At 40.4% G+C, this 120435-nt stretch overlaps 7 protein-coding genes and 1 non-coding gene across 10 annotated transcripts; 4 read left to right on the top strand and 4 right to left on the bottom strand.

The window, feature by feature from the left end:
* Positions 1–42834: 42834 nt before the first annotated feature.
* On the bottom strand, positions 42835–46457 carry LOC124861884 (coiled-coil domain-containing protein 122-like). Its single transcript, XM_047355836.1, has 6 exons — positions 46320–46457; positions 45220–45335; positions 44361–44759; positions 44162–44278; positions 43356–43429; positions 42835–43237 (listed from the first exon to the last, which is right to left on the bottom strand). Exons 1-6 carry the CDS (start codon positions 46342–46344, stop codon positions 43153–43155), a joined length of 816 nt encoding a protein of 271 aa, XP_047211792.1. The 5' UTR covers positions 46345–46457; the 3' UTR covers positions 42835–43152.
* Positions 46458–46629: 172 nt separating this feature from the next.
* On the top strand, positions 46630–51946 carry mtrf1 (mitochondrial translational release factor 1). The gene is made up of 9 exons (XM_047355834.1): positions 46630–47020; positions 47116–47207; positions 47680–47761; positions 47962–48069; positions 49051–49223; positions 49297–49414; positions 49498–49634; positions 50167–50265; positions 51707–51946. The coding sequence occupies exons 1-9, from the start codon at positions 46630–46632 to the stop codon at positions 51830–51832; spliced, it is 1326 nt and encodes a 441-aa protein (XP_047211790.1). The 3' UTR covers positions 51833–51946.
* Positions 51947–52262: 316 nt separating this feature from the next.
* wbp4 (WW domain binding protein 4) lies at positions 52263–55922 on the bottom strand. The gene is made up of 10 exons (XM_047355835.1): positions 55774–55922; positions 55557–55629; positions 55417–55479; positions 53892–54018; positions 53633–53824; positions 53477–53547; positions 53331–53406; positions 53049–53248; positions 52729–52961; positions 52263–52642 (listed from the first exon to the last, which is right to left on the bottom strand). Coding segments are annotated over exons 1-10 (1239 nt in total). The 5' UTR covers positions 55776–55922; the 3' UTR covers positions 52263–52440.
* Positions 55923–56113: 191 nt separating this feature from the next.
* trnae-uuc lies at positions 56114–56185 on the top strand. Its single transcript has one exon. It is a non-coding gene; the product is annotated as a tRNA-Glu (tRNA).
* A 2689-nt stretch (positions 56186–58874) lies between these two features.
* On the top strand, positions 58875–72983 carry gk (glycerol kinase). 2 transcript variants are annotated; one of them, XM_047355685.1, is made up of 21 exons: positions 58875–59068; positions 63241–63314; positions 63389–63495; positions 64049–64126; positions 64353–64432; positions 64519–64656; positions 64748–64857; positions 65226–65292; positions 65463–65480; positions 66871–66906; positions 67006–67073; positions 67167–67209; positions 67286–67366; positions 68687–68765; positions 68871–68967; positions 69047–69131; positions 69205–69325; positions 70233–70376; positions 70495–70581; positions 71467–71553; positions 71993–72983. In XM_047355685.1, exons 1-21 carry the CDS (start codon positions 58976–58978, stop codon positions 72001–72003), a joined length of 1704 nt encoding a protein of 567 aa, XP_047211641.1. In that variant the 5' UTR covers positions 58875–58975; the 3' UTR covers positions 72004–72983. The 2 variants fall into 2 exon arrangements, with proteins under 2 accessions (XP_047211641.1, XP_047211642.1); XM_047355686.1 differs by lacking the exon at positions 65463–65480.
* A 484-nt stretch (positions 72984–73467) lies between these two features.
* Positions 73468–82881, top strand: nfkbiz (nuclear factor of kappa light polypeptide gene enhancer in B-cells inhibitor, zeta). 2 transcript variants are annotated; one of them, XM_047355776.1, is made up of 11 exons: positions 73468–73590; positions 74006–74146; positions 75985–76076; positions 76503–76834; positions 77402–77507; positions 77588–77734; positions 79243–79306; positions 79388–79557; positions 81010–81120; positions 81225–81392; positions 81819–82881. In XM_047355776.1, the coding sequence occupies exons 2-11, from the start codon at positions 74068–74070 to the stop codon at positions 81852–81854; spliced, it is 1305 nt and encodes a 434-aa protein (XP_047211732.1). In that variant the 5' UTR covers positions 73468–73590; positions 74006–74067; the 3' UTR covers positions 81855–82881. The 2 variants fall into 2 exon arrangements, with proteins under 2 accessions (XP_047211732.1, XP_047211731.1); XM_047355775.1 differs by lacking the exon at positions 73468–73590 and having other exon boundaries at positions 73597–74146.
* Positions 82882–82951: 70 nt separating this feature from the next.
* On the bottom strand, positions 82952–85072 carry jagn1b (jagunal homolog 1b). Its single transcript, XM_047355777.1, has 4 exons — positions 84770–85072; positions 83954–84051; positions 83615–83687; positions 82952–83533 (listed from the first exon to the last, which is right to left on the bottom strand). Exons 2-4 carry the CDS (start codon positions 84040–84042, stop codon positions 83144–83146), a joined length of 552 nt encoding a protein of 183 aa, XP_047211733.1. The 5' UTR covers positions 84043–84051; positions 84770–85072; the 3' UTR covers positions 82952–83143.
* A 9495-nt stretch (positions 85073–94567) lies between these two features.
* LOC124861972 (collagen alpha-1(VIII) chain-like) lies at positions 94568–115362 on the bottom strand. Its single transcript, XM_047355967.1, has 3 exons — positions 115166–115362; positions 99153–99447; positions 94568–97454 (listed from the first exon to the last, which is right to left on the bottom strand). The coding sequence occupies exons 2-3, from the start codon at positions 99442–99444 to the stop codon at positions 95509–95511; spliced, it is 2238 nt and encodes a 745-aa protein (XP_047211923.1). The 5' UTR covers positions 99445–99447; positions 115166–115362; the 3' UTR covers positions 94568–95508.
* Between the last annotated feature and the right edge of the window lie 5073 nt (positions 115363–120435).

Here is a 120435-nt window from a genome sequence, read left to right as displayed (position 1 = left end):
TTTCCCTTATTTCTGTGGAGTCAGACTTCCTTGCAGTATTTTAAGTAAAGACATTCCTCTAGATTGTGCTGTTTTCTTTCACCAATTTCTATAAACAGGTTGGCCAAACAACCAAAAAATTTCCAAGTAAAGTTAATAAATAGATGAATAAATAATACAAAAATACAAGATGCTTCTAAACCTTTGCAAAGAGATGCATGATCTGAAGTTGAGCTCATTGGGCAGCAAATAGATGAAAGGTTTAGAAAATCAGTTTTGTTCAAATATTTGGTAAGCTGTTAGCATGAATGCAGTAAAGACTGTGGTGTTTTTAAGATCTAATCATTTGACCTGGATTTAAGAAAATCAACTTTATGCCAGTTTTCTTTTTTGAAATGTAAGAATGTACAGACATAAATCCATGAGTAGAAAAACACTTTGATTGATACTAATATTTAAAAAGGTAATTTGTGTAGACGGGCCAACAGGGGCCAGTGCCCATGTAGAAGTGGTCCTGGCCCCCTGTCATGGCCCCTGTACTGAAGGCACAATACAAAATCATTTTCACAATTTCTTATGATGATATGCACTGGCACAGAAACCGTAACTGATTGGTCCCTTGGACCAATTTAATTTTTTACCTTTACAGTTTTAAAATTAAGGTGTTCTACTTTTAGCTGCAGCCGTATTAAGATAGGATCACAGTTTTTATCTGCTAGATAAGGGGTCTACAACCAGCTCTGGAGCCGCAATTGGCTCTGTGGCTCACTTAATATATGAAACGATGAAATAAAGCTGGGTTTTTTGGTTAATTCTTTTGTTCTGTGCCCCAATGAAATAACACTAGCCCCACCATGGACCCCTGGTAAATTTGGTCTAGAACTGCCACTGTGTAGATAAAAAACGCCACTTAATTTTTAAACTCAGAGTTGACATATTTTCTCTGAGGTTAAAAGCAACTTTTGTCAACTTAAAGAGCAGAAATTCTTACACGAGTTTTATTATTTTTTTTTTCTATCACTGAATGTCTTTATCCTTCACTTCAGCTACTAGCAAAAAATTAAAACCAAGTATTGTACACAATTTGTGTTTGATTTGCAATAATTCACATTCTTTCCAAACCCAGCTTAGGTCGAGTTCTGCTACTATATGTCCTATATTTAAAAAAAATTTAATTACCTATAAGCTGTGCTGCTCTCATATGAAACTTAAACTGCTACGCTCCCCATGTTTCAGATTCCTAATGACGCCTCCGCTAGGGAGAAGAAGAAACTGAGTTTTAGCAAAAACCAAAGTCATTCATACAACAGCAATGACAATAAACCATCCGGTCTCTGTACAAGCGGAGCAGGAGTTTGGTCCGCATTGCCGGCACTAAGTCATTCCTGTTCCCAGTCCATGTTGGACTCCAGCAGGGCTGCCCTTTTTCACCAGTCCTGTTCATAACTTTTATGGACAGGATTTCTAGGTGCAGCCAAGGGCTGGCGGGGGTCTGATTTGGGGACCAGTGGATTTCTTCTTTTCTTTTTGCAGATGACGTGGTCCTGCTGGCCCCCTCTAGCCAAGACCTACCAATGGGGCGGTTTGCAGCCGAGTGTGAAGCAGCTCAGATGAAAATCAGCTCCTACAAGTCCAAGGCCATGGGTCTTGACCGGAAAAGGGTGGCTTGTCCTCTTCAGGTTGGAGGGGAGTTCCTGTCTCAAGTGGAGGAGTTTTGATATCTTGGGGCCTTGTTCATGAGTGAGGGGAGAATGGAGCGGGAGATCGACAGACGGATCGGTGCGGCTGCCGCAGTAATGGGGACGCTGTGCCAGTCCATTGTGGTGAAGAGAGAGCTGAACCGAAAGGCGAAGCTCTCGATTTACCGGCCGGTTTACGTTCCAACCCTCACCTATGGCCATGAACTTTGGGTCATGACCGAAAGAACAAGATCCAGGATACAGGCGCTGAAATTAGTTTTCTCCGTAAGGTGGCCGGGCACTCCCTTAGAGATAGGGTGAGGAGCTCGGCCATCCGGGAGAAGTCAGTTGAGGGGGCTTGGGCATCTATACTGGATGCCTCTTGGACGGCTACCTCGGGAGGTGTTCCAGGCACGTCCCACTGGGAGGAGGCCCAGGGAAGGCCTAGGACACGCTGGAGGGACTATGTCTCTCGGCTGGCCCGGGAACACCTTGGGTTCCCCCCGGAGGAGCTGGAGGAGGTATCTAGGGAGAGGGAAGTCTGTGTGTCTCTACTGAGTCTGCTGCCCCGGTCCCAGATGAAGCGGAAGACGATGAGTACAAGTACAAGTACGAGTATGACAAAAAAAAACTTCAAAACAATTTTTCAGATTCCATGTTTATTTTTACACTTTCAGATTTCTTTTCTTCAGTTTCAAATTTCCAACCCTTGTTTGGCATGGGAGCGGAGCCTCAGATGACAGGGATATGGAATTATGACACAGGCCGGACAAAACATTCCCAGCTGTTGCATTCAGAAACTTTGGGAACTGGAAATGTCTTTGAAACATCGATATTCTATGTTTCTGTGAGTAGTTTTGAAAAATACCATGCTTCACAGATCTGAGCTGATTAAGTCAACACACGACACAAATCTCAGTGGAAAAACTATGATTTTGACGAATTTGCACAGCATTTTCAGTCTGTGTTCTTTGGCAGCTCTGGGACTTTTGACACTTTTGATTAACTTTTGTTGAGAAACAGGAACAGAAGAAAAACAAATTATCTACATTAAACATAATAATGTCGAGGCCAGAGAGATATGACTTCCCAGTCAGTAGTCAGAAGTTCAGTGTTAGCAGCCATGAGGGGGTTGGCAATGAAGAACTGTTTCTGTTCTGTGAGAAGAGAAGCCAGATTTGAATCGTTCATGCAGATTGTTTAAAGAGAAGGGATTATGAACCTGGGATGCACCCGTTACTTTTTTGGATTTTGGAAGTGAAAGGGAGATTAGAGATGGGATGAAGATTGTTAAAGTTTAGGGGGATCAACCCCAGTTTTTTTTTAAGAATCAGAGTTAATCTAGCTGTTTCGGCAGATGGGGGAACAATGCCACAGGTAAGAGAAGAATGGACAATGGTAGTTATTAGAGGTCAGAGAATGAATTGAACCTTTAATCAGAGAGGAAGGAGAGGATCTATATCAAGAGAAGAAAGTTTAAAACTAGCAAATCGATGGAAGAAAAGGGATTTGAAAAGCTGGAAAAGTTTGGGTGACAGATCTGAGGTCCTAGCTGTTGGTGACTGCTGTCAATTTTTGATATTTCAGCAGAGTAGAAATGGGAAGGGATACAGTCAAGTAGATGTGTTTTATTAACGAAGTATAACTGTTGTGCTGACAACTTTTATGCTTAACTGTTTCTGTATGCAGGGGTTTCCCACAGGGAGACAGTTTAACAATCAGTCATTTGGATGTCAACCACCAACACAATTAGAAGAAACAGTAGTAATAGAGAAGACGGACTTTGATTACCATTTGCTTCCTTTATGCAATGTTTAGCTCTCTTTTAAGTAATATTTAGGTCCCTGTGACATGCTTTTCCCACAAATGCAGAAATTAAAAGAAAACATCTTAATATTAAATGAACTGGGCAGTAATTGACATGATGTTAAGATTAAAGACGTGATAAAAGACTATTGTGACACAATAAAAGCATATTTCGATGTTAAGTCCAAAGTCGCCCAGAAATTACATCAAAGAGGAAGTCTCTGGTCATTGACTGTGTAAGCGTCAATGGTTTCGTCAACGGTTCAGGTAGAAGCCAAATTGCTTTACAAACTGCGTTAATATCGGTAAACCTGTGCATTGCTGGTGGTGGCAGCAATACCAGGACAGCAGCCATTAGTCTGCACTGTTTTCCTGAAGTGAAGAGGATCAAAGCCCGTTGAACCAGAGCAGGAAAACTGACGAAGGACAGATGGGCTGGTCCCACCAAGCACAGCCAGTTGTATTCAGAGTACGTTTTGGCAAACTGCTTGAACAAGAAACCTCTGAATTCACCAGAGAAATTATGTCAGAGGTCAGGATATCTTACAGACGAAGGATAATGTTAAAGCAGAATCTATAGCCACGCAGTTCAAAGCATCTGGTGGGAAAAGATCAGGAGAAGAAAAAGTTGTTGCTGCTGTTGCTAAATGGATCACGGCTCAGCAGGTAAGAATACTTCCTTGTTACAATACACATAAATATCGGCAGTTATTGTTACTAATTAAAAATCCGAAATTATTATTTCTATTATTAATACTAATCCAAAATTATTATTAATATTAAAATAACATCCATTACAGACACATACGTTATATTTAAAGAAATGTTTCACTCAAGATTCTAATATAAAGTTTAAAAAAAATTACACACCAAGTAGAGTCTTCAGATCTTGAGCAGCATGAGCTACTGCTCCATGTTGCTCAGCTTCACCTCTGGTTGTTTCACTCAGTGCCGTATTTACTGTAACCCTGGATTTACACTGTATTTGCTCCGGTCCGGTCCGCTGCGAAGCCCGGAGAAGCTCTAAGAACCATTCACAGGTCGTGCAATAAAAGCCAGTGATAAATGCGGTAGCAAGTCCAAAACAACTCATTCTGTGGAAACCAGTTAAACTGCTTCACTTTTCGTTTTATGCATCCAGATATTTCTATGTGTTTTGTGCTACAATGGGTGAGTTCACTGAGTGCAGCGAAGCTATATTTGTTGCTTAATTTGGTGCATTTAATGTTTAAATGCTCGGCATATATGACCTTAGTTAACCCAGTAACTGATCTAATTGATCTAATGTAAACAATATATACACATGTATGCATAAATACATGTGTTTATTTATTAATATAAAGAGATCTAGTCGGTCTTTAGTCAATTATTGTCAAAATCCTGATTTCGTGCTCGTTCTGTTTCCTGTTGGTGTGGTATGATTTACGCATATTGACTCCTCCACAGCATTTGTGCTCTGCCATCTGATGAAAGCTGACTTTCTTCTTCTGACTCTGCTTCGTCTCTCTCATATGGTGACAGAAATATATCTAAAGAAATATCGGCTTCTTTGCTGCTATCTGTGTTGCTGGCCATTGTAGCAGCAGTCAGTTTACATGCGGGGATTCCCCTTTGACGTCATAACAACTGTTCATTTCAGTGGCATCAATTTACTTTTTAAAATATTTGATCAATGTTTCCATTCCAAATTTGATGTCACAAGAACTTTAAAGGGTTGGGTTATTTTCATTAGTCTTTCCTTTAATGTCCTCTAAAGCATTTTGGATTGTCTTGTGTATGAATGGTGCTACATAAATAAACTTCCCTTGCCTTTTTCACATAGTGCTTTACATATGGGCCAGAAAGCAAGCTTAATCTTGCTCTCATCTGACCAGTCTGTGTTTTTTACATGACTTGTTGCTACCTGCAAAAAGGACTTATTGTGGCTTTCTTTCAGCTATGACTCTTGTTTGCCACTCTTCCATAAAAGCCAACATTGGGGAGCACAAAACTCATAAACATAAACTCAAAACAAAACAAAAGAGCAAAGTGTACCGGAGTCAAATTCCTTGTTTGTATGTACGAACTTGGCAATAAAGCTGATTCTGATTCTGATAACTGTCTCTTCCTGAGCTGTGGATCTCACCTTCTCTATTTCATAACGTCTGGATTTTCTTTAGGGCTATAAGAGGAAGTGGGATTTAATACAAAATTCATACACAAATGTCAACTTTTTAGATTTTTATACACAGGAAAAAATGAAAACTATGCATCATTTTCCTTCCAATAAACAATTATACACTACATGTTATTGGTCTATGACATAAAATCCCAATAAACTATAACATAATCTAGGAAAAGAGGTGAATGCTAAATAAGGTGCCAAATATTACTTGGCTTTGCTGTACCTGAATCACACAAATAAATATTTATTTTTTCCAGGACAGATAAGGAAATACAATCCATTACTGAGTTCAGAGTGGTGTCTGGAATCTGTTAACCATCACAGTGATAACACAACAGCAGCAGATATTTTATTTCAAGGCCAAATTATAACCTGAAGGTACAGCAGCTGGGATAATTTTAAACTTTTCTTCCTGTTTGGCTGAGGAGAGGACATTGTGTCTCACTTCAAGGAGTCCCAATATTCCAACTGTTAGGATTTCTTTTGACAATATTAAACTGCTTCCTGTGCTTCTTGGCGCTAATGCTGCTCTGTACTCCTCTAGTTGGTCAGCTCTGGTCCTGGATCCTGAAACGCTGTGGTCAGCTGGGTTCCCTCAGGGAGGATCTAACGCTCCTCCTGCTCCTGTGTCCAGATGGCACTTTCGCAAATCTAATTTCATTGACAAAAGGTGTTTTCCTCGAGCAGGCTAGAGTGGGCACAGGATGTTCTGAGAAGCAGAGGGATCACACATGGATTAACTGGATCTATTTGTGTCGCTGTTGATGTTTGGAGGCAGTGGCACGCTATTTATGTTGAGCAGAGATATCAGTAGGTGCTTTGGATCAGTGCAAGGAAGATAAGCAAATTTTGGTACTGTGTGTATTTTCATACCAGTGTTTCCAGACATGCAAAGAACATTCTGCCCCAAGGTTGACCCCAACAATCCTCTTTACAGCCGCATGAGTGGAACCCCCATTGTGTTGTTGATGTATTCCTTGCTGAGAAAGCAGGCAACCTGCTGGTTAAGTCCGGAATGTCCAGACTGGCAATAAGCAGGCGTCTACCTACTGTGAGAAATTCCACATGGGTATTAGCTCATACAGAGTCTGAGCCTGGAGGATGCGCTACATGTTTACACAGGGGTCTTCAGGATGCAAAATCCAAAACATGTAGACTCTTAAAACCAGATTTTGTAGTTTGGCTAAGTGATGGAAATCAAGAAAGCAGACAAAGACCTTAAAGCAACACATGCTACTCATTTACAGAGCAGGTTTAATCATGTAAATCTGAGCTGCAGCCACTGTAGAGCCTTGTCTGGCTTACATATTAATCTAATGTCCAATTCCCATAAACTAACCTCTTTAATACCTTTCCCACCAATCGGATCAGTTAAATTATATACCAGTGGAGTCTTGTTTCCAGCTACAAATTTCTTTACCAAGAAAAATAATTTGGAAAAAAAAAACTGTTTGTCTTTTTAGAGAATTGTAAAACACATTTGTTTTCTTCAAACATTTGTTTATCTTGTCTTGGTGGATACAAGTTATTCATCCATCCATTTTCTATACATGCTTCTTCTGTACAGGGTCAGAGGGGAGCTGGTGGCTATCTCCTTTTGGTCTATGGGGAGAGGCAGGGCACACCCTGGACCAGTTCCCAGTCCATCGCAGGGCAACACAGAGCCACACAGGACAAACAACCATGCGCACACAGGTGGGATAAATGGGCCTTTTTGACGTCTCCATCTGTTTTGTGAAAGCAGCAATGCAGCATGGGGGATAGAAGTTAGCCTACCTCTGTTATGCCTCTGACTCGCCAAGCGAGGTAGTCCAGGCCCTCATCAGGTGACTTATACAGGGGCAAGCTGGCTTTGTGGGTCAATAGAATGTATTTATGATGTCGTGTTTGTGCCATCAGCCAGCGGTAGGATTTAAGCATAAACAAAACTCAGAAATACTTTCGGACAAGAAGATCTAATAGTGTTTTTCCTCATCATGTAAACTTTTTTCTTTTCCCAATTTGGGGTGTTTTTAAATGGTAGTTAATGGTTTTTTTAAAAATTATTTTTCATTTGTTGGTTTAGCAACATGCTTTCTTTTTTCCCCTTGTGTTTTCATTAGTGCATTTGCCTTGACTTTGTTTTGTTTTGCTTCACCTAAAATAAAAATCCCTGCTGCTTCTGAAGAAGCATCTCATTTCTCATAAACCACAATCCAAGTGTGCCAGCAGCACAGTGCACAATAACAAACCCACTGACATGACTTCCTGTAAGTGGATCCAGAAAAAATAAACAATTCTGGGATGTTGTTCTTTGGTTCAGAATTTTAAATCAGTCCAATCTTTCCAGGTTCGACTGACCCAGGCTGGTTTCAGATGAAATCTGCCTGATACATCTGTCTCATACAGCTGCAGCCTGAAGATAAGGCTTCCTGCTTTAGAGGAGCAGATTATCTAGGACCAGACAGCGAATATGCACATTGTTCTACTTATAATAAGTATTGGCCCACTGAAATACAGCACACATAATAAGTGGCATCAATTGTCATGCAGTGTTATGGAAAAGTAATTTTTTCACATTTTGTCAAGTTAGTTGTATTTACCCCCTAAGTTAATACTTTGTAGAACTACACTTTTGAGCAATTACAGCTCCAAGTGTTTTGGAGTATGTCTGTATCAGCTTAGCACATCTACAGCCCATACATTACACAAGAGAAATGTTCAAGTCTCACCACATATTCTCAGTTGGAGTTATGTCAGGACTTTGACTCAGCCATTCTAACACATGAAAATGCTTGGATCGAATCCATTCCATTTTAGATCTGACTGTATGTTTAGGGTGGCTGTCCTGCTGGTGAAGCTATGCCCCACACTCCAAAGTCTTTTGCAGCATCTGACAGGTTTTTTGCAGATGAAAATCATTTCCTCAGCATGATGCTGCCTGCACTATGTTTTATAGTGGGAATGGTGTGTTTACGGTGATTTGCAGTGTTAGCTTTTTACATGTTGGGCACACACCGACATTTTGAGTTAAACTTCAAACTTTAACTTTCCTTGAACAAGGGTTTTCTTCTTGCCACTCTGCAGTTTATTTAGGGGTATCACAGTAAAGGGGTCTGATTTTCCATCTTTTATTTGTTAAAAACATTTTGACCGTGTATATTTTTTCTTTAGCCTTCTTTGTGTTTGTGTATCACTGACATGTACAGTACAGACAAAAAGTTTGGACACACCTCATTCAAAGAGTTTTCTTTATTTTCATGACCATGAATATTGTAGCTTCACACTGAAGGCATCAAAACTATGAATTAACAAATGTGGAATTATATACTGAACAAAAAAGTGTGAAACAACTGAAAAGATGTCTTATATTCTAGGTTCTTCAAAGTAACCACCTTTTGCTTTGATTACTGCTCCGCACACTCTTGGCATTCTGTTGATGAGCTTCAAGAGGTAGTCACCTGAAATGGTTTTCACTTCACAGGTGTGCCCTGTCAGGTTTAATAAGTGGGATTTCAAGCCTTATAAATGGGGTTGGGACCATCAGTTGTGTTGTGCAGGAGGTGGATACAGTACACAGCTGATAGTCCTACTGAATAGACTGTTAGAATTTGTATTATGGCAAGAAAAAAGCAGCTAAAAACGAGTGGCCATCATTACTTTAAGAAATGAAGGTCAGTCAGTCCGAACAATTGGGAAAACTTTGAAAGTGTCCCCAAGTGCAGTCGCAAAAACCATCAAGCACTACAAAGAAACTGGCTCACATGAGGACCGCCCCAGGAAAGGAGGACCAAGAGTCAACTCTGCTGCGGACAATAAGTTCATCCGAGTCACCAGCCTCAGAAATCGCAGGTTAACAGCAGCTCAGATTAGAGAACAGGTCAATGCCACACAGAGTTCTAGCAGCAGACACATCTCTAGAACAACTGTTAAGAGGAGACTGTGTGAATCAGACCTTCATGGTAAAATAGATGCTAGGAAACCACTGCTGAGGACAGGCAACAAGCAGAAGAGACTTGTTTGGGCTAAAGAACACAAGGAATGGACATTAGACCACTGGAAATCTGTGCTTTGGTCTGATGAGTCCAAGTTTGAGATCTTTGGTTCCAACCACCATGTCTTTGTGCGGCGTAGAAGAGGTGAACAGATGGACTCTACATGCCTGGTTCCCACCGTGAAGCATGGAGGAGGAGGTGTGATGTTGTGGGGGTGCTTGGCTGGTGACACTGTTGGGGATTTATTCAAAATTGAAGGCATACTGAACCAGCAAGGCTACCACAGCATCTTGCAGCGGCATGCTATTCCATCCGGTTTGCGTTTAGTTGGACCATCATTTATTATTCAACAGGACAATGACCCCAAACACACCTCCAGGCTCTGTAAGGGCTATTTGACCAAGAAGGAGAGTGATGGGGGGCTGCGCCAGATGACCTAGCCTCCACAGTCACCGGACCTGAACCCAATCGAGATGGTTTGGGGTGAGCTGGACCGCAGAGTGAAGGCAAAAGGGCCAACAAGTGCTAAGCATCTCTGGGAACTCCTTCAAGACTGTTGGAAAACCATTTCAGGTGACAACGTCTTGAAGCTCATCAACAGAATGTCAAGAGTGTGCAGAGCAGTAATCAAAGCAAAAGGTGGCTACTTTGAAGAACCTAGAATATAAGACATATTTTCAGTTGTTTCACACTTTTTTGTTCAGTATATAATTCCACATGTGTTAATTCATAGTTTTGATGCCTTCAGTGTTACAATATTCATAGTCATGAAAATAAAGAAAACTCTTTGAATGAGAAGGTGTGTCCAAACTTTTTGTCTTTACTGTATCTCATATTTTGGGTTTGTGAAAGAAGAAAAATCAAGGAATATAACGACTTTTGCAAGGCACTTTCTCATGTCGAGAAATAATGTTCATGTCAATCATATTAAACCCTCTCTAAGTGAAGAACGTGGCACGCCTTCAGGAGGTTAGTTTCATGACTTGCAGTGGGTCTCCGGTCATTTCCTGTCCTAGTTTATCAAAGTCACATTTCTCAGATTTCACTTCTTACCGCCGGGCCAGAGGCTTCGGAAGTTTCAAAACAAACCACAGACAGAAGCACGACGAGAGCAGCACGTAGCTCGCACCCCGCTGCTTAGAGGGGCGAGAAGTTAGGGGGTGGCGGGGGCGGGCGGGGGGATTATAGTGCATTAAATCCTTCTGTTATCCTCTACTTTTGCTCCCTTCGGCACCTTCCTCTCTCCTGGAAATATTTCCTAACCTCCTGAAAGCTGTCCTCACCACTTCAACTTGGCAATAATGCAGATGCTGTAATGGTTTTTCACTCAGTGCAGCATTGAAAATGTTATGGCTTGTGAGATATAGGACCCCAGAATGCAGACGAGCAGTGATGGTAAGTGAAAAAGGTTTAACAAAAACTCACTCACAGCAGGAGGCAGGAACAAAACAACAAACGGGCAGGCGAGACAGGCATGGCATGATCAAAAAACAAGACTTGGTTTGAGAACAAGACATGATATGAGAAATGTTTCCGCAATGAATGACAGAACAGGTGTGTATTTATGGAGTGTGACCAGGTGAAACAAGAAGACAGATTAATAGGTGCAGGTGATCCGAATTAACAGAACAAAACGTGGCTGGAGCAAAACAGAGACTCTTGAACACAAACTAACAGAAACTAGAAAAACATGAAGCAAAAGCATAACCAGATCCGAAAACCAAACTTGACAAAACATGAACAAGACGACAAACTAAAGCATGACCAGGAAAATAAACAGAAACATGATTCAAAACTTGAACTGTGAATAAGACCCACAAAAACCCAGAAACCAAAAACCAAACAACCCCAAATCATAACAGAAAAGTCAGTCTGGTGTAACTGGTTCTTTATTTTCCATCTGTGTCACTGTGAGAAAGGCTACTGCATTCCTGCCTTAATGAATGAAAAACATAGGCATGGCTGAGATATTTTAGTTTTTTGCAATTAATCACCTTGACCTGGAATTAAACCGAACATAGAGTCCCGGGCGCAGAGTGAAAGATTTTTAGTTTGCCTATTTGGTCTGATGTGTCCGGGCACTAAATGTAAATACAGGAAGCAAGTGGTTTGTTCCAAGCGAGTAGAAAACATGGAGAATTTAATAGAAAATGGTCTGATTTTATATAGAGCTTTTCCAGTTATACCAACCACTCAAAGCGCTGTACACTGGAGCCACATTCATCCAATCGCACTTACATTCATATACCAATATGCAGATTGGTAGGCTTAGTGCCTTGCCCAGAGGCACATTGACATGTTGCAGGAGGAAGCTGACAACTTTCTGATTGCAAGACAATTATTCTTCCCATTGAGCCACTGTCAGTGGAAACAAACCAGAGTTTGTTTCAAATGGACTGAACACCTAAGGTGTGAAAACACCCTAAAGGAAAGTTTGGAGGACAGAAAAAAAGAGGGAATTTAAACGGGAGGAAGGCTTTTGATGTTTGACAGGTTTTGAAGCCAGAAAATAGCTTTAGCTAAACTGATCACATACTTTACTCTTACCCTAAGGGGTGTTGTGTCACCTCTCAATGAACTGCACTGGGTCCTCGAACCTGCTGGTCCTGACCCCCATGCCTCAGCTCAGTGGATAATCTGGCCTCAGGGTTGTTTTTTCAGGGAGGCACTGCCTTTTTTCATCTGGCAAATCTGCTTGGTGTTCGATGGTTCTTCTCTTTGGAATTCAGAGCCAAATGGTGACCATCTAAAGGTTGCTGGATAAGAAGGATTCTAGTCACAACTGCAGCTGCACATAGGTTAAACAAAAACGAAGCTTATTGGGAAATTAGATTGTGAACAAATACTTATGTTGAAAACAAACATCTTCACCCAATTTTAATACCCATGTTGATCCTTGCTTGATGCATCCGTGTGGGTTGTGGTGCTGATTTATATATCTCTCAGGATATGTTTGCACTGAAGATTAAGGTGTCCCAAATCCAACCTTTTGCCCATGTGTGACCCACATCTGAATTTTTCATTAAGGTCTAAAAAGCACAAATCTTCTTTATTTTTCATGTGGAGTTCCCCATCATATTTCTAAACTGGATACGTATCTGATCTCTGTCCAAACGATTATGTTGCATTTCGTCCTAATTTTTACATCACTGCATGTAACAGACCTATAAACAAGGACATGAGAAGACAAGAACTAGCTAGATCAAATGTAACACCACTGGATGAGACAAGAATGGCTGAAATTGTTGGTGCATTCTATTAACTTTGGAAGTCGGAACCAGGAAGTTGGAGTTATCTCTGAGTTCTAGCGTTCCAGTTCCCTGCTTGTTTTTGTTGTATTGCTAGCAAACGTAACAGCAGTCTTACAACAACGACAATAAACACTCTTCTATGCAGTTTTTTGTGCATATAAACAGTGTTGAAACATCTCATCTTATACCCTGGAAAGTAGTACGTGTACGACTGACTAAATGTTGCTACTATGTTACTACTATTGATGTGAGTAGCACCCATCTTGAATGTGGAAGTCAGATATCGTCGTGTTGTCCTGACTTTCCGACTTGTAATTCCAACTTTCAGACTTTTCAGGGGCTTTCCAGTTGAAGTTTCCTACTCAGTGGTTGTACTCTGACTGCCGAGTACAAATGGAGCACACCATAAGACTGCTGCTCTGTTTAATAGTTGCATGATCACACCATCCTTTGAAGCTGAAGGTTTTAGCTATGTCTGTGCAGAACAGTGTGACTTGGATATGTTTCAAGCTAATCACGTCGACAATGCTATTTCCCTTTGCTAGAGTCAGCCTTGCTTAAAGTCAAAGCTTTGCCACAGCAGCATTTATGCAGACTTTAGCAGACACCGTTCAGAGTTGATATGCACATGCTCACGTGTGGCACCCATCTTTACTTCTGTAAACAGTGTGCTTCACATAACATCACGTCCTCTTCTGTTTTCTATGAAAATGTCTGTTTTCTGAGGCTTTCCAATGCGACATTAGTCTGCTGGGTTAGATTGAATTAAAACTAGTGCTGAAAATGAAGGATTTTTGCAGAAACAGAGGTCCCACTTACCCCCTAACAAGAACAATCGAGCAACAGTTTGACCACAGCATCCCACCTGAATCAGTGTTGGCCAACTTTGCTCTGAGTCCACCAAAAAATATCTCGTTAGCCATAAGTGGGTTGCATTCACTCGTAAGTAGGTCAGTTCCACTTTTTTATTATATGCTGACATACACTCACCGGCCACTTTATTAACTGCTGGTTAACGCAAATTTCTAATCAGCCAATCACATGGCAGCAACTCAATGCATTTAGCCATGTAGACATGGTCAAGACGATCTGCTGCAGTTCAAACCGAGCATCAGAATGGGGAAGAAAGGTGCTTTAAGTGACTTTGGACGTGGCATTGTTGTTGGTGCCAGACGGGCTGGTCTGAGTATTTAAGAAACTACTGATCTACTGGGATTTTCACGCACTACCATCTTTAGGATTTACAGAGAATGGTCGCAAAAAGAGAAAATATCCAGTGAGTGGCAGTTCTGTGGGCGCAAATGCCTTGTTGATGCCAGAGGTCAGAGATGAATGGCCAGACTGGTTTGAGCTGATAGAAAGGCAACAGTAACTCAAATAACCACTCATTACAACCAAGTCATGTAGAAGAGCATCTCTGAACGCACAACACGTCGAACCTTGAGGCAGATGGGCTACAGCAGCAGAAGACCACATCGTGCCACTCCTGTCAGCTAAGAACAGGAAACTGAGGCTACAATTCACACAGGCTCACCAAAATTGGACAATAGAAGATTGGAAAAACGTTGCCTGGTCTGATGAGTCTTGATTTCTGCTGCAACACTCGGACTGTAGGGTCAGAATTTGATGTCAACAACATGTCTTGTCTTTAAGTCAGGGGTGCCTAACTCCAATCCTGGAGAGCTATTATCCTGCAGCTTTTAGATGGATCTCTTCTGCAACACACCTGAATCGAATGATTGGCTAGTTGCCAGGCCTTTGCAAATCTGAATGACTGCTGATGAAGGAATTCCGTCATTGAATGGAGCAGGGATGCTTTCACAAGCTGTAGGATAGTAGCGCTGGAGGATTTAGTTACCTCTGCCAAGGAGGTTTTATTTTCTTAGTTGAGTTTCTTTGTCTGTCTTTGTGTGCGTTAGCAACTTTACGGAAAAACCTCCAGACAAATTCTCGTGAATCTTTTACTAGAGGTGAGTCTTAACCCAAAGATGAATCCATTAAAGTTTGTTGGTGATCTTGATGAATGCAGCAGAATTCCTGATCTGGTGATCAAGAATGTAGAAAAATAGAAAATGTGTAAGTGGAAGGTAACAAATACCAAATGTAACTGAAGCTTCAAACAGATTTATTACTTTTGAGCTAATGGTGATATAAATGTGAATCCGATTGCTCGTGGTATGTTCTCACAATCAAAGATCAAATATAAAAATGCTGTAAAGCGTAGAATCGAACCTTTTTGTGAGTTACTTCACTGAATTGGAGTAGCTCACTTTGCCACGTAGGAATCTATGACGTCAGTGACCCTACGTTGGCCAGTGAAGGCGGAAGGATGCAGTGTTTAATTTTGGAATCCACGTTTAAGTCATCTAACTTCTGTCTAATATTATTTCCAACATCTGTTTATACTTTTTATACACTTGTGTAATGTACATACTATGCATCACCCTAAGAATACCCTCCGTACTGTGAAACATGGTGGGAGAAGCATCATGTTGTAGGGATGCTTTTGTTCTGTAACACAAGGTTCTGTAACACAAAGAGTAGACAGTCTGTTCTGTTTTAGAGCTGAGTTGCAACAATCAGAGGACACACATGGCCATCATGACGCCAGGCTCTGCTGTGGACACATTCACTCAGCAGTCAGGAAAGGGAAGTGTCGATCCTGTTTCGGTGTGACTTAACACCACAGCAGAAATAACCCTGATGTCTGTGCCTCAGATGAAGGAAAAAACCTAACCAGTTCATTGTTTGTGTCTGGAAATTATTCAGACTTGCGTGCAGACCTTTTCCTCTTCATGGAAATTTACTGTGCCAGGTAAGTCGGAGTAGGTGTTCACCAAATGCTGCGGCCGTTCACAGGGCTTTCCATGCAAATCCAACCTGAGATGAGATACCGGATGAATTCTTTGTCTGGTTGACATCTGCCAGGTTATGTCTGTGCAGATATGTTGGCAGGAATGTGCTAAACTACTCAGAGGAACTCACAAATCTCACTCTTGGCTAAAATAATTTAAAAAAACCACACACATTTGCCCTGAGATCAGCTTTAATAGGGAGCTACCAACACATTGCAGCAGATTTCCTCAGTAATTTAGCAAGCTGGAAACCCTACTTAGGTTTCAGTGCATATAAAATGTTTTCTTTGCCTTGTGCATGCCCCTAAACTCTCCTTCATCTTTTGTTTGGTGCAAAATCTTCAACCAAGCAAACAGAAAGTAAACCCAGAGTCTGAGGACAGGGTTTATATCTGCAGCTGTTCTTGTTTGCTTACTATTTTTAAGACAGCAAAAGAAATCAGTAGCCTATCTTCTTGTTGTCATCCTTTAAGGCTCTCCTTGCACGGTTTCCATTCAGGGTTTTTGAAATTAAATAGACAACAGGTGTTTTGTTCCAGTTGTATTTGTTACCTCCCTCAGTCTGGGTCACGTTTTCAGCCTGTGACACATAAAGTCAAGATCAGTGGGAGGAAACTATGAGCAGAAGTAAGAAAGGGACTGCAGAAGGAATGAATGTATAGTCAAGTGAAAGCAATCAAAGCCAAATGAAGAACATAAGCCTTCGAGAGATGCATGTGTGATATAGCCACACACTCTCTGTGTGTGTGGCTAGCTACACCTCCAGCATTGACATCAACTCTAATTACAGTTCGCAATGCCCTAAAAGTTGACACGACAAGAGGAAGGTGAATACTTTGGCAAGGCATAGTTTAAATAGTTTCCCATCATCAGCTTAGTCTGAAATTATCTTCCACACCATCTCAGTAGTTTGTATTGTTGTCTGCCTGCAATTATAACCTGCACTACAACCTAAAACCACCTCCAGAATGAATCATGCCGGCAGCGCAGACATGTTTTCATTCCTCAATTTGGTCCAGGACTCATACGAATACTGTAACTTTAGACACGTGGGAATTGAGGCCATGCACGACCCAGATAAATGTGTGCAACATGGATGCATGTTAGCCCCTTAAGCCTCAGGTGCCCACTAATGGGCCCTCAGAGCTTAAGGGGAATATTTTGGTAGGAATATCAAGTGGTTAGAGGGGTTTGTCTACTGGGATTAATAATGTCTGAATCTGAATCACAAAGAGACACACGCGACATCGACAAGACAGCGAACAAAAAGCAGAGGAAGATTCAGCAATTCAGTTAGTCACAAAACAGCAGAGTGTGGGCAGATTGTGTGAAAAACACAGAGTTTATGTGTTTCGAACAACAATCCAGAGCCTTTGTAAGCTCTGATTTCTGTCACAGCTGCAAGCAGTCTGTCCTTTTCACCGTACAACATGTCGAAGCAAATGTACCATCAACTGGATTACTCTAGAAAGCCCTAAGGGAAAGGTGACAGTGAAGCTGTGAGATGTTGGAAGGATTTCTCATGGGGCAGAGTCAGTGTGACTGCCTGAAGATTGAGTCCTGATGCAATGCAGCTACCTTGTATGTAACTCGCAAAGAATATTCATACCCCTTTCGTATTTTGTTACCTTTCAACAATAATTTCATCGAGATACACCAACACAAATTTGGGCATATAGTGGGCATGGTGTGTTTGAGGTTTTAGTTCTCTGCCACACATGAGATTTGTTTGTAGACGAAAAAGTAAAATGTTTCTCTCTTTTGGCCAGAGGAAATTCTGTTTCATGTCTGCTGGCATCCCCAAAGCATGACGCTGCCACTGATATGTTTCACATTGGGGATTGTGTTTTGGGGTTTCTACCATTGATACTGTTTTTCATGAAGGTTAATGAGTTTCGCTGCCTTTTCTGTTGGTCTACCACATAAAATCCCATTAAATACACAGAAGTCTATAGTTGTAACATGACAAAAACGTTCAATGGGGAATTCCTTTAGCATCCCTACAGCATGATTCTGCCCATCATTTTTGTCAGTCAGAAGTTCAGTTTTAGACACATCTTAACAGAGCATTTTCGTTTACATGTTTGCTGTGTGCCCTACTTAGATTGTAGCAAAATCTCCCCACAGCATGATACTGCTCCTAGTAAGGTTGTCACACCATACCATTTTCATTCCCTCTGCAACCTTTTTGAAAGCACAGGGTTTTTTCTAATAAAGAGCAGATACATACAGGTCCTTCTCAAAATATTAGCATATTGTGATAAAGTTCATTATTTTCCATAATGTCATGATGAAAATTTAACATTCATATATTTTAGATTCATTGCACACTAACTGAAATATTTCAGGTCTTTTATTGTCTTAATACGGATGATTTTGGCATACAGCTCATGAAAACCCAAAATTCCTATCTCACAAAATTAGCATATCATTAAAAGGGTCTCTAAACGAGCTATGAACCTAATCATCTGAATCAACGAGTTAACTCTAAACACCTGCAAAAGATTCCTGAGGCCTTTAAAACTCCCAGCCTGGTTCATCACTCAAAACCCCAATCATGGGTAAGACTGCCGACCTGACTGCTGTCCAGAAGGCCACTATTGACACCCTCAAGCAAGAGGGTAAGACACAGAAAGAAATTTCTGAACGAATAGGCTGTTCCCAGAGTGCTGTATCAAGGCACCTCAGTGGGAAGTCTGTGGGAAGGAAAAAGTGTGGCAGAAAACGCTGCACAACGAGAAGAGGTGACCGGACCCTGAGGAAGATTGTGGAGAAGGGCCAATTCCAGACCTTGGGGGACCTGCGGAAGCAGTGGACTGAGTCTGGAGTAGAAACATCCAGAGCTACCGTGCACAGGCGTGTGCAGGAAATGGGCTACAGGTGCCGCATTCCCCAGGTCAAGCCACTTTTGAACCAGAAACAGCGGCAGAAGCGCCTGACCTGGGCTACAGAGAAGCAGCACTGGACTGTTGCTCAGTGGTCCAAAGTACTTTTTTCGGATGAAAGCAAATTCTGCATGTCATTCGGAAATCAAGGTGCCAGAGTCTGGAAGAAGACTGGGGAGAAGGAAATGCCAAAATGCCAGAAGTCCAGTGTCAAGTAGCCACAGTCAGTGATGGTCTGGGGTGCCGTGTCAGCTGCTGGTGTTGGTCCACTGTGTTTTATCAAGGGCAGGGTCAATGCAGCTAGCTATCAGGAGATTTTGGAGCACTTCATGCTTCCATCTGCTGAAAAGCTTTATGGAGATGAAGATTTCATTTTTCAGCACAACCTGGCACCTGCTCACAGTGCCAAAACCACTGGTAAATGGTTTACTGACCATGGTATCACTGTGCTCAATTGGCCTGCCAACTCTCCTGACCTGAACCCTATAGAGAATCTGTGGGATATTGTGAAGAGAACGTTGAGAGACTCAAGACCCAACACTCTGGATGAGCTAAAGGCCGCTATCGAAGCATCCTGGGCCTCCATAAGACCTCAGCCGTGCCACAGGCTGATTGCCTCCATGCCACGCCACATTGAAGCAGTCATTTCTGCCAAAGGATTCCCGACCAAGTATTGAGTGCATAACTGTAGATGATTATTTGAAGGTTGAAATTTTTTGTATTAAAAACACTTTTCTTTTATTGGTCGGATGAAATATGCTAATTTTGTGAGATAGGAATTTTGGGTTTTCATGAGCTGTATGCCACAATCATCCGTATTAAGACAATAAAAGACCTGAAATATTTCAGTTAGTGTGCAATAAATCTAAAATATATGAATGTTAAATTTTCATCACGACATTATGGAAAATAATGAACTTTATCACAATATGCTAATATTTTGAGAAGGACCTGTATAACCGATTGCAATATAACAATATTTTTATTGTATATATTAGGAAATATGAAAATACAGCTTCATTGTATAGACAATCCATCTACTTTCTATACCTGCTTCTTCTGTAGAAAGTTGCGGGGAAGCTGGTGCCTATCGCTAGCGGCCTACGGGGAAGAGGTGGGGTACATCCTGGACAGGTCGCCAGTCCATCACAGGGCAACACAGAGACACACAGGACAGATAGCCATGCACACTAAGGTGTGCATGGTTGGACCTTCTCGGTGCAAGGCAACAGTGCTCTGTGTTGCCTCAGTTCGAACAGCTCTGTCCGTCTGGAGGTCAGGGTGGCGCCAATTATATGGCAGCCCCACTTCTGTCAGTCTACAAAGTAGCTTACCACTCTGTGTGTGAATGTGTGTATGAATGTTTGTAATTGTGTAAACCGCTTTGGAGTCCTCGGACTTGAAAGTGCAGGCCATTTCCCATCTACCATTTATTTTGCCAACTGTAGTTACTAGTGTGTTTAGAGGTGACATTTTTTAGAGGTGATATTTTCTGTCATTCTTCTAAAAAGTAGAATTTATGGTCTCATCAGTTTTCTGCTACTTTACAAATGTACACTACTTTTTTGTACACCCACACATTGCCTGGTGGATATCACTGACTCTGAGCTTCTTCACATGCCGGAGCTGCAAAGGCCATTGGGTTTGTTTGTTTGCAGGATGCATCATCTCTCTGAATCTAAGCTTTTCCCACTACTGAGTTGTCCAGTTATATTGATCACAAGATGATTTTGTCTCATAGTATGCTTACACACAGGAACAATAAACGCGGTGCAAAAGTTTTAAACCACAGCTTATTTTGTCACGTTTTCCATCCGAACAGCCAGACCTTGTTTATATCTTTCAAAGCAGTTTTGATCAAGCGTTATTTAGGCTTTGTGAGGTTCTTTGTTTTGTTTTAATGTCCTGTGGGTAGGTATTACTCCATAGTGATAAAATCTGCAGCTGTTGGGGAATAAATAGGAAACAGTTTGTGCAAGATAAAGCAAAGCTTTTCCATATGGGCTTGCTAAAGATGAGGAGACACTCAAGTTTCAGTCTGGTTCGACTAATTCTTCCCTCTCAATTTCATTCATAATTTACTGCCCTGTTGTTTCAGTAAGTTCACAGAGAAGAGACGAGCAAAGGCGAGCCCCTTTCCTCCTGCTTGTGTTCGTCATGTATTGCACAGCCTGGGACTCCCACTGCTGCTCCCTTCTGGTTGCCCTACTTTCTCACTGTGGAGAGGCAATAATCAACCTCCCCATCTCTGTTGATGCAGATTTTTATGGCCCTGCCTGCACGCCTGCAATCTAAACCATCTGCACCTCACAGTGTGGTGTTTATTTACAAGGCTGTTTATTTATGAGAAGTGGACCATTATCTTGTATGCTGCAGTCGCCTTTACGACCTGGTATCAAAATAGTGGCTTTCAAACACTTTCTGACATTCTTCAGTTTCGGACAAGGCCCAATGTTAGGCATCTGCATCAGGCATGTTTATTAAAAAAGATAATATGGGTCACCATGTTCTCATTTAGGAAACCCTGTGAGATTAAAACACAGGAAGATTAGCAGCATGACAATTTAAAGAGAGTGACACATGCTGGAAGAACTGCAAAACTACAAAATATCAGTGTTGTTACAACCAAATAATAACCAAACAGTTTGAAATCTCAAGAGGCCATGACAGGTCATGTGTATTACATTACACAGCACAGATGTTCATATTGTGCATGATACATTTGTATATTTGACCTGGTGAAAATGACAGTTTGTCAAACAGGCCAACAGCATCAAACCTATAAATCCACTGCCAATCATTTATTTTTCAACTAAAATTAAAATAGTCTATTTGCTCTGTATTGCCATATGATTCTTAAATAACACAAATCTCTAATAAATAAAGTCTGAAAGCAATCATCAGAACCATAATATTTTTTATTTCTGTTTTTTAGTTACTTTCACTTGAACCTAGAGAGACTGTTGAAATTCTCTTGCTTTGTATTCCTCAACATTGCCTGTTTGTTTGCTGGCACTATTCCTGAGACCCTTTTTCTTCACAAGCCTTCGAGAGAGATAACGTTTTTTCTGTGCAACTCTTAAAGGCTGTGTTCGCTTGTCATTCACTGGAAACCTCCAATGATTCATACTAGCAAGTAACGTTTATCTATATGCTGTTATATTGAAACATTATCCTGTCTGGGATCCCAAAGACTCATTTCCTTCAAACATCTATGTCTGTTGGATGGACTTCGGTTGCCTCCTCTCATTCCTAAAAGCAGCTCAGCCCTGTTATAAGAACTATTGGCCGAGTCCTTCAACAGAGAGAGACAATTAAAGATCTGGACTGCTATAAGAGAGCCTGAGATCCAGAAAAACAAGTTTACATGGAACCGTTACTATTTCTAGAACCTGCTTGCTTGCAGTTCCAAGCGAGCTGAGTCGTGAAAATGTGACGTCAGAAAACTGTTGGTCACTGATTAGGTAGGGGGTGGTGTCACTAGTCACAGCTTCTTTTAACAACTAATATTTTCAACCGTTAAGTTGTTGCACGCTGGGCTTATTGTGTATATGAGCACGATTATTGCAAGCTAGCATTAGGTAGCGTTAGCTTACCCTCTAGCTCGTACCACTCCACAGCTTCCCTCTCTGTCCTGTACTTATCCAGTGTTTCCTCTTGCTGCCTGCAGCCTTTTCTGGCTCTTCCCTCTCACTGTGTCTGACTACAGCCATAGACTGAGCAGCAATCAAGGTTGTTTGTGTCGATACAAATCACATGACATTAGTTACTTTTTTCAGACTGTGGGGCCGCCTTGCAACTGATGGTCCTGCCCACATTGAGATGGTACTCAATTCTGATGGAAGACAAACCAAACCATTTGAAGTCGACCTGACAGAAGTAGAGTAGGTACTGATGGAAAAGGGGCTTTACAGAATATATGATACAGGCAAAAACAACATCGATCTTTTCATACGAAGCTTTGTGAAAATTAGATTAGTCATAAATAACCCTTTGTCTGGACATTTCTTTATTAGTCTAAACATACTTTTATTCTTATCAGTAGATTTAAGTTGGTTGTTTGTCTTGATATTTGCTGTTAGTTTGTTTTTTTACTTATATTCCTAACTATAAATATGAGAAAATATATATTAGTTTGATTAATAATAAAGTTACACTCATGGTGATTTTTCTAACAGTCCTGAGATGATGTGTTCTTATCTTTGACAAGAAATCGTTGCACTGAGAAATAAAAAAAAACTCCTTGTCATTATAAATGTTTCATTATTTATTATTGAAGATGAAAGGAAAAACTTCAAATATGTATTCAAGTTTGTTAAATAGATTAACTGATTGATCAACATGAGACTAATTGAGTAATTAATTATACAGTGGTTAGCATTTTATATAGTACTAATACACCCTGCAGATGATTTCTAAAAGTAATTGGTCACACAAGATTGTATTTAGGGGTATCAGAGTAAAGTCGGATGATTAAAAATGTACATCTTTCACTTGTAAAAAGGTGTTTGTATCCTTTTCTGCCATGTCACAGTTCTGTTCCACTTTTTAAGGCTTGTGCACAGTAGTGGCTGTCTGTGATTATATTTGCTCTTTTGATTCTTCTCCTCATCAACTCCCAGTAAAATTAGCCGTTTATGCACTGTAATAATTTAATCTTATATTTTAAAGACTGCTCAGACATTTAAATGTTTTTCTGGACAATTTGATGAGAAATTGTATTTTTAGAAAAGCCCTTTTAGAGTTAACAGTCAAGTTATTAATTTGACTCAGTGCTGTGTGGGTGGGTGTGAAGCACCAACTGGATGCCTGGAGAAACGCATTTGGAGACTGTTTCGACCATTTATATCAACTCATATTACTCCTGAAAATGCTTTTATCCACCTATGTTTATATTTCCTGACACTACATGAGGAATTACCTCCTCCCCAGGGAGGACATTATTTCAATTTGTAGTCCAACTTTTCTTTACTTTCCTTTATCATGCCACTGCAGTGTACTTTTTTATCTTTTTTGTCATCGTGTAAATCTCTTTGAATTGTCTTGTTGGTGAAATGTGCTATACAAATAAACTTTCCCTTGCCTTACATGCCACCCCTTTGAGTTTATGTATCAAGCTGGATATGATCTGTTTTTGTCGGTAGATGAAACTGTGTACGAGCGTGTTTGTTTGCATACCTCAGGTAAAGCAAGGTATAGCTCTATCACGTGCTGACTGGGTTAAAGGTTTCTTTTATTATACCTGGAAAACTGTTTATTGACGTCATAACTTAAATCCTTTCATCCCTGATTCCTGAAACCCAGTCATATTTATTATGTCCTATCTATATAAATAAAACCCTTCCCTAGACTGATGTGCCTGAGCCACACCCTAGAGTACACCTAATGCCACTTTCTGTGTAATTCTGATCCCAAGAACAAGGCTCAACACAGCATTTAGCAACAAAAAAATCTTTATCCAGTGGGCTAGCTTTAAGTTTTAGTCACCTGCTGACAGTTCATTCTCAATATCTGACTCCTTAACACCAACATGTACAGACAGATGTTTAAAGTTGGTCTGAGAGTCAGCATGTATGGCTTTGAAAGTGTTTAAACACTGTTTAGTCTAAGAAAGTCCAGTGGGAGCAATTAGAGACTTGCACTGTGAGCTCAGCCTATTCTTCCATGAGATATCTCCCTCTTACGTTTAATTTGCCTACCCTGGCAAAAAGGTTATGCACATACTGTACTTCCCTGTACTGGTGCCAACTAATCAGTCACGATTAGTGCTTTTTGAACCAGTAATTACTTCAACAAACAAGCATGGTAAATAAACTCTTTGCTCCCTGGTGGTAAATCCAAACTCACACTGACTGTCAGGTTTCCTGGAGGACTTTAAAGCCTTTTAAACCACAGTGGAGCAGTTAAGGTCAGATGGGAAATACAGGTTTCTGTGGAGATTGAGACCCATCCATCCATCCGATTTCTATACCCGCTTCTTCCATACAGGGTTGTGGGGGGAGCTGGTGCCTACCTCCAGCAGTCTACGGGTGAGAGGCGCAAAACACAATTTCAGCACATCCTACATTGGGGATCAAACCCCAGTGTCCCATATGACAGGTAAGGATATGAACCACTCTGCCAAGAAGGACAAGATTGTATGTAACCTTTACTTAACCAGGTATAACTCACTGAGATTACAAATCTCTTTTGCAAAAGAGACCTGGGCAAACACGATAGCAACATTCCAACAATTACAAATCAAAACTACAGATATCAAAACCAATGAATATACAATATGGATAATAAAATTAAAATAAAACAAACAGCCATGAAAGTAAAAATAAGACTGAAATACATCTTAATCAAAGCATTTATAAAAAAACACCTTATGTACAAACTAAGAGTGGCGTTAAATAAATTAAAAGAAACAAATTCCTTCTACTTTAAATCATTCTGCAGTTGATTCCAATCTGAGGAAGCAGCAAACTGAAAAGATTTTTTGCCATTCTCAGTACGAACCTTAGGAACAGTCAATAAAATGAAGTTGTCTGAGCGCAGAAAATAACCACCTGGACGTTTTCTAACAATAAGAGACAATAGAAATGGGGGGAGTAAACCCAAGATGGCTTTGTAAATAAAAAGATACAAGTGGCAAACTCTACGGGTGGACAAGGCAGTCCAACCAACACAAGTATACAATGGTGAGTTAGGGTTCCTAGACCAGTGATGAAACATAATGCTCCATGATATACAGAATCTAGATAATGCAACCAGTATGAACATGCATGTAAATTATGTCACCATAATCTAAAATGGGCAAAAAAGTTGCAGCAACAAGACGTTTCCTAACCTCCAATGATAAACAAGATCTAATTCTAAAATAAAAACCCAGCTTCAGCTTCAATTTTGTTACAAGGTGTTGAATATGAGGATCAAAACCCAGGGAATCATTAATTATCAAGCCTAGATATTTATACTGAGACAAAACCTCAATCTGAGAACCTTGAAAAGTAATAATGGGCTGCATCAATTGTGATCTAGAAATACATTTATAATTGGAGAACAGCATTACTTTAGATTTTTGAGGATTTAAAACTAGCTTTTGATCACCCAAATTGGACTGAACCACATCAAAAGCTGCTTGTAGGTTTTCAAAAGCACTTTTAACTGTGTTTGCAGCATAATATAAGACAGTGTCATCCGCATAAAAATGAAAATTAGCATGCGGGACATTTTTATCTTACTGTAGATTTAAAAAAGAAGGGTACTTAGGATGGAACCTTGTGGGACACCCTTAGATACTTAAAGGCAGGTGGAAAAGTGACCTTCCACTTGTACACACTGTGACCGGCCAGACAAGTAGTTTTGAAACCATTCAACTGATTCACAAGAGAGTCCAATATCAGAGAGCCTTTTCAGCAAGATTTTGTCATCATCTGTGTTGCACAATGTTGTTTTTTATCTACAAAACCAATTAAGTAATTTAATACTTTTAAAGTTGCTGTAGTAGTGCTGTGCCTTGCTCTAAATCCAGACTGAAGATCAGTTAAAATACTATTATATGTTACATAGTCTTTCAGTTGTTGAGAGACAATTTAGAGACGGGCCTGTAGTTATTCAAATTAGTTGGGTCCCCACCTTTATGAAGGGGAAGTACAAAGGCAGACTTCCAGAAGTATAAATCCAGGGGCAGAAACAGAGTCGAAATCCAGGGCTAGAGACGTCCCTAAAGGGGCAGGCAGGAGGGAGAAATCCGAGAAACAAGACTTGGTCAGGAAACGAGATCAGGCAGGAAATAACGCTGGATATCTACTCACTGTGAAGCTTTCAAAAATCCAGCACTGTCTGCCTGTAAGAGGCTGTATTTAACTGCAGTTCAACATGTGTGTGGCATGACAGTGATTACGCTGCAGCGCAGCAGCAGACCGGTGAAGCAGATGAGTTGATTACATTCAGGAGAGCAGAGCAGAGCAGGCAGACCGGGCCAGAATTATAACACCTTCCATGTATCCATGCAGAAATTAATTAAACATTCATAATTGTGACAAATCTAAAAAGTTGTGGCTGAGCCATGTAACAGCACATCCCTTAGACAAACAAGGAACAGCTCAGAGTCATTATGAAAGGTTGGTGCTGGAAGACATGGATGATGAAGACTCCCAGATCAGAAGAGCAAGGCTACGCATGGATGGAGGTCAGCGCCTTGCACCGATGTGGCATGTGCTTAAGTAAACAATCTCACCAGGTAGATATGTGAAGGCCCTCCGAGAAGTAACCAAGGGGAGGAGAGGAGAAATTGCCTTTGCCAAAATGCCAATGCAAGGTACGACAGTTCCACAGATGGATCAAGCAGTGATTTCTTATGATCTGGAGCAGCAGTTTTACGAAGAAAGAAAGAGACTGGACAAGGAGCCAAACCTCCAACTAAAGCCAGTTTAAAAGCTCCAGCCAACCCCCCTAACAGACCATTGCCTCAGAGAAGAGAAGGAACACAAAAGAGATTTTACGGACCACCAGCTTCACAAGGGCCACAGAACAAAAGCACCTTTCTCCCTAAAGAAGAGTACAACAAACTGTCCTCTGAAGAAAAGAAGGCCCTTTTTGAGTCCCGCGGATTAGGGACCATGGGGCCAGCCAAGTAATGATGACACGGCCGCGAGTCACCCTGGAAAATGCCTACTGGAAGGGGGACGAGATCTACACGAAGGTGGAAGGAGAACCCTATCTAGTGGACACGGGGCCAGAGGTATCCATGACTCGCAGGGGCCTAGAGATGACAGGATACTTTACGGTCCAATTTGCCAACGGGACTGTAGAAGGGATGCCGTACGGAACTTGGCAAGGAATCATTTGGGTGAAGGGTCCATACAACCTCATCACCGTCACAGACTTGAAAGAGCTCAACAAACCATGGGGAAAGCGTCGCTCTCTATCTCAAAAGCTGAGCCAGCTAAAGTCAAGGTTAGTAAAAATAGGGCCAACTCAGAGTGGAACTGGGGCTCAAGAGTGGTACATAACAGTGAATGTACTGAGATAACTGAACAGAAGCTGAAAGAAAGCGACTTCTCCCCGGCTGGGAAAGAGAAGTTATGGAAGATCATCGCCTCAGCAAATGTGGCCCGGTTCAAGAACGACTGCAGAGACCTGGGACCAAAGTATGTACACCTCATCGAAGGGGGAGTGCATCCACCTGTCCGGCAGTACCCCCTGAACCCAGGTGCCGTCAACGAAATGGATAAAACAGTAAAAGAATTGAGTGGTCTAGGGATCATCAGAGAAGAGCTAAATCCCAGCACTAACAGTCCCATTCAAGCCGTAAAGAAACCAGAGTCGGCAGTACGTTGGAGGCCAATAATTATCTTCAAGGCCCTCTATTGAAGAACAATAGCAAAACGAGCCTGCCTGATCAATCCCCAAAGAGCACTGAAGACACTAAGAGTCAGGAAATACAAATCTTAGCAAATTGATTTTTCTCCCTCAGACTTGTAAGCAATTACAAGGCAAGACAGCATTCACTCACAAAGGCAAGAGTTATGTGTGGCAAAGGCTACCTCAGGGGTACAAGAACTCCCCTAATGTGTTCAAGTCAGCTGTAATGGAAGTTTTGGGCGACCTAGGAGCTACAGTGTACATAGATGATGTCTTCATCGTAGATGACACAGAAGAGGAGCACCTAGAGAGACTGCAGACAGTAGTGGAGAGAATCACAGCAGCAGGTTTGAAGCTGAATCTCACAAAATGCCAGTTTGGACAGTTTCAGGTGTACTACCTAGGGTTCCAAGTAACAACAGATTTGGGACTCTCAGAAGGGTATCGAGAGAAACCAGCACAGATCCTGCCACCTAACTCTGAAAATGATCTGCAGAAGATTTTGGGACTTTGCAACTATGTGAAAGATCATGTCCCTAAATATCAAAGGTATGCTAAGCCATTATATGCCTGCCTAAAGAAAAGAGAAGGAGAAGAGGAAAAAGTAACTAAGAAGAACTGGACATGGACTGCATCAAACCAGAACGACCTGGATAAGCTCAAAGAAGCAATGCGAGAAGCTGTGAGGTTGGAATCGAGGAGCTTGACTGAAAAGTTGGTGGCTGAAATCAGCTGTGAAGATGAGGACTCCATGCTGAAAGTGAGTAATGAAAATGGGGGCTTAGTAACTTAGTTACACTTTATCATCTGTTGAGAAGAAATTCCCCCAAGAAGAAAAGGAGTTAGCAGTGCTTGCTAGATACTGGAGCACCCTAAAAGACTTAGCACAAGGACAGCAGATTAAAGTCATCACTCAGAGCCAAGTCCACAAATACCTCAGAATAGGAACGGTGGAAAGCACAAAAGCAACCAATACGAGGTGGGGAAGATGGGAAGACATCCTGCTGGACCCCGACCTTGAGATTGGCCCAGCACAAGCAGCCAGCAAGAAAACACCCTTACAGCCATCTGCGAAAGAAAAGCCTCGAGAGTGGGTCCTATACACTGATGGGTCAAGGAAAGGACTGGATTAGATGGCCTACTGGGGGTTCATTATCAAACAACTCGGTCAAGAAAGGTATTGCCCAAAAGTTAAAACTCCCGGTAGTGCACAAGCGGGAGAAGTGACAGCAGTGCTGGAGGGAATGTTGGAGTTGATGAGGAGAAGAATCAAAAGAGCAAAGATAATCACAGACAGCCACTACTGTGCACAAGCCTTAAATGAAAAATTATACATTTGGGAAGAAAGTGGATTTGAAAGCGCCAAAGGAAAGTTAGTTTGTGGGAAAAGATCGCCGAGTTGAGAATGAGCCTGGAGCTTGAAATGGAGCACCAGAAGGCTCATACCCGAGAAGGGGCTCACTGGCGTGGGAGTGATGAGGTGGATCGCTATGTTCAAAAGAGAAAAGTTGTCTTTGTTGGGATCGAGAAGTGGGACAGAACGCCACAAGGAAGGGTGGTCCCTGAAGAGTACGTGGATGAGATGGTACGGAGCATGCATGAGGCCTTAGGACATGCAGGCATGCTGCCTACCCGTAAGGAATTAGAAGAGCAGGATCTCTGGATCCCTATAAAACACATGCGGACCCCATGGGGATAACAGGAAAGAAAAGTGAGAAATACCTCCTGGTGCTAGTAGATTCAATGTCAGGCTATGTAACTGTAAGAGCAGCAAGGAGAGCCAACGGCAGCAGTGTCGTTGCCATGCTGGAGCAAATCTGTGGTTCCCTTGGGGTGCTTAAGGAACTGCGAACAGACAATGGAACTCATTTTGCAACGCACAGGTTGATCAATGGTGCCAGAGATTTGGAGTAATGAGAATTTACTCTCCACCATACAGGTCCTTCTCAAAATATTAGCATATTGTGATAAAGTTCATTATTTTCCATAATGTCATGATGAAAATTTAACATTCATATATTTTAGATTCATTGCACACTAACTGAAATATTTCAGGTCTTTTATTGTCTTAATACGGATGATTTTGGCATACAGCTCATGAAAACCCAAAATTCCTATCTCACAAAATTAGCATATCATTAAAAGGGTCTCTAAACAAGCTATGAACCTAATCATCTGAATCAACGAGTTAACTCTCAACACCTGCAAAAGATTCCTGAGGCCTTTAAAACTCCCAGCCTGGTTCATCACTCAAAACCCCAATCTGCCGACTGCCGACCTGACTGCTGTCCAGAAGGCCACTATTGACACCCTCAAGCAAGAGGGTAAGACACAGAAAGAAATTTCTGAACGAATAGGCTGTTCCCAGAGTGCTGTATCAAGGCACCTCAGTGGGAAGTCTGTGGGAAGGAAAACGTGTGGCAGAAAACGCTGCACAACGAGAAGAGGTGACCGGACCCTGAGGAAGATTGTGGAGAAGGGCCAATTCCAGACCTTGGGGGACCTGCGGAAGCAGTGGACTGAGTCTGGAGTAGAAACATCCAGAGCCACCGTGCACAGGCGTGTGCAGGAAATGGGCTACAGGTGCCGCATTCCCCAGGTCAAGCCACTTTTGAACCAGAAACAGCGGCAGAAGCGCCTGACCTGGGCTACAGAGAAGCAGCACTGGACTGTTGCTCAGTGGTCCAAAGTACTTTTTTCGGATGAAAGCAAATTCTGCATGTCATTCGGAAATCAAGGTGCCAGAGTCTGGAGGAAGACTGGGGAGAAGGAAATGCCAAAATGCCAGAAGTCCAGTGTCAAGTGTACCCACAGTCAGTGATGGTCTGGGGTTGGTCCACTGTGTTTTATCAAGGGCAGGGTCAATGCAGCTAGCTATCAGGAGATTTTGGAGCACTTCATGCTTCCATCTGCTGAAAAGCTTTATGGAGATGAAGATTTCATTCTTCAGCACGACCTGGCACCTGCTCACAGTGCCAAAACCACAGGTAAATGGTTTACTGACCATGGTATCACTGTGCTCAATTGGTCTGCCAACTCTCCTGACCTGAACCCCATAGAGAATCTGTGGGATATTGTGAAGAGAACGTTGAGAGACTCAAGACCCAACACTGTGGATGAGCTAAAGGCCGCTATCGAAGCATCCCGGGCCTCCATAAGACCTCAGCAGTGCCACAGGCTGATTGCCTCCATGCCACGCCGCATTGAAGCAGTCATTTCTGCAAAAGGATTCCCGACCAAGTATTGAGTGCATAACTGTACATGATTATTTGAAGGTTGACGTTTTTTGTATTAAAAACACTTCTTTTATTGGTCGGATGAAATATGCAAATTTTGTGAGATAGGAATTTTGGGTTTTCATGAGCTGTATGCCAAAATTATCCGTATTAAGACAATAAAAGACCTGAAATATTTCAATTAGTGTTCAATGAATCTAAAATATATGAATGTTAAATTTTCATCATGACATTATGGAAAATAATGAACTTTATCACAATATGCAAATATTTTGAGAAGGACCTGTACACTCCCCAAGTGAACGGAGTGGTGGAACGCACCATAGGTCTGGTGAAAAACTTGATAGCAAAAAATGCTAATTCTCATGACTGGAGCACCAAAGCTGTAGAAATAGGGCAAGCACTGAATGACAGACATCGAGTCAGTAGACCCTCCCCTGCAGCAGAACTCAACCAACGACCATTCTCTTCACAAGAAGTTGGGCGGAGCTCCAATGAGAAAACAGGGAAGCCAACGCCTAAGGTGCCATTCTGTGAGGGACAACGAGTGTGGGTGAGAGCACGACATCACCCTGTGTCAACAGCAGTGAAACCCAAGTACGATACCACTGACATTGTGAAGCAAGAATTAGATTGTAACATAGTGTTGTTACAGAAGAGAGGGGTCCAAGGAGTTGAACAGCTCAAGCCAATTCTAAGCTAAGGATAACCAGAAACCGGAAAATGGCCAGTGAACCAAGCACCATGCCACCCTACATCAGACTGGCCACTGTATATGGGGTGGCTGCCATTCGAAGAACAACCTTGGGGCTTTGGACAGGATGAGCCTTGAGAGGATTGGAGTTAGCTAAAAAAGGATTCCTGTCAATGGAAGATGAAATGTTGAGGTGGAGAGAAGCCGAGAATTGCTGTGCAATCTGCACGGCTCCAAGTCACTGTTGATCCGCTGGGAGGGGCCAGGGCAGGAAAACCTATTACACCACAACACTGGTGGCAACGGGATAGACCAACTGCCGTGCAAGTCTGTCAAGGTAACAGACATATTCATTTATGGGGAGTGCCAAATTACCACTCTCCCCAGAGTGGTCTTTGTGACCCAGTGGGATCTGCGAGAAGAAAGACCAATAAATTGTACCTGCCTGTGGGACGGTTCATTTCTCAAGTTCTGTGAATTTTGTGTATCTCGGACAAGGACAGGAGGGCTGTTGCAGGTGGTTCAAGCAGAAGGGTGGCAAGTACAGCGTTTTTATGACCCACTCAGATCCTTCACACCGCATCCTATTGAGGGGAGGCCTGCCCCATACAGACAAGCCACCCAGGACCAAGACAGTTTGAGAGCCCAACCATCAGCTCACCCACTTTATGAAGGGTTGTGTGGAACCGAACGATGGGGCCACCTGACTGATGGCCTGGATGGGGGACCGACAGATCTGCTAAAGGTATCGATCAGAGAGTTCTGGCCATATGGTCCAGCCTCGGGCCAAGTAAGCCTCCCACCTTTAACCACCACACAGCATCCCCTGGTGTTTCGAGTGTATAGAGACCAGGGTCACAGAGGTGTCGGCGCTGCTCTAGACCATACACCCGAAAATGAAGAACAACAAGCACAGCCAAGAGGATGTGTGGGACCCTGGGAGTTGACAACCTGGGGACAGTTAATATTAGAAGTTATTGCAAATACAGATCTCCCCTTGGAAGACTTGCCTGACACTCCCAAGGAAAGAGGTACTTGGGGTACAGGGCTGTACTACTTCACCACCAGTCTGGATGGCTTGGGCAGCCATGGAGCCAGACCAAAACAGAAGGTGGGTGAGTTCCTCGTGACCTCTAAAGCCTGGCATCGTGGCGGGTGTTACAGATTTCAGAAACTATGGCTCATTGGACAGACACACCCACTGACCCTGGCTCCACCCATAGGGTACAACTAATAGTGCAAATGGTTGTAGTGCCATTTAGAGGAGTATACTCCATTGGAGCAACAATAACAGTAGTTCCAGAACAACAGAAAGTAGACCCTGAAAAAGGAGAAGTTGCAGCAGCAAACAGGAATAAACACTCGCGTTCCTGGTCTTGGTCCTCTTTGCCACAGAAGTGGAAATGGACAAGAAAGGACAAAACTGACGGACCAACAGGAAAAAGGGACAAAAGTTATCAGGTGTCAAAGAAGAAGAAAGAAACGAAGAGAAGAAGAGTGTTCCCCATCAGGTGATCCCACTCCTATGCTAGAGTAACAGTCGGGTCTAACACTTGGAATGGCCCGGGGAAAAGAGCCTTCCGACGGCACTGACAACACAAGTCCCTCTAATCGACCCAAGCTATGGAAATGGATGACGATAACTGATAAAGCATACTGGGGTTTTGAGCATGGATACAGTCTGATCTCAAGAAGGGGTTGTCAAAATGAGGTGAGATCCTTCCATGTATCCATGCAGAAATTAATTAAACATTCATAATTAAATGAATGAAATATGATTTGGAGTATGTTTTAATTCTTCTTTCTTTTGCAGAAGTGTATCCCTATGATTGAGTTTAGCAACAATCACATATGATGAAAGGAGAGCCTAAGCTTTAGAATATCAAATAAATAATGATCATATTACATGGATAAGATGTCATGAAACAGTAAAATGAGTATATCTTCGCACACTGGAACAGGACTGAAAAGGCCTGTATGGAGTCACATATTAATTGTGACTGTCTTATCTTTTTCAGAATTCTTAACTGTCTTATCTTTTTCAGAAGTAGAAAACTACATGTATAATCAAAGAAATATGTATGATTTTCTATTTTTCTACAACTATTAAATGTAATGAAGAGGGATAATGTTAATCAATTGTGATGTATGAATAAAAAGAATGAAGTGATTTTGTTTTTAGCTGTAACTGGTGTGAGAGCAAGAAGCAGAGAAATACTGTGTTAAAAAGTTTGAGGCTAAGCAGATAAGGAAGGCACCATGGCCTGGAAGCCAGAGGTGGCAGAACCATAACATCAGGTCGGGAGGGGCAGAGGAGAGCCAGCTTCACGGGAACTGGGCATGGATGGAAGGTCAACGAGCAACCTCAAGTCATAACAAGCATGGGAACGAGAAACGAGAAGCCAGGTGAACGCTGTTTTTCGTCAGTCTGAAGTTCGAAAAACAGGCAAAAGTCATAACACAGGGAGCCAGGCTGTTTACGGCTGTCTATGGAGGCTGGGAGACAGCACCAAAAAGTGACGGTGACCGTGTAACTTAGTGATGAGAAAGCTTGCCCAGCAACAAGGGATGAGCAGTGAGGCTATCTGCACTATAAAAACTGTGTCAAAGAAAGAAACGGGGTTGTTTCCTCGCAGAAGACCAGCGAACAAGATCGGACGGAGAAAGAAGCTACAGATGAATCGGAAGACCGGAGATGCAGCCCTGCTGACAATTCTGCATTGTAAAGAGGATCAACCCGTGTGCCCTGAGAAGAGCTGCAACTCAAAATTGATAATCTGAATATCATCTGTTGCATTTTTACCAAGACAACTGAAGTGAACTTGGTCAGTGAACAACTGATTGCTCTAAGTTTCAGGCTTCTGGAAGTGCTGAACCAACCTCAATTACACCTCAAAGGTTTCCTTCAACTATTCAGCCTCTGGAAGCTACCGACTTTTGAAAGATATGCCAACAGAGTTTCTGTTTTTTAAATAAAAAAATTTCTTTTTAATTTCTTTTTTTTTTTTTCCATTGAAACCCCGAGCATCAGCACCTGTCCACTTAGAGGAAGAAAACTGAAGATTTGCCTTTCACCCAAGAAGACAGTCACTCGTTGCCTACTGAAGAAATCATTCCATTCGGATCCATGGTGAGCTTCCGTCTCCAAAGCCTCTTCAGCCTTACCAGTTTCAGCATTAGGGAAAGATAGGTGAAGTTGATTGATTTATTTCTATTATTCAAGTTATTAAGTTTTGCTGATTTTTAAGCTTTTACTGACCCCTGCGAAAGCCTTACTAATTAAAGATTGCATATAAAATTCTAGATTTATTGTGGACAGTCAATTATTTGAGTCACCATATTTTGGGGTTTTTTGTTGGTGGTAAAAAGTCTTGTTGCCTGGTTCCACTGAAATCGACCTAATCCATATACTAATAGCAAGTTGTAAAATAGGGAATGAGCAGTCGTTAACAGAAGTGACTCTTGAGGAGTGGATGACTGCTGTGGGCTACTCAGCTGTCCAGACCACCAGTTGAAGAAGGGCGAGACTTCTTGAAAAGATAGGCTGTTAGAGGTTTGGCGAGTCATTTCCTGACACCAACTTAAACAGATTTTCCAGTAAACCTGCTTAGTAAGACTTTCCAGGTTTAGGGAAGTCCGGACCCGTTGGATGGAGAGCTGGATTGAGCAATTCCCTTAGAAATAGGGAAGTAGGAGGGAGGGGTTAGCTCATCGGACAACGAAAGGCCTCGTGCATGAAAGAGTGCGCAGCTTTCATACTAAACGTTTGCAGTAGGGAGAAATTCTGAAACTTAAATAAATTCAGATGTATGAAACCATGCATAGACATGTCACCACACACGTAGCCTTCATCTACATGCCAGTTTGCGGTGAATTCTGCACAGCTCCACATGGTGCTGGAACCGCAGAAAGAGGGGGAGACATTTGGCAAAGGTCGCCGGTTCCAGGACTCAATTCCAGGACAGCCACATCGAGGACTATAGCCTCTGGTCGCGCGCTTAACCCCAACAACATCAGTGCCACGCTTGCCTTCCAATATTTCTATTAGGAAGACTATCACCACACACACTGCCTAGTAGCCAGCCATCACTTACGGAGGTTTGTTTCCAACACAACTATTATTATTATATTAATTATAATTATTTTGATACTATAAAGGAATCATGAGTTGAGGAGTCCATCGTGCCACTGCATTAGTGACACATTTGCGCATCACAAATAGGTTGAACATGTATTGAATAAAATTCCTATTCATAAAAGCATTTTCACTTAGAGCTGGTGCCCTTATTAGCAGTAGAAGTGCAGTCATAGCTCTGATTACATTAAGAAATTGGCTCCTTGCTGCAAATAAGAGCCACAGTTTAGGGAAACGCTGTATATCAGAGCAACATACGGATAAGGCCGACCCTTATGGCTGCCATGGCCCGGCTCAGGGATGACTGTTAAGTACCCGACCTGTCAGTCAGCTTTCTCTGAAAAGCTTGGCAAGGTAGTGAAAACTGGAACAGGCACCAGATTTATGTGCGTAAGTACGGTTTGTACATGAGGCCCCTGGTGCTTATTTCAAGGGGTTCTTATTCAGTTATGTTTGGACTGTATTCAAAATCAGGTCGCAAGGGTATGTTGGTCCCTCAAGCGGGTTCTGGGTCTGCCCTGGGGTCTCTTTCCAGTGCTTGGAAAAACCTCCAATGGGAGGTGTCCGTAGACCTCCTGATGAGTTGCTCGAACTCTCTCAATGCAGTGGGGAAGCCGTTCTACTGAGAACTCTACACTGGACCATTGAGCTGTTGACACCACCTCTAAGGTTGAGTTCTGACACCTTACAAATGAAGCTAATTTTAGCCGCTTGTATCCAGGAGCTCATTCATAATGTATATCTTCTGACCAAAGGGGAAGGTCAGAATGTAGATGAAGCAATAATCTAATGTTTGCTTGTGATTCGGGTCTTTCCTCACCACAACAGAGAAGTGTCTGCATTTCTTCAGATCATGCCCCAATCATTCCATCCACAGACTTCAGACTCTGTCTCAGACATACAGGAGCTCTTTCTCATGTCAACTGTGAATGGCTCAATGGGGCGCTGAAGGTTCAAGCAGAGAGGAGACGCTAAGGTTCCCAAGGCACCTTTGCACTTTATCAACAGTGGTCATCTTGAGCCGCTTGCTGGGGACTTCCAAATCAGAACTGAGACTTCTGGGAGCATTTTATTTGATTGTTCAGGCATGGAACTCAAAAATTATGACTTAAGTACATATTAAAGGGACCATAAATCACAGCTACATATTGATGTTACCTTTAGCTACTGTACAACAAACTCAAGAAAAACCTCGAAACTGCCTGTAAAAAGTATTTACATTTTTCTGCTAGCTAATGCTACAGCAATCAAAAACGAGACTTCAGTTGAAACCAAACAGTGAAGCCACTGATCAATGTCCATATACTGATGTGCAAAGACAGCCAAGGTTAGTGGCTTTTAAAGTTAAAATTGCATAACTGTTAGGGTTTACGTTGGGCGTTATTTCTTTGGTATTTATTTGATTATAGTTTGTCACTCATTGACAAACATAAACGAATGGCCTGACTTGAAGGGAGCTTGATACACAAGTAGATTAGACACTGATGATGGACAACAACATTGTTGTCATACAAAAGCAGAGTGTCTTCAGTCAGAGGTTCTGTCTATAATACAGACCTCTACAGGAGATTCTTTGTGCCCACAGCCATCAGCCTCTTCACAATAAAGTCTTTGAAGAAACTTGTATAAAAAAAGACTTAAAACAACATTTTCCATTTGGGATTAACGAGATTTTTTTTTTATTGAAATGACAAGAATAATTGGCTAGCAATCTCTGCTTTTATTTATCCCAAAGTTGTTCTATCAGATTGAGGTCAAGATTTTGTGCAGGCTAGTCAACTTTTTCTATACCAAACTGTTTCATCGTGTCTTTATGGAGCTTGCTTTGTGCACTGGTGAACAGTGATATTCGAACCGGAAGGGGGATACCCAAATATTTTCCACAAAGTTGGTAACATGAAATTATTGAAAATATCTTGGTACTCTAAAGCATTTAGTGTTCCTTTCACTGGAACTAAGGGTCAACTCTAACTTGTGACAAACCCATTATTATGTTTTGTTTTGGAGTTGAACCCAAGTGCAGACAAGAAACCAGGATTCTTATGGTGCAAGTGATAATAATTTATCAAAGTCCAAGGAACTAGCATCAGAGCTAAGGAATAAACTGACAAGTAATAGTCAAACAAGTAGAACACAGGCAACCGGCATGGAGACAGACAAGATGATCTGGTAAGAAAATGATTGGCTTTTAAACTACTGCCGAGGGTTGATGAGTCACAAAGGAAACAGGTGTGACTAATCAGGAGAATGCAGTGCAGCTGGGTCAGAACCTGAGCAGGGAAACTGAGGGAAGATAACCAGTAAGCAAAAAAACCCATAGAGGGAATAAAATAGGGCACAAAAAATGTTACTAACCAAATGCAAAAGACTACATCAAAACTGGAACATAAACCAATTCACATAGAATGGAAGAAACTATTAAGAATCTCAACACAAAGTGATTAGCTGGCCCAGAACATTATTTTTGTCAATCCTCAACAACCCAAAATAATCAAGAACCAAGAACCAAAACACTAAGATTATCAATGTAACAAGAATACCATCTGTACCAAACTTTAAACAATACTGTCAGACAGGTTTTGTTGTCCTCACATTTGCCAAACCTAGGCTCATTCAGTGAATCACCAGAAAGAGAAGCATAATTTATCATTCCAGAAACGATGTCTCCACTTCTCTAGAATCTTGTGGCACCGGACATTACACCTCTGCATCTGAGGCTTTGCACTGCATTTGGCGATGTAGAGCTGCCTACCACTTAATGGCCTAGTTGGTTTTGTTCCCAACTGCTCCCATTTTGTTCTAATACCACTAATTGTGAATATAGAATATTTAGTAATGAGAAACCTTCATAACTGGACTTGCAGAGATAGCATCCTATCATGGTACCATACTGGTATTTACTAAGCTCCTAAGACTGATGCATTATTTCACAAATGTTTGTAGAAACGGTCTGACTAGACAGTCTGATTAGATATTGATTTTTACACACCTTTGGGAAGACAGAGGTTTAATCATAGCGGGCCTCCGTTATGATTATGGAACCTCATACTTACAGAGATCCAAGCAAACTTGGTCAGGTCCTTGTCACTTTTTCAGTCTGTTTGGTAGTTGTTGTTTTATTAAATTGCAGACTACATGGTTGTTTCTATGTTTATTTAGATTCTCCAATTTAACTTAATGATTTCTTATTGTTTAAAGCACCAAGAGAAGTTGCTATATCACCTTTTAGCTTTAAAGGAATACCAAAGACCTTCTTTCTGAACCTCTGCTAGTACAATATTACAACACCAGTTCTAGGAAATGCAAGATAATATGAAGCAACACTACAAGGAAGCACATTTCGATAGCGCCCATCCTTTTCCAAGAGGAACGTTTCCAGGGTTGTATGGGTTGCTTTTAAGAATAAAGCCTAGAAGGCTATAACATGGAATTCTGGGAAGAATCATAGACATACATTAAGTAGTAAAACCTACTCTGAACAAGCAAATGCATGGCTTATTTCTGTTGTAGTAGCAGTGAAAGAAATAGATAAAATATTTTTTATTCAAAGTGAGTGAAAACTCTTACAGCGATTATCTCTAGTCTTGTTTTTAAGGTATTTCTAGGAAATGCAAGATAATATGAAGCAACACTACAAGGAAGCACATTTCGATAGCGCCCATCCTTTTCCAAGAGGAACGTTTCCAGGGTTGTATGGGTTGCTTTTAAGAATAAAGCCTAGAAGGCTATAACATGGAATTCTGGGAAGAATCATAGACATACTTTAAGTAGTAAAACCTACTCTGAACAAGCAAATGCATGGCTTGTTTCTGTTGTAGTAGCAGTGAAAGAAATAGATAAAATATTTTTTATTCAAAGTGAGTGAAAACTCTTACGGCGATTATCTCTAGTCTTGTTTTTAAGGTATTTCCCTTTCAGGTAACGTGGCAGTACATACTAAAACAACAAAAGTCTGGGTGAAGATTAAATTTACATTTAAGATCAATTCAAAAACAAAACTTAAATCCTTTAATGGAAACAGCAGATTAGAAACACCATCCAAGTGTTTTTCTTTAACAGTTCTCAGAAGAAAAGGTACTTCACCTCACAGAAGAAAGATTCAAAGAATATATCACTCCCAGAACTGGAGGCATGTACTATGCTTTTTCTCAGCTTTAATGTAAGAAGCACAGGGCAGCTACCCAGAAAATATTCAAACAGCTGTAAAGGTAACACTCAAACACACCTAACAGTGAGCAGAATGCGGAGCAGAGCCAAATAGAACACAGCCAGTCTGCCACTGTTCAATATAAAAATTGAATATTGTAGATCACACACTGGTTTTTGCTTCTGCGACTATTTTATAGCTTACAGTTCTTTTACATTGCAACTGAAATGTTGGTTTTAATTTCTGTGCATAATCATCTATTGTTAGACCAAACAAAGATGCCACACAAATAAAAATTTCTTATGGAAAATATTTCAGGGTTATTTTGCAGTGGGAGCATGTAAGTTGAGTTAACTAAACAAATTTTCAACATAGAGGAGTAAAGAAAATTGTCCTGCATGGTTCGTACATGTACACATCAGACTCTGGGTGGAAGTGTGCAGGCATGTACTTGTACTATTCAAAGAGAATGCAAAGTTAATTCACTTGCAGTTTGTTCCTTTGTGAGAAGATGTTTGGAGCAGTTTGAGCAGAGGAGGCCCATGGCAGAGCAGCGTCAGCAGGGCAGGCAAGCTACTGTCAGGCTGTCCATAGAAAAGGGGTGAGTCAGAGAGCGACGCTGCAGTACTGCAAACACGACAGACTGGCTGGCAGAATACCAATTCACTTTAAAGGAAATGAACTGGTAGCCTTGCACTGCCTTTTGAATCTCAAATAAAACTACTCTTTCTTTGAGGTTTTAAAATGAAAGTTGAAACCAGATATTTTCATACATTGTGTAAAAAGACATATAAGCTTTTTTCTCTCTGGTTGACATCAAATTAGCTTTTCAATAAACTTGTCATGTTTTAGGTCAGTTTGGATTCCCAAAATTATACCAGCTTGCTGAAAACCAGAGGGATGAATGATCGATTTTTCAGGAGAATTTTACAAATTACATACATTTTCTTAGTGCTTGGTAGAATTGACTTTAATCTGTGTGTCAGACCACAGGGCATGCCTCCAAACATTACGGTATTTGCCCTTGACTACATTTTCAAATTGTAATCTGGCTCTTATGTTGCTTTTGGAGTAATGGCTTGTTCATCTCAGAGTGACTTTTCAGCTCATGTTTGTACAGGACTGTTTTCACTGTAGATAATGCCTCTCCATTACTCCATTATTGAAAAGCTGTATGGAAGATTGGTTTTAAATGCTAATTTAAGGGTGCGGTGTGTGATGTAGCGGAGTGCGCAACCTATATACAGAGGCTTCAGTCTTCAACCCCACTGTCCCGGGTTCAGGTCCCAACCCTGGAGGCCTCTGCTGTGTGTTTTTTCCCCTCTCTTCTGCCTGCTTACCTTTGAAAAATATCAAAAATAAAGGCCAGTAGTGTTGCAAAACGCTTTAAATGTTGAATACTAACTTATTTTAAAAAATATAACAAAGATTTAAAATAGTTATTTTTGAAAAGCCAACTCAATGTCTAATGGCAACTTCTATTTTTGAATGACTACTTAAATGCTAAATAGTTGCTAGCATTTAAAGTAGTATTAAAAACAAGTTAGCACTTTGCATTTCAGTTGGCATTTAAAAATAAAGTGCTAACTTGTTTTTAATACTACTTTAAATGCTAAGTTATTAGCTAGCTTATTTTTATGCCTGCTCATACAAAATGCTGATGCTAAGTTGTTTTAAAATACCAAATGCTAGCTCATTGTTTTGAATCCCAACAACATTAAGTTGTTCTTGAAATGCTAACTAAAATGCTAAATGCCAGAGTTAGTTAGCTAAATGCGAACTTTAAATTTGAACCTACATGCTAAATAGCAAACTTTTTTGCAGCTAACTTTTTTTTGATATTCCAACTTAAATGCCAACCTCTTTTAAAAATACAAACTAAAATGCTAAAGGACAACTTTCCTTAAATACAGACTTGATTTAAATGCTAAACTAAATGCAAAATCATAACATGTTTTTTAAAATGCCAAGATGGTTATTAAGAGTGATGCAAACAACTAAAACAATTCCACTGATTCAATATAATTTTCTTAAGACAAAATATCTGTATGGTTAAAATATGTACTTATAGAAAAAGAAATAATGTAAAGTGTTTACTTGAAGGCACTTTATACCTAGGCAAACGGGGGAGCAACTTTGGAAAAATACAGGGGCATAAGTTTCATTTTTTATTTTACCTTCTTATAGTGATCAGATTTATTTAGGTCAAAAAATGCAGGAGCAGAAACATTAGTTTATTCCCCCTTTAAAAAATGTGGAAGTACAGGTCCATTTTTAGGCACTTATGGGCACCTATATTAGCTTTCCAACATGGTCAATTTTATTTTAATTTCTCTGTTCATCTTTGGTAAAAAATTAGTTAACTGTTTTCAGACTAGCTGATGGAGTTCATCGTGATGTGGACTCAGTTTTTGAAACTGCCATGTCATTGTTGAATTACTGTGAAGAAGCACAGTCACATCCTTGTTAGAGGGACAGTGGAACTGTCTCTTCGCAGCCATCAAGCCACCTAGTAAAGCAGAAGCTGGATCAGCACGTTCCAAAACAAACATCCTCATTGCCTCGTCAGTTTGGGGCTTTTGTTGTGCATCAAACTCTGTTCCAGATGATTTTCTGTTGTCATTTGAGCTGAAATCCCATCCCACACTGATCATGTTTACAGTAATCCACAAAGAAAATGAAAGTCTCTTCATTTAATAAGTTCTCAGTGGTATAGCATTGTCTTTAACAAAAAAAAATTTATTTTAAGTTTGGATTCAGCAGAACTTTAATGAAAGTCATTAATATCTTGCATAAACATAGAACATGGCAGTCAAAAAGATAAAAAGGCATAGCCAGGTATTTACTGGAGGTTGCTGCCCCCCAGCTGTTCAACAGTAGTAACAAAAACAAACCTTCCCTTAAGACAACAGTTGTAACAAGTAGCTTAAATGCCCAAATCTATTCTCCAACAGAACAATTTCCCCAGACTAGACAAGCATGATGTTAACCTTTAATTATCCCCAAACCTGTGATGAATACTGCGGCCCCTTGAGCTCAGCTAGCTGCCTCTGCAGAAGGAAAATTTCATCCAATGTTTGCCTGAGAAAAGAGATCATCTTATAGTATGTAAATGGTGGAACCAATATGGAACATTGGAAAATATGTCATATAAATGGGAATTGTATCACAATGGGGCTGTGTTTGGATTTGTTTTAACCTGTGGACTGCCTGAGCTCTGCTGAGTTGGCAGTGGAGGCGCTTGATGATGGCTTCATGACGCCTGTTCTGGATCTGAAGGAGAGAAGATGAACAATAAAAATGAAACTTGTATGAGTAGGGAACTCATAAAAGTTTTAAAAAGGCAAGGAAAGTTTATTTATATAAAACATTTCAACAACAAGACAATTTAAAGTGCTTTACATGATAAAAAATATTACATTGCAGTGGCATGATATGGGAGAGTTGGACTGCAGACTAAAATACATTTTTCAGGTAATAGTTTAAATAGAACAACAAAAGAAACTCTAAACAAAAGGGTTTTCAACATTGATTTAATAGAACTCAGAGTTTCAGTGTTCTTGCAGTTGTCTGAAAGTTTGTTCCAGATTAGTGGAGCATAAGAACTGAATGCTGCTTCTACATGTTTGGTTCTGATTCTGGGGATGCAGAATAGACTTGAAGCGGAAGACCTGAGTGGTGTGGAAGGTTGATACAGCAATAATGTCTCTTGGCAATAAGCCATTCAGTGACTTATATAGCAGGAGGAGGAGGTTAGTTGATGCACAATGTCTTCTAGGTTTTTGTTTTGATTTGGTTAAATTGTGCAATTTTGCCCAAATTTGTTTTGGTTGGACATAGCAGTGGTGATGGACCTGATATTTATGTACCGACTAAATTCATTTTTTGTCCTTTGAACGTTTTTTAAAAGGTTATTATTCTGTTTTGTGGTGAAACTATATCTGTATAGGACATTTATGATGTACTGACACTTTGCAGGCCTAGGGGAATATTTAATTCCTCTACCTCTATGTCTTTCTTTAATTCAGCATGAGTCTCAAACTCTTTCTTCAGTTGTTGTCTCCTTTCAGCAATGGCAGTCTTTCTCTCAGAGATCTCCCTCTTTAGGGCATCAGTTTCATGCTGCAAAGAAGAACATTTACAACAATTAAACATTAAACCCAAATTCCCAAACACTTTGAGATCATTTGGTGTATTTTTCAACCTTAGCCATCTGCAGCGTATTCCCTTTTGGGTTTTGTAAATCCTCCCTTAGCTGTTCCTTCTCTTGCCTCAGCTTCCAGACCAGCATCCTTTTCTCCTCCAGTTCTCTCTGGGTCCCCATCTGGCTCACAGCGTGCAAGACGGCTTCTCTGTGACCTTTCATCTTGTTCCTGTACACGCTGTATTTTTCCAGTGCCAGTCGGGTGTTCTCCTCCTCCTCTTGTATGAGCATCTGCAGCTCTATGTTTTCCTTGTTGATGGAAGAACAGCGAGCATGCTGGACCTTGCTTTCCCTTTCCAGATGCTCCATCTCACCTTCCAGTAGCTGGATTTGTCTCAGTTTAGACCTTAGCTCCTGCTCTGCATGCTGACCTTTTTTTTCAACATCTGCCAGAGTGGCCTTGAATAGAAATACAACTAATCAATGCATAATATCCAGATGACATCCAAATTAGGGAGACTGCAACATACCATTTAGTAAAAGCTTAAGCAGTGGCTTTTTAATAATAAAAATTGCACAGATGATTTAAATTAACATGTTTTTATGGATTAAATATGAATAATTTTATGTCTATAGAATGTTTTTATAATCGCCAACCTGTTTTAATATTAAATAACTTTGTTACATTTGGTAAATGTTATGTCCTGTTGTAAATGTGTGTCCATGTGCTTGTCCATCCTGCCACGGGACTACAGATGAAAATTAGCCCTTGTGGCTAAATCTGGCATATTACATGACAGTCTGATGTACTCATGTTAATTAATATGCAGTGTCTCTTTATAAAAAAAAAACATAAACATAATTACTCTTTTTGTATCCTACAGAAATAAGTGAAGGTTTACTTAAGTTAAAGTTGTACCTGCAAGGATCTTAGTGTCCTCTGTTTCTCTTTCAAGGTCTCAGTCTGGGTGTAGCTATGCTGACTGACATCCTCCATTGCCTTAGTTAATGAAAACTCAGGAGATTCCTGGAGGCCTTAACAAATAATAATAAAGAACGGAAAACAACTTATTAAGGCCACCTTTCCCCCCCTTAATATATATATATATATATATATATATTTCTATATACATATATATTTTTTTTTACAGTTGAAATGCAGTCACATGTATCAAACACCTTACTGTCATACAAATAGAATTTCTAATAATGGAGATGCAGACCAGTTTGGATCATTCAGCTATCAAAACGTCTTCGATTTCCACATTTCTATAATTGAATATCATTACAATGCTTTTTCTCCCTAAAGAATAATCTATAAATTTGAAACTTTATTGAAATACTTTAAAAGATTAGAGTTGCATTTTTGCAAGAACACCTGAAACCAAATGTCAGTTTAATTAGATATTTAATATTTAAATGGAAATTTAATGATGAATGGAATGTCAGATGGTTGGATGAATAAATAAATAAATAAATAGATGGATGTATGAATAGTTGGATGAATGGAGAAATTCAAGTTTTTGACATTTTTTTCGAGTGACTAAGTTCAGTCTGTACTACCTGGCCAGGGGACAAACAATAGAAACTTACCTTAGGCTTCAGTAGGGTGCACTTACATGTGTTATTCAAAATGTGCATCAATGAATACAATCTCTCTCTCTTTAGGAAATAAAATAAATTTATAGATGTAAAGATGGTTGGTATCATACATAGATAGATAGATAGATAGATAGATAGATAGATAGATAGATAGATAGATAGATAGATAGATAGATAGATAGATAGATAGATAGATAGATAGATAGATAGATAGATAGATAGATAGATAGATAGATAGATAGATGATAGAGAGAAAATTTGGAGTTGTACCACAAATTTGAACTGAAATACAGAAATGAACTTGTTGATCATTAAGCTAATGTTGACTATAATTAACATGCTAGTTAGCTAACAGATAATAGAATCTTTTAAAAAATCCAGTAAACTTTACTGTCGTGTTTTGCCGTTTTTTCTTACCTTTGTTTTCTGCGAATTCTGACATTTTGCAGGGAATGATGGCTAATATTTAGCCTTACAAAGACTTTATGCTTATTTAGTAACTTATCTGTCACAGCTTTAAGGAATCAATAAAATAAATAGCGACTGCAGAGTTAGGGAAAACACAAACAACGCGCTGTTATTATCCAAAGATGAAACTACAGTTCCCAGAGTTCCTTTTTCTTAGATGTCAAACTACTTCCGGTGTGTGCTTGCGACGGAATCGCTTGCCCCATTTGACATTCCTCAGAAACATTTCTACATCATTGGCTCCTAAAAATGAGATGAAATGTTTTTCAGCCGTTGGTTCGGACTGTGCTCTCAGTGCAGCCGCGTAGTTTCACGCTGTGAGTTAAAGTGGAGGACCCTGAATGGACACAGCAGGCTGAAATATGCTAACTGTACACAGAAGCAGCCCTGGAGGACCACTGTAGTTCCAAAACGCCTCTCACACTGTGATCTAGGGGATTTATACAATAACAGCTTAGTTCAGGGGTATCTGCAGAAAATGATGGAGGAACACAGAGTCATTAGCAGGAAGCTACAACATGAACTCCTCAATAATTCAGACAGGAAAGCCCTGCTAAAGAAGCACACAGAGCTGCAGCCTGTGACTGATGTGTTTGGGAGCATTAAACAAGCCCAAACAGACCTGGAAGAAGTCCTTTCCCTCCTGCACAGTGAGTAGTGATCGAAACCTTTTGTATTCCTGACATTAAGGTGTAATACACATGTCTTTACTGCAAATAAATCCCCTTTAAACCTGATTACTCAGCTGGAGCTAAAGAAGAAGATGAACACCTGACACAGCTGCTCAGAGAGGAAGAGGCACAGATCTGCAGCAACATTCTAGCCTTAAGAAAAAATGTGAGTCGTGTGAAAACATCTACAAAACCTAAATGTCCAAAATCAGCAGAGGTTGACCAAAGGACTTAACAAATCTGTCAAAGAACAGAAAGGAGGTCTGTTGTTCCAATCTAAAAGAATTGTCCAAAGTAAAGCCTCCTTGTCTGACTGCTAGAATGTTAGCCATGGTTGTTCCACCTTCCTGTTGCTTCTGATTTAATAGACAGGTATATCTGTATATCATTAGCCAGGCAATGGAAAGGTATATTGTGTTTTCTAAAGATGGAACCCAAATCAACATACTGTATATAGATCAAATAGTAGGGGACCCAGAATGGATCCTTGTGGTACTCCAATAGTAAGAGGAGCTCCGAAAACGTCTGACTGTCAGATATGATTAAAACCAGGATAAAACTGTGCCTTTTGACGCCAACTAGCTGTTTTACCTGCAATAGCAGGACAGCAAAGTACTTAATTCTGTTTTTCTCTCCAGCTTATCAAAGCTCTTGTTCCCATTGATCCTCTTGACTCGGGTGATGTTGTGCTTGAGGTTGTCTCAGGACGAACAACAGGAGGTAGGAAAGAAAACACGTCTATTTTCCTTAGCTTTTAAGCGTTAGATCCTGGTTCCTTCCAAGTTCCTTCATTTCATTCCCCACATTTTCTTTGGCAACTAGACGGGGGATTGATCCCAACCATAACATTTAAAACACAAAGACATGTATGAAAATGAAAACCTATTAACCTTTGGGGGTCTCTGTTGACTCCGTTTCAGGTGACATCTGCCAGCAGTTCACCAGGGAGATGTTTGACATGTACCAAGGCTTTGCTTGTTACAAAAACTGGGACTTTGAGGTTCTGAACTACTCACCTGCAGAGTATGGTAGGTTATGCAACCCAAACAGAATTATGTTGTACCAGCGAAGGCAGCTTTGTTACACTGTGCCTGAGAAATTAGAGTTTGTGCAACTTTAGAAATGATCTGTATTTGTGATGCAGTTTGTGAGTAGACGTGCAAAGCAGAAATCTACTCAGCTGCCTTCTGCGTGTCCCTTTCAAAAGTATTCACAGCCTTTCCTGCAGCCTTCCTATTGGTCCATATGACTGGACCAATAGGCCACAGGCTGGTAATTCCATTTAGATGGAACTGATTTAGAACTTATTTCCTAGAGACTCTAAATGCAACAAGGCAATCTCTTGTCTGATTGGGCAGTTTAATTGATCACTGTCCAATCAGTTTGAGGGGTAAAGATTGTGGCAGAATTTGCACACGCAGAGGCTAGCTAGCTACGTTTCACACAACCTTATAGCTTTAAATAAAAGTCCCCCAACTGCAGGTGCAGTTGACCTACATGTGTGGCCATAAAATTCAGCAACAAAAATACATTTACAAATGTGGGGTTTTCATATTACTTGCTGTAATACGTCTTACCATAACAGATGGTAATTTAGAATTTTTTGCTACTAGCATGTAGCTTTAAGCCTTACAGATCCACAAACAAGGATTTTTGAAAATCATTTAGAATTTTCTTTTTGTTTTTAAGACCCTAAGACACCTCTCAGTCTCATCCAATGTAGAGCTGAAACAATTAATCGTGATTAATCGATTATTGAAATAATCATCAACTTATTTAGTAATTAAATAATCGTTAACTGGAGTATACCGACTCTAAAACATGCCGTTTGCTGAAAGAACAACCTGCTCACAGCAGTAATTAGGCCAAAATTGTATTAAAAATTTATACATTTTGCATTTAGGATTGAAACACTTTCTTTTGCCATTCGATTATTGATCGATTAATTGAAACAATCATTTACTGTCCTCAGATACACAATTAGAACAACGACAATCTGTTTCCTGTAGGCGGACTCCACCATGCAGCAGTCAGGATAGCCGGGGAGAAGGTGTACAGACACCTGAAACATGAAGGAGGAACGCACCGGGTGCAGAGAATTCCTGAGGTGGGCCTCTCATCCAGGATGCAGCGAATCCACACAGGAACGATGACGGTCATCATCCTGCCACAACCAGTGGAGGTACACTCCTATCTTTTCCACACCTCGCATTTCTTTTTTAGGCTGTGTTCATAACCTCATACTCTCTCTGTAGTTTGATGTCCATATCGACCCGAAGGATCTGCGAGTTGACACCTTCAGATCCCGAGGTCCTGGCGGTCAGAGTGTCAACACGACGGACAGTGCCGTACGGATAGTTCATCTTCCTACAGGTCCAGCATGCCAGAGATGTTCCTGAAGGTCACTCAGACTCCGTTCCAGCTTTCACGCCTCTCATACATATCGGTCCTAACAGGAATAACAGCCGAGTGCCAGCAGAGTCGCTCCCAGCTGCAGAACAGAGACACAGCCATGCGTGTTTTGAGGGCCAAACTCTACCAGCGCACGATGGGCAAGGAGACTGAGCAGAGGAACATGGCACGAAAGCAGCAGGTGAGGGCATCATTGGAAATCTTAGGAATAATGTTCTTTGGACAGATGAGACTAAAACTGAATTTTATGTTTGGCATAAACCAAATACAGCCTTCCAGAGAAAGAACCTAACACCAGCTTGTGAAGCACAGAGCTGTAAGCTAGCTGCAGCAGAACCTTGCCAGCTCAGCATAAAATCCACTATGAGATCTACCATGTATCAGAAAATTAAAGCTGAAGCAGAACTGGACCCTGCAACATGACAAAGATACGACAAAATACCAGTAAATGTGCAAAGGATTGGCTGAGAATTAAATGGAAAGTCCCGGGCCTAGTCAAAGCCCATGCCTTCATGTTGTTGAGACGCTGTGGGAGGACTGTATATGCAAACATCGTCAAACATCTCACAGCTAAAAGTTAGGAATGGGGCAAACTTTCCTCACGCTGATGTCAAGACTGGTAGATGCCTACAAGATGCATCTCACTGAGGTTGTTTCAGCTTAAAGGGGTAACACCAGCTATTTTTACATGGCTGTATCTCTCCGTAAACTAGGTGGGAACACGCAGCCAGGCAGAGAGGATTCGCACCTACAACTTTAGTCAGGATCGGGTCACTGACCACCGGACAGGATACACCACTAGAGACATTAAGGTGAGTCGAGAAGCAAATCATTTGTTTCTATGCCTGTGACACATTCTAAAGGAAGTAAAGTTGCATTCCTTCTGAAAGCTCTTGAACGTTATTAGACATCTAAGCTTTTTGAGCACCAAGGGGTGAAATGTTTTAGTATTTTTTGTTTTTTTTTATATTCTTTACAGATTCAAAGAAAGCCCCACGAAAAGCAAAAGCTGTTTACGTCCTTGGCACAATGTGGAGCTTGTACCATCAGTGATGTCCCTTGTTTCCTATCCTGTTTGTGGCATTCATGGATGGGATTTTAGGGTGTAGTTGTGGAGAAGAGGGTGTTTGGGAATGCTAGGCCATCTTTGCTTTTTGCAGATAATGCGGTTTGGTTGGCATCTGCAAGCCATGACCTCCAGGGCACACTGGAACGGTTCTTGGTGTGGAGCGGCCAGAATGAGAGTCGGCTCCAATAGGTGGACTGCTGCCTCCAGGTCAGAGGTCAGGCTTTTTCCTGAAAGAGAGGAATACGAGTGCCTTGTTCAGAAAAGTGATGGTAGGATAGAGCATGAGTTGGGTATGGGCCTCCTCTGCTGTAATGCAGGCGTTCCTCTGGTCTGTTGTGGTGAAGAAAGAATTCTAATTTTCCCCATCTGTCTATGTTCTGACCTTTATCTATGGTCCTGAGTTATGGATCATGACTGTGAGAACAACACCCTGGGTATAAGCTGCTGAAATGAACTTCCTTCAAAGGGTGGCTGAACTTACCCTTGAGATAGAGTGAGGAGCTCTCCTATCCAGGAGTAGAGCCACTGCTCCTCCATATCAATAGAAGTCACCTGAGATGGTTCAGTTTTGCGGGGAAGTCTCACTCCAAGGAGACCCCGGGGAAGATCAGAACCTGCTCCAGAACCAGATCCAAACTGTAGTTCCCTTCTGGCCTGGGAATTCCCTAGGATCTCAGAATGAGCTGTGTAGATTTCCTTTTAAAACACTGCAAACATTGCATCCAGAAAACTATGGCCGTGCATTGAAGCAAGCCCATTTTCAGTACATTCCCAATAAAGTGGAATTGAGCATAAACCTGGGACAGTGCTAATCAGTCTGTTGGATCGGTCCAAGATGTCCCTGTTATCAGGAAGCCCACTGTGGTCCAGCAGCTGTATGGATATGTGCTCCTAGACTGGCTGCAGCTCTGACTACTCAGCCGCTTTAACATTTGTGCATAAGCTCCGAAGAGAGCTGTTGGGGAGAGGGCCTCTGGGTTTTACTGGTGGACCTGGGGTTTCCTTAAGAACATCATTGCATTAAATGTACACATCACCTCCAACCAATGCTAAACTGTTGCATATCTGAAGTGCAGGAATTTATATGTATTAAAGACGGAAATAAAAGTAGGAGTTACTGTTTATTTTCTATTTTTTTGAAGCCTTTTTGATGAGTCAACCGCTCACAATCCTTCTGTGCTCAGGAGTTCTTGGGAGGAGGCAAAGAGCTCGAAGACCTGATCTCAGACCTACTGGAACACGCTGAACAAGAAGCTCTCCTGGAGGCGGTGGAGATTAGCACCTGTGTGAAGGGACACCCTGCAGATTGATGCCCCCCCCCCCCAGACTGTGAAGTGGTAGAAACATCTCTCAATCACATCCGATTTGTATTCATGCTTATATATGTTTGTGCAATCTGGAATAAAGCATATTGGTAAACTCGAGCCTCTGCAGTGCTTCTGAATAGTGAACAGACAGCAGTATTGTTTACCGTCTGCGAGAAGCTTTTATGGTTGTTCGCCAGGCAGGGTGCGGTGAAGGCACCTATCAGCTTCATACACACGCTTTCCACGTCGCACCCTCTGTCTATGTGCCAAGAGGCCAACAACCTTTAGATGTCCCGTTGGTGTTTTTATTTCATGCAAACAGGTAGGAAATGCACACATTTGGGGGAAATTTTCCATGTGGTAAGATCCCAAACTGTAGGAACATTTCATAAATTTTTCACAAACCTTGTTTCAAAATCATGACTTCACAAAAAAAAATGTAAATTTTTAATCTGGCCAAATCTTGCTTAAAATACACATAGTTCACTAAGGAAAAATAAAAATGCTTCTACTAAGTTCATGACAATTCATCAAGACATTCCTAGGAAGAATTTAACTTCCAGAAAAGTCTCGATGCATCACGGCTTGGGTTCCCAGCCTGTTCAATCGGATCAGTCGTCGTCGTCCCTCTGTCGGAGGCTCCTGGATTTGCCGTTCTGGTTCTTGTTTTTCCTGAATGACGTGGGTCCGCCCTCCTCTCCGAGCGAGGTGATGACGCGTTCCTTGAACTTCGGTTTGGGCTCTGGTGGGAGGTCGGCCGGAGTGCCAGCCGTGCCCTCATCTGTCTGGGGCAGCTGTAAGTCCACGTTCGCACTGGGATAGGAGAAAAATGCCAGCTGATATCTGTGGTCTGCTGCATTTCAGCTGCTTCATTCTATATTTAGGTTTGTGATACTTACAATGGATCCTCTTCCTGTTGGATCTGTTCCCAGGCTCCATACGGATTGGCCACTTTAGGCCTTCTTACTTGTATTCTTCCTGTTGTCATCACCTCCTTAGCTTTCTCTGGTTTGGCTGCTGAGCTCTTCAACTCTTCTTCATTCTTTGTCTCTTTCGTTTCCTCTTTTGGAGCATCTTCTACCACTTTTTTGTCACCTTCTCTTTCCGAGGGTTCAGCCTCTGTTTTTCTTTTCTAAAAACCAGCAAAAAACAGGAATTAAGCAGGTCTGACTTTTCACTTAAACATCTTTTTCTTTTTAATCCCAGGGGAACATCTCACCCTGAAGTAGATTTTTGGGATTTTGAGCTTCTGATCAGATTCAGCGGGTTGGACCTCCTGCGATGCCCCGCCAGAGCTGTCCTCTCCTCCAGGCAGTGGCTCCGGCTGAGAAATCAGAAGCTCGGCTCCGTTCTCCTCGCCTTGCTTGGTCTCAGGTTCCTCACTGGAAGGAAAGTCTGCTGGCTTCACCCAGCTGGATTCTAAGGTGAGGCATATGACAAACATGGTTGATATCTGGAACAGAACACCCAAACGGATCAGGCTGAATCAGGGAGCCCTCACCTCCTGTTTCTGTGTTGTAGAAGTATGTGTAACCATCAGGACTCACAGCTTCCATCCAAGGAGAACCTGAGGAACTCTGAAGAAAAATGCAATCAGAACATTGTGGTAAACACAGAAAACATTAAGAACGTTAGGAATGTATTTACCCCAGAGTACTGAAACTGTGCAGAAGCTGAACTTCCCCCCTGAAAACCTTCTGGTTTGTCCCACTGAGACTCTGCAAGACAACAAATATAAACAGACATGAGTCAGAATACATCCTGGATTACAGCAGAAGGTTCAGTTCCATCAGATTACCTTACCTCCCGATGCCGTGTTATAGTAGTACGTGTGTCCATCATCTGTCTGGCCTTCCACCCAAACCTGCTTCCCAGTTGGCTCTCTGGACTTCCTGCTCACCTTCCCTGCTTTCTTTGGCTTCTTTTTTAGGGGCTGAGCTCTCACCTGAGGTTGAGGTTGTGGTTGTGGGGCTGCTCGGACTGGAGAACTTGATCCTAAAAATATGCTTTATTTAAATGTAATCAGAGCAAAAAAATATATAATGAAATGTAGTCAGATTACCATCCGATTCCCTTTGCATCCTCTTCAGATCTTCCTCATATGCCTTCAGTGCGGCCTCCTCCATCGCTGCAAAGTCTTTGGACATCCGCTCCTCCTTCTTTGCCTTTTCAATGCTCTTTTTCTTAATCTGCAGAGAAGAGTGGCGGTGTGTGATGAGGAGCAGTTGCTGGTAAGCCAATAGCAGGAGAGCCTTAGAGTCACGACGTGGAAGCCTGGGGCTTATCTCTCCTGCCAGCCCTGAGAATGATGCCAAATGAGGCACTTTTTTCTGTCTGATCATCTGTAATGTTTGAAAAGTTTTTACAAAGGCGTGTTCTTTTTTTCCATGTGTTTCGGTGGTAACTAATCCCACTCCATTGGGCTCGTACATCATTTTGGTTGATTTTAGCTGAAGCCTGAGGTACCTGAGAACCGTCGCAGAGAAGAAAGCGAGAAAAGATTTACGATGTTTGATGTGATTGTAAAAAGTAACAACTGGCATCAGTTTATTTATGCATTATTTGCAGTTATTGCGGTGATTACCTATGTTCTCTTGCTGTCTCTCTCCTATCAGTAGAAGGTATGCCTGGCTCAATGCTTTTGTATTTAGAAGTATGCCTTACCTGAATGGAGCCACTGATGGAGCTGTTACTGCTAAATCCTGGTTCTGCTGCAGATATCTTCTCTTTAAAGTGGAATTAAACCCCAAATCAACTGTATAAATTGGACCTTCATGGTGCTATCTTCATGCTACTGAGCAATTTTTTTACATTTTCATGTAAAATTATTCAATTCTGCAAAATTTGTCTTAAAAACCGTCTTAGTGCTGTCCTCTTTGGGTTGTACGGTGGCTACTGCGGTTGAATTTTTCTACTGGTTTAAACGGTACAGCTTGGTACATGTCTACATCCCCTTATCCCCTACATCTATTGATCAATAGATTTTATCTGTGGCAAAACTATCAGCTTAGCTCTGCTCACTCTACATGTTTCAATGTGTCAAATTAAGCCAGCTGCAACTTTACCTCAACTTCCTGACCACACCACCGCATAAACCCCTCCGCTCATCCCCACACTTGCCGTGCCCCTCAGGGTATCTTGGCACCGTGCACTTAGGTGGGATTTTTCAAAGTGGTCGGTGGGCGGAGTTATACTAAACATGGGGTTTGGTTCCACTTTAAAAGGAAGTACTTCCTCTTCACTGTCGCCCCATGCTTGCTTAGGATATGGTCCAATTTGAGTTCTACAAACCTCGATACCTATTCTACACGTTTCCGATTTTATATTAGTAAGGGGCCTGAATTTCAACAGTTTTGACTATAACCTGCACAAATGTATTCATGCATATTTTTCCATTGTAGCAATGCTGGTCAACAACTGGTGTTTCATTTGTGTTAATCTACAACTGCTCTTTGGAGAAACCTACATAATGAGCTACAACATTTAATTTCCCTTTGGGATTAATAAAGTATTTTTGAATTGAATTGAATTAAATGTGGGTTAATCAGTTCTGTACCACATAAATACAATAAAATCTACATTCTTACCTCTGATATTTTAGCAGCCACATTTTCTTTGTGATTCTTCCCTCTTTCATGGAACTCGACGCTCTGGAGTGCAAACATGAGAAATATTAGCTTGCATTAACTCATTGTGTGGATAATGATGTTATTGCTGCAATTCTCACCGGCTTGTTGTCAGCAATCCAGCACTTGCAGTACTGGCAGAATTTCCTCGGTTGTGACTTCCAATAATCCGCCCTGGAAAATGCACAGTTCTCACATTAGAGGAGGAAATTTTTACCTTTAGCTTTCGTGGCTAACGTGACACACATGCTGAACATTTAACCACTCGGATGTCACAGGCACATACAGACAAAACCCAGGAAAGTGTTCATGACGTACATTTTAGCCCTATTTGGTCTAAATAAGAAGAAATTGGTCAAAACGAGCCGATTATGAAGACAATTGCCTCCATTACAACCACAACACCGTCCTTTAATGATTATGTCATCATGTGCCGTCAGACCGAACAGCGTTGAAGTAACAAAATAATGTGTAAAGTTTAAGTAATTAGTTTAAGTTGAATAAATACACAACCCACATACAAGAAGGAAATAATTTTCCATAAGCGTAAGTAGTTGTTTTTTTAATATTCGATCCGTTTAATCAACACTCTAAAACACTATCACGGAAGTCCTGCCCCCTGGTATATGATGTCATGTGTCTGTGACAGGTATTCGTGTCCCATATGGTCTAGCGGTTAGGATTCCTGGTTTTCACCCAGGCGGCCCGGGTTCGACTCCCGGTATGGGAACGTCATTTTTGTGCACTAAGATGCTCTGAACAGTTTCAGTTTTTGTCAGTGGTGTACTCTCCTAAAAACTCACTTTCACCTCCGGGCCATTGCCGAAACCCAACTGGTATATTCATTTTTCTATTTAGTCTTTTTCTTCTTTCTTGTAGCACCTGTAAACAAATAATGTACCAAATCCCAAACCTTATTTTTCCTTGTTCTTAATGACATTTCTTAATTATTTTCTGAAAATGTGCTGAAGAAGTTAGTTATGCCAAACCTTATGTTATTACTCTTTTATTTTGTTTCCCACAAAACTTACCCATGCATTTGTTCTTCTCTTATAAGCAATTTTAACAAAAAGTAACATACTTTAAATAATCGATTGTCAAAGTGGATTAGAAATATCCCTCTGGTGGACACAAACTGAGGCATGGTCATTTTGAAGTATGACAAGGCAGATGTCTCTTTTTATACCCCAAACAATTGTCCATAACTACAAGGTAAAAAGGTAGGAAGTGGCAGACCGACCAGCAGCTCACACTTTCACTGCGTCCATTGTTTTATCTAAATAAATTAGAATATCATTGAAAAGTAAATTGATTGCAGTTATTTTATCTTGAAAATTTCTTGAGATGTACTGGCGACGTGTCCAGACTGTTCCAAGGATGAATGGATGTATGGATGTATGGATGGATGGATGGATGGATGGAAAGAACGATGGAGGGATGGATGGATGGATGGATCAACATGAAATCCACACTGACTGATATATTTCAACCATTTATTTCTGTTCATTTTGATCATGGCCTACAGCTAATATAAACGCCAAATTTGGTTTCTTAGTATAATTAGTCTTTCATGAGACCAATGAAAAAGGCTCATTGATCATCCGTGGGTGTGCTGAAACTATTGAAGAGGCTTTGCTTCTAAATCCTCTCAAAAGTGTCATACAAAATATGCACTATTTTGCACCACACTTCCACTCGACTTTCCAATTCTATGCTTGGAGGAAGCAGGTAGGTTCTTTAATAATGATCTTTGTTTTCAACCGTATTTCCACATCAAACTATCCATCCATTGTCTATACCCACTTATCTGACTTTATTCACGATTACAGATTGAGAACAGATTGTTCTCTTAAGGTGATGTGTTTCCTGTCGCTTTTAAAAACATACTGAATAAACTCATTGTGACTAATAACAATTACCAACCAAGTCTTCAACCTCACATTTTTTTCAGCATTTCAGAAAATCTTGTTTTGAATCAGTTAAATAATTTTTAAATGCTATTCAAATCTTTGAAAAACTCCAGCGTGGGCTTCAGAAGAACCATAGTACAGAAACAGCACTAGACATTTGACTTAGAAAATTCTCTGTGTTAGTTCTGATTGACTTAAGGACCATACTATCCTTTTAAATAGGCATTATAACCTGGTCGGTGTGTGTACTAAAATTGTTTGAATCATATATTTCTATCAGACATTTTTTGTTAGCACTGATCATCAAATGTAAATGCATTATTAATTTTGGCATTCCTCAAGGTTCAATGTTAGGCTCAAAACATTTTAAACTTTACATGCTTTCTATGCAATACATAATCAGGAGAAACAGCTTGATTTCCAGATGACAGATAGCTTTACATTACTGTCTCTTCTGATGAAACAATCCTTATTAATAACCTTTATTACTGCAGAGGCATATAATCACAGACATTCACACTCTCAAGACTGTATGATGGCAAAGGCAAAAAGGCTTTCTGTCTTTCAATATGGTAGAATTGTTGAGCGGCACAAAGCAAGCCCTCTTTCAAGGCACCTTGACAGCCAAGGTTCTTAAAGAGAACCATAGGCTGGCATTTGCAAGAGAAAGACTTACAGCACCATGTGTCCTCCCAGCCACAAACTTGGTCCTTTGGACTTTGGAAGGGGGCAGCAAACATGGGACCAAAACTGATGAGACCAAAACTAATGTGGCACAGTGTGAAACAATGGAGCTTCAGGTCGTGAACGGGCATCTCGACAAGAGTGGTGGGGCTACTCACTACTGAGTCCTTTTATTTTCATACAATTTTAATTCTGTTTTGAGTTTTTTATTTAAAATGTTGTTTTTATTCAACGGAATGTATAAATATACTGTATATATATTTGATTTAATTCTTCAGTTTCTCATATACAATGGTATTTGTTTAAAAAGTGTGCCAGTGTTTTCAAATGTGTGTTAGCATATGCTACGGTACCATGTTCAAGAAAAGTGTGAATATTTATATTTCTGTTGTTTATGTGTTTTATTTATTTTTACTTAATTAATTTTATGGATACTTGTGGCTGAGCTGGTTGTTTTGATTTTATGTAGGCAGCAGCCTTTCCCTTTACTGAAAGCCAGAATATGGAATCTTTGTATTAAAAATCATATCTAATATTCAAATTTTCTGGAAAACTGTGTCTGTGTCATGCATATATATATAACATGAGTTTCACTTTTTGAACTGAATAGCTGAAATGACGTAATCAAATGCAATTGTATTATCCTTTACAATAAACACATATTTAACGTTTTAATGATATTATATAAAAAATTTATAGCATGTAATTCAAGAGAAACCAAAAATATGTGGACGCTAGACCTTAGAGCATTTCTGGTTTATTTTCATTTTTCTCGTAACGCCATGGTGGCGTCATCTCTGAGAGCCAGCAGGACCTTTACGTCATAAAATCGCGGCTGACCGTGCGCTGGCACGCCCCATCTTTGGACTGTAATAACCGTGCAGCAGCAGTGCTGGTAATCGGGTTTTCAGCTCCCGGGAGTGTCCATGAACGGCTCCATGGCCGCGTCCTCTCACCGGATAACGCTGGGCCCGCTGGTTGCTGCCATCGACCAGGGAACAAGCTCCACTCGGTTTCTGGTAAGACGGACCAGGGAGAGCCGAGGGGCGGGTTACTTTAAATGTGCCCTTGACCTAATGATATTAAGCTTTCATGTTGTCCGTTTGTGCTCATAAATTCCATACGTATGTCTATTAAAAGAGAAGTGAACATTGGTGTGCTTAGTCTGCTACACTGTTTCATTAAAAGCCAAATATGCTAAAATAGTTGTTTTATATTCTATTTCAGTACACAAAAACCCAGTGTGGTAACCTCAACAGTTTACGTTGTAAGTTCTTGTCTAATTAACGTTTGGAGTTGGAGGTTTAATTTCTGTCACATTTCCAAACTTTAAATGTTATATTTGAGTGACGTTAAACCTTTTACTTTTATGACATGGTGCTCTGTGGTATTCCTTAGCTCACTCAACAAACTGAGACGGTCCTGAAGCTTCCTAGAGACCTTTGGATATCCTGAAGCACTCTTCATTGTAATTGAACCTTACAAGCTCTGCGCTGGTGGCAACTCAATTCTATTTCTCATTCCACAAAGTGGGCTTTCTGGGCACTTCTGGATGTCCTGAAGTCTTCTTCACTGTCATTTAACTTCGCACCTTGAAGTTCTTGATAATCCCATACTTTTCAAGCCCTAAACATCATACTGCTCTCACGGGTTCAAGTCTTTTTAGGAGAAAGTGGTGGAGTTTTCTCTGTAGAAAAATGTAGTACAGCCCTCCTTCTACCCTACCTGTTTCTGCACACTGCGGATCAGTTGGCTGAAAGATCAGCTGCTAAACTTTTTTTTTCTTGCTTAAAACAAAGCCTATCATTTCTTTGGAAATATTTCCAGTTATAAAAACAAACATGGACAGTTAGGATGTAAAAAAAAAAAGATGCATACAGCGAGAGCCTCCTGTAGGTCCAAGCCTAATTTTCTTATATATGAGCCCATTTTGATGCAGTGTGATGACAACTATAGCTTCTGCAAAAAACAGTCATTTCAAGCACCTCTACAAGTCTGTTATTGCAGGCAGTCTGTCAGTTAGATTTTAAAGTGATTTTAACTCAACTTGTTCACAGCATCGTCTGTGCTTATAGTATCACTACACTAAGTAAAGCTGGGTATTGATCCGGCTGTCATAGGTTTGTTAGAGAATATTAGTGAAGAAACAGCCTCATCAAAACTGCAGAAAGCTCCCACTGGAAATCGTTCGAAACACCTCCCCACAGTGATACATGGCGGTGGCAGCATCATGCTGTGGTGAGGCTGTTTTTTTAGGAAGTTGATCAGCAGAGTTGACGCAATGATCCTAAACATAGAGCTGCAATGGAATGGATTTGTCAAACCATGCAACATTTTCCTTTCATTTCACAATTCTATGCTATTTTGTGTTGGTCTATTGTGTAAAATCCGTATAATAGACAAAAAATGCTTTAAATGGAGACAATACTAATCATGTAATTACTTTGTTAAAATATGCTTTTCACTATAGCTTTATTCAGTGTTTTATTAAAAAAAAAATTCAAACTGATTCATTATAAATTAGTTTTGTATTAAGAGCAATAATTAAGGGGCACGGCGGTGGCGTGGGGTAAAACGCGTGACCCATATTTAGAGGCTTCAGTCTTCGACGCAGCCCGTCACGGGTTGGCCGGGCCAAGGCGACCTTTCCTGCACGTCTTCCCTTTCTGTCCACCCCTTCCCTGTCAGCTTGCTGTTGGAAAAACGGAGAAAAATAAAGGCCACCAGTGCTGCAAAAAAAAACAACTAAAAGAAAAAAGCTCCATTCCAATTTTTTTTTGCTGAATTTTTTGGCATACAGTTTGAACAGGATTTGTAAATCATTGTATTCTGTTTTTATTTACACAACATCCCAACTTCATTGGACCTGGGGTTTTATTTACAATGGATGAAACCATCAGGAGTACCACAGGATTCTTAGCTAGAAGTGCAACAGTCTATCTATCTGCAATGCAGTTCTATCTTTTTCTCTTTAAGAATCAGCTCCTGTCTTACATGAATGTATTTATTGAAATTCAATCTTCAGAGGGAAGGATCTGCTTTAAAGTTGCTGGTTTTAATTCACATACAGGGGTTGGACAATGAAACTGAAACACCTGTCATTTTAGTGTGGGAGGTTTCATGGCTAATTTGGACCAGCCTGGTAGCCAGTCTTCATTGATTGCACATTGCACCAGTAAGAGCAGAGTGTGAAGGTTCAATTAGCAGGGTAAGAGCACAGTTTTGCTCAAAATATTGAAATGCACACAACATTATGGGTGACATACCAGAGTTCAAAAGAGGACAAATTGTTGGTGCACGTCTTGCTGGCGCATCTGTCACCAAGACAGCAAGTCTTTGTGATGTATCAAGAGCCACGGTATCCAGGGTAATGTCAGCATACCACCAAGAAGGATGAACCACATCCAACAGGATTAACTGTGGACGCAAGAAGAAGCTGTCTGAAAGGGATGTTCAGGTGCTAACCCGGATTGTATCCAAAGAACATAAAACCACGGCTGCCCAAATCACGGCAGAATTAAATGTGCACCTCAACTCTCCTGTTTCCACCAGAACTGTCCGTCGGGAGCTCCACAGGGTCAATATACACGGCTGGGCTGCTATAGCCAAACCTTTGGTCACTCATGCCAATGCCAAACGTCGGTTTCAATGGTGCAAGGAGCGCAAATCTTGGGCTGTGGACAATGTGAAACATGTATTGTTCTCTGATGAGTCCACCTTTACTGTTTTCCCCACATCCGGGAGAGTTATGGTGTGGAGAAGCCCCAAAGAAGCGTACCACCCAGACTGTTGCATGCCCAGAGTGAAGCATGGGGGTGGATCAGTGATGGTTTGGGCTGCCATATCATGGCATTCCCTTGGCCCAATACTTGTGCTAGATGGGCGCGTCATGGCCAAGGACTACCAAAGCATTCTTGAGAACCATGTGCATCCAGTGTTTCAAACGTTGTATCCTGAAGGCGGTGCCGTGTATCAGGATGACAATGCACCAATACACACAGCAAGACTGGTGAAAGATTGGTTTGATGAACATGAAAGTGAAGTTGAACATCTCCCATGGCCTGCACAGTCACCAGATCTAAATATTATTGAGCCACTTTGGGGTGTTTTGGAGGAGCGAGTCAGGAAACGTTTTCCTCCACCAGTATCATGTAGTGACCTGGCCACTATCCTGCAAGAAGAATTGCTTAAAATCCCTCTGACCACTGTGCAGGACTTGTATATGTCATTCCCAAGACAAATTGACGCTGTATTGGCCGCAAAAGGAACCTCTACACCATACTAATAAATTATTGTGGTCTAAAACCAGGTGTTTCAGTTTCATTGTCCAACCCCTGTATGTTTGAAGTGTGTACACTTTAAAGACGGCTGACAAAGACGTTTGGAACAAGATGCAGAAGCGCCATCTTCTGGTGGAGAACCGGATTACTTCAGCAATGCTAACAGATTATTTCAGGGGAAAGCTACTTTCACATGAAACCCGGGTTCGTCTCCCCACCCCAGGAATCTATGCCGCATGTCTTCTCCCCTTTCTCCACCCCATTTCCTGTCTGCCCCCTTTGAAAAAATAACTAACTCAACGGAAGTTCTGGAAGTTTAAGTAAACTGGGATCAGTTTTTCTTTGGACATGAATAAGAATTCATACATTATTAAAAAACAAGACCTAAATGTCTTTTTAAAGAAGCTGTTCATTTTAAAGTTCACCTTGGGGCATTTAGTTCATGCAGCCTTTCTGTTTGACTTCTTGTGTGAAAGTTTGAGTGAAGTTTGTGGGCGAGTGGCTTTGATTCGATTTCCAGGCGTGGTTCATCGTTTAAAGCCAAGACGTTGATATGACTCACCTCCTCCACCTGTTGCTTTACAGGTGGAGGTTCTACCTCCAACTTTAAATAAAGGAGCAGGTTTTAATATTGGCTCGTAATGCGGTTTTCCTTTGGATTTAATTTCGAAGCTGTGACGTTTCAGCTATAAATGTGAGCTGCCGCCACATGACTAGTGATGAGTTATTTTTGACGGTGATAATTGTTCAGCGAAAGTCTGACCCAGGTGTGGTTGCAATGTATAACTGAGACCATATGCTAATCATTGAGGTGCTGCTTAATATTTTGGGAATAAAATGATTGGTCAGTCTGGAAAATTCCAGCCTAAAGTGTAGAAACCTGAATCTTTGTATGTTTTTGTTGTTTTCAGGTGTTTAATTCAAAAACAGCAGAGCTCCTCAGCCATCATCAAGTGGAAATCAAACAGAGCTTCCCTAAGGAAGGGTAAGGACTTCCTTTCACCCGTTCTCTGATGTTATCTAAATGTGACCTTTTTAACTCTTCAACGTCATGTTCAGATGGGTGGAGGAAGATCCCAAAGAAATCCTGCAGTCGGTGTATGAGTGCATGGAGCGCACATGTGAAAAACTCATGCAGCTCAACATCGACATTTCAAACATTAAAGGTACGACTCCCATACTGACTGAGCAATGACCTGCGGCTCTAGAACGTGTTTATTCACGTGGTAAAGAGAAAGCTCAGTGCGCTGATCCATTTGGGTTATTGATCATCAGTGTGAACACCTCGTTAAAAGCAGGAGTTCTGGAGCGTAAAGCTGTGTTTTGAAAAACTAAATCAGACTGAACCGTAAGACATGTTGAACGTAGATGTTTGGACAGATGAGGCTGAAGTAAAGATGTCTGGCCATAATTCAGTTTCACAGTTTGATGAAATCAAAAACCTGACGCCAACTGTGGAGCACGGCGGTGCAAGTGTGATGATTAATGCTCCTTTTGCAGCAGACTATGACATCCTCTTTAATACCACAGTATTCCTGAGTCAAACGTAAGGCCAGCTGAATGTTGTCCCAGACTGGGTCAGGTGAAAAGAGTGAGTGGAAATTTCTCCACAACAATGTGAGAGATTAATAGTCATGCTGAAAATCCCATTTTAGGCAGCATCCCTGTGGGGGAAGTGTTAACCATGTAAATGCACAGTGACTGTTTGATTTCATGCAGCTATTGGAGTGACCAACCAAAGAGAGACTACGCTGGTATGGGACAAGGAGACCGGGGAGCCCCTCTACAACGCCATCGGTACTGATGTACATCTCTGTGGAAGCAGTTTGTTTAACATGCAGTCCTAATGTTTTTGGAAGACAGTAGGATTCATCTTGTTAGCTGTCTAAGTGGTGGTGTTATCACTGATCTATATGTATCTTGCATATGAGCAACTTTCCTGTTTGAATGATTCATGTTCTGGCAGAAATGGGTTTAGGCAGCATAAAACCAATGGATTGATGTGATTTGCTGTGTTCTTCAGTGTGGCTGGACCTGCGAACTCAGTCAACGGTTGAGCGTCTTATTAACAGAACTCCTGGAAGGAATAAGAACCATTTACGGGTAAGACTCCACAACTCAGACCTCACCTGTGTTTCCATCAAGTTGTTTTTTGCTCTGTATCTTATGGGAACTTTGTCTCGCTGCAGCATAAAACCGGTCTCCCGATCAGCACCTACTTCAGCGCCGTAAAGCTTCGCTGGCTGATGGACAATGTGGACGAGGTCCGCGACGCCGTTGTGTCTCACCGGGCCATGTTCGGCACCGTGGATTCCTGGCTCATTTGGGTGCTTAAAGATCTCCTGCATCACTGCTTTTCTAGATCTCAGTGAAAAATAAAATTCATATATTTAAAATTTTCAAATGTCTATCTAACAGTGTTTGACGGGCGGTAAATCAGGAGGAGTCCATTGCACAGACGTGACCAATGCCAGCAGAACCATGCTGTTTAATATTCACACAATGGACTGGGATCCAGAACTTTGCAAGTATGGCTTCTGGACTTGATTTTATTTGGCTCTTTGTTTATTCATTTTTAAAAAATGTTATTGGTTTGTTTTTATTCAAGAACAAAATTTGCTGACTTGGATCCTGGTTTAGACCTGCTGTGAGATTTCAGTTAATCTTTCAGTTGAGAAATCCTGAAGTGAGCATGAAAATGACTGCACACTCATTTGTTTTCACTGCAAAAACAGATTAACACTAGACTCACATACTTTAGTGAGTTAAATATGGTGATCAGCTGTCAGAGATTGTAACAAGAGACCTAAATCGGTTCAGGAAAATATGCCCGACCCAAACACAGCATAGAATTAGCTCCTAACTGACACATGTTTCTCTTTTCTTCCTTTTATAGATATTTTGGCATTCCAATGGAGATCCTGCCCAGAGTGAGGAGCTCCTCAGAAATATATGGTCTGATGGTAAGTTGATGAACATACTAATTTCTTTGATGCTAGATGAAAATACTATAACACAGGTTTCTCAGTGTTTAGGTCAGAGTGGTTTCAAGTTGTTTAAGTGCATGAAGATGGATCCAGAAACTCTTTTAGGCATTTTTGTGTGCCATTGTCTCTTTTTTTCTCACTGGTAGAAAATAAGTTCTTGCTGGGTAAGTGATAACTCATCATCATTTTTTAACTCACCTATTTAGCTTTTCCATCACCAATGAATAAATACGGCTTTCCATAAATCCATGCATCTCCCAGCTTTCAATGACACTTCATGTTGGATGTAGTTCTGGTTACTTGTAGAAAATTGGGATCAGGGGGTTCTATGCAGTCATAAAAAAACAGGAAAATAACTAAAGTTTCATCCCAATCAGAATTTCTATAAATAAGTTATATTTCACGTTTATTCTAAAATGAATTTATTCTGCAAATATCGCAACTATGAGTCATTTGTTGCACAAATGGATCAAGTAAATTTGTTATTAAAAACCTGGTGCTCAGAGATGTATCGACATATTGCTATGGGAGTAAAATAAAAGTAATTAAAACAAATATCTAAAATGATCATTTCAGTGTGAAAAAAAAATTCAAATTATTTAAATGAATTAAAAGTACAATTAAAAAAGTAATACATTATATAATTCTAAGTAAACGTTAGTTAAATTAAGAATTATTTAATGAAATGTGGCTTGGAAAGGTTGTGTACCTGTGAACACTTCTTTTTACCACTTCAATCTTTTCCCCCTTAAGCTGTGGAGGAACAACTAAAATTAGAAGTTTATTTATGGAACCTATCGGCACTGTTTCAGCTTCCACATTTGTTAAAACTACACATTTACTATTAAGACTACCTGGATGCATTTCTTGAAATGTATTGGATGGCGACTGTCCCTGTTTGCTTCTGTGGTGGCATGCTGCTCGGCTGGTTGTCTCCTTCACCTCCAAGCCTCCCGGCCTTCACGACTCCTTCATGTCTTCATTCTTTGTGGCACGGTTTTCCTTCCACTCATCGTGTTTCGTCTGTAAACTCGGAACCAAAACTGCACGTGGGAGGGAAGACCGTAGTCCCCACAGATTCACCCCTTCTATCTGCTGGTAGAAGTCGACTACTTTTCTGTTATTTGACTTCATTCAGTCAAATAACGAGCTCTGTTCCTGTGTCTGTAAGTTATATTGTTGTACATAGTGTTTAGATCTGGACGTGATTTCAAATTTGGATAAGTTGTGTTATGGTCAATTTTTTTTATTTATTTAATGTTCATTGTCTTCTGACATCATTTAAATTAGAAAGTGAATTAGATCGGATGAGTCAGACCAGAAAGAAATGGTTGCTGGATTTGGATTGGAGCTGAAATTTGAATTTCGACGATATCTCGCGATTCAAATTCTGCTTAGAATTTGAATTCAGAATAAATTTTGAATAAATTTGAAACCAAATTTAAATCAAATTCTAAAGCTGAATTTAAATTGGACTATAAATTTAATTTTAAATGTTTATATTAAAAAAAAGCTTTGAATTTGAATCTTATGGATTTAAATTTTCCATGACAGAAATCTGGGGCCTTGTCAGGTATTCCCATCTCAGGGGTAAGTTTACAATTATTATTATTTTTTTACCACAAATTATTCACATGTTCGTACATTTAAATGGATCGCCCAAGTTCTTGTTTGTTTTCTTTAAACTAGTGCCTCGGGGATCAGTCAGCAGCTCTAGTCGGCCAGATGTGTTTTCAAGACGGACAAGCCAAAAACACGTGCGAGCATTCATAGCACTCCTGCTTGTTGTTTTATTTTATTTTTCTCTTCTTTAGTGACCCAGCAAACATTTGATCTGGAATTTCTTGCAGGTATGGAACAGGCTGCTTTCTCTTGCGAAACACTGGAGCAAAGGTATTTGACTTGCATTTCAAACAAAAAACAAAAACTACCAAGTCTTCAGCCTATAGTGACTTTTATCGTTTTGCAGCCCGTTATGTCCGATCATGGTCTCCTGACGACCGTTGCTTACAAACTGGGTCGGGACAAACCTGCCTGCTACGCACTGGAGGTATTGTATGTTTGGGCCCACTTTGACGTGTATTCTAGTCTAACTCTTCTTTCAGATCTTTTTGTCTTTAGCTGCATTTAGCCCTTATATATTTCTTTCACTTGCATACAGATTTGCATTAACACAATGTCAAGGTGGAAAGACATCAGCAATTACCTTAGGGCAGCTGCTGTTGAGTAGGTTAAAAAGGCCTTGTTCAAATTATTTGAATATCAGTTCATGATTCTACTTAGAGATTATTCACAAGTGGTAAATGCTGAAGATGACTTCCACTCTTTCTAGATATGGACGTCCGAGAATGTTCCCAAGAGCTCCATGTCAGGCTCTTCAAGCTCTTAGTTAGCATGTTAAATGTTCAAGTTCATAACAGGATAATAAGAAAAAGTATGAGATGGAGGAGGAAGACTTTGAGACCATTGTGAGGGGATTCATGCTGCACATTAGCAGTATCATCCCATCCTGCCGAACATCTTGGGTGTTGGATGATAGAGCTTGCTGGCAGTAAGGATTGCCACTGCGTTGGGGTACAAGGCAGAGGGGTTTGGTATGGGGGTCCACTACCCTGTACCTCCCTGGCCTGGGTGTCGCTGCCTTCCTCCCTCCATGTCGGGCTACTCTGTAGAAGTGCCTGGTGTCTGCCTGTGGCTTCTGTAGCCTCCGGACGCCAAGGCCTCCTGCCCCTTGCTGGTCTCGGGTGCTGAGAGCTGCAAGGTTTCTACTCTTCTCACCATTGTAACATTTTCACAATTCCAAGTGACAAACTGGCACACACACCCATTCAACTAATTCAAGAGGTTAAAGATTGATAATTTATTAATGGAACCTGTCTGCTTTGTTGTCAGATGCAACCCTGATTTAATAAAAATCAATCAACCAATTAGGTTACCATCTCAGATGGCCTTTGTTTAGAGCAAAATTGCCCTGTCACATGGCACATTTTTCCCCCCAAACCACGGGTGAAAAAATGAAGATGAGACCTAAGTCGAGATGTTTGAAATCCAGACACAATCTATGGGTACAAACATGATACCAGCTGTTGAGCATGGTGGTGGAAGGATGGTAATGTTTGTCTTTTTATTCTCGAGTCAAAATTAAGGACCAAATGTTTTTGGCACAACTTCACCTCATCAGAGTCAAACATGGGGCCATTTTTCTGACATACAGTCTTCTTTTATTCACCAGATCTGCTTTGTGCTTTTAAGAGGCACTCACCTTAAGACAAACCTATTCAGATCATCAACTTCTCACTGTGACTTCATTGATGTCATTTTACTGAATAAGTGGCTTGAAGAGGTCTTATTCTCCGCTCTGGTTTGGCAGGGATCTGTGGCCATTGCTGGAGCTGTGGTTCGCTGGCTACAGGACAACCTTGGAATCATCGGCTCCTCCGAAGAGCTCGGTGCGTCCTCCGTCAATCAAATCCAGTAGTATGTGTGCAACTTCTTTAAAGTGTGGTGTATTATCAGTTCTGATCTTCTCGCTTGATTTTTCCTCATATTTGTAGAGAAGTTGGCTGCATCGGTTGGCACGTCCTACGGTTGCTATTTTGTTCCTGCATTTTCCGGTCTCTATGCTCCGTACTGGGAGCCCAGTGCAAGAGGGTACGAGCCATACGTGTTTAAGGTGTAGTGTGGTCCTGCAGCAATTCCTACGACTTATTTCTCCATATATCTGCCACAGGATCATTTGCGGATTAACTCAGTTTACTAATAAGAGCCACTTGGCATTTGCTGCGCTGGAAGCCGTCTGTTTCCAGACACGAGAGGTAAGCCTAGTTAGGAAAGTCTTGGAAAGTTTAAACATCGTGAGTTTGTGTGCTTATTTGTGTCTGGATGCAGATACTGGACGCCATGAATCAGGACAGCGGCATCCCTCTAACTCAGCTGCAGGTGGACGGAGGAATGACGTCCAACAAGCTGCTGATGCAGCTGCAGGCTGACATTCTCTGCATCCCCGTCGGTGAGAGAAACTTATGTTTAAAGGATCAGATTCACGGCAAACAGGTGAAAGATGTTAGCAAGGTCAGGAGATATTAGGCAAACTATCTGGCTCCTTTACTATATATACAGTACTATACTATATTATACTATACTATATTATACTGTACTATTCTATACTATGCAATGCTGTACTATATAATACTATACTATACTGCTTCAGAATAAATATTCCATGATTTTTCATATTTTCACTGTTTTTGTAAGAAGACCCAGATGAAACAATTCTGGCATCTGAAGAGTATTTATTTCACATAATTCCTCCGTTTCGTCCATTTTTTAAATATTCAACTAAAAATGGCCTGTCAACATTTCTTCACACCCCTCACAATAGTAAATGGAAAAGCCTTTGTTGGCATTATTCTGCCAATGAAACATTTCAACTGCTCACAAGCCTCTTGGTTGTTTCTAGTATTTTTGAAAATTCATCATTTGCCAAGAGCACCAAGTCTTTAGAGTTTGAAGGCCTCCTTGCCATCACCCTAATCTTCAGCTCATTTCACCGATTCTCTATCTCATTCATGCCCAGGCTCTGGATGGGATCTTCCTGAATTTGTACTTTACTTTCACTCCAGGAGAACCTAAAACATTGCTTTCATTCTAAACCTGCCAGGCATATTAATGTTTTGGGCCCAACTGGAGCTCAAACTGGTTACTGGTCTGTAACAGTCAGTACTGAATGAATTAGCAGCCATCCTGCTTAGCAATGTTGTACTTGTCATTCTTCAAAATGGGAAAAGCAAGAAAACACGGCATTATTTTTTTTGCAGTGTTTCGTATTTATGATAATATGTCTCAGATCGAAACCAACAGTCTAAATGTGTTGGACGTGTGAATGGAAACGGTTCAGACGGTCATGTTATTCGCAGTGAAGCCATCCATGCCAGAGACCACGGCTCTCGGAGCAGCGATGGCGGCTGGAGCGGCAGAGGGGGTGAGTGTGTGGAGCCTGAACCCAGAGGACCTGAGCGAAGTTACTTCAGAGAAGTTCGACCCTCAGATCAACCCTGAAGGTGCAAAGAGCCCCCCCCCCCCCCCCCCCCCCACTCATTCCTCCAAAAACAAAACAAATGTCAGGCAGAGGTTATTTTTTCTTTTCAGATCTAAAAAGCTGGGTTTGTGTCGTTGTAGAGAGCGAGTTTCGGTATGCGAGGTGGAAAAAAGCGGTGGAGAAATCCAAGAACTGGGAGACGACACAGCCTGTTGTTAATGGAAACGGTGAGTAAACAAATAGTATAAGCTCCCATGATCTGATACAATTAATCAAGTATGTAACAATGTTTCAACTTCCCATTTTGTTTTTCCAATTAATCAAAGCTTCAATCATTATTTCCATTGCTGGTCCTTCTGGCCCGTGGGTTACAGAATGTTTCGTGCTTCAACATGCCTGCCTTACAGCGATGAGTCATTCCCACGCTTCAGCAGAAGCTGAAGATAAGCCGTTGAGCTCATTTATTCTTTCAATCCACTTGTCAAAAACATGTCGGACAGTTTGTCCGAAGGACCAGGCTTAGTGAGTGCAGGCTGTATAGATGCTGAATCTAACTCCTTAGGTAATATGAGCCCATATATGTTTATTTTCTAGTAGGATTTATCTTCTCATAGAACATTCCACAAAGTTGGAGCATAGAGTAAGAGGAATCTTTGATCATTCCTCTTCTCATCCAGAGTTGTGTGTCGCTTGTTAGTTCACCCCGCAGGTTTGCTGTAGGCGTTTGGTCTTTAGACTGACATTTATTTTTGTTTTGGTCAGGAAAACAATTTCTCCAATAATTTGGCTATATGTTTGACTCGGTGAAGACCTCTTTTTATTTTTCCTGCAGGAGCCACCAGATTTCTATCTAAAAAATCCTGGTATTTCAAAGAGCCTAGAAGCCACAATTAAAGCAAGACCTTGTTTATGGCTACAGAAAGCCTGTGGTGAAGGTGTAAATGAATGTTAACACACTGTTGGTGGAGGTTAATGTGTATATTTGAATCTGTACATGAAGTTTAAACCCTGATATGTGGATCCGATGCTTGTTTGGAAAAATGATTGAGGTTCTGCTTGTATAATCAACCTCTGACTGCCTTATTTTCTCTCCTTGTGTTGATGACTAACAGGTGAACCCAGTATTTTTAGCAGTGTCCCTCTGGGGTTTTACATCATTGGCAGCATGTTGATGCTGATTGGCGCAAAATACATCACAGGTCAGTCATTATCTTTGAGATATTTGTACATGGAGGCAAAGTTAAAGCCAAAAATGTAACTTTTTTTTTTACTAAAACTTTTTTATTCCATCTTTAGTAAAGAAAGATTAAAAAAAGGGCAACATAAAAAAAAGTGTCACTTGCATTATATTATATTTACTTAAATAAATCAAATATTTTTAGCCTTAGTTTAAGAATAAAGTTTCTTTGTGAAAGAAAATGTAAGTAATAAGAGAAGTCACTATTTCAAATTAAATTCATCCTGTGACAAAAAAAAAAAACATTTGTCAACATCTCATCTGTCATCTTTTTTTTCCATCTAAAAGGACTTCTGATGACATAAAAACACCCACGTGCTTAAAACCAAATGTGTCTCAACTGTAATGTGATCCTTTGTTGACTCTGAAACCTGTTCTGTTGTTTCTCAACTTGATTTCAGGTCCCGACTAGTTGTCAGAGTCTCGAGGAGGTGAGGCGGAGCGTAAAAGGAAACCAAACGCACCCGACCACCGCCTGCATTCTTGTGGCACTCTTTGCTCTGAAGCCATTCCAGAAGAATGAGGAATCCAGAAATTTTTTAGTTTACTTTGTACATCTGTAGCGGACATTTGCATGCAGAAGACTAATTTGTTTTTGTTTTTTTCCATAGAGTGTAGAAGTTCATTTTTACCTTATTTATGTAGAGGCTAACTACAGCTAATGCTATTGAAGTATAATTTGCATTATGTGTCATGGAACTCTTCATCTGGACTTGTATGTTTTGTTGTTCAGGAACCTCATAAATGAGCCTCCAGAGCTTCTTTTAGAGCACTTTAAAGGATTGCTTTAGTCTTGGACATGCAATGTGTTAACACGCTTAGATGAAGTTGGGACAATGGCAGCAAAAGGGAAGGAAAATGGCTTTTTAGTCAAGAAAAAGCTCTGTGTGCTTGAATTTTCTGTATCGTGTACGACACAGACCTTATGGAAAACGGGCAGTAAGACTGTCAAATACTGACACCAAAAAAACATGTCAAATAAACCCCCAAGAAAGTAAAAAATTAATTCTTTAGAAAGCCTTTTCTCTTGAAATATATGAAATGTTGCAAAAACAAGCTACTTGCCCACACGTCTGAAATGAATCTCTAAAGCAGCTCAATGGTGGTTGGAAAAAATTCATTTATTCAATCATTTGAATACAAAGCTACGCTAAAGAAGATATTTTAGTGCTACACTTGTACAAGCTGGATTCAGTACCAACTTCCTCTTTGGTTCAGGTTTGAGGAGTAAATATGTTGCCCTTCCTGTTAGTCGTCTGTACAAATCTGCAGCAACATGAATGGCCAGTGTTTCTGTTTGGCGTCAGAACAAAGTCTCTTTTTGTGTGTATTAAAGTCATGCTTTTGTAAATTCATGCTGTAATTTATTAAAACTAAAGTTCTTTTAAAGCATGAGATTGTGGTGTCTGTTGTGATGTAAAAGTAGTTTTTACAGGGTGAAGAAACGCAACGACACAAACAAGCGAAGACGTGTAAAAGTGTAACTGGTGGTTTTTTTGTGTGACAAACAAATCTACATCTTTCTTTTTCTTTGCTTATTAATCATAGTAATTAACATAAATTTATCCCAGAATTTTGTCTTGGAGGTGACGAGACACAGCGGCCCATTTTTCTTAGCCACTCTTCACAATAGGAAAGACATGAAAACATACCATTTTTAAAAAATAGGTATGTTGATCTTCATGTAAGCTACTTTATTAAACTTAGAGCAAAAAGGGAGGTATTGTGCAGCAATGTTTAGTGCTGTTAAAATGACATTCTAAGCTCTCTCTAAAAAGGCAGGACTTTCTGTTCCTGTTCTACTGATGTCAGCATCACGCTTTTTGCAGCACTCGAAGTACAGGTGAGCCTTTCCTGCAGGGAGGAGGGGGAAATCCCAGATACAGGAGCTGATGGGAGGAGGAGCAGCTTTTTCCAACAGCACATTTAAGACCTTTTAGTTCTCACACTTTATATATGAGAAGTCAGTTCGCTGTTTGTGCTGCGTTGCGTCAGACAGGTAGGGTCATAATGTTTCCTTTAGAAACGGATACATTTATTTTAGAAACCATTTCCTCATAGATAATAAGAAACATTTAAGTAATTTGAATCCTTGAACCATGAACGCTTTATGTGTTCAGACAATTAGACATATTTGCATTTAAACTGATCTTTAGCACCTTTTTGACTAGAAGGTGCTTGAATACATAGGGTCTTCAATGAATTTGTTGTGATTCTATGGCACTGAACTTAACTTACAAACTTCATTGTACTTTAAATGTAAAGCTAAGTTACCTGATCCATCTACCAACCAGGAAGTTTGCTTCTGTGTGTGTGTGTGTGTGGGACGAGATTTGCGTGACAGTTCCTCATATTGAATCTTGCAGTAACTGGTGAGCATGTTGTTTTTTTTCACCACTGAGTGTTATTCACAGTGTGGAGCTAGTGGGACAGAAGTAGAGCAACTTTGTCACATTATCAGAAAAACAGTGTGAACATGTTGGATCATGGTGGAATTGACTGGAGGGCTGGCCAGGTTCTGTCAGCCACCTATAACTTCAGCCCCAACAGTGACGGTGAGTTTTTAAAAGTTTAAATAGGAACTTTTATTTAGGTTACTGTGAGTTTGAAGCAAGTTAGACAAAAACAATCACGTTTTTAACCTGTTTTTTTACTTGGCTACTGTTTAAAATGGGTATGAAAAGATGTAGGACGGATAAGGAATTATCTTTGCAAGTTAATTATCTCTGACAGGATATAAAATGAAAAAATAAATCAAACAGCAATCTTGGTCAATGAAAAATGACATTTGTACTGAATGTGTAATACCACAAACGGGTCTGAACCATTAGCTTATAAACGCCAAACTTTCCCGATAATTTTCAGCTTTGCTATTCATCATGTGATTGGAATAAACCACCTCACACATGGTTATTTGAAAAACCAAGAAGAAAACATTAAAACCATTATGCAGAGCAACATACTAGAGCCATCTTTTTATTTAGTTTTATATTCGTATGCCTTTCCTTTTTCCACGTGTACAGATGATAATGGTTTGAAAAATACATTTCTATATCTTTTTTAGTGTTTTGCTGTCTTATGTTTATACAGGTAAATTCTTTCCTTTTACCTGAAATAGGTCCTCACTTTCTTATGTAAATTTTATTCAGCCAAATATTCTCTTTTTCTGTTAATAATTAGATTTTTGAAGGTAGGTTCCCTTTTCTTTTTGCTTTATGCTTAATTTAGTAAGGTTATGTTTTTTTTTTTATTATACATTTGAATGTATTTAATTTCACAAATGGTACGTTTGTATGTGGTTTTCATGTGATTCCCTACACTTCCAAACATTGATCCATATTTGGAAATCTATCAGAATAGCACAAAACCTATGATATATCTTGAGGTTCATCTTTTACTTCATATATTATTGCAATGCTCTTGTCATATTTGATGTGTCAGTTGAGTGTAACAAATTGTTAGACATTTGTCTGCATCAAGTTTATATGTATCAAATGTTTAATAGTTGGCTCAGCAAAAAGTGTAACAAAAATAATAAAATATGTTCAGACATCTTATGTAGCAAGCTTCAAAACATGGATCTTGTTTCAGACCTTTATCAGTTTATCCCTAGAATTGTTTCCAGATCTGCCTGAAACAAATAAAACAAAACACAAAGACTGAAAACATCAGTGGTCCATGACAGCTACCCTGGGGAACGCCAAACACACTGTGTCCAATTAAGACACATCAAACACATTATACAAGAAAGCAACAAAATAAAGGTTGCTAATTTATTGTTGGTCAGCTGCAGAAGCCTGGTCTCCTGCGTGCCAGTGTTGCTGTCATTAAAATGACAGTCAAAGTACAGTTGCTCAAAGTAACCAAAGGGGCAATATGATGCTGGAGAGGCCTAAAGGAACAGACAGCTGGGAGCCTTATAAGTCAGTAATTAACTCATATAATCATTCTTGAAACTGTTTGAGGGCAAAGGTTCACAGAAATAGGAGTAAATGCTGTTGATTGAAGATTCGTGTTAACAGAGCATGATGATAGTCTATTTGGAACATTATGAGAACGAGTAAAACTGGAAAAAACATGAATTAATAAAAAACAAAAGATACGAGCTGGGTTAATGGCTGAGAAAATGCCAGTGAAGGTATCTGGATCTTCTTAAATGTGACACTTTAATTCTAAATAAAGAAAATAATATTTTAACCCTTTTAACAAATAATAGGACAATACTGAAGCACAGAGTAAGACCTCCAGTTATTCTTCAATGTTATATTGTGATCTAATACACATGATGCAAAACTGTATTCAGTGAAAAAAGTAAAAATGTAAAATAAAATGAAAACATCTCCATCACTGAAACTAGTGTTGAACTGGCATTAATTCTTAATTTTTTTCTTAGGGTGCATGATATTTGATGCCAAACTACAAGCATCCATCCAACCTCTGCAAAAGAAGACCACAGTAAAAGAACTGCTAATGATGAGACGCCAGGTTGGTTGCATGACTTCATAATGCAGCTGTCTAATCTTACTTTACTTTAGCTTTAACCTGTTAAGCCCTAAGGGGTTTCGAAGCAATTTCCGCCTGAAATGACATACCTGAAATAAATCAAGTATAGCTCCACAGTTATAAGGTCTATATGCAAACATTTGGTTCCTGTGTAAACGAATATTTTTCAAGTGGAAGAACTATTGCAACTGTTACTATGTCTGATTTATTTGTGGTAAAAAAAAAATGAATCCACACAGCTCACAGCTTCGACAGGCTTAACAGGAAACATTTTAGGTGGAACTAAAATAACTAAGAGCAAAGTACAAATGTTTCAGAATATTGTGCAGATGCTGCATGCTCAACATTATAATCCCAGGCTTGCATCTTTTATGAGTTTATTACATCTTATAACTGGTTCTCTTTCAGAAATGGAATTCGGAGCAGAAATGGATTTCAGAGCCTAAATTAAAGTTTGGCAAATATGAACCTGTCATCACGGACCTAAGTCCTCAAATGGCAACATCACCAACGCATGTAAACCAGAGTCCCATCGCAAACGTTATCCCTGCTCTTCCAGAAAACGCTGCCATGACACTGCAGGATATGCAACAGCTTGTACAACTTTCCCCTCAAGAACAGAAGGTCTCAGTCTCCAACGGCAAAATGACACTGTTTCACTGGCAAATACAGCAAGAGTCCAGGAAGGTTGAAGGTCTGTCTGCAGAGCAGCTGTGCATGCAGGACTCGGATGGAGACACGTATGTATATATGAACACACACAGCTACAGTGGCACACAGTCCACAACAACAGAAATCAGTTAAATAAAACACTCCGAGTTTCATTTGAATCCCCACCAATTAATTTTCAGTTGTTTTATGTTGTTTGTATTTAATGTTGCCTACCTAATATAGCATGTATAGCATATGTTGAGTTGTAGGCACTTTTTCTGTTGAATTAGGAAATAAGCTTTGTAAAAGCTCATTTTGGCTGCCATCATTAACCCATGGCAATGAGACAAAGGGTTCAAGACATAGATCTTGTCCAAACCCTTATCAGCCAGTCACTGACAAACACTACTTTAGATTTGTTTCCAGGTCTCTCTAAAACAAATAAAACATAAAAGAAAGTGAGCCTTGGTGGCTGCCTTGTGGGACACCAAGCCTAACTTCCTTCTTGCTGAAACTGTCCCATTAAATTCTCTGCATTCTCATTGATGTAGATCACAAGCTTTCAGATAAAGTTCACAGCTGAGTTAAAGAAATTGGAGTCAAGCTGTAAATGAATCACTTATCTAGGTTGATAAACTCTTTAACTGTCTTTGTAGATTTCTTCACATAGCAGTGGCTCAAGGCAGGCGAGCCCTGTCTTATGTGCTTGCTGCTAAAATGGCCAGGTGTGGCTCCCTGGATATAAAAGAACACAACGGACAGGTATGACTTTCATGACCAGGTTGCATTATGATTGTTCACCTCACACACAGTAGCAATAAAATCATGTGATTGTTGCACAGACGCCTCTCCAGATCGCGGTGGCCATCAATCAGCACTTGATCATCTCCGATCTTCTGACTCACGGAGCGCAGATCAACATCAGGGACCTGTGGGGTCGCTCTCCTCTGCATGTATGTGCAGAGAAGGGCCACTTCCTCAGTCTTCAGGTAAAACTTTTCTTCTTTAGTAAGTTAATATCCCTAAAGATCAATCATGGAATTTACTTTTAGGAAAAAAATAACTTTATAAAAAAGAAATGTACTATTAATAAACTGGGAGATTTAAGGAAATATGCTTTGAACCCAAAGGAATAACACACTCCACCTACATCTGTGCTTTTGTTTTCGCTTGACTGAACCACGGTGGAACATTCGTGCGAAGACCAAGCCAATGGCTACACGATCTTACTGCCGGAGCGAATAAATCAGGAAATAAGTGCACAATAGACAGAGGCCTGCTGCGTTTTGGCTGCAGTCCCATCATGCAAATATGAGCCGTTTACCTGTGGTGACACCTGAACACTGCATTAGTTTCTGCAGAGCAGTGGGGGTGAACAGTTCAGTTTTGTTTTGCAAAGATGTCTCCCCTTGATAAACTTTTTATTTTTCAAAAGCTAACTTCACATCAAAGCAGTTTAATGACAAAAAGCCTTTTTGTTAAGAACTTGAATTTGGCAAAATATTCTTAACTGAAGGTTTTGCTGTGTACATGTGTTTGACTTCCTAACTGGATAAACATTCAGTTAAGGATTTGATATGGTGTTGAAGTTTCGCAACTTGTTTACAGTGCAAATTTCATGTAAGCAGGCATACTGATCCACACTTTGGAAAGTTAATGAATAAAGAAAATCTGAAAGCAGCTAACTGCTTCCCTGACATTTCAGGAATTTAAATACTGAACTAGAGACGAGAAAAGAAATGAACTTGCCTGCATCAACTTTTCCTAAAACATTTAATTCTACGCCGCCTACTTGGTTCCATTTCAGCTGTTTTTCTCAGTGAGTGTTTGCTCTAAATCCTCTCAGCCATGTTCTCTTGTCTTTCCTATTTTGAAGAGTAACTAGGAGAAATGTGGCCTCTGTCACATTGTATTTGTACCCCCAAAGAAATCGGTCAGAGATTATAATTAAAACTTAGAAACTGATGTATCATTTTTTTTTCACGGACATATTAAATCAACTGTTAATTGTTAAAAACGATTTTAAATGAGCTCAAATTGAAGGTTGGATTTTTCAAAAATGTTCTGGCTGAGATAATTGTGATGCGCTAAAAAAAAAGTGTTTTATAGCTCTTACATGAAAATAAACATGGCTAACACTGTATATGATCCGATCCACCAGCCTTAAAACTGTTCTCGGGCTCCTGCTGAATAAAAATAATTTTAAAAGACTTGTTTGTTACACACTCAACTTTTAATTCCGAGGCTTTGATGTTTTGTCAAAGCAAAATTAGATTATCTGCTCTTCAATCTGTTTGATCGTGTCATCTGTTTGCTCGACACCTGATTTAGATTTGCATGAAACCGATGAGTAACTGCTATGAGGAAACTCCACTGTGAAAAAAGCAAAACAGTATCAGCAACTCTGTGACCTGGAGCGTATCTGATCTGTTAATGTGTAACTTAAAGCTCAAAGCTGAACGTTAATCTAAAGTCCAAATGAACCTCTTTCTCACAGAGCATCTGCACAACCCTCGCAGGGCGTGGCCGATCAGTCGAAGTTGAAATGTTTAACTATGATGGTAAGTATATTATTATTAGTGGATTCTTTTTAGGGCTTTAATCTTATGGGAAAATGTGATTGAATGTGACGTGTTTTGAAGGTTTGACTCCACTCCACGCTGCAGTTTTGGCTCACAACGCTGTTGTTAAGGAGGTGAGACACCTTGAAAACCCTTGTACTTACATGATCTCGGAGCTGGCGCACAGGAGGCGCAGGTACGTGGAGTGCGTCAGGACTCTAATGCACATGGGCGCCTCTTACTTGACAAAAGTGAGTACTACAACTGCAGGATATTTACTTGATGAGGTCATTTTAAACCCGAACAGCTATGAAAAAGTATAGGACCCATTACAGATTTCTTTAGTTTTTTCCCAGGAGTTAAGCTTTTGCAGTAACTGGCAATGAGTCTTTTACATGGGTGTAGAGGAATTCTGGCCAACTCTTCTTTGCAGAATTGTTCTAATCTAGCCAAAATGGGGGGCTTTTCAGCATGAACACCCTGTTTTAAAAATCATGCCACAGCACCTTAGTTGGATTTAAACCAAAACTTTGACTGTTTGATTAGGCCACTCCAAAACCCGATTATTTGCTGTTTTTTTGTTTGTTTTTAGTCATTCAGAGGTCGACTTCATGGTACATGGTCCTGCTTCATAACCCAAGTGCACTTGAGCTGAAGGTCAAAACCTGTTGGCCAGATATTTTCCTTCATTATTTTCTGGTAGAGAGCAGAATTCATTGTTCTATCATTTACAAGTCCTCCAGGTCATGAGGCAGCACAGCAACCCCAGACCACCATCGTACCACCGTCCCATTTGACTGTAGCTATATTGTTGTTTTTTTTGTGGGAAATTCTGTCAGTTTTATGCCAGATGTAACAAGATGCACACCTTCCAAAAAAAGTTTAAATTTCTTTTGGGGAAAATCAAGATATTTATAGCCTCAATGGAAGCAAATGAGGCCTGCAGTGCTATAGATGTTGTTTTGGGTTCTATTGTGATTTTTTGGACAAGTCACCGATCCATCCCTGGTGTAATTTTGGAAAGACGGACACTCCTAGGAACGTTTCCCACTGTTACCTGTTTGAACCATTTGTAGACAGTGCCTCTCACTGTGGTTCCCTTGAGTCCCAAAGCCTTAGAAATAGCTTTGTAAACATTTTCAGACTGATAAGAGGTCAATGCTAAATTTCTCATCTGTTCTTGAATTTCTTTAGAATGGGGCATAACATGTTGCTTTTTTGTAATCTCTAAGCCTACTTCATGTTGTTAGACAGGTTCTATTTAATTGATTTATTGATTCTACTGGTCTGGGAGTAATCAAACATTAGTGCAGCTAGTAAAATTGAACTTAAAAAAGTGGTTAATCAGTTATTTATTATACTTTCTGTTGCCTATCTTTGCCAGCACTCCCTTGAAAAAGAGTTTTTTAACCTCAATGATTTCTTCCTTGTAAATTCAAGTTTTAAGGGGAGGGATTTTTTTTTCACAGTGGGGCAGGTTGGTTTGGATAGCATTAATAACGAATCTTTTGAAAACTGCATTTCTTACTTACTCAGATAGCATTCGTCTGACAAAAATTAAAAAAATTAAATTAGTTACAATCTGAAACATTTAGGTGTGACAAAAATACAAAAACAGAAGAAATCTGTAGGGGGGGGGGGGGGGATTTTTTTCGCAACGCTGTGATAATGGCTGATAAAATTACTTTTTTTTATACTGAAAGGATCTGAAAAGCGGCCGAACTTGCCTTCACATGGCTTCTGAGGAGGCAAATATTGAGCTGCTTAACGTTTTCCTCGAGCAGCCAACTTCGCTTGCAGCAGTAAATGTAAAGGTAAGTCAAAAATGAAAACTACTTAGGAATATATTACAGGCTAAATACCAGTCATAAAATGTGTTTTTCCTTGTTCACTGGTGAAATGTTTCTCTTTGCTGCAGACATTCAGTGGAAACACTGCCCTGCACATCGTCAGCTCTCTGCAAAATTACAAAAATCAGGCGGAGTCCGCAAAGCTGCTGTTGAGGAAAGGTGCCGATCCAGGGATGAGGAATTTTGAAAACGAGCTGCCGTGTCAGCTGGTGCCTGAAGGACCTGTCGGTGAAAAGGTAAACATTTGAGAGGGAAACCCAAATCCTTCTGGGTTTTTAGCACTTTTCAGGGACAGTTTAAGACATCCATTGTTTTTTGTATATACTGCAACATAACCATTTATTTCTTACTGTACATGTGGAAGATATTTGTATTGAATTACTTTAAAATAGCTGCCTTAAACAACTTTTCATGGCTTTCCTGAGGTTTTGTAGTTTGCAAAAACATCTAGTGTATAAAAAGCCACAAAGAGATAAAAAATGAAGTCTTACAACGATAGAGCTAGCATTGTTTTGGTAAATCTTACTGTACCGTTTCCAGGCTTTACTGTAGTAGCTTGTGATGAAATGTGTTGCATAACAAGAACGTAACATAAGTTTGCTGCAAGCAGTTTAAGGAAAACATCCTCTGCATGATTACATGTCTGTTTGTCGTTTCTGCAGCTCCGGCACATCCTGAAGGGGAAATACAATGTTTAAGTACAACTTCAGAACACTGTCAGTCAGACAGTCAGGTTAATAATATTGGAAATTTGCCCAACCAAGGCAGATGATTGTTGTTTCAGTGAAACACTGCCATGTGTTCGTTACTATGTAATGTTTACATGTTTTGGTCTTACTTTGTTTTTTTTTTGGGGGGTCTGAACTATGAAGTGAGTAACTTCACGTTCATCTCTGGGTGTCTGAAAGTTGCCTCTTATTTATGGTGGTGGTAACTTCTGCTGGAGAACATAACCTGTTCCAGATCAGAGAGAACAGTGCTTATGGGAAGTTTTTGGCCACTCCAATGTATAAAAAAAGGATTGTTTGAATAAAACTGTATAGTTTCCCTAGAGTTTTACACGCGTCTCGACTACATGATCCGGTTCAGGACCAACAGTGGGCTCAAAGTTTGTGGTACCCCTAACTACGCATTGTCTTTTGTTCCAACCTGCTTCCATAACTCAGCAGTTTTTCTTTCATTTTTAGGTTTTGATTAGATTATGGAGATAACCATAAAAGTATTGCAATATCCATGCAATTATGTTATAAAGAGATCTCTTTCCTGTTTCCATTCATCCCTCATCGCTAATCGGGCCACTTCACTCCTATTAAATATGTATTGCATTAAAAAAGTTTTTTAGATTTAGGCAGCTTGAAAAGGTTAATCTGCCTTTGTAGAACAGAGCTTGTTTTTTCCCCAACATTGTATTGATTATTGGGATTTGCTGTGATGGGGAGCTTTGCGTGATTTATTATTTACGTGCTTGTGTTATTGGTGGGGGAATACATTTTATAAACTTTAGAATATTTTCACTTTTGTGTTGACTAAGAATAATAGCAGTGATCTTCTGATTTTACGTACCAACTTCAGTTTTGTTTTGATTACGTCAAGTAATTTTATTCTATTAAGTCATTGAATGTAGGAATTATAGCAGTTCGTTTTATTGTGAAATAAACATGCATTGATAGTTCTTCTGTGTGATTGTAAAATTAAAGTAAAAAAATAAATAAATGTTTCAGTGTCCAGATGTCTCTTTGCTGTTGCTCTCTACAGTTATACTGTTTGCACCAGAAACAACGAGGCCCAAATAGAATCACTTTTACTCAGCTTTTTATCGTTGACAATGGAGGAAAAACTCATTTATGGAGGGAAAAGCAGTGATCATAAACTGTCCAATGACTGATTTTATAACAACAATGAAGTCATCACTGTAAATATAAATATAAAAAATGATGCTGAATAAGAGCATCTCTAAGTCTCTTCTGACGGGAAGGCAATGCTGGAGTTATTTCTTCTTCTTCTCCTGTGTGCTGGTAAACCACTGATCTAACAGCTTCTTGCTGTAGTAGATCTGCCAGGCATGTACTTGCACGGCAATGATGATGACGAGATACATCACGGACACGGCCGAGAAGCCAAAAATGAAGCGATATGCCTTGCCGTGCCGATAAAGCTGCTGAGCCACGGGGAACATCTCCATGCCGCCGTAGATCAGTGGGGCCACGCAGAAGAGTCCGGCGCTGATCATGGATATCACCAGGTAGCTGATGTTGTTACGAGGCAATGCCAGGAAGCTAAAGACGGTGGGGACTATACTCAGAAGATAGGGGTACTCCCACTGGTACGGAGAGGCAACTACTTTGTGAGACACCAGACTCAGCTGGCTAACCGTTACCTGGACACATCAGAAAACACAGCAAGACTAAGTTGGCTGTGAAATAAACACCAGAATCATCCTTAAAATGTTTGCTCTCACCTGAGCTGCCATCAGCACCCAGATCAGCAGATGGACAATGTTGAGTTTACGGATTTCAGACTTCAAGGCAACACTGAATCAAAAGAAAAAAACTGGGTCACCAACATTTAAGACATGTTTGCTCTGTTTTCTACTGAGTGAGGTGGATTTTCTTTAAGGATATCATAGTGAATGAGTTTAAGTTCAGATGAACACGACACATAGTTGTTAAAAATTGAAGTCCATATATCCTTTTTGGAAAATGTGGAAAAAGTTCCTGGATTATGAATACTTTTACACAACACTGTGAACGCAAGGCAGTATACAGTGGTGGAAGATGGGGGGAATGACTGGACCGACCTCATCTGGTAGTGGGAGGCGACACGCTCCCTGTGCTGGAAGTCACTGCCATCTGTTCCTGTTGCTCTGGGACCTGCTCGAGAAGCCATCGTAGAGGTCTATAGGCAAAACAAAAAGCTTTCATAAAATTGTCTCCAGGAAGTTTTTTTTTTTTTTATGTACAACACCATACCAAACCTCAGATTTAAACTACGTATTCGAATAAGCTCACCAATTCTGCACAAATGACATCCAAACAGGTGATTACAACTGTGTGGGTGAAACAAGTGAAAATGATGCTTCCATCAGCTAAGTGAGCCTGTGGTTCTGAGCAATGAGGATAAATAATACACAGCATGTAATATTAAATAACGGCGATTTAATTTGCTGTATATTGCTGAGAAATCTTTAACCCAGTCGTTCAACCTTTTATTGTCATTTTATTGACAGAAAGCTCAAAAAAGCTTCTATATCTACATATTAATGACGTTTCTGTCTGAGCTACAGCTGTGGTAGCCGCAGTTGTTTCATTCACGTTTCGCTGCTAGCTTGCTAAGTTAGCATGTTAATATACTTTCGACGCCGCTCCTCAAATGTTCGAGTTCTTCATTTGCCTCCTAAAAAAACAGTAAGAAGTTGAGTCCAACTTTACCCGACATATTATTGTGATGGCCGGTTAAATGAAAGCGTCTGTAAAATGAATAAAACACTCAGAGTTGAGCTAGCAGATCTTTAACTAGCTAGCCGTTAGCCACTGCAGGTCAAACACCTGCAGTGTTTTAGCGCAGATATATACATAAACATTGAAAGCCTGCTGTTAGTATGAATGGCGCTTACCTTTTTGTCTCTTGATGTTCAGAAAAGCATATAATAGAATGTATCGACTCACAACAGCAAAGCTAACAGACCGCAAGCAGGAATAAATGGGAGGTTCGATGTAAATGAGAGGTATGACGTTTCAAATTATGACTTGTTCCTTTCTCAACCTCAGAGAGTTTATTCGGTTAATATTTCTCAAAACGTTTAAAAAAGTTAATTTTAGCTCAGCTAAGACCCTCTTCAACGTTAAAGTAAGCAGTGAGTTGTCCTTTAATCATTTAAACATAACTTTTTTCAGCATAAGTGGGCCAATTATTTATATTGATATTTGATTTCATAAACATAAGAAATATAGTAATTTTGTTACTGATAGGCGGATTGTGAAGAACCGATGCCTGTTTTATATAGAGAAGAAGTCGTTACATCGTGCTTCACTGTGAGGAGGAACAGTGACATCTAGTGGTGGTCTGGGATGACAGCAGCTGTTTCGTTATTTGACAGACAAGCATTAAAAAAATCCTCGTTTCACTCTTAAATCTGCATGTTTCTTAACACATTTAAAGTTATATAAACCACCTGTGCTGTGGGGCTCTGTGTCTTTTTGTTTGACAATAAAGGTAAATATTGGACAAAATCTAAAACTGGATTTAACTAGTGAGTGAAAAAGCAACCAATGGAGCTATGCAAGTACGTGTTTCGAGCACTAAACATAGTGTGACTTTAGGTTTTGGGCTGCCTTTCATTTATACAGATGGCCTAAAATCCACATCCCGATATCTACGGCGATGTGTTGCGATAACGAAATATATAATGCGAAATGTTCTTTAGTATAAAATGTACTATAGAACTGAAACAAATCAAACATAGGGTGTCGTTTTATAGCAAAAAATAATGTTAAAATTCAGTCAAGAAAATTTAACTACTTGCTGCAGATGGAGAGTTTGTAAATAAAGAAAATCATGTATTAATAATATTTGTTGCAAAGGGTGTCAAATGTAGTTTTATTCGTCTGTTTTAAATAGCACTAAACATGCAGATACAGTTAACAGTTTTCAGTCTTTTCAGTTAAGAAATAAACAGCCACAGAGCAGCACATATCATTAAAAAGGTGCAAACTTTAAACACTGAAATACTGTGTGTAATTCAAATTCTTTCTTTTGTGATGGAGCATTCGTGGCTGGGATGCAAAGGTATTTCTTGGCCAGCTTTGACACTCTTGGAAAATTAGCCTGGTGCATCTCCACCAGTTCACTGGGGTCATTTTCTCCATCAACCTCCAGTGCCTGCAGGCAACTCTTTAACTCCAGTTTGATAGCTTCTCTGTCAGAAAGAGCAGGTTTAAAAGGCTGAATTGAGTCCTTTCTAAAAAAGCTTCCCAGACTCCACTTCACCTGCTTAGTTTCCCTAAAAGCTACATCAGCAGTTTTACCAGAGCCTACCTACATCAGAGTTTACCTACACTTGCTGCTTCTGTGTTTGTGTTTGGTAAATACTGCTGGCATCTCCAGCAGCACCTGATTTTCTGCTGCAGCTTTGGTCTTAATATACTCCTGACGGTCATTTGCTATGTAAGCATTTTTAGAACCATGGATTGACAAAGGAGGCCATATTCATTGAATTGAATATCCTTTGTCAGTTCTGTGTCATTTTCAGCACCAACAAGAATTCAATTCAGTTTTATTTTTATAGCGCCAATTCACAACACATGTTGTCTCAAGGCACTTCACAACAGTCAGGTACATACATTCCAATTAATCCTAACCATTGAACAGTGCAGTCAGAGTTAGTTATTTATTCAAATTGGATAACAAGTTTTTCTGTCTAAGGAAACCCAGCAGATTGCATCCAGTCAGTGACTTGCAGCATTCACTCCTCCCGGATGAGCATGTAGAGACAGTGGACAGTCACTGGCGTTGACTTTGCAGCAATCCCTCATACTGAGCATGCATGTAGCGACAGTGGAGAGGAAAAACTCAGTTTTAACAGGAAGAAACCTCCAGCAGATCCAGGCTCAGTGTGAGCGGCCATCTGCCACGACCAACTGGGGGTTTGAGAGAACAGAGCAGAGACACAAAGAGAACAAAGAAGCACTGATCCAGGAGTACGTTCTATGGGAAGGAAAAGTAAATGTTAATGGATGTAGCTCCTTTAGTCATTTCACCTAGAAAGAAAGAACAGATAAACTCTGAGCCAGTTTTCAAGGTTAGAGTCTGAAAGAGAGCACATACAGTTAAGCTCAGTCAATTGCCATGTCTAGGAGAGAGAAAGGGTTAAACACTAAAAGACAGGGCTATGTGGAACAATCAGATATCTGATGTATGATGGAGCTAGATCATTAAGGGCTTTATATGTGAGGAGGATAATTTTAAATTCTGTTCTGGATTTAACAGGGAGCCAACGAAGGGAAGCTAAAATAGGAGAAATATGATCTCTCTTTTTAATTTTCATCAGAACTCTTGCTGCAGCATTCTGAATCAGCTGAAGGCTTTTAATTGCATTTTGTGGACATCCTGATAGTAAAGAATTACAATAGTCCAGCCTTGAAGTAACAAATGCATGGACTAGTTTTTCAGCGTCACTCCTGGATAGGATATTTCTAATTTTGGCAATGTTCCGTAGGTGAAAGGAAATCCTAGAAACCTGTTTAATATGGGATTTAAATGACATGTCCTGGTCAAAAGTAACACCAAGGTTTTTTACTTTATTACCGGAGGTCAATTTAATGCCATCCAGGTTAAGTGATTGACTAAGCAGTTTCTTTTTGAAGATTCCGGTCCAAAGACGACAACTTCTGTCTTGTCTGAATTTAGAAGCAAAAAATTTAAAGTCATCCAAGTTTTTATATCTTCAAGACATGCTTGTAGTCCATCTAACTGGTTGGGCTCATCAGGATTCATGAATAAGTAAAGCTGAGTATCATCAGTGTAACAGTGAAAATGTATCCTATGCTGCCTGATAATTTGACCTATTGGAAGCATATATATATTAAAGATAATTGGCCCAAGTACTGAACCCTGTGGTACTCCACAATTAACCCTGGAGTTTAAAGATGATTTATCATTTATATGAACATACTGGAATCTGTCAGACAGATAAGATTTAAACCAGCCTAGCGCTGTTCCCCTGATCCCTACAGCATATTCCAGCCTTTTTAAGAGAATATTATGGTCGACTGTATCAAATGCAGCACTGAGATCTAACAGAACCAGTTTAGACACAAGTCCATTATCTGAGGCCATAAGAATATCATTAGTGACTTTCAGCAGAGCTGTTTCAGTGCTATGATGAGCTCTGAAGCCTGACTGAAACTCTTCAAACAGGTTATTGCTGTGTAAATGCTCACACATTTGATTAGCAACTATTTTCTCAAGAATTTTAGATAAGAATGGAAGATTGGATATAGGTCTGTAATTTTTCAAGTCATCTTGATCAAGCGAAGATTTCTTAAGTAAAGGTTTAATTACAGCTAACTTAAAAGCCTGTGGTACATATCCATTTACTAAAGATAGATTAATCATATCTCAAATGGCGCTGGTAATCAAAGAGAACCCTTCCTTAAATAATATGGTTGGGATTGGGTCTAACATACAAGTTGAAGGTCTAGATGAAACTAATATTTTTCATAACTCAGGAAGCTCCGCAGGTTCAAAACAGTCCAAACACAGATCAGGTTCTACAGTTACCTCCAATGTTGTCTCACTTGCTGAGGATGAAATAATCATCTTCGGGAGTATGTCAAAGATTTTCTTTTTAATAAAATCCATTTTATTGAAGAAGAATCCCATAAAGTCATGACTGCTAAGAGCTATGGGAATGGATGGCTCAACAGAGCTATGACTCTGTGTAAGTTTAGCAACTGTACTAAAGAGAAACCTAGGATTATTCTTGTTCTCTTCTATTAATGATGAGAAATAAGCTGTTCTGGCTTGGCGAAGTGTCTTTTTATACAACAGTAGGCTATTTTTCCAGATTAAGTAGGAATCCTCTAGGTGTGTAGAGCACCATTTTCTCTCCAATTTTCTAACATTGTGCTTTAAAGCATGCAGCTCTGAATTAAACCACGGAGCTAGCCTCCTATGAATGATTACCTTCTTTTTCAAGGGGGGTGCATTGTCTAATGCATCACGCAATGATGAAGTAACAACTGTGAACAAGAGAATCAATTTGTGAAGGGGCAGAAACAGAATTATTGCCCTCCATTGTGCTTTTCAGTGATAATGAGGAAATTAAAAGTGGAACAGATTCTTTAAAGGTTGTTACAGTATCGCCTGATAATGATCTACTATAATGAAATTTTCTTTCAGGTGTGGAGTACTCAATTAAATTAAACTCAAAGGTTATTAAGAAATGGTCAGACAGGACAGGGTTATGAGAAAATATTCTTATGTCATTACACTCAATGCCATATGTCAGCACAAGGTCCAGAGAATGAAGACAAAGGTGGGTAAGTTTGTTAATGTTTTGAGCAAAGCCAATTGAGTCTAAGACAGCATTAAACGCTATATTTAGGCTATCACTTTCAGCGTCAACATGAATGTTAAAATCCCCCACTATAATAACTTTATCTGTATTTAACACTAAATCAGAAAAAAGGTCTGAAAAGTGAAAATTGAGAGTAAGGGCCTGGTGGACGGTACAAAACAACAAACACAAGTGGATTTAGTGCTTTCCAATTTGGATGAGGAAAACTAAGGATTAAATATTCAAAAGAGTTGTAGCTATTGATTGGTCTGTGACTAATCAATAAATCAGACTGAAAGATGGTTGCTCCTCCTCCTTCTCGCCCAGTATTTCGAGGAATGTGAAAATTTAAATAATTAGTAGGAGTTGGCTCATTTATAGTAACATAATCCTCTTGCTGCAGCCAGGTTTCTGTGAGGCAAAATAAATCAACCTGATTGTCACAAATCAGGTCACTAACTAGCAATGTCTTTGAAGAGAGAAATCTTATGTTCAGTAGGCCACATTTAATTGTTTTATTTTTCTTTTCGGTCTGAGTTGTGTTTATTTTTATGAGATTTTCCTGATTTCCTCCTTTTAGATTATTTTTTAACCTATTCAATTTTGGCCGTGGGCAAGACACTGTCTTAATAGGGTAATGGGTGGGTAGCAGTACAGAAGCTGCAGAGAGGAGTATTAAACTACAACCCTGCTTCCTGGTCTGAACCCTGGGTTGTCAGAGTTTTGGAGAACTAATAAATTCGGCCAGATTCCTAGAAAGAAGAGCTGCTCTCCGGATCAGACTAGGTTTTCCCCAAAATGTTCGCCAGTTATCAATGTAACCCACATTGTTTTCTGGACACCACCTAGACAACCAGCGGTTGAATGACAGCATGCAGCTAAACATGTCGTCACTGGTCAGATCGGGGAGGGGACCAGAGAAAATTATGGAGTCCGACATTGTTTTGGCAAACTTACACACCGAAGCAACACTAACTTTGGTGACCTCCGATTGACGTAACCGGGTGTCATTACCGCCAGCGCGAATAACAATCTTACTGTATTTACGCTTATCCTTAGCCAGCAGTTTCAGGTATGATTTTATGTCGCCCGTTCTGGCCCCTGGCAGACATTTGACTATGGTCGCTGGTGTCTCTAGTGCCATGTTTCTGACTATGGAGCTGCCAATTACCAGAGTTGGCTTCTCAGCGGGTGTGTCGCTGAGCGGGGAAAATCTGTTAGAAACGCAGACGTACCGTCACCCAACCGGCCTGAGGCCCCGGCTGCGCAGGCTCTGCTGGAGGACTGCTACGGGGAGCTACCCTCGGTGACTCTGCGCTGGCTACGGGGCCTCAGCTATCTGCTGGTTTTTCAACAGCGTGGAGCCGGGCCTCCAATTCCGACACCCTCGCCTCCAAAGCTACAAAAATGCTACATTTATTACACGTACCATTATCACTAAAGGAGGCAGAGGAGTAACTGAACATCTGACACAGAGAGCAGGAGAGAGGAGGAGACTCAGAGAGAGAAACTGCAGAATGGGTAGCCATGGTGGAGCTAAAGCTAACGCTAAGCTAGCGACCCCTTACCACTACTAGAAAAAACACGTAAGACACGGAGAGTCCCCAAACGTTAAATACAGCAACAGAAAGTATGTGTTTTAATGGCCAACAAGTAAGAGAAATCACAGTAGAGAGAAATCAGATCAAACGAGAGAGCTTTCACACACCAAACAATTCACTGAGTGCAACAGCGAAAACAGGAAGTGACGTTACCCAGAGCTCCAGCTGACACAAGAACTGTGTTGTTAATAAAGATGGAGCACAGGTTTTAGACAGACATATTAACATTGGGTGTATTCACACTTGCCACTTTTGGTCCGCTTTAACCGGACCAGAGTTCGTTTCCCCCATCGGTCCGGATCTTTTGCACAGGTGTGAATACACTCAAGCGAACCCTGGTCCGGACCAAACAACCGGACCGAGACCCACTTTTTGAGGTGGTCTCGGTCCGCTTCCAAATGGACTCTGGTGCGGTTCACTTATGGTCTGAATAAAACCGGGCCCGATCCGAACCAACTACAAAAAGCGTACGTCTCTTTGGACATAAAAAGCCATCGTAGCCGGTAGCAAAGGTGTGTTGTAAGGTAATCGTACCTGATAAACTGTGTGTTGCTTAGAAACGCTACTGGCTTGTTGTGGGACAAGGCACGTAGAGAACGTCGGCGTTCAGCACACATTCTCCGACTGGGTTCCAAAATTGTAAATGGAACATCTCAAAGTCTGTGTTGAATGAGCTGCTCTTCACCCTCACAATAATATTGCAGTTGTAATAACGGCACAAATATGCAGAACAGAGGTGCTGCATGCAGCACGTCTACAGCTGTTTTCCTCAATTTCCGGGTCTGTGCTCTGTCCCGCCCCCGTCATTTCTGTCCAATGGGAACAATGATTGTCACCCGCGTGGCTTTGTTTACAAGTAATAGTTCGCTTGCAAAAAGTACAATGTGAAAACAAACCGCACCAAATGAAAAAAATAAAGTTCGCTTTTGGTCCAGACCAAACAAGCGGACCAAAGGACTTTCCTGGTGTGAATACACCCATAATGTTCCCTCGACAACGCGTCTGTGAACTCCAGCAGTGGGCCCAGGGTCTCACCTACAGATTCCAAGACAACAATGTTCTGCCAAGCAGGTATTAGGTGTTTGTTTTTTTTTGTCTGCTTTCAGTATCTGAGATATGGCCTTCTCCTGTTCACCCACCCTCTGAATAATCTGTTGGCGTGAACTCCACCTTGTGTGGCTTCCATAATGAGCTGGTAAAAGAGAATTTGGTGCTCTGCCTGGATTTTGGTCAACTCTTTCAATCCAACAGCAATAGCTTAGCTCAATGTAGCCAGAATGCAATCGAGACACAATTATGGGAATATGCAATCCATATGAATGTGTGTACATGTGTTTTTATTTGATCTTTTTAAGAAACTGTCTATTTTTCTCTTACTCGTACTTGTCGTCTTCCGCCTTATCCGGGACCGGGTCGCGGGGGCAGCAGACTCAGTAGAGATACCCAGAGGTCCCTCTCCCCAGACACCTCCTCCAGCTCCTCCGGGGGGAGACAAAGGCGTCCCCAGGACAGCCGAGAGACATAGTCCTTCCAGTGTGTCCTGGGCCTCCTCCCAGTGGGATGTGCCTGGAACACCTCCTGAGCGAGGCGTCCAGGAGGTCTCCAGTATAGATGCCCGAGTCATCTCAACTGGCTCCACTCGATGTGGAGGAACAGCGGCTCTACTCTGAGCTCCTCCTGGATGACCGAGCTCCTCACCCTATCTCTAAGGGAGTGCCCGGCTACCCTACAGAGGAAGCTCTTTTTAGCCGCTTGTATCCAGTATCTCGTTCTTTCAGTCATGACCCAAAGTTCATGGCCATAGGTGAGGGTAGGAACGTAGACCGACCAGTTAATCGAGAGCTTCGCTTTTCGGCTCAGCTCTCTTTTCACCACAACAGACCTCAAAGTACTCCTTTCACCCCCCAATCGAGGTCAGCAGCTCCCCACCCCCACCGTAAACCACAACCAATAGGACTCCTCCTTCGGCCACAGCTACAGAGGGCAGCTTCGACAACAGATGGAGAACATGGCCCACTCGGACTCTATGTTGCTAACCTCCCCTGGAATCTGGTCAAAGCTCTCCCTGAGGTGGGAGTTGAATACATCCTTGGCTGAGGGCTCCGCCAGATGTTCCCAGCAGACCCTCACTATACGCTTGGGCCTGCCAAGTCTGTCTGGCTTTCTCCTCCTCCAGCAGATCCAACTCACCACCAGGTGGTGATCAGTGGACAGCTCAGCCCCTCTCTTCACCCGAGTGTCCAAAATATGCGGCCGAAGGTCTGAAGACACGACAACAAAGTCGATCATTGACCTCCTGCCTAGGATGTCCTGGTGCCAAGTGCACTGATGAACACCCTTATGCTTGAACATGATGTTCATTATGGACAATACGTGACTAGCACAGAAGTCCAATAATGAAACACCATTCTGATTCAGATAGGGGAGGCCATTCCTCCCAATCACGCCTCTCCAGGTGTCATTGTCGTTTCCCACGTGGGCGTTGAAGTCCCCCAGCAGAATAACAGAGTCCCCGGGAGGGGCACTACGTAGCACCCCAACAGGGTTGCCAAAAGGGCCGGGTACTCCACACTACCGCTCGGCCTGTAGGCCGAAACAACAGTCAAAGACCTGTTCCCGACCCGAAGGCATAGGGATTCAACCTTCTCATCCACTGGGGTAAACCCCAACACGAGATGGCTGAGCTGGGGGGCAACAAGCAAACCCACCCCAGCTCCCTGCCTCTCCCCGCTGGCCACTGCTGTGTTCCAGAGCCCAAGCTGTGCGTGGAGGCGAGCCCGACTATTTCTAGTCCATATCTCTCAACCTCCCGCACAAGCTCGGGCTCCTTCCCCCCCAGCGAGGTGACATTCCACTTCCCTAGAGCCAGCCTAAGTATCCGGAGATTGGGCCATCGAGGTCTCCATCCTTGTCTGCTGCCCGATCTTGTTTGCACCGGTCCCTCATGGTCCTCCCTGCAGGTGGTGGACGCAGTGGGGGATGGCCTTGCGTCTCTCGCCGGCCGGGTCCCGTGAGGAGCAGCCCGGCCACCAGGCACTCTCCGACGAGTCCTGACCCCAGGCCTGGCTCCAACGTACCGGGCAACGTCATTTGCCTCGATTGTGTGGTCCTCATGAAGGCGTCTTGAACCACTTTGTCTGACCCATTACCCAGAGCCTGTTTGCCATGGGAGACCCTAGCAGGGGCATCTAAGCCCCAGACCACATAGCCTTGAGGATCATCTGAGCACTCAAACCCGTTAAGGTGGCAGTTCAAGGAGGTTTTTCTATTTTACATAAATAATTGCTCATGCACTGACCAGCTAGCTTCTTTCTCAGTTTCATTGTACTTGTGTCATTGACAATAAAGGATATTCTGATTTTGAATTGTCAGGCTGATATAGGGCGCCATAGTGCAGCTCCACCACAAGTCTGTTGTTGTGGCAAAGTATTTCACGTCATGAAGCTCGCCATACATTTTCAGCATTTCAGCATAATACATTTTTTGCAAACAAAGCTATGTTTTAACATGACAGATGTTTTTCAGTAAGAATGAGGAAATGTCAGTTAATATTGCAATAAACATAAAATCGTGAGTATATGACTTTCTAATATTGTGTTGCCTACGACAACATGTTAGGGCCAATTTAGATAAAAGAAAAAAACAGAAAAATTCCCCCAAAAATTTCAGAAACATCTAGAATGCATTTTCTCTGACGTTCAACAGTCTTACATTCATGGGAAAAAAGTAAACAAAAAGTAAACATTTAGATGAATGAAATTAGAAATTATTCATTTAAAAACCCAAAAGCACATAAATATCAGATAGAATAAAACAGATGTTAAAACTAACATTTTGTTTTTTCTTGATACACAGTTTAGCAAAAAATATCTGAAAATTCACATACTTTGGAAATACTTTCTTAGTATACTGAAATGTACAATGGATTTTATCCAAAATGACACACACATAATTTAAAGACAGGAATAAAAACTGGAAAATTGACAGATTTTGCTTGAAAAATTAATAATTTTCTTCAAATAGAGTTTTTTTATGTCATCAATTGTTTATGTCATCATTTGGAAGTGAATTAATCATTTTACCACTAAACAAATAAAACAAATTCAAGTAATCAGTAGTTGAAAAAATAAATTAAAGAAAATCCATGACCATCATTATGATAACAAGAAAAATGTGTAACATGTAAAAACGTTTGACAAATTCTGGAGGGAGTCTTTATTTAATACTGAACCAAACTAATGTTTTACCAGTTGCATGTTCTGAGTAATATACAGAAACACAGCAAAATGAAAAACGACCCAAAATACATATGCTCACAGTATAATTGTGAATAAATGAATGGCTTAATGAATCTGTTATTGTTCTTAATGTGCTCAGAATACAGTAAAAAGAATAAAACACTGCTAACCATTTATTTAGGTGAACATGTTTACAGCAAGTTATGTATATTGCAAACCAATAACTCTGAGAAGCATGTTGCTGTCACCACTGAGTATAAATAGTTCAGACATGTAAAACTGAAACCTATTTTAACTAGATTTTTAAATCTAGGGAACCACAAACAGAGAGGTTGAGATTTGAAGCCCAAAAGCACGAATAGTTTTTTCCCTTCATTTGTTCCCTTAACTTGGCCTACAAACACGTTGAGTGTGGGGTACTTTTTCCCTTTTAATGTATGATAATGATCTCCATTTATTACATCGAGTACAGTAAGTATCCTGAAAATATGGAATGGACATATTGACCAGCATAAAGTCCTGCGGCCTGGTCTGATGGCAGCTCTAGATGAACAGTGTCTCCTTTCCGTAATGGGAGTACAGCACTTCCCGAGGCCTGATCAAGTAAACCCTTTTTGTACTCATCGTAGGTGTACATTACTGGCTCATTGTTTTTCATCAGCGCCACCCAAACGTTGCCTCCCTTGCAGTGGACATGGTATGCAAAATAATAAATTCCTGGTATGCTACATGTAAAAATACCATTTTGTGGGTTGTAGTCCTGATTTCCGTTGTGCAGAAGTTTGTCAAATATAATGGGAGAACCTGCTAGAGGAAATGGGTTTGTAAGTTTTGCGGTGAATGCAGGAATCTCCAGGTTGGTTCCGCTTATCTCAGCTCCATTGCCTGGCTTTTTGTAACCTTGACCGTTGTAGGGGCCTGTGTGAGGAAGGATTTGTATAAGTTCAGGAGATGCAGCAGGAAGTCCTGGAGGGCCGGGGGGACCTTGAGGTCCTGGTTGTCCAGGAAGTCCAGGAGGGCCGCTGGGACCAGGGTTTCCTTGAGGACCAATTTGACCAGGGGGTCCAGGTTTTCCATTACCAGGATAACCAGGGTTACCTGCTGGTCCTGTTTCACCTTTTTGTCCTGGAAGACCAGGAAGTCCAATTGGTCCCCTTGGTCCTGCAAGTCCAGGGATACCCTGTGGACCTGGATGGCCCTTGTTTCCAGGCTCTCCCACCTCTCCTCTTTGTCCTGATAATCCCACAGCACCAGGAGCACCAGGTAAACCTCTGACTCCAGCTTCTGATTTTGGCCCTGTTGGGCCTTGGAATCCTCTTGGTCCAGGTTGTCCTCCTTCTCCTGGCCGACCAGGCTGTCCTGAATGACCTGGAGGCCCAGTTTCACCCTTCAATCCAGGATTTCCTCTTGGGCCCCATATGCCATCTTCTCCCTTCTGTCCAGGGAAGCCAAGACTTCCGGGAGGCCCTGTTGGACCTGGTTCACCCGGCATCCCACTCAGACCAGTTGGACCAATAACTCCAGGAAGACCTACATGACCTTTATCACCTTTTGAACCTGGTTGTCCTGGAAGACCAGCATGCCCCTTGTGACCCTTAGGCCCTGGCAATCCTGTTTTACCATAACCTGGCAAGCCTGGAGGTCCAGTTAAACCAGGAGGCCCTGGTTCGCCTTTTCCTCCAGAGAGCCCTGGTTGCCCTCTAAAGCCATCTTTTCCTGGTTTTCCTATTCCTGGTATGCCTGGAAGTCCTGGTATGCCTCTTTCACCTGGTGCTCCTACCAGCCCTGCTTCTCCAGGAGGACCTGGTTTTCCTGGAAATCCTGGTTGTCCAGGCGCACCATTCAGGCCGGGTTTGCCATTGCCAGGGAGGCCCACTTCTCCAGGTGGACCAGGTGGTCCACCAGGACCATTCAGACCTGGAAAACCAGGAAGACCAAGCCCCTTGTCTCCTTTTGGACCTTGAATACCAGGAAACCCAGGTGGACCATTTTGACCAGGTTCTCCTGGTTGCCCTGGCAGTCCTGGTAATCCCTGTCCTCCTGGTTTTGAAATTCCAGGGAGTCCAGTGGGACCTGGGAATCCTGGAGACCCATGAAGTCCTGTTGGCCCTTGACCACCAATTGGTCCAACATCCCCTTTTGGTCCAGGTAATCCAGGCCCTCCAGGTTTTCCAGGTAATCCTGGCATTCCGGGTTTTCCATTTCCCCTGTATCCCTGAGGACCAGGGGGGCCTGGCTTTCCTGGTAATCCAGGCAATCCCTGTCCTGGAAGCCCAGGGGCGCCTTGCAGACCTGGTGGACCTATTGGTCCAGGTGGGCCTTCGATGCCATGTGGTCCTCCTCGGAAACCTTTTCCATCAGGAACAGGAATAGGACCTTTAGAACCCCTTGGGAAAGTTTGTCCTGTAACCAAGTGAAAACAGACATAAATAATCATGATATTGTGAATGAAGGGATAAATTAATTCATTAATGAACAGATTAAATAGTTTTCGTTAAATGTAAATAAATTATTACAATTTGTAAAAACATGTATTTCTTTAAATAAATTTCCAGTGTTTAAGGACATACTTTCTACACATAATTGAGTGGTTGATTTTCGGAACACACTTATTATTCAAATTGCTCGTTTGTGAAATTTAATGGTCTAGAGTTGTTTTACAAGCATTTCCAAAGGGAATAGGTAACACATAATAGGGCACATATGTAGAGATAATTATAACAGGTACAAACGTTTTTTATTCAACAAATCTCTTGTTTTACACAGAATTGCGACTGATGATTGTTTAACACATATTGTGTGTAGCTTCACTCCAAGGCATTTTACTTTTGACCTTTTCAATGTGAACTCCACTTTAAAGCAAGTAAAGTTTATAACTCACTTTTATATAATTTCTTTTAACCTTTATTTAAGGGTAACTTATATCATTAGCATTGCAAATTTGTCTTCCATAGTTTTCAATGATTCTTTCATGACCTTCCTTAAATGAAATAACTGTCATCAGCAAAAGTAACATATTTTAACCTATTGAACATTGAATAAATATCCATCCATATTCCACTTTCCACTTCTTCTGGGCAGGGTTGCTGGGGAGCTGGTGCCTATCTCCAACGGTCTAGGGGCAAGAGGTGGGGTACACTCTGGACAGGTTGCCAGTCCATCACAGGGCAACACAGAGACACACAGGACAAACAACCACACACACCCATTCACAAACAAAGGGCAATTGAGAGACACCAATTAACAGTCATGTTCTTGGACTGTGAGAGGAAGCTGGAGTACCCGGAGAGAATCCACACATGCACTGGGAGAATATGCAAACTCCATCCAGAAAAATCCCCGGCCAGGAGTAAAACCCAGGACCTTCTTGCTGCAGGGCAACAATGCTGCGCCACTGTGCAGCCCTGCATAAATATCATTTAGTGTAAATAAATTAACACTGGTAATTTGCAGCAAGAAGGTCTTGGGTTTGAAACCTGGCCAAGGGTTTTTCTGCATGGAGTTTTCATATTTTCCAGTACGTGCCTGGGTTCTCCCCTGGTTCTCCAGTTTTCTCTCACAGTTCCAAAACGTGCCGGTTAGGTCGATTACTCCAAATACCCCTGAGCCATAAGTGTGTGTATGGTTATTTGTCCTGTTTTGTGTCTGTGCTGCCCTGTGATGGACTGGTGACCTGGACATGGTGTACCCTACCTTTTGCCAAATGACCGCTGGAGAAAGGCACCAGTTGGGGGTATTTACAATGGATGAATAACTTAGGTCCCAATACCGAAAAAAAAACACATGCCACTTTAATTAAATTCTATTTAGTATTATTAACTTTTACATTATAAAAGGTGTTTCATTAACTTGCCAACCAGGGTTTTGTGACACTCCTAATTTAATTGCATTACAAACTCTGCAGCAGTAAAGAACAATCAACGGTGTTAAATAAAGACTGTTTCACAAATAGTTGACACAGATCAGATTGCTGAAAAAGTACAGCAAAAATATAGTCATCCTATTTACTTTAGATATTGTTTCCAAATTAGTCGTTTTAGGTTTAATCTTAAAAGGATAATTTTAATGATATTGGTAGATGTATTAAATGTAAAACATCACCTTTGCCTTTTGTCAGTGGTCCAATTTTTCCGATTTGCATTGGCAATGGGAGCTGAGGAACCTCTTTTCTATATTGAGGCAGTGATGGGATTTCTTTGCTGAAAGGTGAATGTGGCATCTCGTTCTCCAGAAACTGCTGCTGAGGAAAGTTATCACTGTACTGTGGGATGGGCTGGGGCTGCTGAGACGGCTGCTTTGGTCTGTAATATGCTCCACCATGAGCCATGTTAATTAGATATGGCTGGAATAGAAAGACGAGATGGCAGAAGAAACAGAGAGGTACAGCCACCATTTTCTGTGGAGAAAGAGAAGAAAGACAGTTTTGGCTGTTCTCCACCATTTGCCTTGCCCTAAATGGGGATTTACAAAATGTATACACACATACAATAATCTGATTAGGAGGCTCTGCTGTGAAACTATGAACATGGTCTTTAATCATTTGAACATGTCTGTGTTTGAGGAATCTGCTAAGCGCTGCCAGAAGTGCTGTGTGAAGTAAACATAAATGGATGAGTGTATGTTTTCCCTTTAGCTCTAGTGTTTCTTAATAATGAAGCAGAACTATGGAGATCAAAGCTTTTGGATAGCTGCAGTAATTTTAGTAAGAATTGCTTACATTTCCAGGCTGTAATTATTTAAAATACACAATCACAATAATAGAGGAAAAAAATAACTAGTGCTGAGGACACAGTGATCCTGTGCGAGGTCTTGTCTATTGACATTTCTAAATAGCAGATGCATGAGCCTCTTATTTTATGTGTCTTTTATGTGACTTTTGACAAAAGTAAAATATTAACTAGATTTCTGAAAATGAAATAAAATCAAAAACAATAATAATATAGTGTCTCAGGGATTACCTGAGACACTTTATATACCCAGTTATTTAACTATTTTATATAGAATTTACCAGCATATGGAAATTTCCTGAATCTCCCAATACAGGGAGTGTAAACAAAATTAAACTACTCCTGGTCTAAAATGCACAAAAAGGAATAAATTCATGGAAACATATGAATAAAAAAATGCACCATTATGAGCCTTGTTATAAATTCTTCATAATCATAGCTGCTCATCTAAATTATTCTGACCGGCATTTTTTTGTTGCTTCTCTCTGGTTCATTAAAACAAAATAACACCTGGTTACATATAGATTAGAATGTTACAGATTATATATTTTAGATTTACAGACAAACAGATGCTGAAGAAATATAAGTTTGATTTTATTTGTAGCTAGTAGCTTGGATATGAATCTTTATCTATCTATCTATCTATCTATCTATCTATCTATCTATCTATCTATCTATCTATCTATCTATCTATCTATCTATCTATCTATCTATCTATCTATCTATCTATCTATCTATCTATCTATCTATCTATCTATCTATCTATCTATCTATCTATCTATCTATCTATCTATCTATCTATCTATCTATCTATCTATCTATCTATCTATCTATCTATCTATCTATCTATCTATCTATCTATCTATCTATCTATCTATCTATCTATCTATCTATCTATCTATCTATCTATCTATCTATCTATCTATCTATCTATCTATCTATCTATCTATCTATCTATCTATCTATCTATCTATCTATCTATCTATCTATCTATCTATCTATCTATCTATCTATCTATCTATCTATCTATCTATCTATCTATCTATCTATCTATCTATCTATCTATCTATCTATCTATCTATCTATCTATCTATCTATCTATCTATCTATCTATCTATCTGTCTATCTATCTATCTATGTTGGAGACCTGCAGCAAAGAGTGGCATCTTGGGATTAAAAAGTCAACAATTTACTACACATAAATGGCATTTATACACATTATTACAAAGGGTAGCAATACACATATTTTACCCAATAAGGATAATTTGTTATCAGACATCTTCCTTGTGTCAATGTCTGGTTAGGTCACATTTCACTGCAAGTCTTACTGTCAGCCAATTCCGCAAACTTTGGATTGTGAAAACCTTTGTGTGGGTTGAAATAAATGCAGCCAATTAAAAGCTGCCTCAATATTCCTAAAATGTCAGTTTGAAGTCCATAGGTGGAAGTTGGTTATGTGTGAAGAGCTTGTAAATGTTGCCTCATGCTGAATGCAAACTGACATTCAACATGACTCAACCTGTAGGGCAACACAATTAGAGATGTCAGATAAAATGACAAAAAATGCCAAATTTAATAGATAATTGTGTTCACGCAAATTGTATAAAATAAAGCACACCATTTGACCATAAGCTTAAATTGAAAACAGTTTATTTGCTCACAAAACTGACTATATATATTAGAACCACAATGAATTAACAACATACACTATAATCTTGACTATTTGCTTCCAAAACCACAGAGCTGCAGGAAATATTTAGTGAAACATCTTTTTCAGTGTCAAGCCAGAAAGTGATCCATAAGTTCTGAGCCTTTAAGTTCAAGTGGATGTTACACAATGAGACACTAAACTGATCGCAGCTGTAGTCCAAATCTCTTGGACTCATTCAAATAAGCTGTTTTGTTTCTCCTGTGGGCAACTGAAGAACACGTTTCATGAGGCAACAGGGTAGCTTCCACAGAACAACATACATGCGCTAATCTTTGTGATCTACATGCAATGAGCATGAAAAAGGCATACTAACATTTACAGAACACACCAATCCAATTCAAGTATCTTAAACACAGATGGGCATAGCAGTTTCTGTTTAAGGACCACAAATAAACTCTGAGGTAATGTTGAAGAGACCATATTGGGATGATTTAAACTCTTTGAGATGGTGCATTATCCCGTTGAAAGTTGCCATCAGAAGATGGGTACACTATGACCATAAAGGGATGGACATGATCAGCAACAATACTCAGGTAAGCTGGGGTGATTAAATGATGGTCAGCTGGTTCAAAGGGGCACAAAGTGTGTCAAGAAGATATCCCCCACACCATTACACTACCACCACCAGTATAATTAATTGAAACCACAAAGGAAGAATCTGTGCTTTCATGTTGTTTACACAAAATTCTGACCCTACCATTTGAAATTCACAGTTGAATGTGAGACTCACTGGACCTGGCAACAATTTTCTAATCTGTTATTGTCTAGTTTGGTGTCAAATATCTCCTCAGTTTTCTGTTATTAGCTGACAGGAGTGTCACCCAGCTGCTTTAGCAAATCTGCTTCAAGGTTAGTTGTGTTCAATTCAAATAACCAGAGTAATATAGAAGCAAGCCATGTATTTGCACCAAAGAATGTAACTTCAATAAGGACCAAATTAAATGACTATTACATGTTGATGCTTGATTATGCTGTAAGGGAAATAATGTAATTTCCTTTGTAGCTTGAGCTCTATTTGTTTTTCATCACACAGGCAGTGGTTGTGTTTAAGTATAATCACTTTTTCTCGTTTATCACTCCTTCAAACGCTTCATGAGTAATTTAGGAACCCTGTTTTATATAATCAGTCTTCTTACCACATACTTTACTAACACTTCTCACATTGCTTAGGCCTCCTGCTGTGTCTTCATAAGTTAACTGCTGTCACCAAGGAATATAACTTTAAAAGAGGGCATACCCTTTTTGCACATAAGGGAGCAATATCAACAATTTAATAGGACTAACCGAATGACCTCAGAGACTGTTCTCAACATGACTTGTCTGCATCACAGATCAATCTGTACACAAAAGTAAGGAAATTAAAGTTTGGTTGATTATCAGTGTAACAGTGCTTTTTTGCATTAGATCTTATTCTGCTGGAAAGCCTTTTTATATCCCGTTAAAAGGTGCCACATTTGTAAAGAAAATACATTTTGGATTTAACAGCACAGTTCAGTTCTTGGACTGGATGGTTAAAGTTTAGAGAAATAAATATTAGTATTTTAACAAATTATTCATTTACAAACAGGGGCCTAGGTAGTGGTTCGACCAGCACGGTCAAACTGATCCCACAGGTTTTCAAAGGGGTAAGGTCTGGTTTGCAGGCGGGCAATTCTATCTTCTCACTCCCAAATTCTGTAGGTCATCTCTGAAAAAACCCTCTCTGTGGCAGTGAGCATTGACTTCTTAAAGGATATAGTTTGGTCCCTTAGAGTAGAGATATGATTGGTGGCATACTGGTTGCAGGACAGGCAAAGACTATGGGACAATATGGTGAAGAAAGATGAGGCAAGGGGCAAAGAGTCAGAAGAAACCACATAATCTGAAGGAAAGTTGACCCTTCAAAAACCTTTTTGATGACGTTCTAATTTACTGAGATTCACCTGTAATATACGGGAAAACCAAAAATAAACATCACATTCTGACTAAGCACAGTGGAAGACTGGTGATTTAGACTTGTTTTGTTGGTACAGGACTTAGGCACTTTCTAGGTATTGAGCTGCCAACTAAATACTGTGTATACCAGAGTTTTTTAGTGTTAAATACGAGGTCATCTGCAGCTTGGTCCAGCTAACATAGGGTGCCAAGCAATTATATCTAGATACAAAGGTCTGGATGTTTGGAAAGCCTCCAAAGGACTGTAGCTCCAACAACATAAACAGGCTACAGTACAATTTGCTACAAATAAAATGTATTTTCTGTGCTTTTATGGCTAATTCTAAAACGCCTCTGCATCTCTCGCTTGATGATGATCCCATGCAACAAGAAGTGCCTGGATCAAAATGATCACTGCATTTTATGGTCATCTTTGCCAACAATTACAACCACAGCCAAGGGTGTTTTGTCACCTCCAACCCCCCTTTGAGAATAATCAGATTTCCATTCCCCCTTTGTATTCCTGCTGAATGATTCCAGATGGATAAGTTCAATAAACAAATAAGAAGCAGGGGAATGTCATCTTTCACCGGATTGGGTTCCAGTCTTAATTACCTGCGTTTGAGCTTGGCTTTGAGTGCAGATTGCACATCACTTTCCCACAGGAGAAAAGCCAACAGGACAGAAAAGCTAACAGAAATTTTGAATATTACATCATTCCACTGAAAAGGCTTTTTAAAACAGAAATGCCGGGTTGTGATGTGTAATTGTTGGGAAGAGTGCTTCTATCCGACAACATTCATTGAGCCCCTCCACAAGAAGAGTAAGCCACAACAGGTCATTGCTAAAGAAACTTGGTTTACTCATAATGCTGTGTCCAAGCATATTAACAAAAAGTTTAGTGGAGGAAAACGTTTGACAGCAAAAGGTGCACTAGCAGTAAGGAACCTGATCAAGTGTTGAGCGGATATACTGAGCAGGACATGGACATATGTTTCACACGGCTGGTATTTCATTTTTTAAAACGATTCTATGTTTATGAGATCGTAAGCATACATTTTTCTTCCACTCTAATTTTGATTGATATGCATGGGTGTCAGGGGTCATCTGCTGATCATAACTGTGTGGCCATACAATTTCAGGTTTAAAATATTATTTTTTTAGTTTGTCCTGTAAGACATTTTTAGCTTCTGAGAAAATTGCTTTGTTTTTTCATTAACTGTAAGCCATAAAAATCAAAATTAAGGAAATATATCAGTGTGTGTAATGAATACATAAGCTTTTGTGTCCAACTGCATTCTAATTTGGTATTCTAATGTACTTGTAAATGCAAGAGAATCAGATAACAAGAGAGGTAGCCCAGCAGAGAGCGCCATAGTCCATTTTAGAATAAGATCTGTTTTGTGTACCTATTTCAAACAGGCCACAAGAAGAAGAATACAAAATCTAATTATTACAATAAATAAAGCAATCTTCACAATAGCAGTCCCTTGTGTTATTATTCTCACATCCATCATATTCTGTTTGTCAATTTCTACCTTTTCTGACTTGCTGTAGTTAACTTATCCTGGCTCAATTATGATATAGTTCCATCACGTCCCTTTTCCTCTTGATTTCCTCTTATTCCTCTTTTTTCATGCCTATATTCAGTTTCTTTGCATACAGAGGCTCGAACCTGTTGGACTAAAGCTTCATTTTAAGAGTGTAACACCTTTAAACTGATGGAGAAAATAAGCAAGTAGAAGAGCACAAACGAAACAGCATCCAGACACATGCACACACAGTTTCTCAGCCTCTTTACCCATCTTCCTTACAGTTTCTCTTCTGCTCCTGGAATCCTAGAAATCTCAGGTTACCAAATATCTGGTCACCATTTTCAACTTAGGCAAAAAAAAAAACAACATCTTTAATTGTTTGGAAAATGATTTTCCTGTTAACTCTTGTGTTCTCTCAAAATACAGTATCTAATATCTGCGGATAGCAGTTAATAGCGGCTTTGAATTTTGCTCTGTTTCGAAGTTTAGAGTTTATTTCTCATGACATGTCCCACTTTCTCACACAGCAGGAAGGAAAGCCATCCGAGGCGTGTCTGCATTTCCAAGCTTTTAGTTTGACCAATAGATTTTTTTTTTTGCCTGGTGGTTTTGCCACATTCCTTTTTCAGCTCTTTTTCATATTTGCACTGACTCATAAATGGAAAAACCTTCCAAGTGAATGAATATTTTTGTAAGCAATGAAACATTGTTGGGCAATAACCAGATCTTATAATGTCTCCTATGCTGAAACCACAGACTCCACTGGGGAATTTGGAACTTTTGAGCTGCATAAATATATTTCCTGAACTGTGTAAATACAAGACAAAATAGCCAATGCAGTTCATGTCTCCTTTATTCTGGTGCTGATCTTTTCTTATATATCTGCTATAACAGTTGGAAAATATAGATGTTCTATATCATTCTATCATACATGTTAAAACTGTATACACAGCATGTGTAAAATTTAAATTAGGTTTCAGTGGAATAAATTGCATATGTGCCTTTAAATTTTGATCCAAATGTACCCTGCAGGGGTCCTTCCCCACTGTACTCTCAGTTAAATACATTAGAGACACTTCAGGCTTTGGGGCTAGGGAGGGGACACTGCTGTCAAAAATCAGTGTGGTTTCCAACACCCCAATTGCAACTCAAGTTTTAATGCACTTTAGATCTCTATATACACATGCATTCATAGCAACACTTTAAATCCGCAGACAAACATGCTTACAACAGGGACACATATGGGAAAATTGATTCATGAGGTGTGGAATGGCATTCATTTACTCCCACCTCTGCACCTGTGCTGAGGCGTTGGTCATTTGTGGTGTTGTGAGTACATTGGTGGCTCTAGCAGTGCCACTGGAGAGCCTCTGACCCCTTGGTGTGGTGTTGGTTGTGTAAAGGCTTGGGCCACTCGTTGCACAGTGGGTCCCTGGGTGGTGGTTTATGGCTCTTGGGGATGTGTAAGGCCAGCTGTAGGTCATGGACTGGGCTTGGCTATGGTGGGGATCCCTTCCTTTTGGCCTTCGTGGCACTATTTTATCAGGTGGGATGGTACTGTGCCCTCACTCCCTAAAAAAGCTGTTCCCTGCTCAGAGAGTTGGTTGCTTTGGTGAGGGATAGATGGGATGGTGGGTGGGAGCTTGTGCAGCAGGGTGACCAGGCTTCATGCTTGGCCTGTATTAGTGCATGGTGCTGTGTTGGGGGTTTGGTGCCCTGCCCCTGAACCTCTAGTTGACAGATTCCCTAATACCCTACTCCACACATGCATTCACTCCACCTTTGATTGACACCAAACAGCAATTTGTCCTCAAAATCAATGAATATTTAGGAAATCCTCTCCCATGTGTGGCAAGGAAAAATGCTGTGCAACTCACGTAAAGCAGGCTGTTGAAGAAGCTCCTCCGATAGTGTCAGCAGTAAATGAAGTGCACCTACAAAAACAGGGGGAAGACATTCTCCCTACTGACTACAAATGCAAAAAAGCAAAGCTAAATTATTCATTTAGAGCAGGGTTTCCCAAACATTACAGCCTGTGACCCCTGAAATAACAGTACCAGAGACTGTTGACCCCCTATTGGTGACCTGATGACCCCCTAAAAACTATTTCACTCTACATGTATTTATTTATTTAATAAATAAATATTGAGTGAAGTAATTTAATAGTATATTTAATTATTTATTAATGTATTAAATAAATAAATGGTTCTATTAAATGATTTAATAGGACATTTCATGATACATTTTATTTATTTAATTTTGTCCCTTTTGGCCCTCCATACTGTCAGGGGGGACATTAAAATAATTCTGAAAAGCATCTCACGACCCACCAAGGGGGCCCGACCCCCACTTTGGGAACCCCTGAATTAGATGATAACAGAGAGACAGGTGCTCTCTATTTTTTTATAAAGCCCTCATGCAAATACTATCAGCATTTTATACTTATTACTCTATTTTGCAGAATATGCAGTTGAAAAAGACAACAAAATTTAGCGATTGAAATCCAAGTTTTTGTGTAAAAATGAATATAAATAAATGCTAAAATAAAATGATTGTAACTGTTATTAATATATCATTTTAGCAATGATGGGAATAATTTTGTTTTTCTATTTTAAATAAGAGGAATTAGATTATGTTATCATAATTCGGGCTGCTTATGCCTACAAGGCTCACTGTGTTAGTACAAAGAGACTGGTCAGTTTAAAATGCTTCTCGGTTTATTCTTTATTTAGACAACAGTCTCTACTTGGACTTTTAAAACTCGTTCTTGAGTAAATCTGACATTCGGATGAATTTAAACTGATTTTGAGCTCATTTTGCTGAAATTAATCAACAACCCTTAAAACTATTTAACTACTAAAGAGTTTTTATCCAGTAAGACCTGAAGGGGCTTTTCTCCAACCAAGTATTTGGTGAAAATCTGAGGACTTAGTTTAATCCTCACTGAACTTTCAAAATGAAGCATCGGTTTAGGGGTATCGAACAGTCAGTTTTTCCTTAGTTGCCAGACATTTACAACAAATAAGACTAGTTTTTCTCATTTTGCAAAGGGCTGCGGTGCATGAATCAACCCTTTTCAATTGAATCTTAACCCAACCACAAACACTGCAAATGACATTCCACATGTTAACACAAATTCACACACAGAGGGCTATTCAAAAATACAGCCCAACTAGGTGCATTACTGCAGGCTAGCAGTAGTGGGTGTCTGCATGATGGTGACGGCTTTGTGAGTTTGATTCCTTTGGGAGGATTTGTGGTTTTTGGCACTGCTTAGGGTTCGTGTGCAGTTTCTGCACTGTAGGAAATTCCAACAAGTATTACGGTCTGATTAAACCAAACTGGAACATTTTGGACACAAATCCAAAAGGTTAGTTTGGCACAAAACACAACACTGAGCACCACCAAAAGAACATGATACGTACAGAGAAACAGTGGTGGTGCTGTGATGTTGTTTTTTTCCCTCCCAAGACAAGTACAATTATAAACCAAACACAAAACAGTTTGACCGAAAACTTGAAGGTCTCTTATAGAAAACTGCAAATGAAGAGCTTTCTCAGCATCACAGTGAGGCCTTACATCCAAACCAACAAAAGAATGAGTAACAGAATAAGAATCTAAAGGTTTCGGAATGAACTAAGTTTAACAGATAATCTTTAAGGTCACCTAAAGAGGGCAGTGGACAAGAACTGTCCTCACACTAAGGTTTCTCGGGGTGGTACTGTTCGTTGGAGTTTCGTTTAAATTTCTGATTGCTTGTGGGCCGCATGTTCACTGGATGTTGTTGCTAGAACCTGCTGGGGTTTTTGGAATGACTTATGGGTGATGGTTGCCACATGAGCTGCAGAAGGCCTGAAATGGCTTTTGTGGCTGTTGTCTTGGTACACTGCTGGTGAGGTGGCAGTATTGCAGGGGGGACAGGTGTGCCCTGACACGTTGAGGATTGTTGTTACACACCTGAGGGTTTCGGGGTGGTTGGTGTTGTTTCAGCAGTTGCTGTCTGTACTATGTATGTGGCTGTGCTCTGGGTGGTGGGCCGGTACTGTGCCTAATGGAATGTGGCAGTGAGGTCAACTTGGCAGGATTTAAAGTTTTTTTTGTAAAACAAAATGATTTTAAACATTAAAGGGAGAAAGACAGAGAAAAGAAAATCAAAGAAGGGAGGCAGGGAAAATAAAATAAAAAAGGAAAGAAGGAACAGAAAGTAGGATTGAAAATTAAACAAGCAGTAATGGGTATAGATTAAAAGTTGGAAGAAGGCAGATATTTAAAAATAATGATTAAGTTGCTTTATGAGATAATTTCTATGAGTTTCAGTGATTTCACTTTATGAACATTCAAACAATTCCAACTCAGTCACATGCAACCATGTAAATAATCAGTAACACTACAAGTTTACGTCATTTTGGATTCGGTTAGAGAGATCGTAAAGTCATGTGGGAATTTCTTATAAGTAACTGCAAATTGAGCTGACAGTGAGGGTAATGTGATATTACAGTAGCCTGGAGAAAATTTATCTGTTACAAGCTCCTGCCATAAAAACCGCCACTTAGTGCTAAAATATGATCCTCCTTTTTCCTGCTGTCCAGGTGGTTTTGCAGTTGAATATTTAAAGGTAATAGCAAGAATAACAACTCTGTCATAAATCTGAAATTATTTGTGAAACGTCTGCCGGTGAATTAAAGTGAACCTGCAGGAAAGTGGAGTTTTGTGTTTGACCAAGGTGCCACTGCCACAAAGTAATCCACAGTGAATTTTTCTGTTTTGGTAGATGAGGTGGGAGCGGTCTGCTCGGTTGCAAGAGGTTGTTTGAACACTTGGCCTCAAATCACAGTGGCTGCAGCTGGGGAGTTATAACACACATTCCCTTCGAGCTATGCAACCACTTCCTTTTGGGGAGGTGAGAAACCTAAAGGAAAACAAGAATTTCATTTTTTGAAAATGCAATTAAATTTATTTGGAAATTGTTTTGGGATATAAACAGTATACCAGTTTTTGTGATGTAAAAAACTGGTTAATCCTTTCAAGATTTTTTTCTTTTAATGTGACATTTATCCTTTACAATTCATCTGACAAACAAAAATCTGGTTGTATCAATGTACATCTTTAAAATAATACTTTGTTGAAGAACCTTTTAAATCCAGTTTTAACCTCCAGTCATCTTCAACAGTGCCCTGCCATTTTAAAGTGAATGTGTTGCATTTGAAAAAGTACAGCTGGCCTCGTTTGCCTCAAGGAAGTTTTGGAAAAGTTTGGCAACGCAAAAAGGGGAAATAGGGACCATTCCAAGCTGTGTATTGGGCGGGCACTGAGGACCCAACTGAGCATATTGTTGGGCAGTGGAATGAGGACTGTGGATGAGATTCGGCCTGAGATTCTTAAGATGTTGGACATTACGTGCTGACTTGTTTGACAGATCTCTCCCTTCTGGGTGACTTTTAAGGGCGATTCAGTCCTTGTATGCCCAAAGCAAGAACTGGCATAAAGTCAAGCTTGTTCCCACTGTTCATTGGACTCCATTAGCGCTGCCCGCTGCCATAAATCCTGTACATTCTCGACTGGAAAAAGGTGGACTGTCCCATCTAGGTTGGGGGCCAGTTTCTGCCTCAAGCAAAGTTTAAGTATCTTGGGGTCTTTTTCACAAATGGATTGGGGCTTCTTCTGCAGTCTTGCGGTGCTGCTCCGTTCTGTTGCGGTTAAGAAGGACCTGAATCAAAAAGCAAAGATTTACCGGTCGGTCTACCCTCACATGTGGTCATAAGATATGGATTATTACTGAAAGAAAAAGATCCCAGATAGAAGTGGCTGAAATGAGCTTCCTTGTAGGGTGATCGGAGTCAGCCTTAGAGATACCGGGTACGAGAGGTACCGTGCGACGTCACGTGCCTCGATTTAATCGTTGTCATGAGGGGTTCTTGAACTGCTCTTTGTCTGACCCGTCACCTAGAGCCTGTTGCCATGGGAGACCCTAACAGGGGGATTTAAGCCCCAGATAACATAGCCTCTAGGATCATTCGAGCACTCAAACCCCTTCACCACGATAAGGTGGCGGTTCGAGGAGGGGTGAATTGCCTCGGGATACCCAGAATGCAATTAAGGGAGTCTCCCAGCGCATGAATGTCCGGATCCAATCTCAAAAGTATGTCGTTATTGGATTTTCCTGCCGAATAGTTTAAAAGGTCTGGAAGGCTGCTGCGAGGTTAAAAGCAACACTGAAAAAACAGCAGGAAGTTGTGTTCTGCATGAAAAAAACAATCTCCTGTTTTCTCCACATTCTGGACAATAAGACAGAAGGATTTTCTTCCAAATAAGACATTCAGGCCTATCAAAAATCTTCAAAAGCCTTATGGGAGGATGTTTTATGGCCTGCTGCAACCAAACTGGAACATTTTGGCCATTATTCCTAAAGTTCAGTTTGGTACATTTGGTATTATTTTTCCCAAGGCGGATACAATTATTAACCAAATACCATTCAGTTTGACCCCAAACTTTCAGAAGTGTGAAAAAAAGCTGGAGATGAAGAGCTATTCAAGAGTCCTTACATAACAAAAAACAATAGAATGGCTTCAGAAGAACAATGTTAAGGTTTGGACTAAAAAGGATGACAGAAAATCTTCAAGGCCACCTGTAGAGGGCAGTAAAAAAGAGACGTCGTCAAAATCTGGGATACTTGGAAGGCTTTAGTGAAGCAGATGGACAAATACTGGCAAGTTAAGAATGAATGTTGTTATTAATATAACATGTGCTTCAATCAAATATTATGTTACTACTTATGCAATCAGGTTATTTCAGCTTTTCTATTATTTTTATTTTGTCCCAAAGAGATTTATTTGTGTTTTTAAGCTGGAAAGCTGAAGCTTGTCTGAGGTCGAAACACAGACTTCACACAGCAGGATTCAACCAACTTCAGGCAATTTGATTCACCCTCAGACACACACAGAACCTGTGACCACGTTTAATTGGAATTCTTCCCTGATCCAAAAGAAAACTGCAGACTGATTTGAGGATTGAGTTTGGAGCTAAGGAACAAACATCCTTCTTTGAGTCCCAAAAACAACAAATGTTGTCACTTGATGAGAGTGTTTTTTCCACGCCCTTGGTGTTTAATGAATCAAGCTGTTTGACAGTTACATGTAAAAAAGACCTCAAACATTTTACAAAACATCTCCAACCTAAACCTTTCTTTTTGAGTATGATCTTTTTGGGCTTTTATCACAGCAATGAAAGGCTAAATGTTAGTTTTTGTCAACGTTTTTGTAAATCTATACAAAGGACACTGGGGTCTTAGTAACAAAGGCATTAGTCGAATCCTGGCCTGGGCACTATCTGCGTGTTCTCCATGTGCATGTGTGGGTTCTCTCCCACTGTCCTTACACATAACGTTTAGATTAATTGTTTACTTTGATGGAATTTTGGCTCATTCCTCCTTTGTGGGTAGCCTTGCTTGCTCATACCTTAGATCTGCCCACACATATTCTAAGAGACTGAGATGAGGGCCTTGTGATGGCCAATCTAAGACATTCAGTTTGTTGTTTTTAAGCCATATTAAAAATAATTAGGTCTAATGTTTTCATTTGGAAGTTTCATTAAAGCAGCAGTAGGGAGTTCTGAGAAATCTGTGGACTTAGCCTGAAAGTTTGAACAAGGGCACCTTACAGGTCCCTCCCACCTGCTCTCTGCTGTTCTACAGCTCCTCCATCCACAGTGGAACCTGTCGTGAACACACAGGCTAGTAAGCAGGGCCACCAATGACGGTGGATAAACAGCTACGGCAGATTGACTGGTAGAGACAAACAACGTTATGCCTTACATTGACTATGACCTGCCCATACTTTGACTACAAACTTGGTCCTCAAATCATTAGCACAACTGCAGCACACCAGCAATCTTGAATGACGGCAAATGCAGTGCGGGGGACAGGTGTGACCAGCGTGTACATGAGTGTGACTGACACTGCTAAGACATTCCTCCTGGCTCTGATTGGTTGTTTCTGACTGGGAGCGGTGCATTTCTGCAAATGACAGTAGGACCACTGGGAGGAGGCAGAGGAGCTTGATTTTTCACAGATAATCTGTCTAATTTTCTACTATCAGGACATAGTGACAGTTTTATCTGATGATCTGATCTTAAATGTGTAAAAAAATAATTTTTTTACACATTTAAATAAATAAATGTGTAAAAATGAATGAGTGTATGAATGAGTGTGTGCATGGTTGTTTGTGTGTTGCCCTGCGATGGACTGGCGATCTATCCAGGGTGTACCCTGCCTCTCGCCCATAGACTGCTGGAGATAGGCACCAGCTCCCCCGTGACCCACTATGGAATAAGCGGTAGAAAATGACTGAATAAATAAATAAACCACCTAACACTATTGCCATCCCTGTATTTCACAGTTGGGATGGTGTTTTTGTGGTTGAAAGCTTTCCCTTTTTACCTCCAAATGTAATGAAAATCACAGGATAACCGATAACCGAATATGTATCCCTAAATTAAGGTCCTTGTCCCCGAGTTCACTTGCTAAACAATATCTGGCATTTTATATTTAGATTTTTTTAGGCATGGCTTCCTTCTCTCTGAGTGGCCATGTCCGTATAGAACTAATTTCACTGTGGATAATGACACTCTCACCAGTTTCAGCCAGGATTTTCACAAGATCTTTAGCTTTTGTTCTGGGATTGATTGACATTTTTAACCAAAACATGTTTATTTGTAGAACATGGAACGCACCTCCTTTCTGAACGGTATGAATGCTGCACATTCTCATGCAAAGCAATCTTAGTGCATGTAAAACAGTAATTGTGACATGAGACAACAGTCCACTGGATTCTCCATTTGTCTAGACTAGGCTGTAGGCTTTCAAGACAAAATCTTTTCTGGCTAAAAATTCTCCCAAAAAAATGTTTCCGATGAATCCGAGGTCAAACTTTTAGTCCAAATTCCAAACGGCAAGTCTGCCTCAAAAACAGCACTGAACATAATTAAAACAACAAAATCACCTCTTGAAATAGAAAATAGAATGTGGGTTTATATAAAGATGAATAAACAGATCAAAATCAGTTTTCATCCAAAACTTTCAAGAGTCTTGCAGAAAGCTAAAGATTAAGAAGGATTTAAATTTTTCATTGCTTAATACTCTGTTCCAAACGGAAACCAACTAATTTAAGGATTGGATTTATAGCTATGGAACAAATGTCCTTTTTTAAGTCCCAGATAAAACAACGCAAAAAGGATGAAAGCCGAATGTTGATGCTCCAGTAGACGAATGGCTCTTTTTTGTGAAATCTAAAAATCTGGTTGTTTTGCAGATTCTGACAACAAAGGTTTCAAACATTTTACAAAATAAATAACAGAGTTTTCTCCTTAAACATGATTTATTTTGGCTTCTTTTTGCAGCAGTGAAAACCTGAAACTAATTTTCTCACAACTTTATAGCATAACCAGTGTTCTGCTATTTCAGTTAGGGTTTATGTTCCATTAAAAAAGCTGTCAGGAAACTAATAATGGTGTAAAGTCTGTGAAGCTCATCACAGAAAAGCATGTTCTTCTGCTGGAACCAAAATTAGTCGAAGAAATACCTTACTGAGATGTTTAATCCATAACGGAGTAAAGCACAGAAACCTCTGATGTTTTAACAGTGGAAGGAAAAAGAGACAAACCTCGGGATTTGGTCAGGATGCATGGGAATTTTTAAATTCCACAAAGACCATTTTATATTAAAATTACGTGCCAAAAAATACCCCCCCCCCCCCCCCCCTCCCCCCACCCAATAAAAACAAAACCAGGCAGGATTTTTCCAGCAGTTCTGCTGACAGATGTGCCAAGCAGAAATCCTGAAAAATTAAGCCATTCCATTTACTGGTGCTAAGTCCTGTCAAAATGCTACATATTGCATTTATTGTAACAAGCACAACCTGGAGTTATTCTTCCCAGGAGGATCTTCTGGATTTTCCTTTGTCTTTTTCTTCATTAAGACAAAATGTCAGACAGGATAGGCAGAGGCTTAAATCAGCATAGGGTAACCTCTTCAGTGTGTTCTGGCTGATTATTATGGATGGCTGATTAAACATATCCTATTTGGTTTACGTGCTGACTGACAAATTCCTGATAAATCTAAAAAAGTTCTTTTTTTGTCCAGGAATCAAACATCTAAATACGATTTACCTCACACAATGCATCAAAAACAAGCAGAATCCCATTCATCTATAGCAGTGGTGGCAGATGACCTACCTTTAACTGTGGCAGCAGTTGCGGAGTCGGAGTATCACAGAGCTCCAATGAGTTTTCCTTCCTGCAGCTCCGATGAAAGCCTTGGCTTTTATCTCCAGGTGGGTGGAGCAGAACAAGCAGCGAGACGAAGCACTGAATCTGTACACGAGAGAGAGAGCAGAAGAAAGGGAAATCAAGAGAAAACCACCAGTGGAACTTTATGTTTCCAGGGTTAGGGGCTGAACAACGGAAAGTGAGGAGGAAAAAAAGGAAACCCAACCAGCTGCACCAACTATATATCATGATGAGGAGGAAGATACTCGTTTGACTTGGACCTCTGTGTGCATTCTTCACATGCAGAAAGATTTAAAGGCAAGGTCTGACTTTGGTTATCCAGCGTTTGCTGAGGTCAAATCCAAGCTGGGAAGGGAGGTTTTTGTGGCTGTTACAATACATCCACAGGAGTTTATAAAACTATCTCACAAGAGGGTTCTATATAGAACTGTTCAACTGGATCAAATTAAGCACCATTATTTAGCAAAAGCGGAGCCAGAATCCATTCCTCTTCCCTGTTTCTATAAAAATAAAAAGCACAAGCAGCAGCCAGGTGTTGCAAATTAAATACACAATAATAACTAATAACAAGGAAGAGCTACTCCATTCAACAAGTAGAAATGATTGACGTGGCTAAAATTAAGCATCAGCGGAAAAAAACCCAACGAGGAACACAAAAACAGTACAAATCACTGATACCAACTATGAAGCACGGTGGTGGAAAGTTGATGACAGGGGTTGGTTTAGCAGCCACAGGATCACACAGTCATTGAGCCAACTGTTTACTCCTGAGACCAGCAGAGCTGGTCAAAGCTCAAAATTAATTGCATAAGTAGAAAATAAGTGGAAACAGAGCAGCAATGAGGATTTTAGGAAAAGTCAGGGAATAGACCCAAGAACATGATATACTTGGCTTTAAAAAAAAAAAAATAGAAATATTTAATATCAATTTTTAAACAAAACAGAAATTTAAGTAATATAAAATAACAATAAAAACAGAATAACAATGCAATTTCTGGTGAGAATTTAATTCTGAAACCCAACATTTATTCTGGTTGAACAGGGCTAAAATCCCACACAGATATGTTACATCAGGTGCTCATGATTAGAGCATTCTATAGAAGGTTTGCCCTGTTTAAACCTGACATTTAATTTTGTGCAACCACAACTGATAATGTGAGAGTGAACACCATAGTGAGATCCTAAGAGCTGTCTGAGGCCTTCAGAAAGAAGATTGTAGCAGTTTACTAGTCCAACATGTTCATGTCCAGGTGAGTTCACTGTGAAAGCAGATCTCAAGATGCTTTAAGAAATGGCATCATGGGACCTACAGGGGGTTCTTGGTACTGTTGATATGAAACTTCCTGTACAATTAGAGACTAAACCAGTTTAACTTTCATGGAAGGTGAGCAATGAGAAAGTTTGCAGAGGGGAATGTAGACAAAAACCTGGACTTCTAAAATAATGATCCTTGGACAGATGAGCCTAACTGAATTATTTGGACAGCAGGATGGACGACATGTTCAGCATAAACAAAATACAGCATTCCAGGAGAAGAATCTAGTACGAACTGAGAAGCATATAGAGTTGGGGAAGACCTAAACAGCTCACCATGAAAGAATCCACATTGAATTCTACCATATATCAAAGGTGCCTTTGTAAAATATGAGACCGTCTGTAAAAAAATAAAAACACAGAATCAGGACTGGACCCAACATGCGACATGATAATGAGCCAAAGATACCAGAAAATTAATCTAAAACCGGAAGATGTTAAAGACTGATAAATGTCTACAAGAGATGTTCACCTGAACTTTTTCAACCAAAAGGGTTCAGTTCTAGTTATTAGGGGGAAGGTGTGCTAACTTTTTTCGCAGCTAAAAAACACATTTTTGTTGTTTGTCTTTTGCTAAATGAGTTAAACAGGTTTTTCAATGTTTACCACTTTCTTCCCCAGAAATGAATGAAAGTAAGTATAAAACACTGATATGGAAAAATGTCTTTATTAAAAACTCAATAATCCCAGAAAACCCCAGGTTGACCACAAAAAAGTGGTTTAAATTAATGGTGTTACTCTTCCTAAGCACAAAAATCCTGATTTAATTGTCCATAATTGTTTATAAAACCTAAAGGAGAAAATGTCTTTCAATTAGATGGAAGAAGCTGTACAGACAAACATGCATGTACTGCTCTGAAATCAGTCTTTAGACAAACCGTTTCATTTTGAGTAAAGAAAGACACAGAAGAAGAGGTGAACCATACATAACTAAAGAAAAGGAGAACTTTCTTTAGTTTTTATCCAAGTTCTTTTCTGAATGAAAACAACAACCAAAGGCAAAGGAGAGAACGTTTACACTACAAACAGCTGGTTCGCATTTAAGAAAGAATTCCCTGTTCTTTTGATTAGGTTGCTATTTTTGGTTCTGCCAGGCATTCTAAGGCCGGAGTTGCTTTTAGAGAAAACATCTTGGCTGATTTCACTGCAGGCAATCAGTTGGTTTCAATGTGCAAACCTGCACTTGTTAAAGTCATTTATAAAGCAAATAATCCTACACTTTACCCAACATTCAGGTAAAATACACAGTAAGACACATTTAGACCTACTTTTGCTTAAAATTCCACAAAATATTTTATTAATTATGTTTAATGGATTGTTTGAATTTAAATCCTGGGAGCAGAAATCTGGTTTTCCAAGCAGAGAACAAGCAGTCAGCTGCTTGGAAATGGTGACCTCATATCTGTCCACTTACTGAACCCCTGTTCATATAAGTTTACATACAGACTGCCTTGCATATTTAGGGCCAAAGCCTGCAAAGCTCAGTTACTCTTATAATTTCATGTTTCGTCTTCTACAATCAGCTTTTTTCCATTGTGAGCTGGCAGCACACAAGGAGTTTGATCGGGATTTGTTCTGTATGATCTGCAAACCTTCTGATGTCAGATTAATGACAAAAACCCCATAAGACATTTTACACCGTTGCTGTTTAAAAAGATGTTACTACCATGCCGAGACCAAAACCATGAACACATTCTGTTAAAATGTTTCGGAGGCTGTGAGCTGCTCCCATACGACTGGTCCAGCAACAGAATGCTTTGAGACAACCTGGAAATAGTAGGTGTCCAAAAAAAATAGAAAAACTTTAAATAACAAAGGAGAGCAAATGCTGCATTTTCTCAGGACACTCTGTTCTGTAACTTTGTGTTGAAAATTTTCAGGGATAGTATTGAGCCTTGAAAGGAAGAGGTGGAATGAAAATAGAGGTCAGTTCCATTTAGAACATGTAAAGATTTGCAATAACACTTGTGCCAGCAGCTGTTTGTAGTTTTTGTTCCCTCAGACAACAGTGTCATGGTTTTACCAGGATTCTTAATTTCAAACATTTTACCCCAAAACAAAATTTTAAAGTTTGTGTTTTTCCCCTTTCATTTAAATAAATGTTGACTTTAAGACATAACTAATAAACAAACAAACAAACAAACAAACAGAAACTACAAATTAATTTACATACCAAGGAAACCGAAATTAGTAATTCAAGAAACAATTTTTCTTGAGAGCTGCATGGTGGAGCACTTGATAGTTTCTGCATGGAGTTTGCATGTTCTCCCTAAGCATGCGTGGGTTCTCTCCGGGTACTCTGGCTTCTTCCCACAGTCCGAAGACATGACTGTTATGTTAGTTGGTTTCTCTAAACTGCCCTTGCGTGAATGAGTGTGGGATTGGTTGTTTGTCTTGTGTGTGTCTGTGTGTGACTGTGTTGCCCTGCGATGGACTGGCGACCAGTGAAAGGCAGTAACGTGTTACTGTAACTCCGTTACCCCCCAGTTTTGTCAGTAACTAAAACTCTAACGCATTTCTCTTTAAATAAAGTAAGTTAGTTACCATTGTTCTATGGTGCGTTTGTCCGTTACTGGCTAAGTTAATAAATTTCGGCCAGCAGCTGTATGCTTGTTCTTGTTCACAGCGGTCAAGTATGGCCGCTCTCGGCTTCCGTAATGATGCATTTGGGGTATGTGTGTGTTTTTTTTAAATGCCAGAAAGCTGCATTGGCTTGTAAACGGATTAAGGGTAAACACACGTACGATGTAAGTGTTGCTGAGCTCAACCACATTCATTCATTGTTTGGACTGTCAACGAACGTTACAGCTACAGTTACTAACTACTTTTTATTTATTTCAAATCACTTGCTGACTTAACTAAACTAGTGTTAAAAAAATACTTTGTGTTTGAGTTTGTATTTTGTATTGACTTAAGTTATAAGGACAATAAGCCTTGCATTTTTAAGAATTTTCATTTTAAAAATTAACAAAAAAGTTACTTTTAACAGTAACTCATTACTTTTTGGTGTAAGTAATCAACAAAGTAACTGAGTTACTTTTTGAATAAAGTAACTAATATCTATACTTTTTCCAGTAACTAGCACAACACTGCTGGTGACCTGTCCAGGGTGTACCCTGCCTCTCGCCCATAGACTGCTGGAGATAGGCAGCAGCTTTCCTGCGACCCACTATGGAAGAAGCGGTAGAAAATGACTGACTTAGTGACTGCTTTTGTTGATTTGCCTATGTGGACACACAGATATTTGATATGTTGTGAGAGATGACAATATTAAATAGAGGATGAAATTGGAATAGTATATAAGAAATAAGATTAGATGTATGATATGACAGATTAAATATGACAAGAAATATGATGACAATTTTTTTTAAATTAGGAAATTTCCCGGATACATGTTATGACCACAAACTTCCAGCATCTTTCACTCAAAAGCGGACGTTGACGCCTCAATAAAATAAGTTCAACCTGGAAAGACTCACAAAGAGAAGACAGGGATGCAATTAGAAAATTTTATTAGAGAATGTTTATTTCTTTGGGGCTCAGACCCCAGTGGAAGTAGTGAATGCTGAGAACGACATGTGCTTGAATGAACATCTTAGGGTTAGATTTAGAGATGTCTTCCCCCCCAGGATCCGATCCTGGTGGTGGAGTGGAGGCCTGAGGAGATTTGGAAAGAGTTTGGAATTCAAATGGTGGAGATGGGGTGGAGGAGGGTCAAAGTTCAGCTGCAGAACGGAGGGTTCCATGGATGAAGATCTTTTAAAGCGGAGCCTTGAAGGATGATTGGCCGGGGAGAAATGTGGACTTGATGCTGATTGGTGGAGCAGAGCCGGAGGAGGAGTAATTAGACGAAGCTGGAGGTGATTGTGAGTCTTCCATGTTGAATTTTCGTTTAAACTCCA

The sequence above is a fragment of the Girardinichthys multiradiatus genome, chromosome 24, assembly GCF_021462225.1.
Source record: "Girardinichthys multiradiatus isolate DD_20200921_A chromosome 24, DD_fGirMul_XY1, whole genome shotgun sequence".
Taxonomy (NCBI): Eukaryota; Metazoa; Chordata; class Actinopteri; order Cyprinodontiformes; family Goodeidae; genus Girardinichthys; species Girardinichthys multiradiatus.
This window is presented reverse-complemented; position numbering and strand designations above follow the sequence as displayed.

Excerpts from the sequence above, each read along its gene's own strand:
- mtrf1 (XM_047355834.1), top strand. The coding sequence starts at position 46,630 with ATGTTTTTCAGCCGTTGGTTCGGACTGTGCTCTCAGTGCAGCCGCGTA. Across the intron at positions 48,070-49,050 it reads CTACTCACCTGCAGAGTATG|GCGGACTCCACCATGCAGCA; the intron begins GTAGGTTATGCA and ends TGTTTCCTGTAG. Across the intron at positions 49,224-49,296 it reads TCCTGCCACAACCAGTGGAG|TTTGATGTCCATATCGACCC; the intron begins GTACACTCCTAT and ends CTCTCTCTGTAG.
- jagn1b (XM_047355777.1), bottom strand. The coding sequence starts at position 84,042 with ATGGCTTCTCGAGCAGGTCCCAGAGCAACAGGAACAGATGGCAGTGAC. Across the intron at positions 83,688-83,953 it reads GCCTCCCACTACCAGATGAG|TGTTGCCTTGAAGTCTGAAA; the intron begins GTCGGTCCAGTC and ends CTTTTGATTCAG. Across the intron at positions 83,534-83,614 it reads GGGTGCTGATGGCAGCTCAG|GTAACGGTTAGCCAGCTGAG; the intron begins GTGAGAGCAAAC and ends TGATGTGTCCAG.
- LOC124861884 (XM_047355836.1), bottom strand. The coding sequence starts at position 46,344 with ATGTCAGAATTCGCAGAAAACAAAG. Across the intron at positions 45,336-46,319 it reads AGAATTCGCAGAAAACAAAG|GCCTCCAGGAATCTCCTGAG; the intron begins GTAAGAAAAAAC and ends TTATTTGTTAAG. Across the intron at positions 43,238-43,355 it reads AGAGCTCAGGCAGTCCACAG|GCAAACATTGGATGAAATTT; the intron begins GTTAAAACAAAT and ends CTCTTTTCTCAG.
- LOC124861972 (XM_047355967.1), bottom strand. The coding sequence starts at position 99,444 with ATGGTGGCTGTACCTCTCTGTTTCTTCTGCCATCTCGTCTTTCTATTC. Across the intron at positions 97,455-99,152 it reads ACCACTGACAAAAGGCAAAG|GACAAACTTTCCCAAGGGGT; the intron begins GTGATGTTTTAC and ends ACTTGGTTACAG.
- gk (XM_047355685.1), top strand. The coding sequence starts at position 58,976 with ATGAACGGCTCCATGGCCGCGTCCTCTCACCGGATAACGCTGGGCCCG. Across the intron at positions 63,496-64,048 it reads CGACATTTCAAACATTAAAG|CTATTGGAGTGACCAACCAA; the intron begins GTACGACTCCCA and ends GATTTCATGCAG. Across the intron at positions 67,210-67,285 it reads TGCGAAACACTGGAGCAAAG|CCCGTTATGTCCGATCATGG; the intron begins GTATTTGACTTG and ends ATCGTTTTGCAG.
- nfkbiz (XM_047355776.1), top strand. The coding sequence starts at position 74,068 with ATGTTGGATCATGGTGGAATTGACTGGAGGGCTGGCCAGGTTCTGTCA. Across the intron at positions 77,508-77,587 it reads TAAAAGAACACAACGGACAG|ACGCCTCTCCAGATCGCGGT; the intron begins GTATGACTTTCA and ends ATTGTTGCACAG. Across the intron at positions 79,558-81,009 it reads GCGCCTCTTACTTGACAAAA|GATCTGAAAAGCGGCCGAAC; the intron begins GTGAGTACTACA and ends TTATACTGAAAG.
- wbp4 (XM_047355835.1), bottom strand. Across the intron at positions 53,249-53,330 it reads CTACAACACAGAAACAGGAG|AATCCAGCTGGGTGAAGCCA; the intron begins GTGAGGGCTCCC and ends GCCTCACCTTAG. Across the intron at positions 52,643-52,728 it reads CAACAGGAAGAGGATCCATT|TGCGAACGTGGACTTACAGC; the intron begins GTAAGTATCACA and ends CTCCTATCCCAG.